The sequence below is a fragment of the Chiroxiphia lanceolata genome, chromosome Z (assembly GCF_009829145.1).
Source record: "Chiroxiphia lanceolata isolate bChiLan1 chromosome Z, bChiLan1.pri, whole genome shotgun sequence".
NCBI lineage: Eukaryota > Metazoa > Chordata > Aves > Passeriformes > Pipridae > Chiroxiphia > Chiroxiphia lanceolata.
Window position 1 is genome coordinate 19,728,554 of NC_045671.1, and position 124,009 is coordinate 19,852,562.

The window sequence follows — 124,009 nt, forward strand, 5'->3', positions numbered from 1 at the left end:
GGGAATGCTCCACTCTGTGAGACTTAAGCTTCTTTTGAAGTTGATTTGTTTTACCTTTTGAGGCTAGCTGTATTCCACTGGAAAAGTGTGCAGAATCCACCTTTCTTTCTTCAAGTGCACTAATGAATAGCCTGCTAGAAATCCATACTTGGTCAGGAATTTTAAAACCAGAAGGGATCATCATCATGGTCGTATAGTTACACTGTCAGCATAAAAATGGTTCATAAAGGTACAGTCAACAATTTCAATATTCACCCACAGCTTCTGTTCGAATTATAATAATATATAAAATATTCAAATATGTGTGTTTTCAGCACTATAAAAAGGGAAATATACACATAATCTACCTGTACTGCGTGTGCCACAAAAAGAGAAAGCATTACCCAGGCTGGAACAGGCAAATGATTGTGAAAGACAAACTAAAACAAAACAGGATTTTTTATTGTTTTGTTGTTTTATTTTTGAATAGCAATAATGTATTCTTGTTGCTCATAAATATAAATATAAGTAAATAAACACATATAAAGTATTGATTTGATCTGTTAAGATAGCTCAATTGGACAAATGTTATATTCATGACCACAAAATGTTTTCATGAGTTAACTTCTTCATCTGCTTACAAGAGTAACATTAAGGACAGCATTTCTCTAGAATAGATTATTAGATTGCCCTGACTTAGGTGTTGTCAAGAGAGATGATAAACAGACTTCAACTTCCTTGAAAAACTCTTGCCAGTGTTAATATTTCATGTAAGAAAGCAATGAGAGTCTTTACAAAATAAAAAAATATTTAAAAATTGGTATTTTTCATAAGCTATCAAACACAGTTGATTATAAAATACTATCTTTTTTAAAGCCCCCAAGAGTTAAAGAATCTTTGATTCAAAAAAATGACAGAAAAAGCACATCCTGGAATAAGAAACCTCTGGATCCTGGTCCTACGGTCAGATGCTCTGTGTCTGTCTCAGTGTGTCCAAGTCTCGTGATAGTTTGGTCAACTTCCTAAAGCCTTACTGTTAGAGTCAAATGACTGCATGAGAAATACATCTTTCATGTCAATAAAATAAAGAAACTGTGGTCTTCAAGGCAGTGGAGGATATCTTCAAAAACAAACTCTTCAGGCTTAATGTTGTGCAAAGAGTTAAAAATTCTCTCTTTTTAAATATCCCAAATCCCAATAAGTGTGTAAAGTAGGATTAGAGTATCACTTGCACATACTTAGGCAAATCAAAGTTTACACTCAGTTTCTTGTATCAATAGGCAAATTTTCGTGTTGCAGAAACCATTAAACAGAAGTAAACAATCTCTACATCAAAAAATCCTTGAGGACTAAGTATTAGGGAACAAGAAGAGAAGTATCATTCTCTGATTGTTTCGCATGTGCTTATATTTCTGCTTCTATATCCTTAGCCAAAGAAATTAGGTGTAATGGTCCTGGTGGATTTTGAGCTTTGTGGACCTTCGCCTGACACAGATGGTATGTCTGTGCAAGTAAACCCAAGAGGCCCAGTGAACAAGGTTTCTGGAAAGATGGCCTGGGACTGTGTGAAGTAATGTGAAGAATGTGTTGTGCCAGAGCGGATTTTTATAGGCTGAAACTCAGGGTAATGGTTACATGCCCCTGAGTACAGAAAGGAGGTATGAAAGGGCATTAGGTTATGCAAAGGTTGACAGGCCTGCTGTGGAGGACTGTGTACTGCAGAGGGAGTGAATTCTGGAGTGAACATGTACACTGTATTTGGCGGGAATTGTCCCTAAAGATACCTCTTCCTAAAACCAAGAGTCGCCTCATCTTCGAGCAGGTAAGTCAGAGTGGCTCAAGCGGAAAAAAGGGGAGAGTCAATAGTCAATCTGTCACAGCAATCAGGAATCCAACACTCTTGCTTGCTGTCTGGACCCTGTTTATTTAACGGTGTAAATGTAGCCAGTGTGGGATCATGAGTTTTGGGAAGAATATGTAGTTGGCAATTATATCATATTCTAGCACTGAATAGAAGTTATGTGTAACAGAAGTGTTATGTAAAATTTGGAAAAACGGTTTCTAAAAATCTTTCTTAGAATTGCTCTCCTAGTGTTTGATCGTATTATTGTCAAGACCACTCTCAGCTCTAACCTCCAGATATTTTCTCTAACGTCATTTAAGAGCCTAGAGAAGTGTCTCTTTGGAATGTGTTTCCTAGTCTATTTTAAACCACATTTTCACTTCTGCTTTAAATCTAACATTTGACTGTGTTTTTTTAAAAGTTTTTTATGTCCTCTTCCTGTAAGGGCTTTGCATGTGCCTCTGAAAACCGCTAAACAACAAAGTTGTTGTTGTTGCCACTGCTGCTTGATCTTTCTGGGAGGCCAGTCCCACACAAACCTCCTTCTCTCTCCAGAGTACTGCATATTTTAAATACAACACTTTCAGTTTAGTCAGAAGAGAAAAATGCAATGGCTTTCTCTTCTTTCAGATCATGAATTAATTTTTTGTTTCGTGAACACCAGTTTCAATAGCTGCACAGTCATTTACATGAACCAAAATCTTTCAGATATAACAGATGAGTGTTGCGGTGAGATGCCATTTAAAATTTGACATTCTGGCATTGAACAGAGCATTATATTTAGATGTGTTCCTAAATTTTCTTTCTCTTTTACACTTTTCAAGCTCTTCATTTGCTGTAAGCACAGATATTTAGTCAAGAAATTACATTAAAGGATATTCTGGTCACGTAGCAGAAAGACGTATGCTTTCTGTCTGAGTCAGTGAACTCTGACAGTTCATACTGTAATAGTTCTAGCCCTGTTCATGTGACTGAAAAGAAACTAAAGGAAAGGCAAAAAAAAAGGAAGAAGAAAGAACAATATTATTCATGTTATATCTGCTCTTAAAATCTAAATAGAAAATTATCCTCCCATTCTGTAAGAGTTTTCGAGATTTTGCAACATTTTTTTCCATGCTGAAGAATTGAAGAGGAGAAAAATGTCCAAAAAAATCCCCCAAAAAACCCAGCTAAAAGTTAATTCAAATCTGGAAAAAGAAAAAGGGAGGGAGTTCCAACTGTAACTCATCTCTCAGTCTAATTTTACTGCTCATTTCTGCTCAGTTAATTGTTGCCAGCTTTCTTGAAGTACATTTGAAAGGTATCAATGTTACAGCATAAAAGATGTCACACAGAGCTATTCATGATGTTACTTCAGGTTTTTAGCTACAACTCAACTAGGCAATTAAACACGTTTCAATATGTTAAGGTTATACGTAGGTGCCAGAAAATACTGCAAACCACAACTTCCCCAATGTACTTCTCTAAGTAATGCAAGTGAAAAGATTTTACTCTTACACCAAGCAAAAGCTGAAGTTCTGATGAAGATGAAAGAAGGTCTCTTTGGATTTTGTGTTTGTGGAGGCAGTGGAATGGAAGGAGGGAGGGAGGCAGGGAGGGAGGAAAGCTACAGTTTATGCAGTTTGTGTAAGGTGTTATTGTTTGAAGTTATACCTTAGGATGAGCTGATATTTCATAGAAGTATAGGTTGGATACATTTCAGAGATAGGATTTTAAATAATTCAGATTTTGAAATAATCTCCATCCAGTACATACAATCAGATTCTGAAGACATCCTCTGACAGGATTCAGCATGTGCCTGGGGACTGCTGCTGCAGGGAAGCTGGACAGCCCTTGCCACCGAGCTTCCTTGTGACCAGAAATTTCAGGGCCTAGAGTCTCTAACTCAGGGCCAAAATGTAGGGCTCCTAGTGTCAGCAGCTCTAGACTAGCTCAGATGTTTGGATTGCACACGTGTTCAGCACTTCTAAAGTCTGGAGTGAATCCATCCTGTAGGCTACCCCATTTATCACTACTCAAAGAGTTGTTTAGTCTTTCAAATTAAAATGGATTAAAATGATTTTCAAAACAAGGAAAAAAAAAGGGTCAGATCACCTGAACTAAAACACATATTTGAATCTCAAAAAAAGGCTTTAAATGAGAACGCTTTCAGTGTTGCTCCTTATTGAATGGTGGACACTCTTTCCATGTGTAAGACAGTTTCTGTGCTTGTTGCCATTTTTCAATGCCTTTTTGGGGATAGATTTCTAAACCTATTAGGTCTGCCAGCTACTGTACTTGTAATTTTAGATATTTTCTGAAATCTGAGTACTGAATATCCTATCATCACTCCTCATAGCATGAAGATTTTGGTGTCATCTGATTCTTCCATATGTTTTGGCTTAGAACCAGAAGGAAGCAGAAAAAATGTATTTACTGTTAAAAAGGATACACAAAGAAGTGCTGCCCTTACTGGAAAACAGAATTAAAATCTTGCAGAGCAAATGGAATAGAGAAATTTCAAACAAGAATGGCAAAATTTTTGTTCAATAAATGGGAATTTCTGACAAGAAACAGATTTCACTGAAAAAAAAAATCAGCTCTTATTTTCCTCTTTGGTCTTCACAACAGACTATGCTGGAATTAACCTCCTCAGTGCTGAAGATCAGACTTCTGTAACTGCATGCACTGTAGCCAGTCACCAGTTTAAGGTGATTTGCTGCATTGTTCTGGTGGAATGGATTCTTTAATTTAACATCTGTGAGCCATGGCTACGCTTGGGCTTCTACCAGTGTAATCTGCTGTTATATAAACTCTTCTTCCTGCTTGCTTTAGAAAAGGAACATACTCCTTCAGAGTTTGTGTTTTACAGTGTAAAGCAAACTAGACTATTATAGTGTTTTGTGACCTTCTCTAATCTTCTCTCTCACGTCCATTCCTCCCTCATTATAGTCTGACCTAATCTCTCTTAAATATGACATCCAGGTTTGAAATTAATTGTACAAAAGATGCTTTGTGTATTTATCATAGAATTATAGAATGATGTGGGCTGGAAGGGACAAAGGCTACTGAGTTCCACCCCCCTGTCATGGGCAGCGACACACTTCCATTAGTTTATCAAAGCTTCATCCAACCTGAACACTGTCAGGGAATGAGACATTCACAGCTTCTCTGGGCAACCTATTCCAGTGCCTTGCATTCTCACAGTGAAGAATCTCTACCTAATACCCAATCTAAATCTGTTCTCTTTCTGTTTAAAGCTGTTACCCCTTTTCCTCTCACTACAGGCCTCTTTAAAAAGTCTATCTTCAGCTTCTTCATAGACCTCCTTTAGAAAGGTTGTTAAAAGGTCTCTCCAAAGTTCTCTCTCCAGGCAGAACTCCAGTTCTCCCAGTCTGTCTTCATAGGAGAGGTGATCCAGCCTTCTGATCGTCTTTGTGGCCCTCCTCTGGATTTGGTCCACTTCCTTCATATTTTGGGGCCTGTTGCATTAAGATTAAAAAATTTGGTAGAAAAATAAACCTCCTTGCATTCCACCTGATCCTCAGAGGTCAGAGAGGCTGGATGTGGCTAGACTTAATCTCTGATTATAAACAGTTTGGCACTAGAAGTCTGATCACGTTTAATAAGAACCTGTACTATCACAGATTCACAAATAGTGCAATGAACGAATCCGGCAATTCAGGCACCATCGCATTCAGCAAGAACCTCACAATCACAGATTCACAGATAGTGCAGTTTATTGAAGCAACAGAACTACAGATTCAGAATTGACATTGCTGAATGCACTAGCTGCAATGGAGCTCTAACAATAACCATAATATTGTGCTAACCCAGGTGACAATAATAACAATCGTACACATAAGCTTACCAAGAAGCTGTTCCTGCTTTTTGGTAAGAGAAGGGGGAGGAAAGCAGACAGAAAGTCAGTTGTCTGCAAGGTCTTTTTGGGTCCTTCTGCTAAGTTAGGTGAAATTCCTACCCTTCTTGTATACAGCCCAATCTTATCCCTTTCTCCTATGTTACATATAGCAATGTAATGATCTAAGAGGAGAGTTGAGTAATACATGGTAGCATGTATTTCATTATACTTATTAGTATATGCAGGGGTGCGTGGTTTAGTATTTAAATGACCCTTAATCAGAACAAGAGAAAATGGCCTCATTTTCTCTTGTTCTGATTAAGGGTCATTTAAATGCACCTGAGGATGTTCAGGTTGGACATCAGGAAGAATTTCTTCACTGCGAAGTTGTCAAGCATTGGAACAGACTGCCCAGGGAAGTGGTGGAGTCACCATCCCTAGAGGTGTTCAAGAAACAACTGGATGTGGCACTTGGTGCTAAGGTTTAGTTGGCAGGGTCGGACTTGATGATCTTGGAGGTGTTTTCCAACCTAAATGATTCTATGAATCTGTGGCTCTGAAAGTTATGTTTTTGGCCATGGTGTCCTTCAAAGTTGCAGTCATATGACTTTGTTCCATTCTGTGCTGTTCATCAGAGCCAAAACAGGACTATCCACCATCCTATCTCCACAGGACCTTCTCCTTTGGTCAACTGATCCTTTCTTGATGTCAACTATGCAGCTCTCCATCTGCGAAGAAAACATAGAGGGTACACAGTGCAGGCTGTAGATAGTAAGCCCTAGCCTTTGCCTGGCACTTTGGTCATCATCCTACAGGGCCCCAGACCTGGGTGCAGTACTCCAGGTGAGGTCTCACAAGAGCTGAGTAGAGGGATCTGACTATAACAGTACTCCATTTCTGTTGGAAGTACTTCTCCTAATTCATACTAGTATTGTGTTTGCCTTTCTTTCTGACTGCATCACATTGGGAGCTTATAGCTGTTCTTTACTCAACTTCATACTAAGCTCTTACTCCTCACAAGTCATTTTCAACTGATCTTTTTGATATGAGTCATTACTGGGTCAAATTCTTCACAATCTAAGTAAAAAAAAATTATTATGCTTTTAAAAATGTGGAGTGGCTTTATTTCTGATAGCATGAGGTGCTAAGAAATTTTAGCTTAGATCTGTTTGCTGTGTTCTGAGAAGTACTCTATGGCTTTGCCACACACAGTTGTGCCCATAAAAAGTCTATTGCAGTTCACATTATTTGTAGTACTAACTGCGTATCATTCATTTGGATCTTTTTACATCTGAGTCAGCACCAAAAATAGGAAGGATATTCTGAAAAAGATCCAATTTAAACTAACAAGAATTAAAGGAATTTCAGAATGCTCTCTTAAAGTTAAACTCTTGAAATGTGAAAACCTTAAATTAAATTCACAAAACTTTGGTTTGCCATTACTATCGATCCTTCTTCCTGTCCTATACTTTCTGATGATTGACATGAGACTTGCTAAAACTGCATAGAATTGACTTAGGAGTAAATTTTGCAAAACTCTTAACTGTAATTCAGAGAAAATGTGGTGTATTACTTCTTCCACAGCAAGGAACAACCTCTACAATTACATTTTTAATACCATAGAACTGAAGGGTCACTTTACCAAAGACTGCAGTATTTTTCTAGGTTTCAGAATTGCCCACAGCTAAACAACTTTACTTTAAACTAAAAATCCCATGCCAAGGAAAATTGCAGTACCTGACTGCAAACATAAGGTAATTTGTAAACAGAAAATGAAGTTTACGTATTAAAACTTTTTGCATTTTTCTTTGAAAGGAAAACTACTCTTGTTTAAAGTATGTATGGTATCTTCTGCTACAGAAATGGAATGACTTTAGAATTTCTTCTCATGGAAAGTCATCATGTGTTTGCAGTGGTGAAGCTGTACATTAAGTACTGTGTACAGCTCTGGGCCCCTCACCGCAAGAAAGACATGGTACTGGAGCAAGTCCAGAGAAGGTCAGCAGAGATGGTGAAGTGTCTAGAGAGCAAGTCCTATGAGAAGCGGCTGAGGGAGCTCAGGTTATTTTGTCTGCGGAAGAGGAGGTTCAGGAGAGACCTTATCATTCTCTACAACTACCTGAAAGGAGGTTGTATCCAGTTGGGGGTCAGTCTCTTCTGCCAGGCAACAAGTGAGGAGATGAGAGGACATAACTTCAAGCTATGCAATGAGAGGTTCAGGTTGGACATCAGGAAGGATTTCTTCATGAAAAGGGTTGTTAAACAGTGAAAGGGACTGCCTGGGGAGGTGGTGGTATCACCATCCCTGGAGATGTTCAAGAGAGAAACGACTGGACACGGCACTTGACTGTGGTCTAGTTGACAAAGTGGTGTCAAAGACTGGATTCTATACTCTAGGAAGTCTTTTCCATCTTAAATGGTTCTGTGATTCTGTGATTCTCTTTGCCAACCTCAAGTGATCAAAAAAAAAAAAAAAAGTGAATGAAAAAGTCCAGATCACAAAAAGCTGAAGATTGGTTAAAAACAATGTGATTTAAATGCAAATACATGTTGAGGGCTGTTTATTACCTAAAAATGTTTCATTTACAGTGTTTCTCTTTCATGTTTTGCTCAATAGGCCAGTTTTTGAAGTGTTATTTTTTTATGTATGTATTTTTTTAGTGAAAGATGAGATTATGATGTAATAATTAGCTCCTTTAAGGAGAGATGTTAAACTGTGAGAACTGTCAAAATGGTGTGTAATTATCATTGACTTGAGAATATTTTATCTAGCTTTAAGCAACTTCTGTCATTTAGAGTAGGTTTTTGAAAGTATGGTAACAATTGCTTCTGAAACTTTTAGTGCCAGAATTAGAAAGACATGTACGCAAATATACCCACTAAATAGCATACTGACACTGCTGTGGAATGCAACATGGAACTGAAAATTATATACTTAGCAGCTCAATATGATGCTAGGCTTCTTCTCTTAATAGCAGTAAGGTTATCATGCATATGGCCAATTGACTTGGTGTTAGAGTAGATGACCTCAGCACCTGACACAGAATAATTATTTATAGAGATTAAAAAGCATGGCATTTAGGAAAGCAGAGTTTGTGAAAAAAAGAAGAGTGGTCCAACGCAATCCAAAGTTATGAGCCTTGCCAACAGAAAAGCTCATCAACAGTACTGTCACAACCACAGAGAAGGAACACAAAAGAACAATGTTGGAGTTCGGCTGCTTCCAGATAGACAGGTAACAGTAGCTGTGTTATTTGTAGAAGACAATGAGTCTTCCAGTTTTTGAGTTGCAGGTCTCCTCACATCTCAACATACCTTTGTCACATGGAAATGGATCCTAAATGCTAGATTGCTAAGGCTTCCAAGAGGCTCACATGAACCAGGAAAAAACTGGGAATCTCCTGAAAATTATTCTTGACAGTGGAAGCTACCAAAAAGTGCTTTTGTTACCCCTGTCTGTCACAGTATGCAGTATGAGCCATGTTGTCCCACTGATTTTAAGCAGCTATTTAAAACATTAATTTGATGTACGAAGCCTTAAATTGTGTATAGTCTTGCTATATTAGAAGTTCTTCCTATTTTTTAGTTTAATTGAACTAATGCTGATTTATGTCTTTTTATCTAATAGCTTTGTTTAATTTCATTCTCCTGCCCTCCTTTTATTGTAGTTTGACAAAAATTTTGGAATAGGAAACAATTCTAAACCAAAACCCACTTTCTTTTCTTTCTGACAACAGAGGATATTTGAGCCCATTTGTAAACCAGATTTCTTTTGAATATCAATTTTTGTTTCAACGAATGGCTGTTTTGACATATGGGATTGGGAATCTCCTGACTAGCTATTCAGATGAAATTCGTTGTTTTGTATCTAAAGCTGCTGAACTGCATTGTTAGTGTAATTGTAGAGAAACCATAAAAAGTGACAGATTATAACCAACTATTACTAATTAGTAATAGAAGGATTTTAGAACCAGACCCCTGTACGACAAGATCGACCAAGAAGAGAATGAGTTATACTGGTTTATGGTGATACCATAAAACACATGCAAATTTCTGAGCATTTTCTCAATATAAGGCCATCAAGATGGAGTTTAGCTTTATTTTTCTACATCTGCATGGCATGGTAATTCCAAGATGTATTTCAAGCCATTCAGAAGCACACAAAGAAATGAGAACAACTGCCTTCCTGAATAACTGTTATTCATTCTGGAATCATCAAATAATAGAAAATGGAAATGTTAAGTAAATTACATTCACCTAGATTTACTATATTTTGTAGAATAGGACCATATTAGATTTAAAAATCAGTATTGGCAAGAACTACTGAAAAATATCAATGCAGTCTTCTCAGAGACAAACTACTGATTAGCACAGGTAGTCCAGAATATTCAAATTATGTATGTATGGCCAGTCTTCGCGAACGAAGATTTGGGAAGGGTCTTTACCCTTCGAGCCTGCACAGTGGATTTTTTAGGTGAGACACAGTGTGCGCTGAGCTGAGCCCACCCTTTAATCCTAAGGTTCATCTGCCGGGGCCGAGCAAGCTTGGACAGTGGCAGTGAGATCCTCAGGACGTAGGTTTGTTTAGAGTGACCTTCTCTTAGACGGATGGCCTTACAGGGCTGACGAGCTCCATCTGCCCGGGGGAGTGCCCTGACCGGGAATCGAACCCGGGCCCATATTATAGTGGGTACTGACACTTTGCCAGTCATTTGTCACACAATAATTATGTCAGTTGCAACACAACCACATATATGTTTTATGTGTTATATATAGCCAATTGGACAGGTGGATGTGTTAGTCTCACATGGAAAATACTTAAAAGTAAAGAAGATTTGGTTCCAGTGTTTCTCTGAATCCTGTCTGAGGGACAGAACAAGGAGTTCCACACAAGCAAGCCTTTTTCATCCCTCAGTCTCAAGTTCATTTATACTAATCAAGGAAGGGCAGTAAGGATGATGAAAACCATTCCCAGGCTCCCTCAAACTCATGTGGTTTAGAAACCACTTCAAAGGATGTGGTCAAGAGCACAGCTCTTGGTTTTACACTTGTGGAGCTGCATCTATGAGGACCCTCTTACTCATCTTCTCCACTCTGTCCTGGGCCTTCTGGTGCATGTTGAACCTGGCTGCATGGCTTTTCACATGTGTATCTTTTACAGAAAAGGTGCAATTATACCTTTTTCCTTTTCTAGGTACCATCTTAAGAATATTCTGACTGGCATTACATACAGCATTCAAAACACGTAGCCAGCCACTCAGAGCAAACAATTTAAAACTTGTAGTATTAGACCTTTAAAAGGGAATTCCCATTCATTACAACAAATGGATGGGAACCACAACCTTTTGATAGCTCAGTGGGCTATATCTGGTTTTACTGCAAACATCATATTATCTGCAGACTTCTTTTTTTTCACATCTATCTTCTGCATTGGGAATAAAAACTCAAGCATGAATTTTCGGGACCCATGAGACAAACTAAATCTCCTGCTGTGACTTCGTTCTGCAGAGTCTGTGTTGCACACACTTTGGATTTCATAGTCTCTGAAAGACCTAGATGCTTGAGGGTTACAACTATTTCAAGTTCAGCTGGAGCCTGATATAGCTCTTCAGTTAAATGCTAAACATTTTTGTCGGTCTATGAGAAGGGTGGGTCTGAGAAAATTGAGGGATGTGGAAAATAATGAACTGAGATTTGTTTATAGCGTTCTGTTTTGATGAAAGGCTGTAAGGATTCTATATTTCACCGTGTTTACGCTAGTTAATTTCTAGGACATGGAGAGTAAAATGTAAGGCTTGAAAGCACAGGATCATGGTCCACCTTCAGCTGCTGATGCTTTTGCCTGAGCAAGAACAGTATGGCATGGTGCACAGTAAGAGAAGGTACATCTGTGAGACCTGGTCAGGTTTCAGCATACATAGACACTAACCAGAACTATGCATACTGAGTGTTTAATTGTCACTTTGCTGCATGGTAACTACTGATACCATTCAACCCTTTCCCTCTTCTTTTTGGACATTTCCCTCAAGTGCAGAGAAGTCTAATGCAATGGCCAAATACAGCTTAACTGTGCCTAACCCTGGCGTGGGTTAGTAACAATAATATTCAGGATATAAATATCCTAATTCTGGCTTAACCTTGGGCCACCAGACTGCATGACAAGCATGCAGAGGACCAAATGTGCACTTGGAGGACTGTAACTTACAGCTGCCACAGTTGACAGGCATTCCCATTCAGAAGGGCCCTTGGGATTCACACATAACTAACACACCACTCCCTGAAATATTGTTGGTAAGGACTTATTGAATTTTAGGACTGCTGATCTTTCTCAGGACAGTTGCACCTCTCTCTTTTTTTCCCGTCACTACTTGCCCTTTTTATTGCATAGTACTTAAAAGTGTCAGTATTGACAGTCCTTTAAAAGTCACCTATGATTTGCAGCAGAACACAGGAGCTTTGCACAGGACTAATGATTTGAAAACTGTTAATCAATCTCATTAATAATTAGCTGGAAAGTAACCTTGCCATCACTGTTTGATTCCAAAAGAAAAGAGAAATCAAACTTTGTTTCTTAGTTAGGAAGCTACAAAAAACTGGTGAGGAAATTACTTGACTCCATAAATATCTGCAATTCCATCTAGGAAGAAATATCAGAAGTACATAGATATTTATGAAGAAGTCTATACAATGCCAGAACAGCATTTAGAAAATGGATCGATTATTTTACATTACCCATTTTAGGCACACTAATAGCTAACTTACTCTCACATCTGCCGCTTAAAAGCTGTAGTAAGGAGAAATACTCCGCAAATGCTGGAGAGCAGAAACTGTTTTAGCTCTAGAAAAAGCATCAGACGAGATGCACTGCATGAATATGGCCAACATATGCAAACCAAACATTACAAATCAGACTCAACATAAATAGCACATAAGAAATGGCACATACACAGACTCTTCAAAAGTACTTCTCTAATTCTGGAAAATCCAGAAGGACTTGCACAAAAAACACACATTGAATGATTATTAGGGAAAAGTCATCTGTCAATGGATTTATTTGCAAACATCATATTTCATTGTCTCTGTCTTACGCTTCTACATATTACTTCACACCACTAATATTATTAGTTGTATGATATTGGCCAAAGTTAAATAGCACTCACTTTGTTTCAATCTACAAACTCCAGCCAATCAACATCCCTTGATATCACTACTTCAAATTCTCAACAGGTCTGAATAATAAAGAAGAGGTAAACCAAAGCTATCTATTTTAGCTCCAGCCACTCTGTCTTCACTCAAAGCATCCATTCAGTTGGGAAGTACATCAAAATTTATAGCACAGACATTTACTGTGAAAGGATTTAACATTATGAGGAATCCTATACTAGTGTCTTGAAAGCCAACGATACGAGAGAGCCTATATTTGCACTGTACTACAGGAGTGCTCTTGAGCTGAGCTCGAGAGCAAACAAAAGCATTTATTAGCCTGTGAATGTTATTTCATCTATTTACACTGACATAGAATTTGTTTTTATAGAAGCTGAAAACAACAAAAGATTAGAAACGATAACAGCTCCAGCCTTCTTCTTCTTCTGCCTCCAACTGAGAGGACAGAATCCCCAAATACTGATACAGTTCTCCATCAAAAAGTTGGGCAGCACATCCCTGTTTCCAACATCATAACTAAGTGGCACAGAACAGAAAAATTCTTGCAGAGAGTATATAGACAAAATCCATTTTTCTAAACAGTGAGAGTTAATGCAAATAATCAAGATTGCAAACATTTATATTGCAGGCAACTTCATGCTCAATTCTCAACATTGCTGGTGATGACATGAAAGAGATGAGCATCTGAATTATTCTCTTAATGTGAAACAATAATTATCTTGTTTGGACAAATTCTCACCACTTCTTAAAAAGACACTTCCAGTGTATCAGAGACAGCAGAAGTATAACAGTTTTCCCTTTCAACCATAAGTGTTTCATTGCACGTTGCTCATGAGAAATATACGTGGCTAAAGCAATGCATAGCAGATATATCTATGTTCCACTGTGTTATCCTATATGTTTGGACAAGCAGAAATCAGATGAATTAGTTCCACACCACTTTTCCAGATGGGAGTCTAGATGTAGAAGAAGGAATGAGTGCCCTCTGCAACATCTGTATTGCTAACAGCCTGTGTGACAAAGCCAAAATGTTAGTAGAAGGGTTATCTGTCTGGGGCTTTCACAGATCCTCAGTGGACATGCAAACAGGTAAACAACTTTACATTAACGTAGCAGGAACCTTCATTAATAATCAGTTGTCCTTGTTGTTAAACCACAACATCAGCTCATAGCATGTTATGATATGGATTGTGTGATTTCGCCACAGAGCGTTACAATAGTTTTCAAAGGTTTCTGCTGTGCTAGTCAAGGCAGGATAATATGACATATCTAGGGGAGGGACTTTCAGCTGCAATTATGTTCACTTAGCATTTCATTTGCTTTGCTTCTTTATTTAAAGGTTCCATATCTAGCTTTGTGCAACTCTTATGTGTTTTATCAAGGCTTTTTTTATAAGTAATAATATTTTTTTTACTTAGTAATAATATCTATCCCTTTCCTCTTCCCACCCAGAACAGTTCAGTAGTTCAATATTTCCCTACCTTTTTCTCTCTAGGTTTACTTAAGCAAATTTAGGGAAGAAAGTTTTACTTAGAACTTTAACAACATACCAGCTGGTAATGGATAGAAAGTTTCAGCTTGAGAAACCATCCTTTCAAAGACAACTTCTCTTTCTGGCCTCATTTATCCTGAATAATTCAGTTTTTCCCCATGCTGGTGCCTTTGTCTTCTCTTGTGTTTGCTAATTGCTGGCCAGTGGCTATGCATCCATTTTCCAGGCTATGCATCCATTTTCCAGTTCTTAATCTGACATGACTAATGCATATCAAGGAAAAAAAAGAGTGAAAAGTAGAAAGACAATACTGTAAGGCAAGCTATGTGAACTCAAGCATGGCCTGCACTGCTAACCCTGATAAGTTTATCTTTTAATACAACTCCACATTTTTTCTAGAGCAAGTGAGTGGGGGACTCTTTGTCATTCTGTTACAAAACTGCTAGAGTTGAGCAAAGTAGGAATTACAAAATTGGAAGACAATGATATTCCCATGTTCTCAAAAATCTTCAGAAATTTCATCGTGTCTTTGGAAAGGGAAAACTCCTACCAGATTTCGTTTTGAAATCATGAGATTTCATTTCAGACGTTTCAAACAGAACTTTCAAAAGTATCAGAAGGAATCACAACTCTTAAGTGCCACTCTACCGGGTATAGTAAAATTGAAAATTCTCCTGGACTGATGATTTCTAGGGCAGCACGCAGGATAGGAGCTTCCAGGGGTGTCAGTCCACTAAAACCTAGGTCAAAAGCCTGAGGCTGCATTATAGGTATATGCCAAGCATAAAGCTGAGCAAACTGGCAAATCTCTGATAGAAATTCGTCTGGCAGTCAATCTTTGCAACTGTCCTTGCAGGAACTGTTCCCAGCCTGTCCCCAGATTCTCAGTTAAGTATTTTCCTGTGAGCTGATTTCTTCACAGAATCACAAAATACACTGTGTTGAAAGGGACCCACAAGGATCATTGAGTCCAGCTTCTGGCCCTACACAGGACAATCCCCAAGAGTCACGACACGGGCCTGAGAGTGTTGCCCGAATGCTTCTTGAACTCTGTCAGGCTTAGTGCTGTGACCAATTCCCTGGGGAGTCTGTTCCAGTGCCCAACCACCCTCTGGGTGAAGAACCTTTTTCTAATAACCAACCTAAACCACTCCTGACATAACTTCAGGCCATTCTCATGGGTCCTGTCACTGGTTACCACAGAGAAGAGATCACTGTCTGTCTATCCTCTTCTCCTCACAAGGGCGTTGTAGGCTGCAATGAGGTCTCCCCTCCATCTCCTCATCTCCAGGCTGAACAGACCAAGTGACCTCAGCAGCTCCTCATACAGCTTCTCCTCAAGGCCCTTCACCATCTTCATTGCCCTCCTTTGGATGCTCTCTAATAACTTAATATCTTTCCTATATTGTGGTGCCCAAATACTGCACAAAATATTCAAGGTGAGGCCGTCTCAGTGCAGAGCAGAGTGGGACAATCCCCTCTCTCGACCAGCTGGCAATGCTTTGCCTGATGCCTCCCAGGACATGGCTGGCCCTCCTGGCTGCGAGGGCATTGCTGACATATTCAGCTTGCTATTGAACACACATCTGGATAAACACATCATGTGGTGGGTGAGCAATTGGCTTACGACTCGAGCACAGAGGGTAATAGTGAATGGGGTGACATCAGACTGGTGACCTGTCACTAGTGGGGTTCCACAGGGCTCCATCTTGGGCCCTGTGCTCTTCAACATCTTCACAAGTGACTTGGACACAGGACTAGAAGGGATATTAAGCAATTTGGCAGATTACACAAAGCTGGGAGGAACTGTTGACTCCCTTGAAGGCAGAGAGGTCCTGCAGAGGGACCTTGACAAATTAGAGAACTGGGCAATCACCAACCCTATGAAGTCCAACAAGAAGAAATGCCAGATTCTGTACCTGGGATGGGGCAACCCTGGATGTTCGTATAGTCTGGGGAATGAGAGGCTGGAAAGCAGTGTTGGGAAAGGAACCTGGGGTCCTGGTGCTATTTATTTCACATTTTTTAACAGAAAAAGAAGATAAATTTAGACATTTCTGAGTATTTCTAGTTTGTTACATACAATCAGGCATTATTCTTACCTCTTTTTGTCTCAGATTCCCTTGATTTGTTTAGGGTGAACTCATTTTCGTTGTAGAAAACCTATTAGAGCCTGTTACCTGTCACATCTATTAGTTCATAGCTCCTATTGAGCTTGAGTTGTGAGTCAGATCCTTCATATCACACCTGTTTGCTTGATCTTTCTTTTCACTAATCTTCCAAATTTATTCTGCTGCTTCTTAAAAGTACTAACCTCCCTTCCTGCTCTGAAGTTTTTATATTCTGTAGGAAAGGAAGAGTCAAATACAGTGGTTTGTTAGAGCAGCTAATTTTACGCACACCATGTTCAAGCAATGCTAAAAATATTGAGAAGTACCTACTTAATTAAGATGTAGCTACAGCTGACTACTCTGCACTGTGCTATATAGGACCATGCTCTGACCTGACTAGCATTACTAAAAGGCTGAGGGCCCCTTGGGGTCCTGATAAACTATTTCTGGTTATCAACAGGTTGTCAGTGACTGACAACAGTGTGTCCTGTTTTTCCACATTAATGCAGCTTTTCTAGAAATCCTCACCTCATACCAGCAATCTCACCACCTTTGAGTCAAATTTTCCAACACACCTCATACTAAACATGTGTGAAGCAGCAAACATGGATTGCTGTCAGATTTCTGGTTTTTTATGTGATGCATATTTTGAGCTGAAAATTTGACCTTACTCTTGCTGAAACTCCTTTTTACTATGAAACATATTTAAAGCCAGATGTGCATACCTCCTATCATTTGTTATGAATGACCTCTGAAAGGCAGTAAGATTTGCTCAAACATATGTTTCCTCAGCAGGCACACCACATACATCACTTCTGTTTTCTGAAAATATTGAGATATTTTCAAGATCATGTGTTGTTCTAGAGATTGTACTTCCAAAAAAATGTGTCAGTCTTCACTCTCTGTGAAGGAGGCTGGCTGGCCATATGTATTCCTAACATGTATACATCCGAGCTCAAACACCTGCAACTCAGATACTTAAGGTTTTTGGATAATTCCTTAATGAATCTGATTCCATAGGGTAAAGCTGAGCTACATTTAGTTCAACTTCCATATGCTGTCTGACAATACTACTTCAAGTAGAACTCTTCTCACATGTCTTAGATCAACTCTGAGAAGCAGTTCCACATGAATCTGTAAGATCAGAAGAATAATTTGGTGTCACCTTGAGAGCTGTCAAGCATAAAGGATGACCAAAATAGATACAGTTGTCTTCCAGCACATTATGGTTACCATATGTGATTTAAAAAGTATATGATAATATCCCATGACAATGACTGCAGCACAAGCAACAGGAACATTTCCCACTGATATATTATTACAACTCATTAATTTTCAGCTGCAATCGCAACCTTTCCATATTCTCACCCCATGAATAATCAAACTCCTGCCTATAAAAACACAGATATTAATTGAAAGTGAATCTATAGTTCCTTTTAATGTTGTTATTTAATAACAGGATTTCAAATACAGCATAGGTATGACAAGTTAACTACATGTGGCAAAGCCTATTGCCAGGTCATGACCAAGGTAAAAGTTCTTGGACTACAGGCTGGAGAGACAAAGGTCAGTCAGCAAATGTCATGGTCACCTACAGCTTGTTAGCCTCCTAGGAAGCAGGCTGCAGCAGCAGAAAATGAGATAAAGGGGAAAGCAGTTCCTAGTAAAAATTGAAGGTTTAAGTTTGATCGTACATTGTAACAAAGGATTTCTACATATTTTTTGCCTGTTTCATACTATTTCTATATACAAAATATCTTTAAACACCATTCCTATCTTTCTGTGGCTTTCTAAGCACTTAGTGGCAAAGAAAACAGAGAATTGGTTTTCCCTATGGACATGAAAATACATAGGATGTTAAAGGTTTCAGATAATTACTCTGCAATTTTAGACTTCCCAAACCGGATGAAAGAGAATGCAAAGATATTTACAGTTATGATTAAACAGATAGGGGATGCATTGTATAGCAATCATATCTTCAAGACTAGTTTGTTACAGCGGAGATTCTGCATCTCTTCAAAAAGGCAGAGTTTATTTTACCCAAAGACCAAAGGTGCTAGTAGATTGCAACTAGATTTGGCTTGTAGGCTGAGTTATGGGGTTGATTTCTTAAGGGAAGAATGGATTCAGACATTTCCTAAGACGAGTAGATGAAGGAACTTGCAGAGATTGTAATTCCCTTAAAGAATCTGATTAATTAGCAGCAACTTGCTTTTAACTACTGTGTAGCACAGATTTGTAGCAAGTCTCTTCAGGCTATCTTTGCAAGCAGGAGTCTGATCAAACTCTGTAGCATGATGGTTGTAATCCATCCAGGATCTTGTCAGCCTGCTTCAGTTAACTTTGTACCTGTCTGGAGGACAGGCATATCACTCTTGTCATTCAACCATGCCGTGCCACCAAGTGAATTACAAGAGAACACTCACTTTGATAAATGCCAGAGTTTGGCATCTACCAGAAGCACTGCATAACTCCTGTTTCTTTCCCAGAAAAAAACTCCAATGTTTTTCACCAAGAAAAGACTACAAATCCTGTTTAACTACTATTACTACAAAGAAAACAAAGCTAAGGAATGTACATTGTTGATGAATTATATTAATAAGTCACCAAGAAATTATAATGCTATGACTGCTTGATGTGATGCATCATTCATGCTGTTTCTGCAATTCTGCATTAAGAATTAATGGCAGACAAGGAATGGTAAAAAATTGACAGTACTGGGTTACTCAAGGTTTATCAACTTCTTCAAAAGAAATAAAAATGAGTGAAATATTTGGAAGAAGGAGTAGAAAGAGCAGTGTTGGCTTAGAAGTATGATAAGCAAATTGTATTTTGATGCTGGCCTTATTTTATGATTGAAGATCAATTTAAAATATCATAGCATGGAAAAAACCCCAAAGAATTTGAAAGTTTCAAGTATACTTTCTTATAGCTAGCTTTCAAAAATTTCTTGAAGTTGAGTAAATTATATTTGCCAAAATACCTCTTCAATAACAGATAGTAAGAAAAGCAGGTGAAAACAATATAAATAGGAAACTAGATCTTCTCTTAGTCAATGTCTCTTTCAGCTTTGAAAACTTAAGACCATCTTTTTTAGACAATGAACACCTTTGGCTGACAGTTCTACTGGAAGACCAAAGAAGTTTGGATATGAATATTAAAAAAAACAAACCAAAAAACTAACACAAACAAAAGAACCTCCACAAAAGAGTTCAGCTCAAGACACATACAGTTACAGCTCAAAATCCCCCAAGAATGTACGAACGTTAACATCTACACTGGTGTGAATATGGTACTTACAAGGAAACTACTTAAGTACCTTATACCTGGATCTCATGTTGCTCAACAGAGTTGCTTCTGTCCAGGGACAGAGATGCTGAAGTGGATTTTCCTGTGTCAACAAAGTGATGCTACAAGATGGATTCAATTATGCCCATGCTGTTTAAAAAGGATAATTCTTTTGATTTCGATCACGGGAAAGAAGACGTGCAAGTGCTGAAGTCTAAGGGTGGAAATATAATAACCTACCTAGCGTAGGCTCTGTGCCTTAGCTATACATGCAAAGTTTGCTTCAACTTCCAGTTTAGATAACTTAGGCTCAGATAGCCAGAGCTGGAAGTGCTTCACACTCTTAGAGGCGATGAGAATTTATGTATCTGCATGTAGTGGTTTGGACTTTGTTTTCCCTCAGAGGATAAGAAAAGTGGTAGACCCCAAGGGGTGGAAACCACTGGAAGTTTTGAAATTCTGTCCAATGAGCACTCCTGCAAAAATGTAAACATACCACAACCAAACGGAAGAGAAGAGTTGTAGTTTGGTGATTTGAAGAAGTGGCCATGTTGTGAAAGCCACGAGAAGAGGGCAGGAGCCCTCTGGGGGGCCTCTGCCCCCCCCTAGCCCCAGCTGGGGGCTACAGAGACTTGGAACAGTGTTAAGCTGGACTATGTGTCTGTAGCTGTAAGCTGGAGGATGTTTTCCATCGTGAGTGAGCAGAGACAGAGCAGAAGCGGCGGCAGCGTCCAGAGGTTATGGCTAAAAGCCAACTGATAAGACCTGAACCAGAGGAGCAGCAGAAACAGCATGCAGCTAAGGAAGACTCAGAGTTGCTCAAGCCGAGGTAGAGAACCAGCAACAGAGAACAGAACTAAGTTTCTACAGAGAGAAAGCTTGGGGGTAAGAACTGCAAAATTCCCCTAAACTTCCTTGGAGATCCCTCCAAAAATGGAGGGGGGTCGACTCTTACTGATCAGAAGTCCTAAATGGGTAAAGGAGCTAAGAAGCTCGGTCGTCCTGAGAGCTCAGCCAGGACGGTGTGGGAGGTTGGCCTTCAGGGGCCCTCCCTTGCTGCAAGCTACAAAGAAGCTCGCAGCCTGAGACAGGGCACAGAGGCCCTGCAAGGAGCTTGAATCTCCTAGAGACACCAGACCGTCACGAAGACCCCCTGTGTCTCGTGATATGACGTGGTGAAACGACCTTGTCTGGGGTTACGAAGCCCACGGAAGACCCCTTCAGTTGGTTTGGCGATGGGGCCGAGAGGAGCTTGGATACCTCCCTCGTGAGTGCTGGCAGAGATCCAGCAACAGCTGCATGCATGAGAGAGACATGGACTGCTATTCTGAAGAAGCTGCTGCCCTTTGAGACTGAAAGAGATCTGTCCTTCTTTCCCTCCTGGACTTTTATTTGGAGGGGAGAAGAGATCTGATCCATTGTAAATACTTATGTCATAGTAGAGATAGCTAAGGTTGTATATAATGTACAGTAGTATTTATTTGTATAGTCATTGTAATATATTCCCTTTCCCCCATTCTGAGTCTGATTGTGTTTTGTCTGGAAAAACCCATCTCACATTGGGTTGAGATGTGGGAGGGGGATGGAGCTAGGGAATTGGATTTTTGGGCTATCTCAAACCATGACACTGCAATCCAGGTTTTCCATCAAGATGCATAGCCTGATTTACTCACTTCACCATGTAGGTCCTGTAGGGTCCATCCCCAAGGTATTCATGATGACTGAATTGATGTAGCTATTCTTTAATTATCTATGGATGGGCAGGAAGATCAAGCTAATTTTAGACATTACCCCAGAACTGACAAAGCCAGGGACTCAAGCCATTCACTGTTACTCATTCAATTAGGAAAGTTAAATACAATACAAAGTGTGCTAGGTGGTGTCTATTTGTACTCTCTCCAGCAGCAATGGGATACTTGCCAATGACTTCACTGGATGGGCACTGCACCCTGAATCTCCATTTTCCAGTTTCTGTAGTTGCATTTATGAGCTCTAACTAGAAATGACAAGTCAGGTTCTTATTGACAACTCTTTTTTTCCGAATAATGGAGATTATATACTTTCTATTCACCGTTGAGATTAATTTACAAAGGGAAGATAAATGTATGGCACCTTTCAGATAATGGGAATTGTCTTGCCTTTTACAAACAGGATTCCAGTCAATGGAAGCATCCATAAATACATAGAGATATTTGTTGTAGAGCAGCTTAACTATTCTTGGAGCAATTGTTTCTGATAGCTGGTGCCACGTAGAACAATTACACTGCTACAAAAACATAGCATTTGGGAAGCACAGGTGCCAGTAATACCAAATAGGCTTAGTATAGGCCAAGGGAACTTTTCACCTTCTGCATCAATTTGCTGTTCTGTTAGTGATATTAGTAAGAGCTCAGTGATGGAAGACCTTTCAAAAGCCTATAGAGATTGACTTTCAAAAGTTATTTCAGCTAAGATAAAAATCAATCTATTAAATGAAGAGAAAAAACTTCCTTTGGAGTTTGCTATTAACTGATGCAAAGTCTTCCAAGTAGTAGGATCTAGAAAAGAAAAGGAGACATGTTAAGCACAAGGTCACAGTCATATCTTCTAGCTTTTAGGGTACATAAGACAAAAATTATTCCTAGTACAGTGGCATAAGATGTGAAACTTCCTCACTGATTCATGTTGTGTCAAAGCATGCCCATTCAACTGCAGCAAAATACTTCATTTGGACTTCATTGTGCTTCTGCAGCTTTCTACTGCAACGATCAGATTTTGTATTAAGCATCCTATTTTCTATTTGTGAAAAAAAAAATCCAAATTATAATGAAGGATTGTGATAACACTGAAATTAACACAATGATAAAAGCAATCTTCTGGGGTTTAAGACCTCAATGCACAAGAAATTTTATATTTTATCTTATATCATTCTATAATCTGATCCTCACCTCTCTTGATGAGCTGTGCTTCTGGCCTCTGGCCATCAAATTTCCACTGGGGATGTTTCCAAACTCACTTAGCACTTAAAAAGCCATCTTCTAGTCAGTTGCGTGATGTATCTTGTCTTGTCATGTCTCCTTAGTGAATAAAACTCCATAAACTCCCAGGAGCATCTGCCAATGGGATTTCAAATGGCGTTTGCTAAAATGCAGAGCAATGCATGCTGTGAACAGAGAAAGTGTTTTACACCAGTGCCTTATTCATGTATACCAGTGGATAGATCAACTGTTTAAAGTCAAAAAGAGATGATAAGAAAGGCTATATATCTGTGCATGCCTACAGTTAGTGTTCACAAATATCCTTCTAAGTATTTCAGATGAGAGTATTTTAATTTATTTATAAACCTCATGTACTCTGGAATTTTATTAGTCTGCATTCCTCTCCCAAAAACAAGTTCCAAAGAGCTCCAGGAGTACAGGAAAACATAAAGGGGGATGCTGTTTTGGGACTGACTATAGAGGCTACGGAGTCATGGCACTGAATGCATGGTGTTACTCTCTGGAAGAGGATACAGTGTCAAGTACGGGCGAGAGCTGTTCGCTTTGTGATTAGAAGCATAATGTAGCAAAACATATATGAGAGAAAGGTGAAGGACTAAAGTAATTGTTAAAACTGGGGTCTGAATATGAGGGATACAAGTCCGAAAAGTCAGGTAGTAAAAGTGAGTGATAAAAATTTATGAAATGGCAGTTGTGGTCACTCGAGTCTGATCCCAGTAAGAACCTAAGCATTCTGGCTGTTGCCTCTCACCTCCATGCAGAACTCCACCTAACAACTCAAGGAGAAAATATGCAGTTTTTCTTGTACCTTCTAGGCATATTGTATATGTAAAAGTAAAAAAAAAAAAAAAAATCATCTACAGTCTCCCTTCTGCCAAATTTCCATGCCTGAACTTTTTCTCTGAGCCAATTGTAAAATTTCCATACCTGCATTTACTTCTCAGTATACAGTCAAATGAGTAGAATGGTAGAGTTCCTTACCAAATGAAGAAAAAAATAACTTGCTCTTTTTGCTTAGCTCAAATTCTCAGGCTACAGCATTATTTTCTTTATCTTATTTGAAGAGCAGTCATGTTTAAAAGAACAATCTACAGACCCACACCTAGCATTCTTCAGGAATTATATCACGTTTCTCTCAGAATGTTATTCTTCCATACCTTACTACAAATGCTTAATTCTGAAACTGTCCTGAAGCCGATAATAACCATCTGTGAGTTAAAGAACTTGAGTTTAATAAATTTGGATGGTAACTATTTATCTAGGATACCTGCCATTTCAAGAACTGTCCTTAAGAAACCTGGCATTAGACAGTATGTGAAAAGACTGCACAACGAAATGCAGCTGAGGCTTCAGTGTCCCTGTAGCCACCACAGCACTGGAAAGAAGAGAAGAAGACTTTGCTTTTTAAGAGCATGTCTGCCTGCAGAATGCTGTCAGATTTTTGTCTATCACAGGTTTTAAGCACCCAGGAAATTTTGAAGGATTTATGATAATTTCTCTTGGCATTTGGTGGGTTCAGAATTAATTCATATTAGTTGGTTGTCCATTCTGAAAGGCTGTAAGTTCTTGGATACAGCTCCATCTTTCATAGATACTTCACAAGAGGATGCCTATATTTCATAAGTAAAAGGTAGACTAAATAAACCGAAATGAGATTCTTGTCTTGGAAATTATATGCCCAGCACAGAATTCAGACCTTCTCCATGGTTCCATGTTATACTATGAACTGGTCTTGAATTTACTTAGCTGCATACATATCAAATATCAATTCATTGATCAATATTGCTGGCAAGGGAGTACAAATCCTGAACTAGGATTTGCACTGAAAAAAGAAGAAAGTGCATCTTCACATCAAGGAATTAACTTGTTGGAAATAGAGTGATATTGATCCAAGCAGAGACAGGGACCATTTTCTTTCCAATGGCATTTTGCTTTCTGACTAATGAATTTCTGACTGAAAATTAGATAGTACTTTAATTTTAATCAATTGTATTTCTGCTTGTTTATCAAAGAAAACTGTATGATCAGAGGGAAGTTGACTGCAACAATACAACCAATGAAAATAAGAGAGGAAAGAGATCTCAAGAGGTTTTCTAGCCCAATAATTTTACTTCTAAGTAGGAGAAACACACCTTGATTGTTCATGATAGATGTTTGTCTTTCACATTCAACAAAATACATGGTGAGACTTAAGAGAGAATGGCAGAAAGAAATGCTCTTGTAAAATGCTGTCTAAGAACTGAATTACTGTTCTTGGAGTCTTTGGAGATAACTACATAGTGAAACATGAAGCTCGTGTCTTAATGCTAATTGTCCTGCCATTCTTCTTTGGTCCATTTCTTTCCCATTCAAAATTGTTCATTACTAAAGATGATACCTAGTTTCTCCACTATACAGATGGCCACAGAAATTGAAAGATAGAAAAAACAAGTCTTGAATATTTAAGTTCAAAAAGGAAGACAAAAGTCCCAAGGCCCTTTTTTTCTGAATCTATTTGTGGAAAGGGTAGAATGGAAATATTAATTCTATTAATTTCATCTTTTTCATTCAGAAGACAAAGAACTGTGTTAGCTGTTGTTACATTCAGCTTGACAGTAGCATGCTTTGTTGGTGGTATGTTATTACCTCAGGAGAACTTCACTCACTGTCTGCAGTTTTGGGTCTTCTGGTCTTTATCTCTGTACTCAGAAGGAGTAGGTTTCTTTCAGTGTCTTCTACACCCTACACTTCTTAAGTCTTAAAAGTTCACCAATATTAAAAAAAAATGCACCATGACTTCTGAAAGCCTTTTGAAGCCATCGTAAGTTAACCACGCACATTCAAAGACATAAAAATAATAATAAAAAAAAATTGTGGGTTTTTTTTCTGAGCTGTGCTCCCATAGAATCTAAAGAAGAGCTGTACTCCTTCTTCTTCATGTGTGATCACATATTTTCTTAACTGTTTATACATCTGAAAGCCAACAAATATGTTTATGGCTCACTAGCCAAAACTCAGTACTGTAACAGTCAGATAGCTCACCTCTTACTGTAAAGTTTACGTGTAATTATAAAACTAAGCATGTCATGATAAGCCTCTCTTGTGATATGACCAGATCAGCAGAGAGCTTGATAAGCTGACTGGTTTTTGGAAATACAATACTTTGCATGAACTTTATTTCACCTGTATTAACAATATTGGTGTCAAATAGCTGGCAAATGAGCTAATAAGGCACAGTTAACTGAGTTCCTTAAAAAATACCAAAAATACTGAAGCAAAGCTAACAATAAATATCTACAAAACCCTAAAATTAGATGTTCTGCCTCCCTTTCCTTCAGAAAGAAGTCAGGGAAAGATTTGTGTTTAGATGGGAAAAATGTTTGTGACATTTTCCATTGAAACATAAATTCTAAGTAAAATCAATCAGACAAAAGGTAATTTATTGCATGCTACAAATTTTAAGTGATACTATTTGTAGAACTGCTGCTAATCCCAGTAAGGAAGAGTGAAAGCTCACTACATCTTTAGTACTCAGTCAAGCAATGAGAAAACTTTCAATGTGATATCTGATGCGTGTCCAGCTAACACATTTATGTTAGCACATCTATACATAGCATCCAGATAGCAATTTAACACGATTCCAAATTACTGTGAGTCTCAATGAAGCTGTTTATTTTCAGCCTATGACTAGATAATTGTGTAGAAGTCAGTGGAATCAGCTTGGACTTGATGAGAGCCTGGCCCGAAATTTCTCAGTCTTAGCTATTCTGGTAAGAAATCTATTCTCTCGAGTAAGTAGACTGAAAAAAACTTTTACATCACACAGTGGCTAAATTTAATCATAAGCACAAATAATGTGCTTTGGCTTTCCAGACAAAAATGCATCATTTAATGACATAAGGACAGATTAAAGACAAGGATATTACAAAATGTTGTTAAATAATCCAGACTCCTAATATTGAACCAATGTATTTTCCTTCTGCCAATTTTTGTGCAGGAGTAAGTGGGTAATTATTGACAGCCTCAGTCAATACTAATTTTAAAAACTGACTCCCTTTCCGTAGCCTTATGAAATAGTATCAGATCTTTGGAAAATAGGGTAATAAAGAACATACTAAGAGGATGAAGAAATTCTCTTAAAAAAATTGTGTAGGAGTAACTGTTTATCTCAGCAACTGTATGCTGATGGGAGTAGACAAACATAGGCAGCACCTTTTCAAAGGGATTTGTAGCTTGCCTTTCTTTGAACAAATGTAATTCACACCTTATCTGTCCATCTGTAAGATAATGCCCAAAGCTGATCCATGCTTGATGTGTAAATGCTAAGTCTGTCGTTTGCATGCACAAGTGATATGCAGGGGCCCATTTGCACTTACATATGTAGAAGATGACATTTGAAAAACTGGCTCCTAGAATCATTCCTTCTGTGAATGTTACGCAGCCATCTGTACAAAAGTAACAACCAAATACTTTACCATCATCAGAGTACTAGCCTTTCAGATACGGCTGGTTGAGAGAGGTTTTTTTGCGCAAACTTTGTTTCAACAGAAAACTGGTTTTTTCGACTAATACAATTTTTCAACACAAATGTTAAATATGCTGTTGGTTTTCAGCTGAATCTTTCTTTTTCTCACCATTGCTGAATGTGATTGATCTGATAGATTCTAAAGATGTTCATGCCCTGGAACTTCAGTTTTATCTGTAATAGTATGATCAGGTATTCTTGTAATACATTCTAGCAGCACAGCGAGAGAGTGTGATCCCTTGAGAGACTGTAGTTTATGACAGGACCCACTAGCTCAGATAACATCACAGCATTTTGGGGGAAAAACCCACTATGGTTCATCTTATTACTTCACTTCAAAAAGCATTCAAATATCCAACAATGAAAGAATTTTCTTTATAGTCCATTTCAGTAAATCTGAAAATCCAAACTTGCCACATAATGGTGCATCATTCTTCCAGGTGAGAACTGTTCAAGGACAAAGGTGTTTGTCAGAGAAAGTTGTGACAAATTGTCAAAACATTTCTCTGTGTTACAATCAATGTTGATTCAGCTGCTAAACTAGTGCAAACATGGAACGAAGCATGTTGCCACTTGATGAACGGAGTGGATGACAAAGTGTGCAATGAAAGAGGCATGAAGGGCAAGACCTCAGATGATGAGAAGCACATATGGAATCCATGGGTCACACACTATACAAAATGCTCAGGATGTTAAATCTACCAGGTGCTACACTGTTGAGACTCTAAAGTATGCCCATTTACAGATACTAAAACACACATGATGCATGTTAGATGCACCTAACTCAAATAACCTAAACACACATGATGGTCAATGGGAGAACCCATGAAAGAGTCATGAAAACAGGTGTGTGACAATTTTCCAAAATCTGCTGAAACAGCACACATGCCAGAACACGTGTTTTGCCCACACACACTGTGCCAAAGAACTTAATTAGAAAAGGGGAATTAACTTGTATTTGTCACATTACTCTGTGTAAATACTCATTCCATGATATTTTATATGAGACCAAGATCATGTGGGCACATATATACATAGATCAGAGACATGGATAAGATTTTTTTGATTAAGTCTTCCAATCTTTTGCTGGGAAAAAAAAAAAAGGCTTTTATATTTTTGCTATATATTTAGAACCAATTTTTCTCTCAGTTATAAATACTGCTATCTGTTGAACCAACCAGAATTTTATCCATGAATCAGAAAAAAAAGACCATACCACCAACCTATTCCTAAGGAAATGTAGCTGCAAGCCGACATCTTTCAGAAAAAAATATTGCATTAGACTTTATTTGCAAAACCTCTATGGAGAACCAAGGTGCCTAACAATGTCTATGCTCCCTTTACGAGGAGATATTTGAAATTTGAGATTTTTTCTCCATCCTTTCCTTCATGTCTTGCCTGATTCTTTGCAAGGAATACTGAATGCAGGAACAAATCAATCTTATCCCACTTTGGTAATGCTTTTTTCACCCATCCTACTTTTATAACATTTGATACATAGAAAAAGAGGTGGAAATGGACCATTAGCATCCACAAGTCAAATTAAGCACGTTGTGGTCAGTTTCCATCCCTGCAAAAAAAGGGCTTGAATTAGTGAAAATTAGAGTTTTAAAATTACCCTTAAAAAAAGTCTTTTAATACAGGTTTCTGCTCTTGCCACACTGTGTCTTCACGGAATGCAGTCACAGATTACTCAGCCAGCAGGAAAGCAGAGAAGGAGGAGGAGAACTCCTGATCACATGCAACGTTTCAAAGTAAAAAGTCAAACAAAATGTAGATGAAACTTTAGAGTTCTAAAGCCCCCAAAATTAAAATGCTATTTAAAATTACATTGTCTTTAAATAGTGACTTCTTAATACCTTTTTTTGAAAACCAAATTCTCAAGTTCTTTTAACAACCGCTAAGATTATCTCCAGGAATTCACTTTTCTTTGAGAGAAGCAGCTACCAAGGTCACAGGGATTTAGTTACTAATCATATATTCTGTGATATCTTGTTTTACAAGTGCAGACTACCCCCAAAGACATGAAATAAAGAAGTCCAAAGTATTTTGCTATGTAATTGCAGAATGCTAATCTGTAAAAATGCTAGACTTGGGGTCTCTTTAGATTACTGTTTAACAGCAGGGTACAGATACTGAACCTCACATTTCTTTTATTGTGGTGAAACTCTTTTTCTATTAATGACATTATTCGTGCTTTCTAAGCATGAGATGCTTCCTTTGTGGGAAATCAGAGCAATCAAAACCAGTTTTGCAGTGGCTGCTTTCAAGCCTTTCAAGCATGTGCTGTGCTATATTCACACATTACATCAACCACAACATTCAACTGTCATTTTTGCTCTTCTGTCTTTCTGTGCAGTTGAAAATCTATCTACCTGTTCTTTCTAGAGTTCATACCCACTGCACAAGGCTATAAAGGCATCAAGTAGGAGTCCGTGCTGCAAAATCATACTTCTGTTTGAAGATAGAGTAGCAGTATCTCTTCACAGCTCTTTGGATGCCTCGGGCTCAGTGGCTTCTCTTTTCTTTGGATCAGTTTCACTCCTCTCACAGATGGTTAAAGAATGAAAATTACATGCTTAGTATTTTTTTTCAGGAATTCTGCCTGATTTCTACAGTGCATTGATACAAAGGTCAAATCAGTTTCTGCCAGAGAATTCTCTAAATTTTGTTCTTTTTTTCAGAACACCCAAATAAGCACTACGCTTGCCTTAAAAATGTTTCAGCTTTGGCAGATTTGTTAGTTTCTTCCAAAAGGAATGTTATCTTTGTAAACTTTTTGTTGATTTCTGTATTTAGCTCCATTATTTCAGCATTTATTCTTTAGCAATGGGTTGAGTCCGTCCTTTCAGTCTCCAAAGCTCTAAGGAGCAAAAAAGAACATCATGTTCCTGTGGGCTGCCCAGGACACATGCTGCACATCTGTGCCAGATTTGCAGCTGACCAATTGGCCTATGCTGCAGGAAGAGTTATTTTCAAAATTTACAATCGTTTATTTTAATGGGTGCCAGATAGGCCAGTTCACTGTGAGAATTCTTTGATTTTATTGATGTTTAAGGACTCAACCAGTTCTCAGATAAGTCGATGGGTGTCCTTCCAGTCCTTATAGCAGAAATTGGAATGAATCTCTAAGCAGGCAGAACCATTTCCTGACATCTATTTTGTTTACTGAGACATTCAAAAGATCAATAAACCCCATTCTGTACCATCCTATAATGGCATTTATCCTGGAATTTGAAGGATGCCTTTAAAGGTATCTAGAAGTTAAAGGGGGCAACTGATTTAAATTAACAAATTCGGAAGTGGTAATACTAATGGCATTATTTTATTTGGGTTTTGTCCAGAAATAATGTACCTTTTGGAGTCCCAAGCCCTTCTCACTGGACATGATGTCTTATGTGGTTAAAAGAATTGCACAAACAAGGAAGTGTTGGACATCTAACATAAAATTATATGTGATTTCTTTAGTAGAATTTTTAAAAGAGTGGCAGAAGGCACAACTCGACCAAAAAATGTTTTGATTAGCATCTAATGTCTGAAACTGTTTCAGACTGAATATTTCAGGTTACAGTGCATAGAAACAGACTTATGAAAACTAGCACTTACAAGGATGAAATCATAAGCTGGAAGACTCCAAATCCAGATGACATTTGAGTCTGAAGCCAACAATAGCATCCACTCTGCAGTGTAAAATCAACAGGGCAGCAGCATAGTTCATATACATACTTGTAGGTGTATGTTAGTTTACAAGCATAGAAAGTATGTATACTGTACATTTTCTGACACATGCAAAACCAAAGAATAACTGGAGAGTTCAGGGCTTTTTGCTCTAATCACTTACCAAATAACTGAGGGGAAATGGAAGAAAATACAGCTGAATAGCTTAATTTAGGGAATATAGGGATATTTTTTTCAGTAACTTGAAGCAGTATGATATCAGTATACATAGGGAGGAATTAAGTAGGCAAGATAGCCTACTTGCTGAAATAACTGAGCTTTTTGGTACCCTACTTTTCTCTCCCCATCTCAGTATCATTCTCCACCTCTGGAGTCATTATAAGGAAGCACACAGAAGAGACGGAAAATGAAAGATAACTTGTTACAAGAAAATAAAAGAATGTTTGTCCCATAGCAGAGTCCACGCACATCACTTCTCCTCCTATACTTCTGGTGAAAATTCACAAACACTTCATCACTCCAGCACAGTCGAAGTCATCACTCTCACAACTTTTGGTATCGGAATTCAGGATTGCTTAGGACCCTAGATTCCTTGAACTGCTATATATGTTCATCCGATTTACTTGACACTGGGTTGTTGGCTATTGTAAACAACAAGAGAGAGAAAGTTGCCTACTGTAAGTACAAAAGTATGTGACTTGTCAGAAGTGCCTCTAAATTAAGGTGTTTAATAGGGATGTCTATAGGAAGAGGATATGCTGCACCAAACAGAAGAGTGGGAGAACCACTTCTCAAGGAACCAATATTGCTCAAGGAAATTGAGAATACCTGTATGCAACTATTTCGGTATGAACAACATCAACTATAAATACAATTGGTCATTTCCATCCCCACTTTTACTACAGTCTAACACGATTGAAAGTGCACTGTTTGAAAAAGGTACAGAACATTTTTCTATATTTCTGTTAATAAAAGGGAAATGCTATAAAATCAGTTAAAGGAAACACTAAGTTTAAAGCCAAACAATTATGGAAGTAGTGATGGTAGACTGCAAGAAGAAAGGAAGAACACACTTTAATCCAAAAAACAAGGAAGGAAAGAATAAAAATCTATGTCACTGCAAAGATTAACATTTGATAATTTTCCTACTAAAATGGTTTTAATTTCAAATTTTTAGTTTGTATTGTTTCCCAAAGAGCAAACAAAGTTAGTCATAGAGAGGTGACAAGATCATGTGTGATGGGTTGACACTGGCTGGATATTGGGTACCTGCCAAAGCCGCTCTATTACTCCTCTCCACAACTGGACAGTGGGGAGAAAACATGACAAAAGGCTCATGAGTTGACATAAAGACTGGGAGATTACGGTCACAGGCAAAACAGACTCAACTTGGGGAAATTAATTGAATTTGTTGCCAGTCAAAATCAGAACATGATAATGAGCAGTAAAATAAATCTTAAAAACATCTTTCCCCCACCTATTCTTCCTTCCTGGGCTCTGCTTCCCTTCCCCAAGTGACACAAGGAGATGGGGAATGGGGGTTGCGGTCAGTTCATCACGTTTTTTCTGACGCTGCTCAGGGAGAGGAGTCCTTCCCTTGCTCCAGCATGGGATCCCTCCCACAGGAGACAGTTCTCCATGAAATTCTCCAGTGTGAGTCCTTCCCATGGGCTGCAGGTCTTCATGAAAAGCGCAGTCCTTCAGGCACAGCCTGCTCCAGAGTGGGTTCCCTATAGCAGGTCACAAGTCTTACCAGGAAACCTCCTCCGGCCTGGGCTCCTCTCTCCATGGCTCTGCAGGTGTCTGCCAGGAGCCTGTTCCAGTACAAGCTTCTCACGGGGTCATAGCCTCCTTTGGGCATCCACCTACTCCAGTGTGGAGCACCTCCACGGGCTGGAGGTGGATTTGTGCACCCCTATGGATCTCCATAGGCTGCAGGGGCACAACTGTCTCACCATGGTCTTCACCATGAGCTGCAGGGGAACCTCAGCTCTGGCACCTGGAGCACCTCCTCCCCCTCCTTCTCCACTGACATTGGTGTCTCCATAATCATTCCTCTCACATATTCTCACTCTGCTCTTCTCTGAGAACAATTACATCTGCCCCATAACTTTTTTTTTCCTTCAGAGGCATTACTTCAAATTTCTGACTGGCTAGGCCTTAGCCAGCAGCAAGTCCATCCTGGAGACACCTGGCATTGGATCTGCTGGATGTGGGTGAAGCTTCTGGCAGCTTCTCACAGAAGCCACACCTGTAGCTCCCCGCTACTACCAAAACCTGGTCACGAAAACCCAATAAATTCCACCCTTAAGGAGGAGTGATAGAGTGGCTTGGTGGGTACCTGGTGTGCAGACAAGGTCAACCCACCACATCATGCTACCTCAAATAAAACATGAAGGCTAAAACCAAGAAAAGCAATAACTCAAGACCCTGAGGAAAATGTCTTTCAAGGCAATTTAGAGTCACATAAGGATGTTAAACCTATTTTCCGTTTCCTTTACTTTGCCTTTGCTTTCCTTGGTACAAACACACTCATGTCTATTCCTGCCCTTGCCCCACCTGGACAAAAGAAGACAACTATAATGAGAAGAAGAAAGAAGTTATTTTTTATGAATCACTACATCTGGGAATCTGAAAAGTCTGGATTTTGTACTATACTAGGGATGCAAAAGATGAAAAGAATGGAAATCTGCCTCAGTTACTGGAGTTAGTCCAGTGGCTAGCTAAGGTAACATTCATTGTTTATTTATACTACAATATCATTCAGAAGGTTTGCAAGGATAGAAGTTTTGTAATCTTATGTGGTATGTAAGCACAAAGAAAGGTATCCTCTTCTTGGGGCAGGAATTGTAAGGTAAAATGGGTGTCTTGAGGATTTGGTAATCAGTGAGGTGAAAGTGAAGAACAGGGAGACATCAGCTAGAGCACACACCAAAGAAAGCGGCTTAGAAAGGTGTCTTAAATCACTTTTTCTGCCTAACACAATAATGACCACCTTTCTTAGACTGTCCATGGGTTTAGCAGCACATTTAGTCATTTCATCTCCTTGTCTGAACAAAAGAGTGGCTCACACAGGTGGAGAATCTGATCACAAAAATAGCAGAGAGTGAACGTGGTAAAGTAGTGTGGGTTAGTGTGCATGTGTATGAGGGGCAAAACATGTCATCTTTCTTGGTTTTTGCTAGGAAGACTTCTTTACTGTTCCCTGTATTTCTTTACTGACTACTATATCATCAACAGTAGTACTGAAAGGCTTCGAGGAGAGGTGCTTTATATCAATTAGCCTCTCTATGCTGTGATTCATTGGGTGACATAGATACTAGATCCTATCAATAGCTTTTACTTATTTCTTGGAAATACACATGAGGGAGAGTGGTTCTCGACTGCACATCTGGCAGAGAGCTGACACTGCTGGAGCTGACCAGGGCTTCATTCTTTATTCTGCCTACCCACAAAAATGGAGAGTGCATAAAAATATCCTTAGGGCATTGCACCAGGAAGCGTTAGTGGTGAGGACAGAACATAGATTTGCCCCTACAGTCGTTGGGTCTGCATTTCAGTCACAGTGGTGATCTTTAAATGGAAGCATGAACCTAACAGCAGGACAAAGGGAAATGGCCCCAGAATGCAACAAGGCAACAACCTCCTCTGAAATCCTAACTAAAGCAGCAGTGACGCTTGTAATGGTCATTAAACCACCTTTTTTGGAATATTCATTGATAAGGAGCCAAATTGGTCTCTTGGTTTATTTGTAACAATGGACTTTTGAATCCTATAACAGAAGCAATTAATGTTCAATTAATAAATGAATGGTTACAGGTCTGAAATACTATTCATTTCCATATGGGCTAACAATTTGCTTAGAAAGTGATTGATAAAGGTCTTAGATACAGAAGAGGAAATTGGTACTAGTTCCTCGTTCAATCATTTTTACTTTCAGTGTTGCCCCAGATAATATTCATGCATTGCCCACTGAAGAATTCCGGCTCTCTTTCTCAGAGATAAGCATACTGACAGCCAAGATGTTCTCATAAAAGATTCAAATTCCTTCCCATATCAACAACAAATTAGTCATTTATTTTCACATTCTTGCACAATGGAACCAGAAAAATATAAATTATTAACTGTTCTTATACTCCATTTACAAAAGCAACTATTTTGATTAATTCCTAATTTGAGCATGGTTTATAAACAAATGAGAAAATACACTGTAAATGTTAGCACTCAAGGACATAGAGTGGATTCTACTAGCAGCAATATTAGTACTTAGCAGGGAGATTTGGAGAATAATTCTTCATAGGAATAACTCTTAATACAAAAAAGTTTGCTGAAGAATTTTTTTCTTACACAGTAGTATAAAACTTGATCAAAGTGTTTAGATACTATTTCTGTGTTATGTATAACTTACATAAAAGACTTTATTTTATTCCCTCTTACAATGGAGAGTACAGGAATATGTATGCATGCATTTTTGATTATTTTAAACCTTTGTAGTAATCTAATGATAAAATTCCATGAAATCTTACTTACTGAGTTGATGAATAACAGTGCCAAGAATATTTAACAGTTTAAATTCATAACATTCCAGAAAGGGAATCCTTTAAACAGATCTGTCTGCATTGTTTTACTAGCAATAAACTCAGATACAAAAATAAACTAATGGCTTAAATAAATTCACCTGGTTTACCTCAGGTGAGGATTCACAAGGAGGCTTCAACAGGGATCAACACAAGGACATGGGACTATATGGTTTGGTTTCTTTGTGGGACTAGATAAGACAACTATTTTCTAAGGAGTAAAATAACTTTTCACACAGGTAAAGTAGGTCCTGAAATTATAAGGAACTTTGAGAATTATCATGTGAGATAGTGAACATATGTAAACAAAGTATCAGCCAGCAATTTTCTAGCATGACAGAGGGCTTTACCTTCCTCTTAAAACTTTAGTTCCATGAATTAAAAATTGTATTGAAACACGAAAAAGCTGGCAGCCCACGACTTGGACAGGGGCTGGGTTAGGAACTGGCTGGAGGGCCGGGCCCAGAGAGTGGTGGTGAATGGGGCTGCATCCAGTTGGCGGCCGGTCACTAGTGGTGTCCCCCAGGAATCAGTGTTGGGCCCAGTTCTGTTTAATATCTTTATTGATGATTTAGATGAGGGGATTGAGTGTACTATTAGCAAATTTGCAGAAGTTGAGGGGTAGTGTTGATCAGCTGGAAGGCAGGAGGGCTCTGCAGAGGGACCTGGACAGGCTGGAGAGTTGGGCTGATTCCAATGGGATGAGGTTCAACAAGGCCAAGTGCCGGGTCCTCCACTTTGGCCACAACAACCCCCTGCAGCGCTACAGGCTGGGGACAGAGTGGCTGGAAAGCAGCCAGGCAGAGAGGGACCTGGGAGTTTGGATTGACAAGAAGCTGAACATGAGCCAGCAGTGTGCCCAGGTGGCCAAGAAGGCCAATGGATCCTGGCCTGGATCAGGAACAGTGTGGCCAGCAGGTCCAGGGAAGTGATTCGGCCCTTGTACTCAGCGCTGGTGAGGCCACACCTGGAGTACTGTGTCCAGTTCTGGGCCCCTCAGTTCAGGAAGGATATTGAGGTGCTGGAGTAGGTCCAGAGAAGAGCAACAAGGCTGGTGAAGGAAATGGAGCACAAGTCCTATGAGGAGAGGCTGAGGGAGCTGGGGCTGTTCAGCTTGAAAAAGAGGAGGCTCAGGGGAGGCCTCATCACTCTGTACAACTCCCTGAAAGGAGGTTGTAGACAGGTCTCTTCTCCCAAGCAGCTATCAGTAAGACAACAGGGCATGGTCTTAAGCTCTGCCAGGAGAGGTTTAGGTTGGACATTAGGAAGAAATTCTTTACAGAAAGGGTAATCAGGCATTGGAATGGGCTGCCCAGGGAAGCGGTGGATTTTCCATCCCTGGAGGTTTTTAAGATGAGACTGGATGTGGCACTTAGTGCCATGGTTTAGTAATCACAGCAGTAGTGGATCAAGGGTTGGACTTGATGACCTCAGAGGTCCTTTCCAACCCAGTTGATTCTATGATTCTATGATTAAAGCCATTCCAGAGAATGTATTTTTGTCTTATACATTCAACAAGCTGCTATTGGACTGAGTTAGTGATCCATCACAGTAACCCACCAGGATCTTGTTCACCTCTTCTGCAGATGAGAAGGCTCCAGCATCCAAGCTGTGACCAGGTGAGTTGGACACAATAGACTGCAAGCACAGAACTCTGTCTTTTTTGCTCAGATTATAGAAAAAATAAAGGCTGGTGAGACATCAGGACTGTTGAACTGGCAAAGCTGTAGATCTGCTAACTGAGGCCTAAGTTCCATGAGCACATATGGGAAGAAGGAAGAGCGCTATTGATCATATACATTTCTGTGAAGACACCTCTGCAGCAAAACTACTGAAGAAATCTCTTTCTTCTTACTTAGAAATTATGGCAGAAGAAAATTTTCTCCTTTTTCTATAATCACACTGGCCTCATCACTGGTATGAGCTATCTCAAGGAGGTGTCCTTTGACAGAGACAGTCAGGGCAACACATTGAACATCTTGTTGTCTTCATGGAAGGAGGGTGAACTCTTCAAGAAATACTGAGGCTTCAGAATAAATCCTCTCATGGGAAAGGAAATCTATCTCAGAATACCTCCAAAAATTGCCTCCCTTCAGCTTTTTCTTGCCAAGGCTCACTAAGATTCCATGCAGTGTCAATATAATACAGTATAAATATAGCACTGTGCAGAAAACAAGCTCACCAGACTTACAGAAATTACTTAATTCCCATTTTAGCTTTTATATTCCTGTATTGGACTCTGATACATAGATCCATCACCTATTAAGCCTGTCCCTGTTCCCACTACAAGTAGTGGAAGCAAATCAAGATTGTATTGTATGATCACAGAGAACTGCAATGCTCTTTTAAAACCTCAAAATACATGATACTGTCCAGCTTGAAATAAGGTAGGACTGCCAGCCCACAGCAAAGACTACCTGTAGACTGTTAGCTCCTTAACCTTTCTTTTGAATAGGTTCTCTTTCAGTTCACTACTCCATTATTGAAATGCTATTTTAACCATTCTCTGCAATGTTTTGTAGACCATTAGCAACCACACGTACAGAGAAAAAATATACAGGGAAAACTTTCAGTGATTTAGAACTAAGGTACTTGACAATGAATTCAACAGGCCCTGTGTTTCCCCAGCTCTCCTGAGTGTAGCACCATGAGGCAGCACATGAAATACAATGCACACTGTTCACTCAGACCTCCCTCTGTCTCTCTCTACTGAAAGGAGAATTGCTCTTCAAGGACTACTGCTTACAACTTTTTTCATGGGTGAATGTACCACACTGTAACTCAATTTCTATATGACCTATATTAGCCACATTTTTGCTCTCCAGCCTTTTCCATTTCTTTCCATTTCAAGACACAGTTGTGGCTACACTGAGGCACATAACTCGAGCAAGGTACACCATAGGCTCACCCAACTTGGAGTTTCTCTGTGTGACACTTTATTTGTGAATATTTGAAGGCCTCTGTTCTGAGTGCTGTACTAGCACTGTGAGAAGGCAACCTTGCAGAGATACTGGAAAATGGCCCTCCCATTTTCTGCTTCCTGGCCTTCCAGAAATGAAACCCAGATCCTAGGTGCTGCAGGACAATCTGAGACAGGGGATTTGCTTTCCCACAGTCCGTGCCCTGGTCAGTAATTCAATTCAGTCACATACAAGAATAGCCTCAGTTTCAGAACACGTCATGCTGTTTTAATAGCACTTCCTCTCATCAACTTCCAAGAAAATGTTTTGCTGTAGCAGCAATTCTTCTGTCCTCCATTTAAGTATGATGTGTCTTACAATGCACCTCACCATATCGCTCTTTTCCCACAGCCTATACACTTTGCATTGTTTTTCCTAAACTCAAGTTGGTATCTTATGCGTCTTTTAAGACTTTCTCTCTGGAAGGACTCGCAAAAGTCAGGAGTCTTTTCTGTTTCACATTCATGACTTTTTATGGTGGATACTGTCTCAATCCATTTCTATACTGAGTTCCGCTAGTTCTTACATTCTCAAGGCTATCACAAGATCCCTCTGAGATCTGACTCATGACATGGCACAGCCGATGAACTACAAGTTCCCCAAATTCCTCTACTTTAAAAACTGATGCTTCAGGAAACAGGCCAGAGAGCAGTCCTGTGTCTTAAGAGGCTGGTGACCCTATCATAAGCCATAGTTGCACCACATCAAGTGATGTCTTTTCAGCAGAAAGTTGCGTGAATAAATTGCACTTTGTAACGTAGTTTCTGCTTAAGACACCTGGCACACTAGAAGACAGTGAGACACCAAACCTTGCTCCTGGGGTTATGTTGTTACAACAAAGTAACTCAATTTCATCACGTTCTGAGGGGGATTGTGGTATCTTTGCACCTGCCATTGATTTTTGTTTGCCATCTGAATTTATACCTATCCAAAACCAACCAGCCATCCAACCAACCAACCAACCAAGCAAACCCACCCCCTGTGGAGACTACATGGCTCTATTCTAGGTTAATTTTGCTGTTTTGTAAAGGTTATTATTCCAAAATACATTTTGTATCCAAAGTCATAGAGAAGTGAAATACTTGTTCTCATATGAAACACGCAAGAACAATGTACAAATTGGTGGGTGATGGGTAGACATATTTGAATTTCCATTCTTTTCCTTAGACCCCAAAACCTTACTTTAAAAGTCTAGGTTTCTCTCCCCCCCTCGTTCAGTTTCTTTGTGGTTTAACAGATAAAAGTCAGAAGCAGAGGAGGTTTCACCACTTTTGGTGCATGCAAAAACATTAAATAATTCTGTTATTCTGAGGCTCTCTTATAGCATGAAAATGACAACCGAACACGAAGGATAGCATTTTCTTTTTCTGCTAATAACTGAGGGCTTCTTGGTTGGATTTCTCAGTTTAGCAAATTGCCGAAGCAATTGTCTTGATATGAGCCCTTCAAGTGGCTACCTCCATTTCCACCACCCTCCCAAAAAAATTAATCTTTTCCCTCTTTTCCCTTTTTTCAAAGAAAGTAATTTTTAAACAACTATTCAATTTGCATTGAAGTGTATTAGTTCACATGCATTTGTCAATCCTATTTTTATCTCATTTCAAAAGTTGTCCTAGTAGTACATACCAAATAAATATTCTTATAGAAATCTTACATATAATATATTCATGCTTACAGTGCACCTCACCATATCGCTCTTTTCCCACAGCCTATACATTTTGCATTGTTTTTCCTAAACTCAAGCTGTCGGCATCTTATGCATCTTTTAAGACTTTCTCTCTGGAAGGACTTGCAAAAGTCAGGGTTTTTTTCTGTTTCACATTATATTCCAAGTCAAAATAAAAGAAATTCAAATTTCATATCATCACAGACTCACAGAATAATTTAGGTTGGACAGGACTACTGAGGGCCATTTAGTCCAGCCTTTTTAATTTTCTCCAAGCATGGCTAGGTTGAAATTTAGATTATGTAAGCAGAAAAACATTCAAAACACTAGTATATATTATATATATATAATTATATATATATAAAATATATATATATTCATATAATCACTTGTTTTACACTGACATTAATCAACTAGTTTTGCAATATTTTTACAATAAGACGTATCTTCTTGTAAAACAGCAACTATGTTGTTGCCATAGAAGGACACAAACACCCTACTCAGAAGACAGGCACAATTAATGATCAATTATATTTGCATATGTGTTGGTATGCATGTGCACTGAGGAGAGCCATGATGAATCATCCTATGCTATAGTTGAAAGGTGGGACTCACACTCTTCTACTTGCTGTGCCTACCAAGGAACAGGAGTAGGTAGGAATAATAAAGACAATTTGCTGCCATGCATTTTTCCATGAAAAAGTGAAAGATAAATATCCACAGCCTTCTCGACTAACTGAGTTTAAAGGAAGCCTGACTTTCTAAGGTGCAGCTCACAGCACCTATATTACCATTTTGAGCTTGCTACAATGACAGCTGTCATGTTCTGTGATAATAATTGCAATAACAGGTAGAAGCTTTGGTGCTAAGCCCTTAGTTAGCAGTAGAATACAATGATACACCTAATGAATCATGTTGCAAATTTGTCTCAAATTTTAAAAAAAAAGATAGCTCTGGCCTATAAGTTTAAACAGCAAAGATTCCTTCATTTATTGCTGCAATAAAAAAGAACTACTTTCATAGTCCAGGCAGTAAAAGGATACTGAATACACTTTTCTTCTGGTCCTGAACTCCTACTAGCCCCACAAGATGAGCCCTAATTTTGTATTTGCTTCCTAATATTGTAATTGTTAGAGACGTCACTTAAGATGCATTTTATGTAGGAGCAACAGCACATGTTCCTGCCTGACAGAATCTGGATTATTCATGCCCATATTGCAGTGAGTTTCACAGGCTCTATAAAAACACATCTAAATTCGCAAGCTTTCCAACGCTTGGTCTTGCATCTTATCCACTTTGCAAGAGAAGGGAATGTTGCACCTATCAAGTATACGTCTTGAGATGTACTGTGATGAGTGACTCCTATGAATAATTGATGTAAGGGTCCAGGATATCTCAGACAATTGGTAACAAGACGTGACACCTTCCACCTTGATGGTATTGGAATAAACTAGGCAACACTTACTCTGTAAAAACTGATACAAAATTACTAAATTGTCTCAACATAAATTAAACTTCATCTTTTTAGAACTAGTTCACTTCTGCAGGATGAAGACTTCCCCGCAATCAGATGTCAATACCAAAAACTACAAATTATATCTTTAGGAAAGCTGAGTAGAAAACCCATCTACATATGGCCCTGGAAATTTAGATACATTATTACACATGGAGGTCTTATTACTCCTAGCACTCTTACTCAGACAGAGCTGAGATGTGGGTATAGATGTCAGTGCACAAATGTTACAATGCCCAAGAAAACTTCCAAGATTTCTGTTCACTCTGTACCACTTGTCTACACAGAAGACGAGTTTTGCATGGCTGTCAAACCTAGACTTTTCTATCATTTAGTGTACAAGCACTGAAAGAGCAGAGGAGGAATTACTCATAAATTTCATAAAAAGCAGAATCCTTGTTTATGTAATTTTATATGGTTGAAAGATAAATACAGATGTTGTATTTGCTGATATTATATTTATAAAATTACTTTATCAATTATGCTGTGCTTCAGACAGAAAAATACTGTATATTCATTTTTCTTAATTCTTATGGATTTTAAAAGGTTTCTCAAAAAATTGTAAATTTTCATACATTTAGTCAAAATTATGAGACTAGAGAACAAATTAAATAAAAAGTCAGCTTTCAAAAGTAGTTCGGTTTTTATTTTAAGCAAAATATTTAATGAACACAAAGTATTTTCTGGCTGTGATTGGCACACAGAAACCTTATTTTCCACTACTTTTGTGTTCTAAAAATATAATCCAAAGTGAACTGGAGAAACTCCTTGCTAACAGATCATATTGCAGAGGAAAGGCCCTCTGTTTTTACAACTGCAGTCATCTGGCTTTCAAATAGCAGGTGGGAGATTTTTGGGCCATTTTGATTCTGATGGGAAAATTTAATTAAAAGAAAGTATAATTTCTCAGTGTTTGTGCCTCCTTCTGATAATTTGTACATATGTTCACTTACAGAACCACAGAAGGCCTACAGCAGCCATCTACTCCATCTTTCTGGCTGAGGCAGGACAACCAGTGTCTCCACCTGGCAGATGTTTCACTATCCTTCCTAAAAGCACTTAGTAATGAAGATTCCACCACCTCCTCAGGCACCTTTTATCTTGAGGAATGTAAAACAGCCTCATATGTCAAACGTGACATAAACATACACCGGAAATGTCTATAAAGGGAGATTTTTCCAGTTAGCTGAGATACCAACATTTATTGCTGGTGCCAGAGTTTTGGCCAGATACAAACTATTCTATCCTTCCCACAGAAATGAAATAAATTCAAATCAAATCACACTGTAATGCCCAGCATGACTGGCATGCTGCTAATCAGCATCCTTCCAGTTATAACATGAAGATTGTCAGGCTTACTTCTCGGATTTTAATGAGCTAGCAAGTTTTGCTTCTTTCTTTTCTGAATTTCTTTGTCTTATTTTTAGCTTACTCTTTTCCTTTACATGAAGAAATGCTTTTAAGCAGTGAAGGAACTTGCTTTTCATGCTACTGTTTTGCCTTCTGAAACACACTTAAAGCTCAATTTTTGACCAGCAACGTTTTCTTTCTCCTAGCTATGACAGGAAAACATCACCATTCACAGTCTTTGATGCCTGTACTTCTTCTGTTCCATTTTATTTATTTTGCATTTAATTCATGTCCACAATAACTACAGACAGTTTTTCCTGTTGTTTTCCTAACTCTCCATTCCTTTGGGAATTTTACATGAGTCATTTAGCAATGTGTGCTAGCAGAACAGTATAGCTACACTGTATGAAATAACTTTCATCTTTGGAAGTAAAAAAGGATGCATGTATTGATTCAATTTCTTCTTTCAAATCAGTTGGCTGAAAACCCCACTGCTGCAGGATGGTATGATATTATGTCACAAATCACAGAACTCTCTTCTGAATTTAGTAAATGACTCTGCTGGTTTAAAGGTAAACCAGCAGGGCAAATGAACTCAGCTCAAAAGAGAGATTATAAGTCAGAATAACAATTTAATAAAATAATACAATAAGTACGATTATACAGACAAACAACTGGTTTTAACCCACAAAACCCAAATGTATAACCCAGCACCCTGGGGCATGAACAGAGTGGTGTTCTTTGGGCCCTCCTGAGTCCAAAGTAAAAGGAGAGGGAAAAACCTGTTGGTGAGAGTGCTGTTGCAGTCTGGTCAAGAGTGGTAGTTGCAGTCTGGTTGAAAAGTGGTCGTTGCAGTCCAGTCGAGAGCGGTGGTCTGCACTCTGGTTGAGAGCAGTGGCCTGCAGTCTTCCTCTGGATCCCACGAGTGGATGAAAAGGTTCCGAAACTCCAAGTTTATATATTCTCCATTTCAGGCAGGAATGTTCAGTCCTTCCCTCAGAGCGGGGAATTCCATAAAAGGGTATGAGGATGCTCAGTCCTTCCCTCAGAGCGGGGAATTCAATAAAAGGGTATGAGGACAGGAACATCTTCCTATTTCGCAGGCCTCTACTGATAACAGTTTCTGGGAAATGGCATGGAAGGCTATAGAATAGACAGTTTTGGGTTACACCCATACAATGATGAACTGGTCCCAGATGTTCTAATGAGGTATGCCATTAGCATTCATCACATCTAAGGTATATTCCAATAAAACTCTCCTGCACAATCTCTCCCACCTCTGCCTATGCTACCCCAAGAAATCATTCAGCACTGATAAAATCATAGAATCGTTTATGTTGGAAAAGACCTTTAAGGTCAAGTCCAGCTGTTAACCTAACAGTGTTCACCAATCTAGGTATCTTACTTTCCAAATGGATTTGTCTTTACATCTTGTAAGAAACAGAATGAAATCTTCGTGCTTGAAATGTACCAGTAAAGAAGATAAATGAAGTTTGCCAGTTAAAGTGGAAGAGATCTTATACTCTAGGAACTTTGCTTTCCCCATAGATCCTCTAATCCTCTCAGTTTCCATACTTTAAAATTTCCTTTCTAAGATCAAGCTGAACTTTTTTTCATAGATGAAAGGGAAGTTTCAGGGTAGGTCCTCTCCAGTGCTGCATGATCTTTACCACAGAAAGCTTACCCAGTCATAAGATGCAAAGGCTCAAATCATCCAACTTGTACTAGTACCGAACAAAAGACTTGCTCACTTTTTTATTGCATTCCCATAAGCAGCCTAGGGCAGAAATGCTCTAAAGGTCTCCTGACAGATGGAGACTACAGTTGCCTTAGCAAACACATGTGTGTATGGCTTGTACATAGATAATCCTGCCCTTTACCCAGATTTTACTCTTCTGTCTTCTGCTTTCCACTGACTGCTGCCTTGAAAATCCCTCCTGTTTACATGCTATCTCAATAACTTAACCTTTCAACTGGTCAAGAATATCCATCTCAAAAACCCTAGACCTATTCAAACATGTCTACCTGCATTAAAGCCCACTGTAAACTTCATATGCAAAAGCTCTATGGAGTCCTTGAGATCTCCTGAAAAGTAGCTGAGAGAAGAAGGAAAAGGTTTTTCAACTTGTGCATACTCCTCCTTGTCAAGCTTTACACTAGTGTACTGCTTTGCAACATTCCTAGAGCAAACATTATTGTATAACTTTCACCTATCAAGATTAGATATAGGAAGAAATATTCCTGGAGAAACTGGGATAATGCTGGGGTCAGTGGGGAAAGGGATGTGAGAGAGCTGGAGCAACCTTGAGACAGAAGTCAAAACAGGCGTGAAAGCAAATCCATCGAGGGATGCAACAGTTACTTGCAGCTATTGCCTACTTTCACTCTTTTAGGTCCTCCTTACTGAAAGACAAAGCAGCAGGTAAGGTGCTCAAGGTGAAATTAAAAGTCAAGTTTGGGGAAGAAAACTGGCAAAGAAAGCAGAGACCCAGATGCTCAGCTCCTACAGAGGAGAGGCAGGAAGGAGGTCCTGTAACCTGCCCTGGAGACTTTTCCCTCCAGTGAGGGATATAGTGCCAGCAGAGAGGGAGCACAGCCGTGGACTCTAGACATTGCATCTGTGGGACAAGTCTAGTCTCACCAGTCGGGAAACATTACTCGAGAGGTTTTTAGTTCCCTTAAATACCCATTGCCCAGGACTGGCATTCCAACCAGCCAGTCTGTCTAATCCCCTTCAAAATCCATGCTGTTTTTGCTTTCAGCAATACCAGATGCCAGAGACAGCAGTCTGGACAGAAGAAATGAAACAGTCTTTCTTAATTCTGCTTCCACCTGCATTTTCAATCCCATACAAAAAATATAAAATATATGAGACAAGGGCTGCCACTTCCCTCAAAAAGATTTACTATTTAGTATTTAAATTATAGCAATGTTTTTGCTTGTATACAAAGAGTAGTCTCTATGCCAAATGAAGTGTTTAGTTTAAAAGTCATTCTCTGTCTTTAGATTGCCAGATAGATTAATGAAGGCACTAATTTTACCATTTTCCAGGGACTGGATCCTGCAACTCCAAGGCTGCAGCCTTGCAGTGCTCTGTTACACCCCTGCAGGGTCAGATCCATGCTGTCACCTCCTAGGCCTTAGGAGCTGCTATCTTCTCTCATCTGCAGTCCTGAAGCAAACTGAATCTTAATGAGTCAATGCAGAAATGATTAATGGATCTCAGAAAACATCCTTCTAGTGACTCTTGGAAGCTTGCAAAGTTAGGAACACAATGGAGCAACAAAATCCTCTACAAAGCATAACAGGCCAGTGAAAAGCATCTTTTAAAGGCATTGTGACTAATAAGAGATTCCTACTTTTCCCCTATACTTGGTACAATCAAAATTCTTGTTTTAGAACATTTTTCCAGAGAAATATCTCCAAAAGTCTAAGGATTTGAAAACCATGCCTACTGATCTATTGCACTTGGCAAAAACTAATTACACTCTGTTGTAGTAAAACTGGTCCACTTTTTCTCTCTGTTGTTCATGATCAGATCATAAGCTAATTCATGGCTTCAGAATGTCCAAATGCCAAATTAAAACAAGGTGGACTCTTCCCTCCTGCCCAGCCAATGCGTACTCTTCTTTTGACCATAAGAGTTCAGACTTACTTCACCAGTCCTACAGTTTCTCACAAGGTATTTCAAGGCCCGATCCTTACACTCTGCAGCAAGCCCTTTTGATGTTCTAAGTTATCTCTCATTTGGCTGCTTTTAAGCAGGTCAACCCCTGGCACTTGTATTTACAGCACAGGTCTCGGTGAACCTGTACCTTTCTTCTTGCACAGTTGACCTTGCACTCATTCCCTGCCAGCTTGGATGTGTTGTATCTTTGCTTTGACTGCTTCCTCCTCTTTCACAGCGATACCTACAATGACTGAGTCACGGTAACACATGTTCTCATATTTACTATATAAACAGGGACCTGTCCATACGCAGTTAATACCTCTGCAGCACGACTGTCTTATTGCAACCTTGTGGTGCTGTGCCACACCCTCGTGTTGTTAGATCCACTGGAAATGGTGTGCTCCTTGGGGCAGGTAATACGCAATTTCATTCCACGTTGCACGGAGCCTTGCAAACTTGGGCACTAGTAATCAATAGCATCAACTGCAGCATCTGTGCTGCTGCAGACAGCTGTCACCTCCACCAGGCTGGGCTTGAGAGGCCCGGAGCTCCCGATGGATGGTGCTGGCTGCCGGGCGGCCCTGGGCGGGCAGTCCCAAGGCGGGAGCCCCAGGCAGCCCTCCGAGGCTGCCCTCGCTCCGCGGCGCTGCACAGCCCTGCCCTGCGCACTGCCGGGCACCCACGGCGGCTGTTGCGTTCTGAGCACACTCCACCAACGTGATACATTACATCAAGATGGAGGGTAGGGAAGGAAAAAAGAGGAGAAAAATCCCCAACGAGGAACTAGTCAGAAACACATGTTCCTCTCGCTACCACTTCCCGGCCAAGACCGGCCTTACGGGATCGAGGCGGCGCCCGAGCCTTGCCAGTAGCACTGGGCGTCGCGCCCGGGGGCGGAGACCCCGGAGCCCCCTCGCCCCAGGCGAGAGCTGAGGGGAACCCGAGGGAGCTGCACTGCGCCTCGGGTTCCCCCGGGCCGGGCTGTGCCAAGCAAGCCCCGGTGAGCCGAGGCCGGGCTTGGCCGAGCTTGGCCGAGCCGAGCGGAGCCGAGCAGAGCCCACGGCCGCCGTCAGTCAGCGGGCGGGGCGGGGCGCTGCGGCGGCGCGGGTTGGCGGAGGCGCCGGGGGCGGGGCGGGGGCAGAGCCGGCGGCGGGCTAGGCGCCGCCGAGGCACTGTGGTGCCGAGCGCGGCCGGGGCAGTGGGTCCGGGACCGCGGCGGGACGGGCGCACGGCGGAGAGCGGCGCGGCGCGGTGCGGCGGGGCGGGGCGGGGCGGCCGCTGCTGCCCGGCGAGGGCACGGAGTAGGTGACGGCGCCGTAGACGCCGCTGAGGTAAAGCGAGCCCTGCCGCATCCGCCTCAGAGAGCACTGCCCCGCAGACGGCTGCCGGGGCAGGGGAGCGGGGCGGGGTGGGGGCTGTGCGGGACTACCCGGCTGCGGACCCGGGCTCTGGCCGGTGACAGCCCGAGCGGCGGCGGCGCCGCCGCCCCGTGCAACTTTTTCTTCCGTGCACGGCGGGCTGTGGCGCCGCCGAGCCCTCTGGCGCGGCAGATTCGGGCAGGCCGCCCGCTGCGGCCGAGCCCGAGCCCCAGGGATAGTGCAGCCTCTCCCCCCGCGGCTGGGGGCGCCCCAGCCCGGCTCTTCCTGGGCGGGCAGGGCGGGCGGCGGACTGTGCCGGGCTGTTCCGTGCTATTCCGTGCTGTGCCGGGCTGTTCCGTGCTATTCCGTGCTGTGCCGTGCTGTTCCGTGCTATTCCGTGCTGTGCCGGGCTGTTCCGTGCTATTCCGTGCTGTGCCGGGCTGTTCCGTGCTATTCCGTGCCGTGCCGTGCTGTGCTGGGCTGTTCCGTGCCGTGCTGTGCCGTGGGCGCGGCGCAGCCACTGCGGGGCTGCCCAGGACCTCCGGCCCCGCGGTCGGCGTGGGGAGCCGGGCGGGTGTCCCGGCCGGGCTGTGTCCCGGGGCGGTGGGAGGGGTGTCCGTGCAGATCGCTGGGCCGGGAGCGGCGTCCTGCCCGCCCGTGCTCCGATCTCCGCCGAGGGCTCCGCCACCGTCCCCGCGCCGCCGGGGAGCGCCGCTCGGCGCGGCCCTGTCCTGCCTTTGGAGGGGCTGCGCCCCCCGAGCTCCGGCCCCGGGAGAGCTACTGCTCTGCAGCGGGAGCTGCATGTCAGTGCAGGTCTCCGGAGATTAACCTGCCGGCCTCTTAAACGGGGTGGAAGCTCAAACTCTGCTGTTTTCCAGGTTTTTTAAATTATCATTATTATTTTATTGATTCTGCTGGAGTAGTCCTGGTGCTCACTTGCCGTCTTTCATAGTTTTGCAACCCTTAGAAAGTCTGAGATATTTCAGAATGGGATGTGCCTTACTGTGTCTACAGTACTTATTCTGTGTGTACATTTTTGAACTTCTGCAGTGGTAGAATCTCCACAGACTCAAAATAATTATTTCAAAGACTGTAAGTGGTATAAAGGTATTACTTCATGATACATCACGGACCTCACTTTCTTGCAGAAAATAGTGTTCCGATGTGGTACTTAACTTGGTTATCTCCATTTGGAGAGCGGCAGCATCCTACTTCAGAGATAACTGCAGTGTGAGTCACAGGTGTGTAGACACCTAGCGGGCAGAAGAGTCAGTCTCCAAGCAAAGTTCCCTGCTTACCTTTCAATTCTCATTATTTCAGTGTCTCCTTAAGTAGGTTGGTCTGCTCTTCTGTCTACGAAGCTCATACTGCAGTGGAAGAGAAGTTTTTGTTAGGCACTATTTCCCTCGGGATTTTTGGAACAAGAGAAATGGCAGTACAAGGAAATATGGTTATTAAATATGTTAATATAAAGGTGAAGAACATTTTTGTGTCTTGTATTGTAGGGGTGCCATATCAGTAACACACGCACACCCCTGAAATTGGGCTGGTATTAACAGTGATACACAGAATAGAAGTTCTTGGGGCAGGTAATATGCAATTTCATTTCACTCTGCACGGAGCCTTGCAAACTTGGGCACTAGTAATCAATAGTATCAATTGGTGGTCTGTGCTGTGTGTGCCTGCACGTGTGTGCAGGCATTTTGAAAAGGGAAGTCTAATTCAGGCTCAGATAATTCTGAGTACACAAGTACTCAGTCACCAAAAGAATGCTCCCTTGCGTGGGAGGAAATGCTTGGGTACCAGTGGAGTGGAAGCCAGACACCATTTTTAACAGGGGATGAATGGGAGAGTGGACAGGGAGTTTTCATGTCCCCTTTCTTTTCCACTTAAATTTGCAGGAGTGTCTTGCATGTTTCTGTTGAATTTTAAATTTTATAACTATTAAAAATGCCCAAGATAAACCATTCTGTTGAGAGACCAGAATTCTGTCTGAACTCAGGAATCTTTCAGCGGGAACAAGCTCTTAGTAAATAAAAATCAAATGAACATTTGATTCTCTTACAATACTTCTTCCCCCTTTTCCTTTCCACCAGCCAAATGGAAATCCAGTAATATGTCATCTCAAATATAACAATGTTTCTTCCCTGAAGTGTTTGGTTTGGTTTTTTAATCTACTTAAGATGGTTTCCAAGCTATTTATTTTAGGACTTGTCACCTTAAGTCAGTTTGAGTTAAAATGCCTGAGTGTAGAGGCCATGTAACTTGGAGTAAAGGGAATTTGTTTATACCAGATCTTAGCAGAGCTTTCTAAGAGGGTTCTTTGGGTATGCTACAGTGTTACTGAGCTGCTGTGGAAAACCGTTGTTTGTCCCTGTGCTAGATCTGTCTGCAAGACTCTTAAAGTCTGAGTCTTAGTTTGTCCCTAAACCTAGTAACAATAGAAAAAGCGATAAACTCAAGAAATTCAGAATGGCTCAACCCTGGGAGTGTCTCCAGCTACATGAACCATAGATCAGTCAGGGGGTCAGATGCTGGGGGCCCTATACTGAGGGCAGTGCTGATGAGTGAGTATGAACAGGTACTGCAACTCTGAGCCCCAAGGAAACTGGATTTAGGGAAACTTTGCTACCATAATTGCATTGAGTTTTTCTAATCAGATGCATGTTTTGAGTTTTTGAAATATGCTTTAAAACTGTCATAAGCACTTTTTATGTTAGTACAACATTTACAGTTCTGTGTTTTCAGATGATGCATAGGAGACACAAGTACTCATTTAAAATATATGGCCATAAAGTTGCTATGATAATTTTGATAATAAAAGATCAGAGGAATAGGTCAAGTCAGTTCAATTATGCAGTGTTTAAAAGATTTCGCTGACTGCCAAAATGCCCATAGGCAGAGTTAAATAAGTAGTTGTAGCAGAGCACTTGTTGAACCTTTCTTAAAAAGAAAATAAATATTTTAGAATAATTTAAGTAGTCAAAGTGGTAATTTTCTAACAGGTTTTGCTATGTGCATGGTTGGTTTTGATTGGAAACATTTTTATTCGTTCCACCGCTGAGATCTAAAGTGTGTAAGTGCATTTTGTTGCCTTGCTACATGAAATGGGAGAAACCCACGCTTTTGGAAAGGCTTATCTGCTATTTAATTGATACATTGACATTTGTGCTGTTTCCTTAGTTCTTGTCAGCAGGCTTTTCTCTGGTGGAAGAGGGAAACAAAATGTCAGTGAAACTCCACTCACGTTAATTGCAAAGTCTGTGGTGTTTGGTAGCATGAGCTAAGCAGCATAGTTTGGTTTTTCAGAAGTGGCTGCAGAAATTTCTAATTAGAATTTTGATGGGAGCTAGATGCCTAATGCACGTGGATAGATTTGCAAGTTATTAAAATAAATACGTGTGTGCAGGCTTTTTGAAAAGGGAAGTCTAATTCAGGCTCAGATAATTTTTTCCTACAGCAAAAACTGGTTGCAAGGGATGATAAGGAAGTTCTTCAAGAATTTAACAAGATTCTTTTTCTGTGTTCTGTCACAAGAGATGCTGAGCAACATGCAGCAGGGACCTGATGAACTGAAGAGGAGCCACATACAAATTAGGGATCAGGTTCATTCACTGGCAAAGGAAGCCCATATGCCTTCTTATAAACACTTCTTAGCTTGTCAGCTAGTCATATTGCAAAGGACTTCATGACTGAGACATTAGAAAAAATGGTGTGGAAAAGAGCTGTCAGATGTTCCCTGTTCCAGCCCTGTCTACTGGTATCTCTTTACAAGGTAAAAGGGAGTGTTTCACCAAAAAAAATCAGCTTTCTGTGCACTCAGTACCTAGTACAAAGTCAATATTTTACCTGCTGGTATTACACAGCTCCCTTGGGTATTTTATTCAGACGTAGTTTAGGAGTTTCTATGCAGCTTTGAGGAGTTAACTCTTCCTGGTTTCCAGTATAGCATTTCAAAGTATGATTGGACTTGTCTTTTTAAGTATATAAAAATAAGTAAGAGTTGAAATAACATTTAGAAAGCTTTCACTGTTCTGTATGTCTTTAAGCAATTGTTTGCCAAACAGATTCACTTTTTAGTAATATTTTTTCTTTTTACTTTATGGTTGGGCAACCTTGAGCCAAATGTTCAGGCCTGTGTTCTCTTGCCTTTAGCGTAATTTAAGCATACACTCCGATACTCTACTCCTGATAGGGCTGCTTTGGTGGTCTGGGTGTGCCTGTTTCAGTTGCTGATTGTTTTTCTAGTATTATACCATAAACTCATTAAAAATCATCTGGAAGATGAAAGAGTGGGGAAGCCCCTCATTTGAAAAAAAAAAAAGGCGATATAGTAGTCATCAAGTAAAAGCATTTTGGACTTTTTGGTTCTTTTACAGATTGTGAAAAGACACCTTCTTCCAAAGGATTTTGAAATATATACTTTGGGGTGGGGATTGTTCCCTGTCCTTATCCTTGTCATAAACAGGAGGAGAATGAATACCCCAGTGGTCAATGCTAATTATTGTGAGCTCCCCCCCGTCCTGACTGATCTTTTGTGGAAAAGGGCTGTGGTTGTCTGTCTTCAGGCAGATAATATGTAAAATCTTGCTGAGAGGTTAGATATTGCACTACAGGGACAGCTACAGGGCTTAGCCCTCTCATCCTGAGACTTCAGTAGCTGTAAGTGACAGAGAAGGAAGCATGCCTCAGACTGCAGGGGTGCAAATCTGATTCGAGTAATTTGATGTACATCCTTTACGAAAATGCAAACATTACCTGGAGATTTTTTTGTGAGGTCACTATTTTATTGTTGCATAGGACTCTTTTGTGGGACACAGTCTTTGCCAGGGTTGCAGTAAGCTTAAGTCATAAGTAGCATCCCATGTTCATAGTCATCAAGAGAATCTGAAGTGGTTTCATCAGTTTTCTCTTCTCTTTCTAGGAAAAGCATGTGTGCTGAGTTTGGTGGCAGAATTTCTAAGGTACGTGGGCAGTCTGTGGCAGATACATCTGAAGAAGGTGTGACTGTCTACAAGAGTCGACTGAACTTGTGCGTGGAGACACAGAAGTGCCAGCAAGCCCAGGAAAGGAACTAATTGGAAGAATATTGCTACACACAGAAATAGTGGAGCACTTACTTCATCAACAGTCAGTGACTCAGAATAAATACATCAGTAAATACATCAGCAGTGAAATGATAAATCTTGGTGCTTCTTGATTCTCTGGTGGATTTTGTTACTTAAGAGACATTTTCATTATCCCATTTAATAAGTCTTGAATTTCTCTGTACATTAAAATATAACTGGACAATCAAATTTTGATACCTTTTAGTAACACTTTTGAATGTTAAATCGTTTGCCAAGATGAGTGCTGAGGGATATCAATATAGAGCTTTATACGACTACAAAAAAGAGCGAGAAGAAGACATTGACTTGCACTTGGGAGATATATTAACTGTGAATAAAGGTACCTTACTAGCACTTGGATTTAGTGAAGGGGAAGAAGCAAAGCCTGAGGAAATTGGTTGGTTAAATGGCTTTAATGAAACCACAGGGGAGAGGGGAGATTTCCCAGGAACTTATGTAGAGTACATTGGAAGAAAAAAAATATCTCCCCCAACTCCAAAGCCTCGTCCTCCTCGGCCTCTTCCAGTAGCACCAGGTCCTACAAAAGCTGAAGCAGAGAGTGAGCAACAAGGTTAGTACCATTCTGAGAAAATGTGTGTGTCCTCCATGATTTCATATATTTTTGTTTCATAGACTTGTCTGACTGTACATTGATATGTATTAACACCTGCTGGTCAGCTTTTTTTAGGGCACGGCTCATTTCAATCAATTAAGAATTGTTTCTTAGTAATATTTAGCTCACACTCTTTGTAGTTTCGTGTGCTTTGTCTCAGGCGCCACAGAAACCAATAACTTACTGTGAGATACATCTCACAGGTCGGAAAGTATGCTTGTAATTCACCACTGTAAAGATTTAAATGGAAAATGAACTGGTTAGCATTTATTTTAGGTTTATAAGAAACTGGTTGAAGTGTTTCCTTTTGTGGTTCATCAAACTCACTATTGAGAAAGTTCTCGGTGATTCCAACAGTATACGTTCCAAATAAACAGTACGTTCCTATCACAGATCTCTTGCTAACAGCAAAAACCGCATTCTTTACCTGTGGCATGGAAGGTAAGAACCCATATTTAAAATTTAACAATGAAACTATAATAAAGAGAAATTCAGATTTTACATTGTTTGGAGGAGTATGGCGTGCAGTAGAAAAAATAGCTCTTATATAAGAAAGGAAGATACTTCCTTTAATATAAGTTCCTTTCTAACCTACATCTGCAACAGTATGTTAGGTAGAACTCAGAATTTGATCAGAAATCTTCTGTTAATAGAAGAAAAAAGTCTTCTCTTTTGTAACTGGCAAAACTTCAGGATAAAAAAACAAACAAAACCACCCTTCCTTCAGGTGATTTTGTCTCCTTTACCTGCTAACATTCAGATAGTTGGATTTTACATATCAACATGTACCCCAAATCTATCTTAGGATAGACTTTGGTCTTTCACTTCCAAGAAGTCTAGAGTGGCTTATGTTGCTCCAACTTCCAATATTTCTTAAGTTCTCATTGTTTCTAGCTGTAGGAAATATGAGTTGTAGTATTTAATCCTGATTTTCACAGTGCCACCATAGTAATGACTAGTATCATCACCCTGTGCCTTCATAGAAATCTTTGCAGCATCAATTGCAAAGTGTTAGGATCAGTTTATCAACTTCCATCCCGCTGTGCATACTCTAAGTTTATATTCAGCTATGCTGACAATCAGAACAGATAAGAATGGAAATACAGAAAATTGTATGTGGCAACGAAGTCAAAAGCTTGCAGAAACATTTGTAGATTGGTGGGGACTTAATAAAGAGTGAAGATGAACTGGTTTATATAGCAATATTCTTAAACACTAACACACTGCTTGCAAGTCTGCAGTGCCTATCAGTTAGGATGAAGGTGAGGGCAGATGAGGCTGTAGCGACATTTTAGGTTATACTCTCCTTATGTCTTAAATCCTTGAATTCTCAACCTCTAGTTATTAGAGTTTCATGGTTTCTCTCTCCTTAGATTAGTTCTGAAGATGGGCTATTTGTTTTTGGAAGAAAAAACTGTTATTTCTTTGATCATTCCTTGTATTGGACATTATTGTGTGCTGATGAGGTTAACACTGACTTTTCTTAAGCCACCTCTGGAGATAGCTGTTGCCATCGTATGTAACTGCAGAATAAACATGGCTCTTTGGATAGACACCTCAATGTTGATAGATCATTTTGAGCAGTAGAGAATGGAATTCTTTACATATGCATGCTGTGGTGAAGTAACCGGTATCCCAGGCTTTGATGGGTTTATTGCTTTAAAAAGTGATGCTTTATAACTTCCTTGGTTTCTGTACTCATGTTTGCTTGGTGCTGCTGTGCTGGAAAGTCCTCTAGTTAATCTTGTCGTTTCCAAGCCTGCCCCAGGACTGTGCTTGTAACAGACATTTATGGGGGTTTTGGCTGCTGGGAGTTCCTTTGGGAAATTCTGCTGCAGATTTTAGGGGCTCTGCTTATATGTAGGCTTCTCTGTTTCCTCGGGATGAAGCAGTGCCCCAGCCTTAGTGACTAGATCTCTCCTGTGTGAGGTTTATTGTCTTTAGACAGAGTAATATTTACATAGAATGTGTTTATTTTTAATGCCATGGGACTGTGGGAATTGGAAACAAGAAAATGTTCTACTTTAACTGAGGATCTTCATCTCAAAGTCTGCACACATAATTCTGCCATGCTCCAAAATGTTTAAGAATCAGCTTGCAATCCAACCTTGGGTTTTTTCTTATTTAAAAAAAAAAAAAAAGTCAAAGTTCCCATAACTCCTTTTGAATTTAAGATTTTAAACTTCATGTAAGAGTCTAGGCACCTTCATAATCCCCTAAAATCAGGGATTAGACCCCCTGAACAGAATTAGGGTAAACACTGAAATTTGAACTCCAAGTAGTTCAAGAGCTATTTGGAGTTCAGGTTTAATCACTTTTAAAATAATGTATGTTTTCTTAAAAGAAATAAGGAAAAGTTATGATAAGCAGTCTCTTTGCAGATCTTTTTGCTGTAGAGAACTAAGACAGAGACTGCTTTGAATCCTAGAAACAAATTCGGGAAAGAGTATTATAAAAAACAAAATGAAGATGACATTTTTAAGTTAGCAGAATGCCACAAAAATTATGGTGAAACCAGAGGTGCTGGCAGAAATACAGTTCAGATGAAGAATAATGTAGCAATGCATGTTTGGCTTCCAGGTGGCGTCACTACTTTTATGTCTACGATTTGGGGCAGGGAATAGTACAATTAATATTGTCCAGCAGCTAATGTTATGGGCCAAATGTAATTGGCAGTGAGCCAAAAGATTTTTTTCCCAGGATGATAGCTCTCTCTACACCCTTATAGTGTATTTCAAATAAATTAATGTGCAGTGTGAAGCTTGCTTGACCAAATGCACTCAAGTTTACATTTTCACTACTTGATGAATTGAAACTGCAGTGGATTAAAATGACAAGTTAATGATGAACTGGAAGCAGACTTCTTAAATGTACCTCATTATTTGTAATCCATATACTTCTTTAATTCTGTAAAGATTCAGTTCTGTATGTACTCCTGTTGTGTATATGTTGAATGAGAGTATCAGAAGCTTAACTTGTGATGTCAAAGAAAATATATGCACAATTATAGAAGTTCCTTCAATTTTTTGAAGAAAATACTTCTGTTTTCAACACTCTTTAATGTTTTTTTCTCCATGCCTTTTTAAACTTGATCAATTGCTCATCAATGTCTGTTGTTTCATATTAGATCTAATTCAGGCACAACGATGCCAGTATTCACAACTGTGGGGTGCTCATACATAAATAATCCTAGACATCTGAACAGACTTTGCAGTCAATGAGACTAGTAACATGGGCAGAGCTGCTCGTAAGACAGGCCTGTGTCTTATGCAATCAGTCTTACTTATAAACAGTAATATTTATATTAGAATATAATATTTCAAAAATATTAAAAGCCAATCTGAAAACAAGAAAAACCCCTGCTGATGGCCTCAAATTACATTAAAACACTTAAGTCAAATCTTTTACCATAATTTTATTTTATTCATCACCCATTTAAATTTCTAGAATCATTGATTAAGACAATAATTGGCATTCCCTGACTGAAATTTTAGGACTGTTGCATTTTTTTAAATTGCATATGAAAAGGTATGAAAATAAAGAAGGTACAAAAGCCCCAAGAAGTCTCTAGCACCTTTCAGTTTCAGGCCTGGTGCATGTCAGAGCTGTGGCAAGGCAGATTTAATTTCTCTTGCTGGTATGAGGCTCTAACTGGCCCAACCTGCCTTCTCCCCAGATTTCCTTTCCCACCAGGCAAAGGTGCCTGGTTGCTGCTGGAGGGATCAAGGTACTTGCAACAGTGGAGACACAACACAAGGTCATCTTTATTCCTTCCACGAGACATCTAAGTCTATGAAGTAAAGAAGTAGTAGTAGATGAAGCAGTAAAGATTTTACATGATCTCCACCCCCCCCAATGCCTTGTGGTTTTTTTTTTGGTTTTTTTTTTGTTTGTTTGTTTGTTTTCTTTTTTGTTTTGTTTTGTTTTTTTTTATTTGAAGCTGTTCCTCTCACTTAGCTTGGTTTTGCTCAGCTCTTTGCAAATGAAAAGGGCATAAGCTGTACAAAGTCCAGATATGTTTTGTGAACTTTGATTCATCTCATCTGATACTGTTGCATACATTTAGAATTGATTCGTACCATGTCATTTCTCTACCTGGTTTGGGAAGGCTGATCTTAAGCAGACTTTGGAGCATGAAGCTTTGACTGATGAACAGAAGTACTTTCAGATTTAACTTGGAGTGCTAAATTCTCGCTTTGAAATGAAGATCAGATTGCAGAAGGGCACACCAGGACTTTTTATGAATAATTTGTCAGTTTTGATGTTTTGGAGCTTCCTACAACTTCCTGTGTAACTTAAAAGGGTTGTTTATGTTGACAACCCTTTCAGCTGGTTTTGAGCCTAAAAATAATCTGAAGCCCTTCCTTCTTGTGGTGAAAACTATAAAGTAGATTTATATTTTTTTAAATAGAAAATACCCAAACTTTCTTTCACTTTTCTCCTAGTACAGATACAGATCAGCAAATTAGACAAAGATAATGTACACAGAAAATTTGGAAACTCTTTCCTTTTAGCAACCAGGTTATGCAATGTCTGAAAAAGATCCAAACCAACAAAGAGCATAAAACCATTTGTGCATGCTTTAACTGAATGTGATGTAGGATTTGTTCCTCTAATTTTGCTATAAAGCCAGTGGAGCAATTACATTTGTGAAAATTATTTGCATTTGTGTATTGGGGGACATAAGAGTGAGTGGAATGCAGCAAACCTGAAGCCTCTATTGGGAAGAAAACGGTCATCCTCTCCTGATTTAGGCAAATGGAAAAAGGAAATTATGGGGTGAAGTGATGAGTCACTGTCTTGTGGCAAATACAAATGGTAAATATGTATGCCATTTAAGCCAGAGTCCTTGAACTCATCCTTTTTTGAAATAGCTTGAGCATAAGTCTTTACCCTGCTGCAGTTGTCAGAACTGCCTTTCAGTCATGAGTTTTCACATTGGTTGATTTAGACTTGCACTGAGAAATGCAAGTCTAAATGAGTCTGAGAAATGAGGCGAGTTCCTGCCATAGACTTGTGGTCATATCTGTAGGCAAATTTCTAGCTGCAAGATGAGTGCATGCATCTGAAAACAGGGTTGTCATCACCTGCTTTAACACTGATGATAACAGAGATTTTTGCGAGCTGCATTAAAGTGAGACAGAGCATTTTTTCAAAGTGATAGTACCATGATGTTAGTAACTAAAAAACTTTCGTAAGCAGCACAGGATGCACAGGGATAGAATTGCAAGTACTGGTACAAATTGCTTATGAACCGTTGACCTGGACGAGTTCATGGTTGATGCGTGGCCCCACCTGCTGGTAGAGGAGGAAGGAAGCAAGAGGGAGGAAGGACCTTCAAAACCAGTATCTTCCATGTTGTGTTTTAATCGTCACAGGATAAAAATAAAAGTGAGAGAGAGAGCTCTTGAAAATAATACTTGATTTGACCAATAGATATTTCTGGGACAAATATATCACTAGGGGCACGCAGAACCCCCTTTTGACTCTCAAAGGTGACCTCAGCCTGAGAAGGCTTTTGTGTCTGAAATGCATCTTTTTTCCCCAACAGTATCAATTAGTCTAAAAAAATGGTGCCTTTTGTTACACATTTTGCTTTAAGAAACTGAAAGAATAAGACAGCGCTGTTTTGATGCTATGAGAAATATTTGTCTGTTTTGTATCATGCCAATTTTAATATGCCTTTCTATGGTTACAACAGTGACATTATGTTGAATGACTTTGCTTACCTTTTTTTAGCCTTCTGTAATAGTGATTTAGTCTTGTTAATACCTTGTACTGACATGAAAGCTCCCGGGGCAGTTATAAAGCATGGCAAAGGTAAAGTAACTTGCTCCTCTCCATTGGAATCATCTTGATCTGTTCCTATAGCTGTGATCCAGGAACATCTGAAAAAAACCCTACTAGCAAATAGTTAGCCAATAGTTCTTACTTAGGCTTGCATATGATAACATCAGTTTGTAAGTTTCAGCAATACATGGTGCTAAGTGTTTGCCAAGAATGGATCATTCAGCACCCCAAGCAAATAACCATGCCCGCTTAAATAGTTGTGTGATGCCATATGTGTATCCAGATTTTCTTGTGTGAAAGAACACAGGTCTGTAACTGCAGCTGGCTGTACACTCTTTCACATCTGCATCTTGCTCCAAAGCTGCTTTGCATGATGAGCATCCATGAAATCAATCTGAAGGCTAGAATACAAAGAACTGCTTTATTTTCATAGCTAAGAATCACAAAGGGAACTACGTGAAATTAAAGACATAGTTATTTTAACTGGCGAAGGATTTTAAGTCCTGAGAATACTTTTGTGAGAATACTTAGGAGAACTTACAGAGAAGTTTTGGCTTTAATAAAAGTAATAACTGTGGTTAATAGTTGCTAAGTTTTGTTCATGTATGTCTAAAATGCAATCCTATTTTGTGGTGGATTCATTAATAGAAGAGAGTTGTGTCGTGGTTTTTTTGTTGTTTTGATTTTGTGTTGGGGTTTTTTGTTTGTTTATTTGGGCATTGCCTGAATTCTTTCTGTAAAGTGTTAGCAGGTGTAACTTTTTGTACTAATTTGACTGCTTTTTGTTCAGCCGTTGTGCAGCAGTCCACAAGAATAGCACCTGAATACCATTCCTTATTTTACATGCTGATCCACTTTATAGTTAGACAGCATAAAAACATATTATTTAAGCTGACAGCTTTTCAGGTAATAAGGATCTATAACCAAGGTCTTCCAGGCATGGTTTCTGAGCCAGGGAAAGATGTAACTGCATACACTTTCTGCCCTTTAAAAATATCTTTTAACACTATCTTGTACTTCAACGCTACTATGTAAACTATGATATGAATGATGAAAAAGGTGTTTAACAGTTCAGTTAGCTGTCAGACAATTTGCTTATATAATCCACCAGGTCTGTGTGTGTATCATTTTCTTTGTTAGAACATTTCCCAGAAGTGAATGTCTGAGATAATTTCTTCACTGGATATTGTAGATGTTGAGCGCAAGAAATGAAATCCACCTTTGTTAGGTCTGAACATGGCAGTTTCCATCTGTGCTGGTAAATCACTTGGTGGCGTCTGGGATGGGAAGATGCTCCTCCTGCAGAAGCTTTTTTTTTTTTTTTTTTTTTTTTGAGTACTTAGATGGTAGAAAAACAAAGTTAACTCTGCTTTTCTTGAAAGTTTTGATGCTTCATTGTAAAAGAGATACACACTTAAAAAGGTAAAGATACTGGCCAAAAGCCAAACTATTCCACTCAAACACATTAGATTGGTGTAAATCAAGGGGTCTCTACCTTGCTCTTTCTCCCCTGTGGGGTTAGATTTATTGGATGCAGCATGCTGGAAATTCCTGCGCCACAGCCTCCTGCTCACTAGCTGGGAAAGAGGAGTAGCACAGCCTGCTATCCATAGTCTGAGGAGAGAATGCACTTCCCAGGAAGCATGGCTGCACCAGATTTGTATTCTTGTTTACAAATGTAACAGTGGAATTTATTTGTTGGGGTTAGGGGAGAAAAGTCTAGTGCCATCACCTATTTCTTCCAAGATCTCTTCCTACTTGGACAAGATTGGTAGATAGCAGATAAACACAGAGGATTATTCTTGGCAAAGAAAATTTTGAATGGTACACTGCAAATCCGTGTTTCAAAGCATGTTTTGGCTTCTCCAGCAGTCTGTCTCAAAGGGAAAGCTTTTAGTTTGTGAAGTTACCTTTTTATTTCCAAGCCCTCTTCATAAGCTGTTTTTGGCTGGAGGTAAATGAAAGCACTTAAATTAGAGAATTAATGAAAGAAACCGCTAATTATGCATTGTGGTAGATAAGGCTGCACAGCTGTGTCTGGTTTCATTATCTTTCTATCCAGGAACATTCCAGAAATAAGCAGTTAAAGGGAAAAAATTCACAGTTCTTTTCCTACTTGCACATTTTGTTCAATTCTGTGAGCAAACATTCCAGTTCTCTACTGCTAATTTGCAAGTGTTCATGTGCTGTGTTTGGATGGGGATATGAAAATGTCTGTTGTGTTTATGACCTTACCCTTGAATTGTTTCCTTGCCAAGACACAAGTGCTTGGCACAGGTGAGGACCAAGAGAGGCCATGGCAAAACCCTCCATCGTTCCCTGCTTTTCTCCTAGCTGACTGTCACACACTTGAGAAGCATTTGCCCTGACATGGTCTGCGGAGAGTTGTGAGGTGCCAGGGCACCATAGGGTGCAGCGAGGTATGATCTACTCTCTTAGTCTTCTTGTCTCTGCTGATGCATGGGTCTTCTGTGAGGGGTTGATGCCCTCTGAGAGCTTCTCTGAAAAAGGACACTCGGCTTACCAGGCTTTGTGCCTCATACTGTAATATGGTCTTTCATTTTTGGTTTGATAATATTTGCACTGCTTAAAATGTAGCCATTTCCTTGAGAGAAACATAAGCTAATGTCATCCTTTGACATTTTGAAGCAAGTTATTTTGGGTACTTTGGAGTCAAATCTGTACAGATGTTTAAGTATAATTTAGAATATATTCTGGCCAGTCCAGATCTATGCATTGTTCTGCAGCCAGAATAGTGTAGCTAGTCAGTGGCCTAGATAAGCAGTTTTCTTGGGAAGAGAAAAATTTAGGGAGGACTTTTATTCCAGTCCAAGCCAATTCAAAGTATAACAAGTTTTTTAGTGATGCTTGCAATCTGACCTAGTCAATAGATAAAATTTTAAGGAACAGATATTCAAAACAGCAAGTAGCAAAAACTTCATCTGAAGTATCTGAAAATAAAGGGCCTCTTTTCACCAAGTAAGGGGTTCTGAAGGGCACAGAGGAATGAGTGTTTGAATTGTCTTTGCTGTATTTATGACTTACTACTCGTAGTTGAAAGAATAGCATCAATTCCCCACCATTTTCATGTTTTTCTGACTTCCTCTTGGGCTAAACTTCATGCTGATAACTCCAAAACCTTTCTGGTAGCCTGTGTAAGCTGCAGCCCCCTACAAGAAATCAGAGATTTTCATAGTCTCGTTATTAACAGGACACTTTTTGAGGATTATATTAAATCACTGGTTGAACAATGTTTGCTACAGAGCCACTAGCATAAAATCTTGCTTCTTAGCGAATTGAAAGTCCATTATTAAAACTTGCACTGACAAGTAGGCTGTTGGTACTTTCCACAGTGATTGAAGATGCAGGACTGAGTTGCATGTACAGTTTAGCAAGAAAGGGGAAGACAGTTACCAACTGCTAAACTTCTTCTCCAGATGTTTCCTCTAAGACAAATATGTAGAGTTTTATTATGACATAGTAAGAACACGCCAATAAGATGAGAATGGTTGTTTTGTGTTTTTTTTTTTCTTCTCATTGTCTGTTTGATCTAAATAGTCAGTCAGTCAAATACTGTGGTAAATTATCTGGTGGTTTAGACAGAACATGCCCACACTTGTTAATGTGAACTGCTCTATTCTAAACAGAGTATTAAAATGCTTTATTCAAAATCCTTTTGGATGCAAAGTAAAAATGAAATTATTTTAAAGTACTGATGTCTTGAAATTTTTATTTTTTTTTTTTACTTGGAGGATTTGTTCACACAAGAAGCAGAAGGTTACTATTCTGCTTCCCCTTAAAATGGTGGCAAAATCCATTTTGACTTCAGAAGGAACAGAATCAGACCTATAGTTGAGGTTTAGCAGCACTGGGACAAATCCTGTAGTTCTTACTCTTAGTTCTCTCAGGCAAAATTCCCCATTGTCTTTAGGGTTTGGAGCACAAATCCTAGCTCTGTTCGAAAGAGATTCCAGTGTATCAAATTGCATAGAATATGAATGTGCGTGAAATACTGCGCAATAAACAATGATGTAAAGAGCAGCGTTTGACTGTCCGTCCTGAATTTTGAAGAGACAGAAGGGAAACACTGTAATGATCATCTTTTCTGAGGTCCTGGCCTAATGCAGAGCATGTAATTTCACTCTGTAATTCCTGTTTCAAGCTTATTACTTCTAGGTAAGTTTAAAGCATGTTACTACTTAATCCAAACTCTTTAATTTAGTACATATTTAATGTACATTACTTTTTATCTCTTTTATGTCCATTATATGGTATGGATTGTGAATTTAGTAGTAAAATGTTTTCATTTGGGAACACACACATATTTAATTGTATTTGGTGATGACAGTATAGAGATTATTTTCACCAAGTTATTTTCTTCCATTATATTCAGAACTCTTCACTGATACATGTGAAAAATTTACTCTATGCTGATAGATACGTTAGCAGGGCTGATTTTTTTCCTTATGGATGCCTTTTTGAGTAACTAGTGTGATGGTAATGGGGATTTCTTATAACTGAGGAAGTGATATAGAGACAGTTTTAATTTTATAATCCCTTATTGTAGCAAATTATTACATTTATAATAAATACAGAATTTTATTACCTTGATGCACATAGACAACGGATTACACACTACAGTAGGAAAACCTTGTAAAGATTTCAAAACTGCATCTAAAACTCGTGTTTATGCATGTAAGGTCAACTTCTTTTAGAGTATGCCATCAGATACAGTTTTTAATTACATAGTTGTTTGACCCCTTTTCCCACTTATTCTTTCTTTGTTCATTGTTGAGGTCTTCACTGAACTAAAATTGCTCTTTCAGCTTGTTTTGTTTGTGGTCTTAAGCCACCTGTTCTTCATAGCTTTCAGGCTTCTTTCTGGAAACAGGTTTCTTAATGATTCTTCTGTTCTTTCCAATGACATGGCTGATGAAAGTTTCATAGAACTTCATAATCACAAATATTAAGTCTTCTTCAGGACACTGTTGTGACCAAAGGTACTATCATGATTCCTGTAAGAATGAGATAGACAAAACAGACAACAAAAAAAGAATAACTACTGCTTTAATATAGTTTAGGTTAATCTCTTTGTCATAGGAAGATCATGTGGAAAAACACTTCAAAAGGCTGAATCTGGGGAGTAACTCTTAGCCTATAAGAACTCTAGCCCTTATATTTCATTGAGATAACTAAAACCGGGAACTAGAACTGCATTAGGTTTGACTCTGTTGAGCTTTATTTGTCGCAAGGAGCAAGTACCGTTTGCTCACTCCACAGGTGGCTTCATTTACTGCATACTGGATGCCCAAGACAGTTCATTGCAGAACAAATCTTCCTGGCATACCTCTGCCTCCACCAACTGGAATACAAATATGAAGATCAAAATTAAAAAAAAAAAAATTACTAGTATGTGAAAGAACAGATTCAGCTGATGCGGTGACATAATTTAGTGTTGGCTTACTTCTCTCCCAGTTCTGCAAATCCAAAGTTTCAAGTTCTCAGTACTTTGTTGTACATGTAAAGGATGTCTTGCACTTCAGTGCAACACACAGTTCAGTGACATGCACATGTTTTAAGTACCTATTGCTTTAGGGTTTTATACTGCATCTCTAATAGTTTTGGGGTTTTTTACTGTATTATAACTGTGATTCACAATGCAGGAATTTTTGCAAATGATGACATTACATATATGTTACTGTTCTAATACTAATCAATAACTTGCTTGCTTGAAAGGTGCTTTTCTTCCCATCTTTATTCTGCCATGTAGTAAACTGCAACCTTACTTAATCAAGAAGTGTGGCAGTGCAATTTCATCCTACTATGACAAAGTGCAAAGTTTTTCCTGGATTACTCTGTTGCTAGCATCATACTCTAGATTCCTTTTTTGGGAAACACTGGTTTAGAAAGTGAAAGTCAAGACAGCTTCAGTGTGGATAATAGATGAGTAATGGGAGAGCTATGAAAAAAATCCTTGACACCTGGAATAGTTATTCATTAACTTTCCAGATATTCTAGAATCATGGGAAGTGTTCTGCCACAGAGGAATCTGTACTGTCTTGCATCAGAGCCCAATGCCAAATTGGAGAAGTTGAAGGCCATACTTATTCCATATGAACTTATCTGCACAAACTTTGTGGGTTTAGGTTTTTAATTTTTAGTATCCTCTAAACACTGATATGGAATTTGCAGGGTCATTGGGTTTGAATGTACAAACAAGACAGAACTCAGAAGAACCATGGCACTTGATCTTTGAAAGCTATATATGAATGCATACTCCTATGAAAACCCCAAATTGCAAAAATCATTTGTAGTGGGCTAGAGAGGTATTTGACAGATTATGTGCAAGTACATACATGTGTCTTTCATTATTTGATTGCCTTACGAGACTGGTGTTTAAGTTGGCAGATCTACTTATTAAAAGCAAAGCTCTTTGGCTGGCAGAATTACAGAATGCCTGAAGGAGAGAGACGAAATGCTGAGAGCAAAAGAGAGAGAACATGTAATGTGCAGAAAACATGGGGAAGCTATAAAGCCAGCAGGAAAAAGTAGACTTAAATGTGGTTCTAGTTTGTTCTATTGGGCTCAATTTGATTGCCATGCAGAAGCAAAAGCATGGAGCTCTCTTATTTCAATATAAAGTTAATGTTCTGGAAAATACAGTGTTTTTTGTCATGCTAAGTATTATTTGGTTACCTATTTGCAGCTCATCAGAAATCTTTGAGTCTTTGACTCAACTTAAAAGAAAAAAGGCATCTTGCTTCAAAGCTTTACAAAGTACTGTCAGACCATGGCATAAGTGGACACTACAATATGCTCTAAAACCTTGTTATATGTTAAGTTTCTACATTTAATTTCATGATAAGTAATTTGTTACTATTTGGGGGGGGAATAAAACAAAAAAACTCAACCCAGGATTTATACATTTAAGTTTAAAACAAAACTATCCTGCAAGGTTTTGGAACCAGCATCCAAGCAAGTCGAGTATGTGTGTCTAGAGAAGCCTATACCCATGGCCTTGCACTTTCTCGATGGAGTTGGCTTCCTTTGCAACCTCAGACATCACAGATTAGCTGGTCCTTTGCATTGTTCATTCCTAGCTGAATGCCATTATATAATAACTGGCCCCCCTGCTCTGTCTCCTAAGACTTCTCAGTTTGAGAGCAAGGTTTGAAATGTAGGAAGCTGTTGGGTGAAAAGCAGACTGATGTAGTGAAACAAGAAAAAGAGAAGCAGAAGGTCTGGCTCTCCCGAGAGATCAAGACGTATACTATTAAAGAAAAAAAAAAAAAACACACCAAAAAAAACCCCAAATAAAAGGGCATTTCCCTTAAAATAAGACCTGGGCTTAGAGGATTGTTCACACTGATCTCTATAAATTACTTGAGGGGCTATTAGTGGCACACCTACTGCGAAAGACTGGAATCCACTGGGAGGTGGCAGGTTGCTATTCAGCAATTCTGAGTCCTACAAGAAATAGGTGGTAGCGTAGCAGAGCTCAGGTGAATTACACTAGCTGTCTGCTGCATCTGCCATTTTTGAGGAGCTTTATCTTGTAAAAGTCTCAGTAAAGTTCTCTGAAGATGCCACATCTGAGCTAATTAAATTACAAGTTTTTCCAGCTTCATGCAGGCAGTTCATGTGAACTGTGTTTAAAAGCAAGGAGTCATATGCCTGTTAGAAAAATCAGGTCAGTTTAAAATTAATGTATTCCTCTTTCTCCTGTTCTCGAGAGGGAACTGGCTTTTTTTGGAAGTATTCTCCATCTGGGAGTCAAGTAAGATATCCTTTTTCCTTTTGGCATGGCCCACATTTAAATAAATAAATAAATTCATTTGAAAAGGTAAAATGAAATGAGAAAGAGATGTTCCCTTTTGCTAGGGTCAAATAAAGGTAACTGGTTCTTTCTTCTGTCAAGATGACCAGGGGATTCCTGTGGAGCAAAATCATAATAAAAACCATAAATGTAAGACTTCCTTATTTTTTCTTCTCTCTCCATTTTTTCTTTTTTTTTTTTTTTCCCAGTAGGATAGCTGGAAAACAATCAGGATGTAATTGGCATTTTGACAGAATAGCAGCCAATTCCCAGTCCTTGCTGGCCAGTGTGGAAGAAGACTTACTCCTTCCAGCCAGCAGCCTTTCAGCTTCACAAACCTCCACCCACTTCTTAGTGAGTCATAGCTGGAAGGCCTTTTCACATGTTTGATCACATCTTGTGCAAGTCAAGAATGTATTTTTTACTCCTTTATTGCATCCTATATTTAACATTCCGACACAACTGAGTGATTATAGCTTTAAGTTCTGTATGTATGTGGAAATAGAGATAGATGTATAGATAAATAGTGTCACTATATTTGCAGATATGGGTGGGTGAGAAGACCAGCAAACTTTCTTGTCAGAAGCAAGATGGTGGAAAAAGTGGTTTGGGTTTTTTATGTGTGTGACCTGTAGAAGCTCAGTACACTAGCAGCACTTAAATATACAAGAGGTTAGTATTTGTTGGCACGCTCATGTATGCACCTAGTACTCCTTTAAGTTCAGAGACATTATTAATCTTGTTCCCCATTAATTTTCTACAGGGAAGTTGGAAAACATCTACAGCACATTCCACTGTGCTGGCGAAAGACAGTGTAGGACAGCTACCTGGGAGCAGAAGTAAGGAAAGGAAGGAACAAGTCTTTGTACAGGACATAAGAAGAGCTTCTGCCTCCCTCATTTATTCTCTGAAAGAGCTGCTTTTATTTCATCCACCTGAGCTTAAGATCATGAGGAACATGTCAGTTCTTAACCAGATGCATGTTTTTTCTAGTTTGCAAAGACCTTATGCAGTTTAGACTTTTCAGTCTTACTTACAAAATATTGCTTTCACTTATTTCATCCTCCTCTGTCACTCTTTCACAACACACACTGGTTTTCCAGAGGGACACATTTTTCTTTGTTTTAGACTGCAAGGCACTCTAGCACTGTAGGGTTGTATAAAGGTTGCAAAAGGATCTCTTAGATTTGCTCACAATTATTACTTGGGTTTTCTTAGAGAGGCGTTGTCTCTTGCTTTTGGTCTCTTTGCAAGTGAGTACTCCCAGTGCAGACTGAAATCCTGTTCCATACCTCCTTAGCCTGACTTCAGTTAATCTTTGGCTTGCAGATGGTGATGTGAAAACATAACCAGTTTTTCATCAGCATCATATTTGTTGTTATTTTCAGGGGTTTTTATACACTTCTTATAAGCAGGTTTTGAACTGTAAGAATTTCTGCAACACAGTGTGCTAGGCAGAAATGAAGGTCTTTACCAGTTACAGTTAGTCAGCCTGTTGAGCCCCTGACTGCTTTGTTAAGGTACATGAAATTCATTCACCACCTTAAGTGCTAAGGTCTAAATTAAAGTTACTTCAGCAGTGGAGTGTGAACAAACAGTGGTACATGTACTTCATATTCCATGACATCCTTTCTTGTATAGCATCTATATGAAATATATTACAATTAGAAAATAACACTGACATTGCTCTGCAGAGAAGTCTCAAAAGGAGTATGATGTGGCTCAAAAAATGTTATTACGTACAGACTTACAGCTTTCTTCTTCGTTGAAATTAAAGAGAATGGTGGGATTAACTCTGCAGATTCAGTCCAGGATTTTCCTAATAATGTTGTTTCTGTATCTATGTCAAATCTCTCCATGGTTTAATGGCTGTATGGATTAACCCAGTTTTACTTTCTTATAAGACTACTTTTCAGCATTGCTGTATTTTGTTGCTGCAGCTATAGCCCTAAGCTTTTTTTTTTCTTTAAGAGGAGGAAAAATATTTGATACAAAATGCATTAGTTTCTTGAATAGAAGTCCTGGTGCTAGAGAGCTGTTACCATTGTTTGCATTTTTTTTCTAGGCAACTGCTATATACTCATTATTTTCAACATTCAGTGTACTTACAAATGTTTCCCATAATTCCCAAAAGATGAAGGAGCTGTCAGCAGCTTCTGCAGTTCTTTTATGTAAATCTTCTAGATCTAAACAACTTGACTTCTCAAGCACAGTAATACATATTATCTTTTTCTTGAAGTAGTGAAGAGCCCATTCTTTTCCTCTAGATTGCTTGCCTGTGGATAGTCTGAGGCAGATTCGTTGGCATTTTTCCCCCCATTAATTTCTCTACAGGAAAAAGGTAGCAAATCGAAGCATTCTTTCAGAGTAGAACAACGTACTACCCTGAATTTTTATGTATTTTGATTATTGAATTAAAAGAGAGGGTTTTAAATATGCTTTTCAAATGGAGTTATTGTCACACAAACCGGTAATGGCCTTGCCTAAGAAATTTTATGGGACCAAAAAAAAGGAAATAGCAATAAGGAGCAAGGATCCTTTACAGATGGGACAGGTAATCCTCAACAGTGTTACAGCAATCCCAGTATCTCACAGTGAACATTTATCCAGTAGTCCTATCTTGGTTATAAAGAGCAGATGCTTCTGGGGCACCATTTCTAACCATCACTATGTTTCTGTGGAAAGGAAATTGAGGTTAGTAATCTTTGTAGGTTAGCACCAGACTATTCAGAAGAAAATATATGCAACTGCTTTTTAGGTAAAAACAGTTCCAGCTCAGGAACTCACTCCATCTGTGAAGTTTTACCTGATGAAAATCATTGAAATCATGTCACCATGACTCTCCACTGCCTGTACAAAACCAAAATTTTCAAGTACCTCTTGAGATGGACCTCAGTATTTCTTCCCTTAAAAGGTAGGCAGCTGCCTCTCTCCTGTGTGTCAAAGTTTTCCAGGAACAACCAAATATATATTTCCTTTCCCTCTTGCTGGGAAGACTTGGGAGCAAATTTTGGACTGAAGTATTTTTGCATGAGAAGCTGTGTTGAGATGATAGAAAATTCAGGTTTGAAGAGGAAAATAAACAGGAGAGTATAAACCTACTGAATGACCATGTGTCCTTCTACAATCTGGATAATGTTGCAGATAATAAATAACTCAGCTCTTGAGCTGAGTTTTGTCCCTTGAGAGCACTGGCCATTGTGCACTGAAATGCACAGGATAATTTCATGGGAAAAATGCTGTATCATTATGTAAAAAGAGATGAAACCATCAGCTGAAATTGCACATGCAGTCTTAGTTCTTTGTGGTCTTAGCTTTTGAGTGCTTGACCTTGTGGTCTTGAAGTTCTTATAATGTAATCTCATGTGTCTGTGTAGTATAGCAGACAGTAGGTAGAGGGAGCTTTGTTGCTGTAGCAAAAATACCATGTAAATGTATTAACTTACATCTAGTCACTTTAAAATAAATTACACTTTTACTAGAGTTTCACCATTGCTTTATTAAAAAAGAATTCTAGAGTGCAGAAGTTAGTAGAAATCATGGCTTTAATATCCTTGGAAAAGATGCGGTAGTTTGTGAGAAGGCAGCTGGCATCAGTTCTAAAGGAATGCTTAGTTAACGTTAAGACCAGTAAGGGAGCTTTTGTTTGTAGAGATCTGTCAAAATTTTGTTCCAATTCCAATGAGGACTTCTACATACTACAATTAAAATCTGGATGTTTAATGGCAAGAATAACATTGAAGCACTGGGAACCTGATAAGTAAGTCAGCAGAGGCAACTGCCAGTGGAATGTGCTGTTTGTCCTCAGGCCAGTGTTTATCCATACTACACTTGAATATTCAGTGTTACATGTTTTCCTTCTTGATACCATGTGCAGTTTCATGTCAAACCACTGCCAGAAGCTGTAATTGTCCGTTAGTGTCTCTGAGGAGAACTGGGCAGAGTAACTCAAATTCTTGCGGAGCTCAGCTCTTTTCTAGCCCTGGAGCAGCAATCCTGAAGGAGAAGGAGGGAATATAACAAGCCTCACTTGATGAAAAAGGCAATGTTTTGCACTGTACTGATCCATCTACTCGATTGACCCTGTCCTGTTCCTCCCTTTCTGTCATCTCTGTAATCATCTTTTTTGCTTGTGGTGATGCAGTAGCTTGGTATCCTACACCACAGTTTACCTCTCATCTGCTAATATCTCTCTGATTGTAAACTGCTGGCAGGGAACCTGCAGACATCAACAAGACAAGAAAAGCAGGCATTGGCTTACTAAAATATTTTTTCTGCCCTCAGAATCATACTCTGAGGTCCTTCCTGGCTTGTTCTATTTAGAGACATTAACCTGTCCTCCCATTTAAAGTGATGCTCATCAGGAATGTGAGAACACTGCTACTGCTGTGCTTCTGCATGTCACACAGGGCTTGGAGTGATCCCTGAGTGAGGGCTAAGAAGGATTTCCTTGCCAGTCTGCCACACCTGAGAAAAGCATGCACGGCCTCAAGCTGTGCCAGGACTCAGACCATGTCATAGAGGTAAGATACACCCTTCCTGAAAGCCAGCAGTGTTGAAGCCCCAGTGCCAGCCTGCTTAGGGTAGAGCTCCAATGGTGTCTGTGCTGAACCTCCTCTGTGCTCCTCAGCTTATTGAATGCCTTCCCTGACTTAGAAGTAGAAAGATACCTTTTACTACATTCCTGCTTATTTCTTATTTTGCACTGTTTGTCTCACAGCTCCTTGAAAGAACAGTTGAAGAAGCAGGTGGTTTTCCCATCTCTTCCTTGTTTTTTTTTGGGAGGTGGAGGTTTCTTTTGCAAAATAGTTTATGCATTATATATGCCATTATAATACAGTGGCATGGCAGAAGGCTGTACTTAGTTAATATTTTTTCCTCAGAACAGTTCTGCTCATGATTTCTAATCATGTTAATAATAGTTTTAAATAGTTGCAGCCATTGAAAGCCTAAAATTCAGTTCTGTTTTGAAAAGGAGTAGTGCAAAAGCTCACCTGTAGAGGGAACCAGAATACTGTCTTAACTACAGGCTGCTTTTTAGAAATTATCTCTGCTTCAGATGAAGCCAACAAAGGACGTGTTGTTTTAATTATAGCTTCTATTTCTAAGTATGTTCAGTAGCATATGAAAAAGTGTCTGACAGGTCATAGTTCATAAAGTTACTGAGGTTTAATCGGATAGAATATTATGTACAGAATTCCTTCCCAGTACAGGCATTATCGCTTCCCTTTCAATAAATTATAGAAATAGGGCTTTATGAAATATTAAATTAATAAGTGTGAAACATGATTAGCAGCTACTGTTGAAAGTATTAACCTGTTATGAAGGAATATAGTCCTCTACACTCTGTTGCTTGGTGGGTTTGCTATGCTGCTTATCTCTGCAAGTAAACTTTCCTCAAGCCAGACACCATCTCTGTGTTCTTTCTCTCCCTGCTTTCATTTTGCTTTGTCTTAGAGGAATTCTTAGTTGATTAAGACAGCAGCTCAAGGCCAAGTATTCATTTTTGTGTCAGAGAAGGGTAAAAAGATCCCACATTTCTTTCAGGAGAATTTGTACATTATAAAGTAAGACATTTTATTTCAAATCAAAGCTTTGTTCTGCCTAGTCCTGCCACCTCTTGTTTATGAATTATTTTTTTGTACTAATCTATGTTTGCCTGGGCTTCTTTCACCCCTTTTCACATGGTTGCCCCTTGTTGTCAGCCTGAGAGTGCTGCTGGCACAACTTTATGAATGGGGATGAAGAGAGGAATAAGTTCTCCTGGCACCCCAAAACTTCCTGCATAGTAACCATGCACATGATACCTTATCAATCAGATTGTTGCTTGCACACATGTGCTGATAACCCTGGAAAGTATCTAGGCAAAATATTTTACTGGTCTCAGTTACAGCACTGATTTATGCAGGTAACTTATGTCTCTTTTCGACATATTATGTGCAGCAGGGATAAAATGAAGTAACATTCAGTTTTTATTCTCACCCTCTTAGGTTCAGTGGGTTGGACTATAAATGACTCTATCTTATTATGCATAATTGTCCTTCTGAAAAAATGACTGCCTTATTCTGTAAAGTGTCACATGTATTATAATGTTTCATACATTTTTCTATAAAAGTCAATTTGAGATGCCCTTTTTTGAGTTTATAGGCTATGTTTGTCAGTACCAACCTCTCACAGAGGAATCTGGAAACGTTGGCTCTGTGTTTTGGGCAGTACACTGGGACGGACTGGAGTCAAAAAGTCATGCTCTCTTGAGAACTCCTGCTGTTGTCATCCTTTGGAATAAGCCCCTTGGATAAGTTCTTGTCACTAGGTATTACTGATGTAGGATCACAGTAGAAATATGGATGCTTTACAAAGATATTGGAAGTCTGGAAGTGTATTGCCAGAGTACTGTTTGTCCATGAGGGTTATATGTTGTAATTGAGATGTCCCAGGAAGGCTGTTTTGTTTTAGTCAGGTATTTCTTCATCGAAGATGAAGTAAAAAGAGGAATGACAGCAGATGTGATAAACCATTTTTTCAATACAGATTTGTATTTTATTCTGTGGCTAAAATCTTCAGTGTTCTATTAACAGAACATCTAGATCTAAATGATTTAGATCTAACAGAACATCTGCATCTAAATGGAGAACTTCGTCCTCCAGTTCATACCCAGCACCTACGGACCAATGGAAGAAGCAGATTGTGCTGGTCACATAAAATTGAAGGGTCTTAAAATGGTGGTAATTTTCATCCGGCTTTCAGGTTGTATCCCAGTCATGTAAGAGCACCAGCAGGCATAATTTTCCTATTCCTTTTCATAGCTCTGGGATCATTCATATTCCAATAAACCTTAAGTCTCACACATTTGTCTGCCTCCATATAAATGGGCTTCTTGTGAGCCCAAAGGCTGATAGTGTTGGTGGGCCCAACCATTCTTTTTTCTACTGCTGCAATAGTCTTCACCTATCTTCATTTCTCCCGGATTTAGTTTTCGCTAGCTGCCAAGGCTTCTGTGGTATTCTGAGTCTGCAATCTGCCTGATTGACTGCATCTCATAAGAGACAAGTAATAGCTGACAGACTTATTAAGCCACTTGTAATGATATGTCAAATTCACTGAAACTTAAATCTCTTTCATATTTTTCCATGTTGTGTTTTAAAATATTTCTAACGAAACCAATACTGGAGAAGTTAGTTGAGCCCTGAACTACTCTTCCTCCTGACAGTTTTAGTGGTGCTTTCAGCCTCTAGTAGGATTTAACTGTACCCAAACTAAGTCGCCTCAGGTCAGTAGGGTCTAAGGAGAGGTATTCTTCTCTTCCAACTGTTGCAGCTGAATTTACAATGTATTGCAGTCCTTGATTTATCTGAGACACACAGTGACACTAACTTTGTCTTCATTCTCACCTTTTTGTCTTTCATCTTGGCCCAGTGAAAACATTTTGCTAATGGCAGTTGGACAGTTCTATACACTGTTCTTTTCGTAAATACCAGTGGGTTATCTGAAAATGCATATGCCAAGGCAAGGTTATAGTCCTCAAATCTCAGAGTGAGTTGCTCTCTGCTATTGAATTGTAATACCAGACTTAACTTCTGTGTTGGTCTGACACTGAACCCAAAGCATAGATCTCTCTTGAAAATTTCTCCCTAAGGTTTAGTGTTCTGGGGTTTTTTAATCTTTCATACTGTTCTACTGAAACTTTTTGCAAGAACTTGTTACTTGTTAAGACTATAAAGAAACATACAACGGACCACAGAATGCTTCTCACTAGGAGTTAAGAGTTTTGTGTCAGTAAGACTGCTCACTCTCTGACGTGTTGTGAGGCTCATGTGGCCTTTCTTCCCCAGCAGATTAAAGCAGGTGCTGAGGGGGCTGTGTCCGCTGAGGCTTGGCATCTGTACCACCTGCTACCACAGGGCCATGAGAAGCTTCAGGCCATGCCCTCACCTGGGTGGAGGTACCTCCTTGTGCTTTCCACTCTTCCAGCATCTGCACTTGTGTTTCTGCAGGCATGGCTTTTGGTGTGTAACTAATGCAGTCTTCTGAAGCACTGCTGTCTCTGGCCTGGGAGTCATTAGCAGTCAGCACATGGGAGAATACAGGGGACTGCTCAATAGGATACTATTGCCTTCAAAGTGATGCCTCAGAGCTTACTATGCAGAACTGCCAAACTGCCTTTGTTTCCAATGTATCTTCACTGGAATTCAACATTGTAAACTGACAAGTGCTTGAATTCATCCATTATGGATCCTTATTGACATTAGGATTCTGTTTCAAGGAAAATAGATGATACTAGTGGAACACTGTTTGAATTCCATTTCCCATACCTAGGAGAGTACATAACTGCTGAAGTAACTGTATTGCAGTCAAATAAGCTCCTATGTTTTCCAGAATTTTCCGTAGCAAGCATGGGTGTTCAACTTTGTTGGAAACCCTCCATTGTCCACAGCTTGTAATGCATTACACTGATGGTATCAATGGCAAAAGTATTTTAGGTGATTGATCAACTATAGTTTCTTCACAGTTTACTGGCTAATCTTGTTGGAGTATTGTCACAATTACTTGACCATGATCCTTACCTTTACATTTTTTCTTCTGCTTTAATTAATATGCTTATATTTAATATAGCTAATTTCAGTACTGGTCAAACCATTCATTTCACTTATTGCATGATTTTCAAACAAGTATGTGTGTAAACCCATAATAATTCACAATGTTAGTGGATACAGTTGTATGCATAAAGAGTATATCTGCATGCACATAAGTCAGTTATAAACATTTGAAGACCTGAGCTCTCAAATAGTAGACTTTTATATAGAGCTGTGTTGTCATAAAATGCAATATACATGCACAAACGCTAATGCCATTTCTGGAGAAATAAGAACATTCATGGAGATCTTAAAGCTAAATTCAAGTGATGTTAGTATATAGTTCCTTCAAATATTTAGAAATTAAACTCCTTTTTATGGTGTGGATTGTACATTTTAAGGGGTTTTATTATATACATTTTTCCATTTCATTATTTGTCTAGCAGTAATGAAAGATTTGGCTCAGAAGCATCTGAAGCCAAATTGTAGCTTTAAATTTCCACTTGTCATTGCCAGATACTAAGTCTAAAGTATATCTTTTTACTGAGAACCCTTCCAAAAGGTGCAGCTGTATGCTGGTTTCATCTTGCATTTTGTAGCTGTGTTGGCAACCAATGAACGTAAGGTATGCTCTCATCTCCCACACATTGCCATTGCCTTAGAGCTATTCAGTCCTGTCTGTATCAAGAAGAAGGAAGAGTTTACAGATTGGAGAGAACCCTGATTTTTTGTTCATCTCATTGGTTCTCACTGCGGCAAGGTAAAAATAGAGCTAGTGGAAAATCCAGCTTTTGTCAAGTGTCACTGGAAGCTTCCTTACTATCTGGAGACCCACTACCAGACCTGGGAAGAAGCATAAAAACTATATGATAGTTTTCAGAACCATAATATTTTGGAGACCCTGGAATTAAAAAAGAAAAAAACAACAAAAAAACAGGAATTTGGGGGGAAATTATTGCTTTAAATGAAAAATTAATACTGGATTTTAGCAAAGGGATCTACAAAGTACCTCAACTCCTTAGGTGTGGATTTGGTTCTCCAATCCTCTGTGCTGTCCTACAGTGTTCTTCAAAGCAAAAGATTATTTTGGAATCAAGTACTAAATTCAGTTTGCATGCAAGCTTTTGTTCAGTTCTCTTTCACTAAAAGTGACCTGTCTGAAAAGTTTTCCTTTCCCTTTGTAGGTCTGAATGTGCATGCTGAGTTTTCTTTTGGAACACCCAAGCTAGAATCATAACTTCTTTAAGCATAACTTGTATTCTAGCTCTAGGGGTAAATTCTCGACCCTACCCCCTTCCCCTCCCCCCACCCCAATTAGGTGTAGTTTTATTCAGTTTAGCCCCTGAGATTTCCTCTCAGCATTTTGAAACTGAAATGCACTGTTTCCAAATTGGGCTGTCTTCAGTGTCAATGTTATGAAGTGGCTTCGGTTCTGTGAGTACTGTTAAGTCTATTTTTTTTTCTAACTCGTGTGTTTTGTGAGGCCTTACACCTTTAAATGAACGTAATTTTCTATTCTGTGCAGAAGTGGGAAAATTTAAAGCAAAAGTCAGTATGATGTTGTGCACTAGTTATAGTGGAGGTGCCACAATGAGTAGGAAATCCTAGAATAGGTGGCAGGTTAAGCGATTTTAATTCGATCATGCCTACGTGCTGATAAAATGAGTGTTTTTCTTCTATGTTGATGAGCATTATGACTGTGTGACTTAGATGTTTTTTTCTGTCACTGAAGGTAACTGCAGGTTTTGTACCTGTCATTGTGTGTCTGTGTGTTATTTGTGTCTTTTTGCTGTAGAGCTTGTACACGTGCATAGTATTAAAAGATAGGTGAATATCACAAGTTTTCAGTCATATCCACAAGTATCTTACAGACTGCTTACTTATGGAATAGATTGTCATTCATTTAAGTTTCTTATCATATCTAAAGTTCGGCAATGTCTTTGGAAGATACAGGTTTCCAGTTTCAGTAAGGAATAGGATAAAGGGAGGAAGAGACATCAGAAATTCTCTGAACTTCTAAAATGTGTATTTTAGGGTAACAGAGAAGTATTGGAAACCTGTCTTTTTAAGCAATGTGATGTTTGCTTTGCATACACATATTCTGTAGACATATTACGGATTTTGCATAAATATAAAGGGAAATGCATAGCTTCCAAAAGCCTTTCACTTTAATTAGGAGTATTATTGATCAATGAACACTGTACAACAAAGATATTCAGTAATAGATTATGATACAAACCTAGTTTATAAGCTAAAATTCTGCTTAAAGTTTAGATGAAAAGCATGGAGCATCAAGTAGGTTGCAGGAAAAGTCACTTTCTGTTTAGCTAACCTATGTAGGGTCTACACCACCCCATTCCTTATTTCCCATGGAGACAAAGTGTTTTCTGTATTGTCTTGTCTTCACCTTGCAAGGTGCTTCTTCCCGTGAACTGCACTCTCATAGCATACCCTTTGATATGACTGATCTTCCATTTATTCTTTCAATAAATTTGCCCACATCATAAGATCGATTTATAGTTTGGGATTGGAAGGAACTACTTGATCTGAAAATTACAAATCAGATGGTCTGTAATTCATTATGCCTGAGCAGAGGCTGCTTGAAGGGCAGCATTTTTCATTTGGGCCCATCTTGTGCCTGATGAAGCAGATGTTAAGCTAATAGAGGTGTTCCAGGTGGAAAGTGACTTAAAGATGGAAAGAATTGAAAAGTCCGTACCTTCCCTGAGTAGCTTGTTCTGCATTAATAACTATACTTGGAGATACGATGGTCAACTATACCTATATAACGCTCTTTCTTTGAATTCAGCTTTTAATCAGTGTTATATTGTCAGAGTTTATTATGTCTACTCATTTGCATTTTTCAACTCACTAAGGTGTCACCAAGGAAGGAACCTATCCTCTAAAAAGCTGTGCAGATAATCCTTATACAGTGCTGTCTTTTATTGCTTTATATGAGACTAGTGTCAGGTTTTTCTTTATTTTGCCCATGACTTATAATGTAGCTAGCATGTAGTCATGTTACTTGTCCTTTTATAGTGTGGGTCAGGTATTAGAACTCTTTTGACCTCAGGAATTGCTCTGATTTTCCAGAAGTCATTAAAAGGTAGCATCAGCAGGCCAGGGATCTGCTTAGGCAACTCTTTTGGGACACCTGAATGCTTATTTTCTGGGCATCCTAAGTTAAACTGTTATGGCTAATAGATGTTTTTCTAATGTCTTCATTTATGAATGGACTAAGAAGTATTCCAACATTGTGGTACCATCATCCTTCTTTTTGCAAGTGACATGTCTCAGCGCCTCAGTACGCTTCACTTCATTACTACTTACTAAATTTTATATATTGTCTTTCATCTCTCCTCATCTTTCTACACCTCTGAACTTCTGTTCCTTCCATGCAGTTTTTAAATTTGTGTTAGTTTTAGCTGCAGTAGAGTTTATTTTCTTCACAGTAGCTAGCATGGGGCTGTGTTTGGCATGCTGGAAACAGTGCTGATAGCAGAGGGATGTTTTAGTTATTGCGAAGTGATGCTTATACAGTCTCAAGGCCTTTTCTTCTTCCCACCTCGCTCCACCAGCAAGGAGGATGGGGGTGCACAAGGAGCTGGGAGGGGGCACAGCCAGGCCAGCTGACCCCGAATGACCACAGGAACATTCCACACCATATAGCATTGTGCTTAGCAATAAAACTGGGAGAAGAAGCAGTGAGGTATATACAGAGTTATGGCATTTGTCTTCCCATGTCATCATTATACATGATGGAGCCCTGCTTTCCTGAAGTGGCTGAACCCTGCCAGCCCATGGGAAGCAGTGAATTAATTCCTTGTTTTGCTTTGCTTGTGTGTGTGGCTTTGCTTTTCCTGTTAAACTGTCTGAACATCAACCCATTAATTTTCTCTCTTTTACCCCTCTGATTCTCTCCTCCATCCAACCAGAGGAAAGCAAGCAAGCGGCTGTGTGGGGCTTAGTTGCTGGCTGGGGTTAAACCACAATAAAGCTGTTTGCATTTTTATGGAATTATGTAATCCAAAATAGGGTGAATTGTCAACCAGAATTGTCTGCTTTCTCATTCTCAGTTGTTGTATTTTTCTTTCTTTTTTTGTTTTGTCAAAAATTTTCACATTTTTCTGTTGTCATTTTTTTCTTCTTTTATTTAGTTACCCTCATCTGTTCATTCAGTTTCAGTCTTGTAAGAATGGGTGGGGGGCACTATATATGTATGTATACATATCCATGCAGGCATCAATGTGTATGTGTGTTTAAGAATTGCTTTCTGTTTGTCCATGGTGAGTTTAATTGGACAGAGATCGCCATCACTTAGGCAACTGGCAGTTTTTACCTCAGTGATTAAACTTTGTTTATCAATCATAATCCATCAAACTATGCCAGATGTTTCTGGCAGTAGTTTAATATCTTTATGTAAACATTCTTGCCTTCCAAATGTTAAACAGAACCACTGTAAAACTTTTGAATTATTCTTTTGGCAAAATTTGTGTATTTAGAGATAAATCATCCCTCACATCACAAAGCTAGAATATTCCTTTATAGAGTATGTTCTCTGCATGAAGAAACTAGATTGTGTGAAAACTGACTTTGTATAAAATCTGTATGCAGTTTTGTTTGAATCTACAAAATGTCCCTTTCCGATTATACCATTATTTATTCTTAACCAGCCCTTGAAAAGGAGATTCTTGCTATAAGTAAACTTTTTTCTTTCTTTCCTTGCATTGTATTTCTGCACAACCACAGACTACAAACTTCTGTTATATTTTCTTTTCCCAGGCAATACGGTGAGTGGTTCTAGGACTGAGTTAGGTCCCTAAAAGAAAATGCTATAAAAATGCAATTGTCATCGTTTTTATTCTATTTTCTGATTACTTATGGAGTCTTCTCTTGTGGCCTTGATATGTGGCATGTTTGATCTGTTACTAAATTAACTGGTTGCATTGCATGTCATGATTTTCTTAAACAGTAATTGCATTCACCTGTAGCTTGGCTTATTTTTCTTCTTTTTCTTTTACAGCTTTTTCACTTCCAGATCTTACAGAGCAGTTTGCACCCCCTGATGTTGCTCCACAGATTCTTGTCAAGTTAGTAGAGACCATTGAAAAGAAAGGTAGGCTGAAGAACAACTACAAAGGTTTTTTGTTGCTTATGTGAACCAAGACTGCAGAATTGAATCCAGAGGTGGCATCTCCCCTTTCTAGAGCTGATAATGCATCATGTTGCTTAACACCTGAAATAATCTCATTTAAGGTCTGTTGCACTGGTTTCTGCTCAGTAGAGGCTGTTTGGACTGTAGGAGCAAAACCAAAGCTTATCTCAAATGACATTTAATAACTCAACTAATATGAGTATTATTAAAAGGTGAGGGAGAAGGGTGTGGTATTGTTTTGTTTTTTCTAACCAGTTGGTTATGGAAACACCTTCATAACATTGAGTTGGATACACAGCCACACAGGGAAACAAGTAACACTTTACCCCAAAGCAGGGGGCAAACAAAATAATAAACCGTGCAAAGTTACAAGGACTGGTTGGATGTTGAACCAGCCAGTGTTATTTTTATGGTTTTTTTCTTTCCTGCTTTCCCATGTTGATGTCTCTCCATCCTTTTGAAGCTTTCCTCTTTCTGTGTTCTACCTTTTTTGCCCTATTTCTGTCCTCCTGGCACCTCCTCTGATGTTGACTTCATAGTCCTGGTGAGGTAAGGAGCAGCTTCAGTGAGTCCTGATCATTCAGGGGTCTTAAGCCAGGGAACAAGAGGAAAAGCAATATTGTGATCAGAATCAGACTGCTATCCTTGGGGACATAGGTTCTCACATACTGCATACTTTTAAGAGAGCATAAGCCTTTCCTGAATGAGTAGGGGCTTGCTAATATCAATGAGAAAGGCCAGTATTTAGCAACCCTTTGTATAAGTAACTGCTGCTTTCAGGAAACACCACTGATAGTATTAAATCGTCAGCACTCTGCATACCAGGATATGATCTCTTTCCTTGTGTCTTCTCTATTTTCACTGAAATAGGGAAGTATTAAACAGTACCTTTCACACAAAACCACTTTATTGGTGTCTTTTATTCAGGTGGATTATTAGACATATTATTTGACATATACAGATATTTTCTCTCACACCAGTGTGAATCTGTTTCTTAGTCCTGGCCTTCTACAGTTGGCCAGTGGATAGCTGTGTAGAATACATGGAACTGCTGGTATTTCTGATTTTCCTTGGTCAGCTTTTTCTGCAGACACAGCAGTTTGAACGTACAAGGAGCTGTATTATAGCCTTAAAAAGCAGACACATTCTTAGTGTGGTAGGTGGATGACGGTGGAAGAATGTTGCTAATTTAAACTTCTTGAAGAAAAGAGAAATATATTGTGTCAAGACAACAGTCACTGAAATATTAATATATCCCATTGATTTTGTTTTGAAGGTCTGGAGTGCTCAACTTTGTATGGAGCACAAGGCTCAAGCAGTTCAGCAGACTTAAGACAAATCTTTGAATGTGGTAAGTACAGTTATCCTTCTTAAAGCACTAGACAGATTTTGTGGTCAGAGCACTCCTTTTTTCTTTGCTCCTCCACTCATATGTTCTGGTCCTCAATAATATAGTATTAAGAAGACATATATATAATTAAAATTTTTCTTTTACACTTAATATGAAAGGTATTTTTCACTTTTACAGATTCTTTCTTCATGGCTCCATTGTGTGAGTTTTTTCCAAGAATAATAATTTTAATCTCTGCTTGTCCTCTTGCTTGTTCAAAGACAGATAATCTAGCTGTACAGAGAAAAAAAAGATGTTATGGTCAGAGTCAAGATAATGATTCATTGTTCCTGTAAGGCTGCAGGTTATTATTTTGTAAACAAACAGCCATTTGTTTACATACAGTTCTATGTGTGCAGTTTTTGGTCCAGTTGGTGGGGTGGCAATAGCAGCACATTACCTACCCTGCTACAGAGTGGCAGAGACCATTTGATTAATACTGTAGGCTGAGTTCTCAGGTTTTAGACAGTAAAACACAACTACACCAGTAACACCACTTACTCATTCAAGTTTCCTGAAATATATTTCCTTTTCTTTTTGATACTCTTTAACACTGCTTCAGGACAGAATATACTGGTTTGGCAGTACTCTGTTGCAGTGTGAGAGATCAGTAGCTATTGTAGGAGGAGTGCTTGACTACATCGTGGCGAGCTGGGGTGCAATGTGTGGTGTGAGCTTTCACTTGGTTAAAGGAGCACAAAAATACAAGGAGTGGGAAGTGAAACTGGCTACATGCCTTGTTGCCGAAGGGACAAAGAAAGCAAGCTTAAACTGTGAATTAGTCTCTTCATTTTTAATAATTGCAAACATTAACAAAATTAATAAGAGATGATACTATGAGTTGTCTGTTCTTTCAAAACAAAAGGGCATCCTGTCCTCTGCTGATTGTGGCAGGAGTGAAGAAGTGTATGTGTACAAGCAGGGAGAGGAGACGTGCTTGTGGTGCTAGCAGCCTCACACTAGCAGCCATATTTTTAGTTTGTAATTGTATTTTTAGTCCAGATAAATCCAGATTTTCTGGGCACCAATATGAATGTATCTCTTCATTTATCTGCATCCTTTCTTAAGTTTCTAAACTGAGGTGTACTTTTTTGAAAGGTTCATCTATCTCCTGAGATCAAAAACTTGTGGTTTACATGTATTCTTACTTAAAATGTAGTTAGCTTTGAGAAACAAAAACAGGACTTCGCCCTTTAGTAACAGTGTCTCTTTCTGACTTTTCCTTAAGAAAGAATCAGAATCTTCCAGGACAAAGCTAGTGCAGTGGGCATCCAGGTACATGGATACAGACAGATCTCATCTCCTCTGCCTGCTCTTTTTGAATCAGCAGAATGCTAATTCAGAGAGCAAAGTCATCTTTGGTCTCAAAGTTTTGAACTTGCGTTAGTGTGGTGTTCTGATAACGGTTAAAATGCTCTCTGTAGTTGACTAACTGTCTGTTAGCATCAACACAGTGCTATCTAGCTCTAAAATCAAAGTTGACTTGCATCTGGCCAGCTTGGCAGATGGAAGAGGTCAGGTCTGTTTATATCATTACACCTAAAGAGTTGCACAGTAAGTTTATTCTCACTTATGTACTCACTATAATAATTTGGGATATACTTCAAGGAAATGGTCAACACTGAAGAGGCATGATTTAACTTGGCTTATAAAAAAAAAAATTCGGTAAGCAACAAAACTAATAAAAACTATTTCTGAAGAATTTATAGTTGGATTCTCTGACACGTAATTGCTCTTGTAGAATTCATTCCCACACTGCAAGTTTTTTATCATCTGAGACATTCATGATGTCTCTTTTCTCATGCAAATTCTTTAGTCTCTGATAAGATTTGAGCTCATACTGCAAGCTTTTCTTTGGGGAAAACAGAAAGGAGGTGGAGTAGCTCTAAGTTTCTCACTACCCCCTCTTGGCTGCCTTATTTCACAGTATTTGTAGATGCACCACATATCTGATTTCCTCTGCCTCCCTGCTTACTTTAGTTTAAACTGACCAAATGGATTCAGGACTTATTTTACAGAGGACCTGGCTAGCATAGAATGTTGATCAGCATTAATGCCTCTAAATTCTTGTACCAAATATGAATCTTTTTGTAAACACTGAGGACTTTACTGTGCCAGAGTTTCATGTTTCAGGATGAACCCTAATCTGGCTCCTACTAAGTAAGGATTTCTATATTTTCCTATTTTTATTTTTGCTGCTGATATTCCTTTATGTGACACTTCCAAACTTTATCCCGAGTCATAACTATCCTGGAAGGGTATCAGGTTCTACAAGACAAATCCTAACAGCTGCACAAGTTCTGCACATGTATATTTGTTTCGACTTACTCACATAAATATTTACAGACTTGGAGCCCCAAGTTGTTATTCAAACTTTCAGTCATAATAGAAGTAGCTACCAGTAGAGAAGTGGCATTTGACCAAACCTTTGATTAATACTTACTTCTTACACAAAATATTTACACATAAAACAGAGACCTGTTAAAAATATTCTGGTGTTCCATTACCTTTCCAACATGCAGCAAGTCATTACTGTTACTCTGAGTTCAGCCCTGAACTGTATGTGACAGAAGACCACAAACAGCTGCAGAAGCCATTTGGTTCATCATATGCCAAAGGCCTGGACATGGTGTTGAACACTGTATGTTGTTAGTCTCAAAGATATTTCTTAATGTCTTCCATTCTTTCTTATGAGTTGTTCCCCATAAACCAGATGTAAGTTAGCAATTTTGGCTTGTTATGAAGCCCTAATATGATGAGCTTTGTATATTTTTTCCATTTTCTAAAGTCTAAAAAGTATGTTGCTCTTTCCCTTTAGATGCCTCTTCATTAGATTTAGAGACATTTGATGTGCATACTTTATCAGATGCTCTCAAGAGGTATATCTTGGACCTGCCAAATCCCATCATTCCAGCTGCTGTTCACAGTGACATGATTTCTGTTGCTCAAGGTATGATTATCACAGTATTTCAAATGTCAAACAAAAAAGCTTTTATTAGAATTCTGAATATCTGGTAGTCCAGCTGTCACTCACAGAACAGGGAAGATTCTGCACAATGTGGCAGCATCTCAGAGAACATGAATACCTTCACCACTTTTGATGAAAGCTGTTTCAGCAGAACTAGATATTATTCTGCATTATTTGGTTACTTATTTGTGTAAACATAATGGAAAATACAAGGGATTACACAGTTCTCTTTGTTTTAGTAAGTAGAAATACTATAGAAGAACTGGGGGAAAAAAATCAAGGACTTATCTGTATGCAGAAAGCTAATTTTTAACTTTTTATCAGTGCTGACAAAGTAAATGTATTAGAGGTCATGGAGTGCTGTGTTACATTGGGAGTTGCAGATTATGAAGTGAGAAATACATGCATTCATCATCTACAGTGGTCATTTTAAACAAGTATGGCTTTTGGGCTTTCAGGGCCAAGTATTCTGTTGTATATTCAGGACAGGATATTGTTACTGGTAACCTTCGAAGTTAGAACAGCACCTGTGAGACTTATCTAGTGCATCTCTGAATTACCCAATCATGTGTAACGCTAAACACAAGACAGAATTCTACCAGTACACTCTGAACATATTGCGGTTTTTACCAAAATGCATATCTATTTCCATTCGACTTTTAAATACTTGTTCTTCACTCTACTCTGAGCATTTTACTTTTTTAAAAGACGAAAGAAACCTTACAGTGCTAATGGACAGAATTATTTTTTTCTGTAAAACTGACGCTTCTAAAGGAGTCTCATATAGTTTCATTTTTCTTGAATGTTCCTGTGCTGATTTCAAGAGCCTTTTATCTATTTGCTTGCAGAAGTGCAGAGCTCAGAAGAGTATGCTCAGTTGCTGAAGAAACTCATCAGATCTCCAAATATACCTCCCCAATATTGGCTCACACTCCAGTATTTGCTCAAACATTTCCTCAGAGTTTGTCAAGCCTCCAGCAAAAATCTTTTGAATGCAAGGTCTTTGTCTGAAATTTTCAGCCCTCTGCTTTTCAGATTCCAGATCACAAGGTATGTGGGTCATCTTTATTATATTTTCTACTGCAAATATGGGTTACTCATATACAAAAGTAAGTTTAATTAAGTAATTTTCTCAACTTATTTCTGACGTGAGGGCATAGTAGTAAATTTTTCCAATGTTTTTTGAATAACTCTAGAGTAAACTTTTTCATTTCTCCTAATTCTTACTGCCTGATCCATCTCTTGCAGCTCTGATAATACGGAACACCACATAAAAATCATCGAAGCTTTAATCACAAGTGAATGGAATGAGAGACAGCCTGTACCAGGTAAAAAATATTTTAAAATTAAGTTATATACCATTGTTTGCTTAAAAAATGAAATTCAACTTAAGAACAGTAAATAACTTTTTCTTTTTTAATCAAAATTAATGCAAAGCAAAAGCATGCAATACAGAACTAAGTAGAAGTTGTTTGTCTATTTTATGCGGTATGCAACGTTTGCTTCATAAGAAATGGTCTTTTTCATTAAAATAATTTTAATAACCATAGTTTGTACAGCCTTAGGACTTTCATTTCTCTTTCAATAAACAGCGAATAGGAATTTGTGGATTTTTTAAGACTTGTAAACCAGTAGAATACCTATCCTACAGTGATGGAGGGGTTAATTCTGGAGGATTTATTGAGCATTCAGTTTAATTATGGGCGAATTTTCTTAGAAATACTATGCCCCATAGACATATTGGAAGAAAGTAAATTTCCCATTTATTTACATATATATATATATTTTAATCCAGATACTCAAAAGATTTATTTATTGATATCAATATAAATAATCCAAAAAATATTAAGAGCCCATCCAGGAAAGAAAGATAATACTTGTATTGATTCTGTAAGTTAGCATTTGATTTAGTCAACAAACAGTAAAGCCCACCTCTGATTTATGCGAAATCACTGGGTTTGAATCAAATATTTGGTAAAAGCAAGGCATAGTTGCTGACTATGTGCAAAGGAAATTACGCCGGGAACTTTACATGTTAGCCGAAAGCAATTCATTTCACAGCTTATTTACAAAGGATATCTGAACAGAGGATAGGGTGATGGTGAACAGAACATTGGACAACTTGTAGCTTTCCTACCTCTCTATTCAAAGTACAAAGTGAAGTTCACGACAGCAGTATTTGTAGGGCTGCTTAGGGTCTGAAAAGCTAGAGCACAGCAGCAGAAAAATGCTTCATTTCCTGTATTTCAGGTGGGCACATTGTATAATCCCCTTCATCAACTATTGAAGATTAAGTTAAAATAGCTAAAACTTTTGTTCCTATTGCTTTGGTTAAAAGGCTTTTCTAATCTTGCCAGCTCTTGTAGTTAGGAAACTTTCCCTAACATTTAGTGTAAATCTGTTTTCAGCTAGTTTCCATGTATTTATTTTTGTTACATTTCATCAAAATAGTTAAGCAGGCATTTCCAGAACTACTGTGTGTTTTTCTTCCTAAGGCTTCATAACTAGGAGAGTCCAAACTTTTAAATGACTGTTTATCCTATTTTACTAAGAATCAGCAAATAGCTGCTAATTGTTAAAGAATTATTTTCTTTGTCATACATTATAAGTCTTAAAAAGCAAAATAGATATTAAATCCTCCAATATTCTAATGCTAGTAGCATTTTTTATAGTTATACATTTGCAAATGCTTTCGAGTATGTAAATAAACATGTCTAGTGGCACTGATTGGGAGGTTAAAAACATAGGGTCGACAGTTTTTAAGTTTTAAAGTACGAATTTTATAAGTTGCACTTAAGAGATCCCTTGGTTGCATTTCTGAGTTGCTTCACGTGAGGAAAGTATAAAAGTGAAAGGTGTTACATTAGAACTACTAACAAGGACAAGGAGTCTAGTCATCTTGAGAATATGATTAGGGTGATTGAAGTAATGTCATTGTATCCATCAGGTTTATGGTGTGTGACACTACATTAATAATTATAATCAAACATCAGATTGTTTATAATATTACTTCTACATTAATTAATATTTCAGATTGCAGTAATTTATTTTGAGGGTCCACCCTGGATTTTTCACGGGTTCTATTACAAAAACAGAACTCCTTCTCTGTGCATTTCAAAGTCCATCCTGTCTAGTGGAATGTTTTTTTAGTAGAACATTTGCACATCTATTAATATGCTGGCAAATAACTCAGGTAAAAATTTTCAGGCTTTGTAGTCTACCGTTAGCTAGCCTCTGCTGTTAAGCCTGTAAAGGGTTTGCATAATTTTCAAAAGTTGTTCTGTTCTGTTCAAGAACTAGGACATGAGTCCGTTTTCCACACCAAAATCATTCATTGACCTGAACATCTGAAGTGGTCTGTTTTCATAGTTCTCGTAGAAGACTCTAAGATGTGCTTTTCAGAATTGTCATCTTTAAGATTATTGTTTGTAGTGACTTGATTTGGCATAAAGATTGCTTAGAAACATTGTAATAAAAAGAAGATTCCAATAAGATATATCTTATTTGTCATACAACTGGTTTGAGAATTACAATTTTTAATAGAATTTTACAAGTGGACAGGTTAAGTGGTTTTAAACAGAAAGAATTTAACATGTTGAAAATAATGTCATGACAACTAAGTGATAACAGGAAAACCAGTGCTGCCAGGTTTCTTCTCTTTTTCACGGGCTGGAGTGATGGCTTCCTCCTTTCATACTTTTTTCTGTTAAGATGAGAACATTCTGTCTAAAACAAGCTGTTCATGAAGTTTAAGTGGTATCTTATGCAGTACATAGAGATATTAAATGTAGTGTTGGAGATAATGATCTGAATAGCGAGGAGATCTTTGCACAGCTGTGGGGGTTCTTTCTTACTACATCGCCCACTCTTTATCCTTCTTGCCTGGGAACAATAGAAAGTAAGCAACTGGACCTTATATCTTATTGTATCTTAAAATTATTATCTTAAATTGGGCATCTTTAGTTGGACATCTTTTAGCTAGAATGATGCTTTGCACACCATAATTCAAAAAGAGGAAGTTACCCCTACACCATTACTTGATTTATCACAGAACAATTGGATTTGGTTTTTTTCCTCTGTCATGGTGTTCATCAGCAAACTCTGCATTTTAGTTTGTGAGTTAGAATAGTGCTTAGTCCTACACAGAAGTTAAAGTACTAATACCTGGTCGTAGAATCGTAGATACTTGCTTAGCAGGCAAAGACAAAGTAATGTTGCAGGAAAAGTAAGGCTGGAGAAAACACGATCGATTTTCTGATTCTTCGAGTTTATCAGTAGGAGAGCCAGAAGATGGTGTTGGTGGGCAAGCAACGTGATTTCCTATCCCATTTGAACACCCCAACTTGATGTACAGCTGCACAGGCTTTAATTTAAAGAGTAATGCTGATTTTTCGGTGAAGAACAAAGTGCAAAGTCTCTAAATACGTTATTCAAAACAGTGCTATTAGAAGAAAGTAGTTTAGTTGTGACAGATTTTAGCAAACAGTGCTGGTTATCCTGCAGAAAACAATCAAGTGTCTTGTCTCACAGAGTCTCATGGATTATACAGACTTGTGAAGGTAAATATTGGAAAATAGGCTATATTAGGCTATAGTTATAGGTATAGAAGACAGGGGGGGTTTTTCAGTTGATTGTCTGGGATCATACAGGCTCCTGGCTTTCGTGTCTGGAGGCCTGTCCTGGATGCAGATCTCAGGGTTGTCTGTGGGGCCCAGTGGATGCTTGGGGCAGCACAGTAATTTTGACGCTAGTAGCTGGGAAGGCAGGTCACACAGAGAAAGGTGGGGTGTTGGAAGAATTGGGAGGTGATTTTTTGTGGGGAGTTCTGGGAGATTGGGGTCCTTTCTGGGGTTGGGGGGGGGGGTGTTACAGAGTGTGGAGGGGCTTTGTATGAGATTAGGGTCTGCTTTAGGAAGGCAAAGAGTAAGTGGCATGTGGCGAGAGAGCAAGGGGATGTGGGGAGCTGGTAGCATTGCTGGTAAAGAGCAGAGGAAGAGCTACTGCAGAGGCAGGAAAGAGTTGCCTTGTTGTATGGATGAATCAAAGCTTCTAATAGCCTGTGCACTGACTCAAGCTGAGATACTTTGTTCGGGCTGTCCATCCCAGTTGTTTCTCAGGCTTGTACATAACACTGTAAATAAATGGCTCAAACTGTGAAATATTGCAGCTTTAAGCCTGAAGAGTTTTACTATTCAGAGGATCATAGGTAAGAATTAGTGAGGTAGTAAAACTGCCTCACATGTAACTGCTCAGTTGTTGGTGATGGGGTGAAAGTCATGACAGTATCACCAAGGTGCAGACGCTTTGCTTTTAGCTACACAAAATGTTAGCAAGGGTGGGTAGCAAAACAGCTGGACTGGAGCAGTGTAAAGGCTGATCCAGTTCCTCTTAGAGTTGGACTCGAGCTCCCCTGGACTGCTACAGTGGTCAGGCTGAGACCACAGTCCTGTCAGTAGTGTCCTGGGGACATAAACTAATGTGTAGGAGTGCCGTCCTTTGGCAGGACTTTTCTGCATCGTGCCACAGTCTTGGCTGGAGTACCAGCACCACCGAGGGTGGATTGGAGCACGCAGAAGGCAGTGTGTCCCGGGGAAAGCGAATGCCCCGCGACAGGGAGGGATATTGTGCGTCCTTGATTCACCCAGCAGAGGGCTCTCCTTCTAAGCTAATAAAAATCAGGCTTTATCCCTGATCTAACGGAAAGTAAAATGCTTGGTTAACCACCGTACTTTGGAAAGTTCTATTGGTTTAAGTTTTGACGCTAGCCTGTACTTTATGTTTCTTGATACCTGATTAGAAGTATTTGATAAAAGCTACTAGAATTTTTACAGATTGATCCGTGCATGTGCATGTTTTTGCATGTAAGTATGTGTAACACACATAAAAGCATGTCAAATCTAATCAGTTCTTTTCCTGCTTTAGACATAGAAAAAAATATGTTATCTTGATAGCAGAACACTGTGAGTGTAACTTCAAGTAATAATCTGCTGCGGATTAAATATGCACCATTGAAGGTTTCAAAATTTAAATAAAAAGTTAAGACATGGCAATATTTAAAAATACAAGTGTGTGCATCCCAGTATCTTTTTTTGACAAGACACTCGATTCCCTTCTGCAGGATAACTAGGAACTCATTGTCTCTCAGTGGATACCTGTGCTTTTTAAAAAGATTAAAAAATTCGGTGAGCCAGGGTTGGGTTGTCTTTTCTCCTTTCCGAATATGCTTCTCTATTGTGGCCCTATAAACCAAGAAGTTTTCTCAACCCCTTCCACAATTTTAACAGTAAAGAGGCATATCAGCTACAGTCTGAAGCTGGATTTGTTCAGAAATACAGGTTGACATCTCCACTTGGACTCTGCTGCTTTAAATTATATTTAGAACTGACAATTGTTCAACTAGGCAAAGGCTAAAACTATAAAAGCAAGGGATTGTTATAGGTGAAGCCGATCAATCTACTGCAAAACATCAAAAATATACTGCAGATATTTGGGATTTCATTATTAGGTGCAAGTGACGTTTTGCAGCATTAGGAGTATTTCGGTAGGTGAAGTATGAGGAAGGCAAAAATTTCTATACTATTTGGCTGCCATAACAAGCAACAAGAAGATCTGAAACAACACAGCTATTAGAAATTCTCACTGTTTGCAACAAGTGGGAGGAAAATATTAATCCCCTTCTCTCTTTATTTGAATGTGTCTGCTTCTCCTTTCACTTTGAATTTATTTTGTCATGGAAGTTTATCTGGCAAAGAAGGCAAAGGGGAGCAAGCTTTTCAATTGCTGCTCTGTTCCTTTGGCAAGTTTGGTCTCCACTAAACACTAAGGCAAGGAAAATAAATTTGACCTAAAGCTCTCCCTCTTCACTGTTGCTTCCCCAAGAAATGAACAATCCTACCTGCTGGAAAACACCATGGATACAGATAGGTGTTTTTTGTAGTATTTTTACTTTACAGGAAATAGGTAAAAAGCCTCACAGCATCAGACTAGGGGTCTTGAAGCAGCACCTGTATTTGTGATTCAGCATAAGTGTGTAGGAGGAGATGCTGTACTTGCAAGAAGGCTCTTTTGCTTGCACAGGGCTGCTCTGAGAGATGCAGCTCTTTTCAAGGATAATTTTTATCCTCTCTTTTTTTGTTGTTGTTTTTTCTGTTTTGGTTTTTTTTTCCCCAGTTAGCCGCTTCCTGTATTTGGCTGTTCATGGTGCTTCTCTCATCTTCAATACTGCATGCAGCAGCCAGTGCTAGAGACTATTTTAAGGCCTCTTACAATGGTCTTCTCATTTACTTAGCTAAAATGAGAAAGTTAGTCCTGCATTGGCCACTTGTTAGCTGATGACAACTTTTACTTTGAATCTGGGTCCCCTCCCCCACCTGAAACCCCTGGCTCAGCAAATATTTGAACCTACCCAAGTTAATCATGAAGCTGAGATCTTTATCTGAGAGAGACGTGCAAGCTACTGAGGGTGGTGGTTTCTTTTTTTTTTCCATAGTGCTGAAGTCAGGTGCACTTTTTAATGATGAGCCAGAGTAAGTGGATACCTTCTGCACAGCACAGAGCATTAAGCAGCTAAGAAGAGAGAGAAGGCTTGGATTTTCTCACCGCATGTTGCAGTTTTTTTAGGGATTTTTATGGAACATTGGTTGGAAAGCAGAGCAATCTCTTTTTCAGAATTTTTTTCTTCATTTCTCCCGAAAACCTTCCTAGTGAAAGGAGGTTTTGGGTTGTTTTTTCTAAGAAAGATTTTTATAAGAGGAAACCAATATTGGATTGTATATTCCGACAGTATTACAAGGGCGATCATTTGCAATGCATAATTTACAAAGTAAGTGATTTCCAACTTCTGTGTGTGTTTTCTTCATCATGTTCTGGAAGTATCATACTGTAACTGATTACCAGGTAGAGTTTTAATGGTCTTAAGATACATGAATTAAAGTACTTCGGTACCTCTCCAGGTTATATATGGAATGGGGAATAGCCTATCTGCCTCCTGTCTTTTCTTGCCTGCAGGCTAGACTAGTCTGAGCTGAGCACTAACCTGATTATACAAGTTTGTTGAGTCCTAAATTTGGCCACCAGTGAAACCCTAGTGAAATAATTTTTCTTTAAAATCTTTATGCAATGGAATAAAATCTTACTGATCCCACATGAGACCTAAATGCAGCAATGTTCTCTTCATAGGAAGTCTTTGTTGCTTAATTTAAATAATTACCTTGGCAACTCGACTGTCTGGGTAGCAGATGGGCTAAACCTCCAAGTTCAGTGTTTAGACTTGTGTCTGGCATGATTTTGAGTATCCTATTTCATTCTGGAAATGAAATGAATCTTTGGAACATGTCTACCTAAACTGGGAGAGCAGAGTCTACTTCAGAACGAATTTAAGCTTCTTAATGTACAAAGCAAACTAGCATGCATCTTTTTGTATATTCTGGTACTCCAGATACACTCATATATTGAGGCTTGTCTGAAAGGGGTAACCTGCTGAGAGGCACAGACCAGACGTGTGGGGTGGGAGGGGGAAGGGAGGCAGGGATTAACATGTGTGAAATATTTGAGAAGGATATAAATTGTGTTAATTTTTTTTAATTAATATTTCTGATATTTCTGAGATAGAGCACATTGAAATGTGCTCCATTTCAGAAATGTTGCTCCAGAATTTCTTATGATGCAGGCACAAATAGTTGCTACAGCTAGTCTTTGTCATGGTTATTTTTGGTCTCTGATTTTCTCCCTCCATAGATTATAGCAAGTATAAAACATTCACGTTACTTTACATAGCATTCTGCTTTGGAGTTAATAGTCTGTTCTGTGCATGTTTCTTCCAAGAGGTGGGAGAGAGTTACAGTCACTGATGGGGGGAGTTAAGATGGAATATTTCTAAATGGGAGGAGGATACTGATGACATAAAGTCAAGTGATGAAGGAGACACTGACAAGGGACTCTTACTTTTAAAAACAATTAACTTGATAAATATCTCAGTGAGAATAAGGCAGAGAAACCATGTGAAAAGGCAGACTAAATCTTTTTTTATCCTGACAGACAGCAAAAACAGTTTTGAAGATCTTGCTCAGTTTTGACTTTCTTCCATGTTTTCAGCGAATCTGCGAAGATTAAAATATTTGCTTTTCAGATTTCAAAATCAGTCAATCCAGATTGATTTGAACTGTGTTTTGTTACATAATGATAAGAGAGGAAGACATCTCTATAGTAAGCACGTTTTATGTAATAGTATCTACCCTATCAGACCTGTGCCCATTAAAATAATAGAAATCTGCACAGGTTAAAAACATAATCTGTATTTCATTATGTGGATATATATGTGTCTCTGTGTGGATGTTTGTCTAAAATGAGTGTGTAATGGACATGCACAAAGTCATGCTCTTTTCCCTTCTGCATCTTTAGTATGTACAGTAGGTCTAGAATCCTTTTAAAGCTTTTTGAATGGTAAACTTCAGACATCCAAGCAGGAGAATGCAGTTGAGATGTGACTGACATGCTTCTAAAGGGAGCTGCCCTGTGTGTGTGTGTGTGTGTGCAAGAGCTACGTGCTGCAGCATATCAGCCTTTTGTCATCCTGCGAGGATTGGACTGTACCATGCTGCTAAGTCAGGAAAATGAACCGGGAACACGGGCACGGAGAGTCCACTTGCTCCTTTTGTGTGTAATACCAGGTTTATATTGCAGTTCTGCTAACTGTAGATTCTTTCCAAAACTGAAATTGTTTTAACATTAATGTAGAGCAAAATAAGGAAGCAGGAGTGGTTTGGTGACATTATTTTGACATGATTGGCTGAGGATTATGATGTAATAGGTTACAGTGCAGCCCCTTATAGGTTTTAAAATGAATTCCAAGACACCATTACAAAGAAAGCTTGACTCTTTTCTTGTATCTGAGCTTACTCAGTGAAACTCATACAAATGTACAATACTGTTTGGAATATGGAAGAACTGGATGTAGAATATCCTAAGACAGATATAAGTTGTGGCACAGACTTGATGTTTTACATAGAAATGGATCCACCAGGTAAAACTGCAGTCTTATTATAGAAGACTTAATAATTTTGGTCTTTTCAATAGATGCTGGAAAATTGCTACTGGATATGTAGGATTTCTTTACTTTGTTATTGACACAAATATTATTTTTTTTTCATAAATTAGAATGAAATTGTTGTTTAGTGCATGGTTGTAGTAATTAGAATCTTAACATATACCTGTCTGCTTATTTAATTGAATTTTTAATGAATTGACCTGTTTATAGTTTTTTTTAAATTATATCAGAGGTAGTTCTAGTCCTGCTATTATATAATTAAAAAAATTGTATTTCTTTTATTATTATTGTTGCTGTCTCTGTTCCACACTGTACCTAAAAGGAGATGCTGTAGTGTCACTCTTGTTTCCTGAAATACTGATTACAAAGCTTTAGTTTGGACTGTTTAAGGAAAAACATTTTTAAAATTTAGCAATATTAATTGAATACCTGTTATAGCATCATTTTTTTCATATTGTATGAAAATATTATGCTATCCTGATATTCATTGCAACTTTAAAAACATTGTCTTTTGAGTCCAGTCATACTATACAGGACAGGAATGATGTACTTACTGAAAGAGCTGAGTTGATTTTTGATGCTGATTCCAATGTAGTCCCCCTTGTTACTAAGTCAGTGCTGCAGTATCTTCTCTGGCACCCACTGGTATACGTATGCAGCTTTGACATTGAGAAAAGGGGAATGTGGTTTTTAATCAGTCCTGCTGTTTGAACACAATTTATTCTGTAGAATAATAAGATTAACACAAGAGATATTTAGGTCACAGATGGGTTTCTTAAACTGTTGGTTTGGGGTTTTTATCCCTTTTTTTTTTGCATATCATTGCACAGAATGCTAAGGATCACAAAAATCCAATTCTTTTTGAAATATACAGTATTGTGTGGGTTTGCGTTTTTTATTACTCAGCTTCTAGGTAAGGAAGCAGCAAAATTTGTCTAAGATTGTTACCTAGGAGGATATAAAAAATTTGGCATGTTTCATTATTTATGTTCACCTGAAGGTAGTGAAAGAAGGTAAAAGCAAAGTTCAGATTTTTTTCTCAAAGGCTTTTTTCACAGAGGGAGGAGGTGAGTTAGTGTTATATTTTGCTTAAAATACATTATTACAAGAGTAACATAGTTTTTTGAAACAGTACAACTTTATTTTGAATTATTTTGTTTTCAGTACAGTATCTTAATTCCTCTAATGTCTTTTAAAAACTGTTAGTGATGGACAACTCTGTTTGGTAACCAGTCCTTTTTTTCCTCATTCATAAAATCATGGAATTCATGTAGTAACATGTGATTTCAAGGAATATATGGTCATGTTCTCAGTGTGTTATAATCAACTTTTTTCCCCCCTTTCATTTGCAGCACTGCCTCCTAAGCCACCAAAACCTAATACCGTAACTAACAATAGCATGAATAACAACATGTCATTACAAGATGCAGAATGGTACTGGGGAGATATCTCAAGGTAAATCAGCTCAAGACATATATTTCTTGTGCTTGGCTTGATGATCTTGCTGTGCTATTCTGTGTATATGTATTATGCTTCAAGTGTAAAACATTTAGAGGTATAAGAGCCATTTTTAGGATATTTTCCAACACAAACATATTACAGCTGGTTTTATTCCAAACATGACTAAAAAGTTACTGGCAGTCAGTTAGAATGTAGTATGCAAAATGATTGTTCTGTTACTTTAAGATAGCTATATGAAAGACTAGCATGAAAGGACAGCACCAAGAAATAAATATTTTCTTCTTTTCTTTCATCCAAAACCTCAATTGTAGACGCAATAGTTAACAAATCAGACTAACAAGTGCCATATATTAGCAACATTTTTAACTGTACTATATATAGGTACGCTAGGCCAGCACTGGCTGCTCAAATTGTACAGGCTTGTATGAACAAGCAGAAAGACCTTTGCATGAATAATAATTTTGTCCAGCAGTGAGAGGACAGAGTATGCCATTTTTGTATCCCAGTTTTCTCCAGCAACTTTAAATGAGCTATTGAATAATTGTACTTATTAATATGGAGATCTAGAAGGCTTCTAAAACCCACCTGTTTTAAACCAGAAAAATTTAGAGCACAGTGAGAGAATAAATGCATGAGAAGTAACTGAAATGATTGGTTACTTTTGCTTTCATTTTAGGGAAGAAGTAAATGAGAAGCTTCGAGACACTGCTGATGGTACCTTTTTGGTACGAGATGCTTCAACCAAGATGCATGGGGACTACACACTTACTCTAAGGTGAGATTAGTTAACACTAGGTCTGTGATACTTGATAGTAAAATGTAATAACTGCATTTAACATACAGTGTGCTTTAGGAAATAGTACTTGAAGTATGCCTAACTTTTCAACATACTGTATTTGCAGGAAAGGAGGAAATAACAAATTAATCAAAATTTTTCATCGAGATGGAAAATATGGTTTTTCTGACCCATTAACTTTCAACTCTGTGGTCGAGCTAATAAACCACTACCGGAATGAATCTCTAGCCCAGTATAATCCTAAACTGGATGTAAAATTACTGTATCCAGTATCTAAGTACCAGCAGGTAATTTAGTCTATTTTCTTTGTGTGTTACTTAAATACTGAGAAATTACTGCAGACTGAGAAGTCATTTATCATTAAGAACTTCAGTTCTGTAAATGCATGAAAAAATAAATTGGGTGTAAAACCTGATATTTTTGTTTAAAAACAACTCCACATTTTGCACGTAAATTTGAAAATTTAAATACTGTGGATACATTATTAAGAAATAAACATCTTAATAAATATCCCACTCAATGATAAAATATATAATTTTCAGTATAAAGCTAAACACTTGCAATACAAATTTTCTTTTTGTCATTAATTTCTCATTTACATATTATGCATTTAGTATTCCCTGTATTGAAGAAAGAGGAATTACATTTCCATGTAATTATCTAGGTATTTTTAAGCAGTTTTATCTGGAAAATCTCTGCAATACAATTGTTTCATTATGGAATATCTTTCCTTCTGCTCATCTCTCCAGGATCAAGTTGTAAAAGAGGATAGCATTGAAGCAGTTGGAAAGAAATTACATGAATATAATACCCAGTTCCAAGAAAAAAGCAGAGAATATGACAGACTCTATGAAGACTACACAAGAACATCTCAGGTGAGCTAGATTTGAAGCAGAGTGGAAGACTTTGTAGATTTTGAAAAATATTATTGTGAATTCATGCTACCATCTTCCTACTCCTCCCCTCTGCCACCACTGCCAGTGCCCTGATATGGTTGCTCAGAGTAGTACAATTACTTCCTTGTGTTTGAACACCCATCACCTGTAAACTTAACTACACTGTGCCCAACTCTGACAACTCCATCCAAAGCAAGTCCATAACTATCTGGATTTACCAGCACTTCTGCATACTGACTTCATCAAGCTGAGTTATGGTTTTCAAGGCATGTTTGCAAGGAAGCTTGAAGAATTGAAATAATTGAAGAAAAGTGGAGAACTTCTGGCAACTTGAACTTTGACTTGAATGACTAAAGACTTGGCTATCAACTAGGTATGTAGTGGCAGGATAGGCTAGATGACCTCATGAGACCTGTTCAGGCCAGTATCTTACACCTTTATTTCAGGAAGTCAGCTGTACCTCTAAGGACATTAGTTGGTACAAAGGGCAAAGGGTGCTGCCGTACGGCTCTAAGCATCACAAATAAAATTTATTTATACAAAGCAAAGATTGTAACTGGTTCTTTTTCTAGCAGTTCCACTTCCTTGATAAACCTCATCATGGTAGCCTCTTGCACAAGCCTGTTGTCTCTATGTCATAAGGCTTTGAAGAATGCCTTTTTGGTAAAGGGATATTGAAGTCTTGTTTTACAGCATACTGAAGTGTTTCTGTGATAGAAGCCAATAAATTTTCCCCTTTGTCTGATATCAACTGTAATAACAATTACTTTTTTTTCAGGAAATTCAAATGAAAAGAACAGCTATTGAGGCATTTAATGAGACAATAAAAATATTTGAAGAGCAGTGCCAAACACAAGAAAGATACAGTAAGGAGTACATTGAAAAATTTAAACGGGAAGGAAATGAAAAAGAAATACAGAGGTCAGTATTTGGTTTTGCATATCAAATTGTGTGGTTTTTGAAAAAACAAACTGCCAAGTATAGGTGTGCCTGAAACTGAAGCAAGATGACAAGTTTAAAGTTGTAAGCAAAGAAACCTCAAATAGGGTAGATGTGAACTTGTGAAATATATAGCTACATCTAGAGAAGTAATCTGTTCCCTTAAGTGTCTACACGTATAAATAGCAGATTATAAAGTTATGAGTAAGAGATCAGAGTTTAACTTACCACATTATTCTATCCAGAATTATGCACAACTATGAAAAACTGAAGTCTCGGATAAGTGAAATTGTGGACAGCAGGCGTAGATTAGAAGAAGATTTAAAGAAGCAAGCAGCTGAATATAGAGAGATAGACAAGCGTATGAACAGCATTAAGCCAGACCTCATACAGCTGAGGAAGACAAGAGATCAGTACTTGATGTGAGTATCATGAATTAACAAATTTGGTTTTAAGTTGTTTTTTTTTTAATGGTATCCAACTTTTGTGACTAAAAATTAATTTTATTTACAATTATTGTCCAGGTGGCTGACTCAAAAAGGTGTTCGGCAAAAGAAGCTAAATGAGTGGCTTGGAAATGAAAATGCAGAAGAGTAAGTATTGAAAGATTTAAATATTTCTGGTGTTTCAAATCATCTTACACAGAAGTGAGATAAAGCATATTTAATTCTTGGACCACACAGAGGAAATCTCAAGCCTACTAACAATGCCCACTGTTAAGGCATGACAGCCTACATAATGCCAGTATTGGAAAGAATGCTGTCTCACCCTCTACTCTCCATTTTTTCAGGGAAGTGTATAATCAAGTTACTATAACAAAGCACTGAAATGTAACTTGTGTCTTTATTCTTACCAGCAAAATTAAGTTAATGAAGTGTTAGTATCTTAGAGAGACGTGACATGGATGGATAAATTGTTCAGAAGGTCTCTTAGGTATGAGCAGCCTTTTTCTGAATTTCAACTGTTGTTGTTGAAATTGTTATCTTCTGTAGTGGTACCCACATGAGTATATCACATTACTGTTGGAGATAATAAATTTGTATATGCTGAGGAGTGGGCCTTCTCTGGTTTTGTGATTTATTTAATTTTTCTGGAAAATGGCAGGACAGTATTCTGTCATTTCAGGCAATTTAGTATACTATGGCTTCTGAGAGGGGCTAGACTGGGATAAAAGCAAAAAGCACTTGGGTTTTGTGAATGTAGACCGGATTTTAACAAAAGCGGGACACAAAATAATATCTGAAGTAGTAACAGTGAAGAATGAACAAATAGAAAATCAGAGTTGTCTCAGTAATATTTGTACAAACATTTTCTGCCTATGTAGTTTCTCGTGCATGCCTTTTATGCTGCTTGGTTGAATATACAACAAAAGCAGCAGACTGACAATGACTCTTCAGTGGTTTTACATTCTAGCCTTGTCTACATCTATTTTAATTTGGCTTGGTTTATTGAGTCTCTTACTGTTATTCTAGAAATTGTGCTTCTCTGCTGTGGTAGAAGCAGGAGATAAAAATGACATACACGTTTTACAGCCACGTTGTTTTCTGAATCTTAGCACAATTCAAAGATGATATGATGTAAAATATGTTGGCACCTGTTCCCAGTAGTACTCCTATCACTTAAACAGTAGAGAAAAAATAATACCACGCTATGGGTTTAGTGTAGCATCACAATAGTAAGTGAAACTGTTTAAAGAACATCTTCCTCTTCTCTCACTCTGTGACTCTCCCTGCCAGCGATCCTGGTAACTGCTGAAAAATTAAACCTTTGATTACTCTTTTTCTGAAGTTGTAATGCAGAAAAAAACCCAAACAGCAATATAATGAGCAGGATAAAATACAGGAATTACACTCTCTATATTGGAATTAGAGCCACTACTGCATGTGTTTGACTATGATGCAGGTCAAAAGAGTATGAGGGTATAAGGGACTTGAAGAGAGTGTTACATGAAGCAGAAGAACCCTTTTTCTCTGTGAAAATTGAATTCTGGGAGAGATTGCTGATTTTTGTAGACTACTCTGAGCATCTTCAGAAAGACAGAACCATGGATGAGTGAGAAGTCATTTTTCCTTAAACCAAGGAAAACTGATTAAAAGCCTTTTACAGAGAGAGTAAGTGCATTATCCAAACACAGACTGACTGCAAGCAGATCAGGAGAGGCAGGGCCCACCAGTGCAGGCTGCTGGGCAAGTGGGGAGCTCTGGAGCTGCACAATACTGAAGTGATGTCCACACAGCCGAATCAGGTGCATCTTCTTTCATGGTGGGCTTTAGCTCAGAGGGTTCTCTGTAACTCTAGAACAGCTATATCCTTGGTAGCTGATTTGGTAGAAAAGGCCCTGTATTATATACTCTTCTCATAATCTGCTTATAAGAAGAGAGAGAGAAAGCACTCTACTGTTGCACCCTTTCCACAAAACCATCTCCCCTATAAATAATTAATCTGTACAACTACTCAAAGCTTCTCCAAGCAGCACCTGTAGTTGATACATTGCATGATTTTTCATTGCTGACCAAGTGTTCAGATCTTTGGAAATCAAGCTGACTCAGAGGGTATTGATTTTGTTGGGCTTGCTATTTACCAAAACAGCGGACAACGGCAGTAGTGGAGTGCTCACAGCAGGTTCTGAAAAATAGCAGAACATCTTTTTACATTCTTCTTCATATTTACATGAGTGTTCTTCAAAGAAATAAGAAACAGAGCTTATATTTTAGTTTTATTCAATGGTTTGAACAGTGCAATATTACTTGGTTTGCATTCCTAGTTTTACCAGGGAGGCAGGCATTGGACTAACCACTGATTTTTTTTTCTTTTTTGTAAGTAATATGAAATAGGCACTATTCAATTAGTGGATTTTACTCTGCTATGTGTTTCACAAATGCATTTTTTTCCAATTTTGGCAGCCAATACTCTATGGTAGAAGATGATGAGGACTTGCCCCATCATGATGAGAGAACATGGAATGTGGGAAATATCAATAGAAGCCAAGCTGAAAATCTTCTGCGCGGAAAGCGAGATGGAACATTCCTTGTTCGAGAAAGCAGCAAGCAAGGCTGTTATGCCTGCTCTGTTGTGTATGTACCTTAATTTGTGAATGATGTAACCAACATTTGAGAGGCCTACCTCGAGCTGGGGGCAGATAGACACTTGCATATGCATGATTCCCATTGGACCTTTAGGTTTAGAAAGTCCTGAGGCCATTCTCTTTGCTGCTTCATTTCCTACACAGCTCCAACCTGTACCATTCCCACAGATAAGCCTCACTCAGAAGGGAAACAAAAGCATGGGTGCACTCCTTTCCATGCAGCTGCTAAGTCCTGCCTATCTCCTGCCTCCCTAAGCCAGCATGACATCTGCGAATTTGGACTACACCCAGGTTTTTACCGTTATCTCACCACTGAAGAGAGGAATTCTATGTACTGACTAGCATCTTAAGATTTATTGCCAATACCTTATTTTCTATCTCAATTTTACTGTACTCACAAATTAAAAACTGGTTTTTTTTCCTTTTTAGGGTGGATGGAGAAGTAAAGCACTGTGTGATAAACAAAACACCTACTGGGTATGGATTTGCAGAGCCATATAACTTGTACAATTCGCTCAAAGAACTGGTGCTACATTATCAACACACATCACTTGTGCAGCACAATGACTCTCTCAATGTCACACTAGCCTACCCAGTATATGCACAGCAGAGGCGATGAACATCTTAATACTGCGGATTCTTTGGTTTTTTCTAAAGAAGTGATTTGACAACATTGAGGCCTCTGGAGAGAAAAGGCTCCTTTCAGCTTTACTCAAGAATTTGCAGTCTCAAAGCTGTTTCAGATAGGACTAGAGATTTCCTTCACAACTGTGGTGGGAGAGATCACAGTAGTAAGCCGTGAATGTATGTTTGCAATCTGAAGTGCTTTTTGGTTTTTTTGTAATTAAGAAAAGAAAAACACGAGAAAAATCCAAACCTGATCTCCTGCAGGGACATAGAGGCCTTTAAGCATGGTGCTTGTTTACGACCACTTCTGAAGCTTTACCAGCTAGAACATTGGATTATCCAGACACAAGGTATAAGAGGTCTGTATCATTCAGTTATTGGAATTTCGTGGTCACAACCTGACTTGGAATGGTGTTGCTGCACTCAGTGGATCCAGACACACAGCATTGTGGATTTTTTTGGTTTCTAGTGAATGATATGTAGCAGAATGAATGGCACTTTCATTTCTAAGGGATACTTTAAAAGGACTTCAGTTACAGTATGTTGTTCAGAGTAATTGTAATAGCAAAGTGCCAGGAAGTGTTTTGTTTAGATGATTAAAAATCCTGTTTTAAGAATATATTTAAGACTGAAGAAAACAGGACTTTCAGTGGCATACAGTGTATAATAGTGTACATAGTATTGGATGACTAACTATCATTGACGGAAACTGTCAATATCAGACTGCTTCTTTTTTCCCTTTTCTGTTTGCTGAAAGCTGAATTCTTAGACTATGCTATGCAATACTGAATTTTCTTCAGGCTGTAGTCTTCTTTCAAGCATATCTACAGGCTTCTTTTTCTTTCTTGTTTCCTTGTCTTTTTTTTTTTGTTATTTCTTTTGCCTGAGTGTATTTTTCCTGGTTATTTTTTGTTACTGATTTTCTTGTTTGTTTCATGGGACTTGCTTTTTTTTGAGAGTTTTTGTTTGTTTGTTTTTTAATGTACAGGAAGCCAGCAAGAGTTGGCTTGAGAATTAAAACTATGAAATATTTTACAATTTTCTTTAGAAAAATAGAATATTGAGCTACTAGCTCAAAGTTTAAAAAGTTCGTAAATTTTTTTTGATGAAATATTTGTTGGGCAGTGCCTGATAAGCTTCAAAGCTGCTTTATTCAATAAAAAAATATATGAACATTACGAAATATCACTGAGTCCAACAATACTGTTTCAGAGATATCTTTAGAATACGGTACCATACTACATTTGCTTCTTGAAGCATTTTGAACTTTTATCACAATTGTCTTTGTATTTGGAAGACAAAAAACAAATAGTGTATCCTTCTTTGATAGTGACTGCAGAAAAAAATGGGGATATTTTGCTACTGCAGTGTAGAGTGTAGATAGTTTGGATCTCAGAATGAATCAACCTTTCACAGTAAATAAATGATTTCTTGACCTGTGGCAGAATTTTTGTCAGCATGTAAAGATATTTTCATTTCATATGAAGGAAGTTTCTCTAATCTGTTGCCTAGGGGCTTTTTTGTATTAGTATTATGGGGAAAAAAAAGCTTCCACCTCTACTGAGAATGTTTGGATACAATATAGAACTAATTAAGACTGGAATATGTCTTTTTTTGAAAATGATTAGGCTATGATACTTACTTTCAGAAGTTTGTAGGCCAAGGCAGTATCAAAGTGAACAGTTCCATAATTTCAGGGCACCAGAGACTTACGTAATTATGGTTCAGTTAAAGAAAACAAATACATGAATCCTACTAAACCAGATTTATTAGTAATTCTGGGATAATTTACTGTCTGTGGTTTGCAATGGTTACTTATTGTCCTGACCACTGAGGAAATTCACACATTGCAAATTGATAAAGTAACAAACTTCAGAGAAATCTTGGAAAAGATTTGACTAAGTGAACATATGACTTTATTCTTCCCCCAAGATTAAAAAAGACAATACCCATTACCATTAAAGAGAGTTGCACACACAATCAAAAGAGCAAGACCCATGGAGTTCTCCCACAGTAGCTCTGGTTTAGAGATATTTGTGTTTTATTTCTAAATATGCAGGGCTTTATAAGCTGTTGGAGGAAATTTGCTGGTCTCCAATGATCTTTATATTATCATTTCATTTTCAAATTGCTACTTCAGTTCTGATGCTGTAAGGCTTTTGATTTTATTTTGATTTTGTGCTCTTTTTTCTTGGTGGGTTGTCTTTGCTTTCCTATAGGTGTATTTTCTTACTGGAATTTATATCAGGAAATGCGATTCAACAAATATTAATGTTTCATGACAGTCATCACTTAGAAAATTATTCTGAATATTTTTCCTTAATAGAAGTAGAGTCTTCATCCCTTACCTTCCTCATTCCACACTCTCTTCAGGCCTATAGGACCATGTAAATTTGGTATACCAATAACTGGTTTTTGCTGTGAAAAGCACCAACAATTACTCTAGCATACCAGTTATACTATTGGGCTTCAAGTTACAGCTTAGTTGAATATACAGTAGTTTAACACTTATAGCAATCCAAGCTATTCTTTGGACATATATTAATTTCTGAATGTTAAATATTTTAAGAGTAAAATTGTATTTTTTTCTCTGTAGGCAAAATATATAATCCAAATTGGTGTTTCACGCAGCTTTTGTCAAGAAATTTTATCATAGTTAAGGCATTTGGATCTAATTTTCCTCGTATTAAGAAAACCCCTGCTATGTCAGTGGGCCATATCCTTAGCATGCCCTGTCCAGTATGGAATATAATTCCATACTGAATGGAAACATAATTCCTGTTTGCTGTGCAACTTCTCTTCATGTGTGGCTGTAGGAGAAAAAAAACCAGTGTGTATGAGATTTGGCACTTGCTTTTCTTGCACAAACAACAATGAGAAATAAGCACTGTGTTGTAAGGATGAGCGCTTAGGGCTTCTTAAAGAGATGTTCTGCCTACACAGGGTCTATGCAATTTGCAGGGATCAGTTAAGTCTGATGCTGTGGAATGTTGGTGCTAAAAAATAACTCCGGAGCAGTTAATTAGGGGTAAGATAAGGAAAGGGTTTAATGTACCAAGGCAATAGGTGTTACAAGACGCGCGCCCAGCTATGCCCGAGATGTTACATTTTATATTATCTGTCCAATCCCAGGTGTGTCCACCCCGTAGCCTTTGCTCTGGACCGCCTCGGATCGATCCCCTTAGAATTGAGTCTGGGGGCTTTTTGAGACCACCTACTTCATCAGTCTCATCATCTTCAGAGCACAAAGGGTACATAGTCACCTAATTCCTGACTCCGCTTTGTTATTCAGGCCCTGATATGGCTGTTCTCTAAACAGCATAGGCCTTGCCTTGACAAGAGACTAAACATTGCCACTGAATTCAGGGGTAGATTTGATATGGGGAGCATAGAATGGGGTAAGAGGGTTAAGGAATGTGTAAACTACTTGTATTACAGGGAAAGGGAGTGAGGGTTGCTGCTTTTAAAATCTACTTCTACTACCTATAAAACTTATAAGATTTATAAAAATTAGAAAAATAAAAAACTATTAGGGGCTTAAGGCATCAAGTCCCTCAAATTGGCATGAGTAGGTTTTCTTTGGTACTTATGTATTGTGTGGCCTCTGCATTTCTCTCCCTCTTTAATGCACAAAGCTAAATCCTGCCAAAGGCCCTATTCACTGCAGAGTTGTTTGTCTTTAATGTACCATATCGTTCACTCCAGTTTTGATTTGATCTCAAACAGACTACTATATATGGGGAAAAAAAGCATGGGGATATAACTGAAGAAACACAGTGGTTTTTTTCTATACTTCTGTTGATGTGTAGCTTTTTCATCTAATATAGTATGTGGAAGGGGTTTGTTTTGTTACCTTTTTCAGGGGAGGGTGGAATTTTTTCTTTTGATTTAAATTCCTGAGGTATGCTGCACTGCAGCATCTCTTTCACAAGACCTTTGAAAGGTATGAGACATAGCAAAGAGAACCAAAACTCCCAAGCAAAATAAGTAGTTTCTGATTTACTTAAGTTGAAATTTGAATTTGCAGGTTGGGGATATGTATCTGCGCATACAGGTGCACACTTGCTGTGTTAATGTGTGAACAGATCCCAATATAGGTGCACTTTCACCTTTCATTCAGAACATGATCATTTTGCTGAATTCAGTAAGTGATGTCATTAACTTTGTTTAAAGACGCACACATGCACACTAGACCTTTGTGGGTGCAGCATGTTTCCAGATACAGTTAGAAAACTGAGTTTCTGTGTTGTTGGATAGTTTCTTAAAAAAAGAAAAAAAAAAAGCAAAAAAAAAAACTAAACAAGCTTGTCTGTATGGTTCTGTTAGCTAAGAAATTTTGTCAAGCAATCTGTAAAACCAAATCTTCAGCTTTTTTATTTGATGTCAACTGTTCTGTAGTGAGAAATGGCTTTGTCTTGTAATTGGCAATGAAATAATAATGCTTGGGAAAACATTCAGATGCTTCTAATGAGGAAAACTTCTGCCGATTTTCACACAGTGCTTTTGCTATGCATGGTATTAAGTTGGGAAAGTGAATCCTGATACTAATTTTTTTCAGGATCACTTTAGAAATGGGCAGCTCAAAGCACAATGCCTCCCATGGGACAAGGTTCTAAAGTGCAACATTTTATGTAGAATCATGTTGTATTTACTGCAGTTGAGACTAAACTGTGGGAGTTGGTAATGTTACATTGCACTTGTCCTGATGAGATTGCATTAGCTGCCCAAGATGCTGCTATTTTCTTTTTTATTCTTGTTTTTAAAAATAAAGCTCTGTTCTGTTAAATGTCTTTAAAACATTAAGATTACTTTGTTTTAAAATTGTCTTTCAGGAGGTGCAGGTTAAAGCAGGTTGTAAATTGCCTTTACAAGGCAACTGTGAAAACATGCCTCCTTGAAGTTTTGTTCAAGCTGTAGAGTTGATGGAGCTGTGTCTTGTTTTTGGGTTGCTTTAAAAATTGTAATAAGTCTTCAAGCAGAATAAAGGTTGTTTTGAAACTGCATTTCAGTTGTTGAGGCTTCCATAAGGACTGTGATGTCTCTTTACCAGCATCCTTCTGTATGTGAAAATTAGACCCAAATATTATTAGAGGGAATATATATTATGTAATGTATATTATATTTATTATGCTCATATAATATATATATTATATATATAATGCTAATATATAATATTATGCTCATATTATTAGAGGGAACTAGGGAAAAAATAGTTTTAGCAGACTCTCAGCCATCCTATGTCTTGAACTGAATGGGGTAGTTGGGTAGCTCCAGAATAGTCTCCTGTCAAAACAGTGTCAAAATCACAGTTCTGCTCATCTCATACTATATCAAAAGCAGTACAGTACTCATGATCTGCCTTCTACAGTGCATTGTTTGCTTACCCTCACTATTGGTAGATGGTATTTGACTTCTTTAAGTCCATTCTTATCTTACCCCAAAAGAAGTCCTCCAGGTAAGTCAGCCAGCCACTCTGGAAGCAGAAAGAGATTCCTATTCAGATTCTGTCCAAGGTTTCCATTCCAAAATTTGCTCACATTAATCTCTAAATACCTTTGACTGAAGTACTCAGGTAACACGGGCTTGGAATAATTCTTAATAATCACAACATTGTCACTGGCCCTTAGAGATTCTTAAAAGAAACTTAGATTAAGGACTATTATCGTATTTTTACCCTGCTTATTAGAAAGCGAGGTTAGATCTCCAATGCATGTGTCTGTTGCAGTGTTTCTGTTAGTAAGCTGATTCTTTTATACAGACGCTTAGTTTATCTTATTCCTACCCCCTGAACCAATGCTGAGGAGCACAAAGGCTGTGCAGCCATAGAGTCGACATCTAAAAATAAGGTGAACTAGGTGGTGAATTATGCATTGTCCATCATCATCTGTTGTAGAAAAATTAAGACTGATGGATCATAATCTGCAGAAGTCTATGGACTAGCAGATTTCTTTCCTGTATCATACATTGTATAGAAATCACTCTTGGAAGATTGGAAAAGTAGTTTGCAAAAATGTCATTCTATTTTTACTGTCTGCAGGCAAACACCCCCTCACTTTCCCTCTCTGCTTTCTTGCTAAGCTTTGATGGTCATACAGTCATAGGGAATATGAAAGACTGCTTCAATCTATCTTTGTGCAGCTACAAGTGGGTGTAATATTTTTAAAGGATTATGAATGCTTATCATGGATTTTGGTTTTTTTTCTCCCCAAGTTGCTTGACTCATGCAAAGTCATGTGTGAGTAACTTCACACAATTCCTTTTGTCTGAGCTGTGAATCCTGAGAGGAAAGAGAAAATTTTAAAACTCAGTGTCACCTTCTGCATGGCTCTGCATAGATCAACACTGGTACTCCCCGGGCTGCAGGTGGGGGCAGCTGGGCACAGGGGCAAAGAAGCAGCGCTGCTGGAGCCCTAGGCCACTTCTCCCTGCCTATAATGGCTTCCCATGGAGGTAGCCCTCCCATCCACCATGGAGAAGAGCCCCTCTTCTTCACATAGAGGACCTTTTGAGACGATTACCACCAGGATACACCTAATATTTACCACAGGGGCCCGATTCCCTCGTTTAGAGGGTGCAAACAGGGGAAATGGCAAACAGTGGGGCCTTGCCAGTATTCCTGAATGAAAAGAAGGCTAAAAATAAGTGGGTTTGCTTTCACTGTAGGGCAGCTTGCAGGGAAGTGGGATCAGACATGATTCCAGACAGATGTGGGCTTTGCGAGAGGCACTAGGCCTTTCCTATCTCCTCTGAAAAAACAGAAAGCAGGAACTGTGGGAGCACTGCTGAGGACACGGTTCTGGTGTCTCTTTTTTTTAATCTCTTTGAGGACCTATGTCCTGAAATACATAGACCACCAGAAACAGAAATTCTTTTGGACCTTCTGTAAAAACAGATATTGATTGACCAGCCTCTATTCAAACTTTGGGTAATCTGTGCATGGACTAGCCTTTTGACCTGTGATCAAGCAATCAGATAACCACAAACATCCTGATAGTTCTTTGAAAAAGCAGGTTTTTGTCCATGGCTGTACCAGGCCTTGTTTCCTGCCAGAGTGGCATTGCAAGGACTCTGCTTGTACTGTTCTGTCCTCTATGAAGAAATTACCTTTGCATAGTAAAAAAGGAGGTGTTTAGGGCTACTGATTTAAATGTGCAAATATTTACATGAGTAAAATTTAGCAGGTATCACACAAAAGGATCTAAAACCTATCATGCTCGGGTCTTTGAACAAAAAAATATTGACAAAACTGGACACAAATATAGTTAATTCAGATGATGATTTCACTGTTGTGTGTTTGGTATTCTTGTCTCATTAGAAGACCATAGCCTGAGAAGAAAGATACTGAGTTCATACCTGAGAGCATTAAATCCTCTATAAATGTTTGTTTTCAACATGGTTTACTTTATTTTTCCACAAATCTTGTGCTTGGTATAAAACATTGTTGGATTGATCCTTTTGCTATTTTTTTTTTTATGGTGTAACTACTGGAAAGTCCTTCAGCAGGGTGGTCCATGGGGTGTTAGCTGAAACAGACATACTGAGAGTCAATGTTTGGTGGTGACCTTCCCACAGGGAATAGCATGTCTGGACTGTAAGACAGGATGGTCCATCACAGCTGCCTGTCCAGCACTCAAGGCAGTGATTCAGATGGCTTTCACGTGCCATCATGCCTGTCACTGCACTCAGGGTCATGAGGCGTAAGCTTTACCTATCTAAAAGGTGGGTATAGCAATTCTTTGTAGCTTGTTTATTGTGAGGCTGAATGGAGACCTTAAAGAGCATGACGTGGAAATATGAGAGGAATGCAAATCAGCAGCTATCAGGACTGGAGCCATACCAGAAAGCAAAGGCGAAAAGGAAAGCTTCGCACCTCTCACCCCAGCCTCTAAGCAAGGACCATGCTGGGCCTCCAGTCACCCTCCACCTTCCCTGGGAAATCTATGCAGGATTATTACTCTGTTGAGTAAAGGCTGCCACTTAAAACAGCACCTGTTTGCAGATGCAGTTTGCTGCTCTTCCTTGTTTCAGAAAGACAGTGAGTTTGAACATTTTGAAGTGGGATTCATTTCATCTAATTTTAAGCACCTAAAAGAAAGGCTTGTCATCAAAGCCGTCTGGCAAAACTCTCTTCCCAGAGAGAGCCAGGCAATTCCTCGGGGTTATTTCACCCTACCTACCTCAGGCACTATTCTTAGGATGCAGTGAATCACTCTATGGAGTCACTTCTTTGACTGGAGGGAGAGCCCAGGCAAATGGCTTATGCTAGATGTGCAACTTTAATGTGCCTCAGGTTAGATGAACTCAGTCTCTTCCCTGCTGATAAGCAGTTCAATTTTAATCTCTCCAGTACCAGCTGCAATGTCTTCTGCTCTTAGGCGTAATGATAAGGGACAATTAATTTGGGTCTGGAATTAAAATTCGTTTACAGAAATTGAGTCTTTCATAATAATTGTAAAGGTGGCAGAGAGGTTCAAAAAGATGCTGGACCATATCAACCTTGGAGCTGTAATTCTGGACTCCACACAGAGGAATCCATGATACTGCCGCCTTCTCTGCCTGCTCCAGGGACAGGCAGAGAAGACCTGGCTTATCAGTGCCTTCCAACAGCCTATGTGAAGGCTGCACACCTGTCTTCTGAGGAATACCTTGGTCTCTTGCCAGCCGTGTGACCAGCCAAGAAGACATGGATGAGGAAGATGCTGCTGTTTTTTCCAAGTGAGGTCAGTTTGTTAGTCACCATATCTGTATTCCCTTTCTTATCCAGGGAAAATTTAGGAAACCTGACTTTCTTTCCTTCCAATTGGTCCATAGCCAAGACACAAAGTGAGGTATTAGGATAGTAAAACTAAGAAATGAAGAACTTCTGCCAAATTACCTCCCAGTCACACTGAGCTCTACCTTAGGGCAGGAGAGCTGTGTGGAATTCCTCAGGCACCTATGGAAAACTTAAGAAGGTCCTGTGGTGGTTTTTGGGTACAAGAGTATATGCATACCTGCGTCAGTTAAACTAAATCTTTCCGTGAAGAATGTTCTACTGAGAAGGGTCTGCAGACTGCAAGAGGAGTTTGCCCATCTGGTGAAGTGGAAGATCTGGCCTTGAATAGCCTCAGTGGCTAGAGCAAATGCAGTGTCAGGTCAGACGCAGGAACATTTTGGGCAGAAGATTCAGGAGTCTTGATGTGAAAGAAGAGAAGCTGTTATGCAAACAGCTGTTGCTCAACGGGTAACAGGTAATGTAAACAAGAAAGCCACAGATTGTCAAACCACTCATGAGGGCCAGGATTCCTCAGGATATGTGAATAAGATCCTCAAAATGGGTTCACAGCACTGCACCTCTTTGTGGTAGGCACTGTAGGTTTCTGGACAAAAGCATATTGCTCCTATGTGAAAACAGACTGATTTAGTCGGTGAGTAAATGTGCACAGCTGCACTCCTTCAGGACTGTGAATATTATTTCAGAGAGGATGAGAGGACAAACTAATTTAAAAAAGGAAAAGAAAGGCCAAGTGTATACAAACACACACAATTAAATGATGTTGATTTTTCAAAGTGTCTTGGTCATCATTACCAATAACAATGTTACTAAAACTGAAATCTTGCCATGGTTCGTCCATTTCCCACTGTAATCTTGGCAGGCACAGATGATCCAGTTCTTGTCCATTGGTTCTCCAGTGGCAAAAACACCTCTTATCTGGCTGGACCACATGTGCTTCCAGTAGGGTGCGGCCAGAGACTGGACCCAAGTTGTCTTGAGTTAGCACAAGTTGCTTGGGTGACTGCACACCCTTATGACAGCTGTATGTGAGAGCTCCTGGGTAATGCTGGATCCAAACAGCCATTTCAGGATGGGAGCAGACAGGAAAGGAAAGGGATTGCTATTAAAGTCTTGATAGAAATTTTTTTCACAAGAATGTCCTTTCTGGTGTCACATACAGAAGAGCACATCCTCTATTAAGGTGGTCAAAGAAACTCCTTTTGCTGGAGAAGGTGGTTAGCTGTGACAATTAAATGAACAAGTTTCCCTCCCTTATTTTCTCAACATCTATAACAACGTGTATGCACATGCTCCCTCCAGCACATCTATGATAGAGACACCCTGACTGTAATATCTGTGAGCACCACCTAAGGCTGACCTGACATTTCTTAGCTGAATACAATCATTAACATGGCCCCAGGTCTGAAGGCAAACTAACTAATGGAAAATGTGTTCAGCTTCTTAGCCAGGCTGTGACAATGAATAGTGTTCCTTTCAAAATGCCACAATCCCTACATTTCTAAAACTCATGTGTCCCTTAAAATTGGTATAAAATTTATGAAAAGTTTCTAGAGAAGCAAGAGAAATCCATGTCAGTGCCTCAGTAAAAAGTAACAAGCGAAATGCATTGCTGCAGGGATTTTCCAGAAAAGACACCCTGGGCTTGCAAAGCAGGTCTACCACAGCTCTATCAGTGTATCCTTACTGTACGAATTTATGATTTCTGGATTGGATTTCTTGTATTCATCTCCAGCCAAAAAACAAGGACTGTGGTCATTCTGACTGTCCTCAAATCATGGTGTTCTGGCCACAGACAGGGAAACTAGCTCTAGTAGCCAAAGCTGCTCCCACTCATGCACCTGGGTTGTTTAATGTGGCAATGGAGCTGCAAGGGAAGGTGGTGGCTAGCTTATGCCCTGATATGAAATCAGGATGAACCTGAGAAACATGCCTGACCCCAGAAACTCAAAGAAATTGCTTCCCTATCTGGTAATACATATGTAGCTCTTGACTGATGCATGCCCATGCCCAATTCTTCTTTTTTGTATTTTCTTCTTTGTGCTGATACCTTCAGATCTCTTTGGCTCACAAAAAGTATTAGCACATATTAGGCAGCTGGTTTCTCCTGATTACTTTTTTAATGTCAGCACAGTCTTGAAGCTGAAACAGTGGACTGTATACTCCCTGTGAGAAAAATACTGGTTAATTCTGAGTATCACTCGCAGCAGATACTTCACGTCTGACATCTCTCTACGCTTTCACCCCTAGAGGTTCTGATGCAAGCCTGGCTCTGGAGCTTTGAGAACTGGCTCCCACTGAGAGAGGGGAACCATGAGAAAAGGGGAAAAAGACTTTCCTTCCAATATTTTCCTAAGCTGCCCCTATTCAGTGGATCAAATTCATGGTAGATCTATTTGAATGCAAGGAGAAGGGTAAAAGCAGAAAAACATTACCAGCTGTTCATGACTAGTATTTCTCTTCCTGTAGTATTCTAAAACCTTGGATTTACTTATCTTTTCAATTTTACTCTTCAGACAGTTGAGAACAAAATTTTCCAAGCCAACACCTTCATCAGTTCAAAGTTATTGGTGTATTTGTGCTGATGCATTTGATAATCCAAGGTTATATTCCTGTATCATATAAATGACCCACTCAATGACAAAATGTCATCATTCTCCATCCTTTCCTAAAAAATAATTTTAGTCATGGACCTTAAAAGAAACTAGAAACATAAGGCTCATCATGCACATATTAGAGTTGATCAAGAATTGTTCTGCAAGGGAAATTCTTATTAAAAAACCCTCATTTATTTCATATGAAACCTTCGCAAGGGTTATGAATTTAGCAGAGCTCTTTCAAAGTTCAAAATAAAAAGCAAGACTCCAGTTTCCATCTAATATAAACCTGATAGCCAACAGTGACCATCTTAGTAGACACTTAGCATAGATGAGATCTAGGAGAGTCTTCAGTGAGCAGAGGCTGAAAACATAAGATACTCTAGTTTTTCCACCAGGCTATGGAGTTTGTTTCAATCCACTGGAACTTTTAGTCCATATAAATAAAAATATTAATTGAAATAAATAAAACTGATTATAATGCCTGGTCATTATGACACTCACCAGGGACACAGGAAAAATGAATTCACATCCCTGCTTCAATGGTGACTCCATGTCTACAGCATGAAAATTAGGCAGGCATAGGCTGAGACAGGTAATTGTATAGCTATAAAGGTGGTGATATTTTTCTACAAGCAGTTTGACTTCTTGTGTTTTTACTGAGTAGTACAGCTCAAGAAGTGATATCTGCATCACAATTGGTTTTAGATCAATGTTTACATTTTGAGGCCTGTTTGGTCTTCAGTGTGAATCAGTCTTTGGATTCCAAAGGATCAAAGTTTAGAAAGTTTTTCTAGACTCATGAAGAACCACCTTATGCAATTGTAGATGTCACAAACCTTTTGCTTTAGACAGATGCAACTTAAAAACAGAACAGGAAACCAAACCCAACCAGGTCTAAGTATGACACAGCAACCAGGCTGAACTGGTGTTTTCATGACTGTACTTTATCCACTCAGAAATCAGAAGTACTTTAGAATCTCAGTTTTGGTTTTGTTCTTTCATGCTGAAAAACTTCAATACTGCTTAGTCCTCTGGCTCAGAAACATGAACATTTGAACACAGAAGTAAAGAAAACAAACTAACTAACTAACTAACAAAAAACCCAACCCCAATAACCAACCAACCAAACAAAGGTCAATGAATGTGTTAGAATCTTTTATGGCTCCATAAAAACTAACCATAAAGCATAGCTAACTATTTGCTGATTGTAAACTCAGAGTTAGAAAAGACCCCTAGCGCTTGTTTTCAAATGCTTTCCCTCCAGACTACTCCAATCCCAGCTGAAATTGATGTTAACTAGAAATGAGGAGACTGTGTATACCAAAAATCTCTTTAGCTTCAATGACTCCATCTAATGCCAGCAGAATTACCTTGATACCCTATAGATAGATCTGGCTGCCATTTATGTCCGTGTTTTTGCTGTTAAATTAAAGCAATTAGCACTTCCTACTTGCTAATCTAAAATATTTTAAAATGGTTTCTCCTTTCTTTACCACAGTTTTAGACATGACTGAACAAAAATCACTGGTCAGGTCTCCTAGCCTTGAAGACATGCATGGTCTGGTAGAGAAGTCTTCTGTCATTCACATGGGCGGAGTATCAAAGTCCAAAAATTCTGAGTGGGTGGTAGAATTGCACCAAGGATATTGATTTTGAAAAGCTGAGTAGGAGAAAAGTCAGATTAACGTTTCTATCAGATAATAGAGGGTATTAGAGGAGCACCTGTACAAATGTGTTCAACAAGCAAAATGGTGATCATATCCACTAGGCTATTTATTTGACAACTTTTTCAATAGTTTATCTAGCTCTGGTGATACTGCTTTTGTAAGTAAGAAAATGTAAATTATTAGTCTCATTTAATTTTGCTGCCACAAGCTCCCGTGGACTGCTTTTTTATTAGTGTCATAGAAACATTTTCCCCTTCTGTGCTTGACTGATTGCACCCAGTACACCTGAACAATATTTGCAATTGAAAATAGAACTTGTATTTCCCAATTAGAGAGCCTGACTATTCTTAGAGATGACCAAGTTTCTTGATCATTGAATCTGAACTATAAGCTTGGTTTACATATATTGTTCTCACAGGGTGGATTCCTTTTTTAATGTTCTTCTGCATGCTCATGTCCCTGTCTGAAAAATAACTGGTGGGAGTGAGAGAGAGAGGGCAAATTGACAGACTGATCAGATGCTTGACTTACTTACTTGGTCATCAGCAATCCCATCCTTTCAGGACAGGGCAAACGGTTGCTAATGAGAGCAAATTCATGGGGACTGGTGAAAAGATATTCTTGTGGTGGTCACCTTATTCAGAAGGTTTAACATTTTCTGTTTCTGTTTCTTTGTGGAGAGAGCTGGGGTGGGGGTTGGGGAGGAAGTGGTTTTTTCATTAGTGATAAGTGCAAGGAGAGGTGTACATTTCCTCTTCTAAAAGTATAACGTACAAAGCTGCTTGCGTTGGGTTTTTTTGTGAGCGTGTATTCAGGCACACAGGACAAGTGAATTAGTAAATGTCACTGCTGGAGCATCACCTTTCACCATAAGCACAATCAGTCAGAAACCCCATACCTGCCTTTTTTTTTTCAGGTTGGCAGTGGAAATTCACACTTCAGGGTTGCCTTATCAAAACTGAATCTGTGAGAAAGCCATTATATAGTACTCAACCCAAAGAGGATCAGTTCCTAAGATGGTAAGCAACTCAGCTGTTTCAAAGACAGTGAAAATTTTTGACTGCGTACGATTGTGGTCTCCTTCATCTAGAAAAGCAGAAGAAAAAGGTAGCAAAACTATCAGGTAGAATGACAAATATGGTTAAAGGTGTGAAGTAGCTTCACTGAGAGAGCACATAAGCTAGACTGGGACACTTTAAATTGGAAAAGAGGTTGACTAGGAAGTATGATAGGTACAACCACTTATGAAAGACAGAGAGAAGGCAAACAGAGGAAATTCAGTTACTGCTTCTTAGAACACAGGGTCCAAGGGCATCAAAAAAACTTAACAGGTGGTTAATTTAAAACACGTGAATGCAAATAATATGTAGATTAACTGTGAAATTCTTTGACCTGGGAAACTGTGAATACCGAGGAGTGATCAGACAAATTCATGGCAGTCAAATACATCAGGACTGCTGAACAGAAAATTGCTGCAACTACTGGCAGGTAATAAAATCCTTAGATTGCAGGTAAAACTAAAGAAATGATAAGCCACAGAAGCCATTATATGGGACTAATCAAGGATGTGAAAAAAAGTTATGGTGAAAATTTAGACTCGGATTCCTAATTTTTTAAGGTTTTGAGGGTTAAGGTCATTATAACTTCACCTGCAATACTCAAGTCCACGTAGTTATTTAAAGTTCTATATTTAGAAATGTGGGAAATTTTTTTTATTACTTTTTTTTTTTTAGGTCTCCTGGGGCTCATGACTGAGTTAATAAAAGTTCTGCAAAAAATCTGTCAGAATGCCATCTCTGCAAAGAACTCGCTTTCAAACTCTGGGGTATACAGTACCATATCTACACATACTGAAATTACACCAAGTATTTGTTAACATAAACAAATAAGGGGATATTCTTACCTCATTCTTCTGAACCTTTTCTTCAAGGGTAAAGGCAATTTTAATTTCTAGTATTTCTCAGCTTTTGCAGAGGCATTCTAAGAGGCTCAGTTTTAAACTGAGATGGAATGTGTCCGCAGCTGAAATCTAAATGGATAAAAGGGTTCTGCATCCCTGTTGAAGTGTTCTGCTTAAATGTTTCATCTTTAATGCAATCTATACTCTGCCCACAGCAAATGTTCCTCCCAGCTGCTGTTCTTCCCATAAACAGAAAGGGGAAGAATTAAGGTACTACACTATCCAAACACGTTGAAGCCAAGAGTTTATTAGCTGCCATCCAATATGGAGTGGATTATAATAGATTCGGTATTTGCCTGCCCATATATGCAGAACTCATATTGCATGAAGATAACATTCGGTTAGTTAGAAACATTTTCCTGTTAATTTAGTCCTCTAAATTTTCAGTCATTCAAACAGATTTTCCTCCTCCTTTTCATTCTGGAAAACTTCCCAGATGGGTTAAAAATGAGGATTTTTTAATCGTTACCCTGTGTTCAGCCTTAAGGGGAAGTTTTGTCTTGAACTGGAAGGAGGTAAACTAAAAGTCCTAGGATCATACCAGATTCAGCCCATTATTCTCTGAGTTATCATAGATTAGTCATTGCATTTCCATCTGATGAATTTCTAAATTTTATTCCCTCCTGCCGTTTGTCTCCTTTGTCATTCTCCATTACTTGACTAAGTACGAGTAAAATCTTCTACTTCCAAACACTGGAAATACAAAACCCAACTAACCAAACAAAAACAACACATCCCCCCAGAAAAATCAACCAAACAAAAATCTTTGAGATTAAGACAGTGACAATTCTTAGATAAAGAGTCGTAGTAGTATAAAATTGTATCATCCTGAATAATTTTCAAGGCAGATATCACAGTTCCTCCTATTCAGTGGAATAAAGATATATCTGGCGTTCATTCCAGGCACTAGGTGAAGGTTTCTCAGAGGAGATACTATGTTAGATGAATCTGTCAAACTTTGTGTTATCCCCAGTCTCACCCAGTAGCCTCACAGCCATTTTACTTCATTTTTGGCCTTGTGTGAGAATAGGAGTTAATTGAGAGTAGTCTATGTCTATCAGACCAGGCTGCTCATGGGAATCCCACTGATGACTCTCATCAGCTTGTCTCCTTTGGTCTAGATGACTCTGGGGAAAAATAGACACAATTCACTCAAAATACTTTTGTACCAAAAATGTATTCATCCCTCCCTAGGAGTATGAGTGGGTTCTTCTCTTCTTAGATTCTTTCTTTTTTCTTTTGTTCTGCCTTTTCTTGTGCATACACAGTGCATTAGGCAAGCAGGAATTCGTTTGAGTGTGTATTAAAATACCCAGTCCAAACTTGTCATTGCAATTGGTTACATTTCTTCTTTTTCTCTGTTTCAGCAAAGCCTTATCTCTCAGCTTTCTGCCACAAGGTTCTTTGAGGTGGGGAGGAAAGGCATGAGAGAACACTAAATCCGTACGAAATTAAAAGTAAAAAATTAGACACGCACACAGAAAAGGAAAAAAACTTCAGAAAGTTAAAAGAAGCAGTTTCCTCAGGCTCTGTGACTGCCGAGCTTCAACTTTTAGTGTCTGGGAGGAATGACCAAGGACACTGTACTTCTGGAAGAGCATTGTGATATTATAACCACTCACCATATTCAGCAAAGCAATATCATTACCAGACTCCATAAATACCAGTCTCTTTTGTGGGAATTATTCTTCTCTATAGAAATAATTAAACATTTACTGCCCTAAAGCAAGGATAGGCAATTAAGAGGGGTATGATGGCCCAGTAGCTATATCTCTCACTGAGGGATATAGGAGAACAAAATCCTACTCTAGCATCCATTTAATTATTTATATGCCCTAGTAGATATTATTTGTCTATTATAACACTAACAAGAGTTCTCATTTGGCAAAATCTTGTTTCAAGTAGGTATTAGCGTCATGACAGTACTCCACTATACTGGGGAAAAGATGCTTCTTGATTTCTTAAACTGACTTGGAGACAGAAGTTCATTAGCAATTAGCCATTCTAGTGAGCAGAAAACTGATCTCCCTTCCCCTTGGGTTTTTCTCCACCAAACAATAATAATATTATTAATATTTCTTTCACTTTCATGAAAAAAAAGCCAACTCTTACCTGCCACTCATGTGGCAACAAAATTACACCCCAGCTGATGGGTTACCTTGTCTCATTCGTGTCATAGGTTATAAATCTGAGAGAGGAATTTTTCTTTCCCTGCTTCCCTGTAAGAGAAACAGAGTTCGAATAGGGAAGGGAGAAGGGAGTTAATTAGCCTTACAAAAGAACTAGCTAGCCAGGCTGCATTCCTCGCTGATGGCCCATCAGAGGCTGGGGGGAGAGGGGAGGAGTTTTGGAAGGGGGTGGCTGGCTCTGCTCGGAGGGGAAGGGGGCAGACTGCGGAGTTTGCTCTTGGGGACAGAGACAGGGATCTGCATGTGGGCATTTGGAGAGAAGGCCTGGAAGTTTTTCTTTCTGGTTTTTCATCCTGGTGAGGCCGGACCACTGGACTCAGTCGGCTTGCACACTGCCTTGTGACTCCAGCTGGGACCTACTGGGTTTTCATCGGAGAGGTCTGTGCTTGCTGGGAGAGATGGGAAGAGCCTTGGAACACCGTCATCTGGGAACCACAAGAACTGCAGGCCCTGCACCCCCAGCGATCCAACAGCGCGCCCTGCAGGCCACGATTAGGACTGTGCTAAAGGACAGAGAAGTATTCATCCAGACCTTTTTTTTTTCTAGGACTACTGTCTAGTTTTTTTGTGTTCTTTTACTGTTTTTTGCCAATATACATATATCTTTTAATAAAGCATTGTTTGTGTTTTTTTTTCCACACTTCCTCAATTAAAGCCCCTTAATTTTGAATTTACAATTGCTGAGAGAGAGGAGTTTGGTCTATCTCATAACTCATCCTCTTTAGCAAACATTCCAGTCTCCTCAGACTGAGACAATTCGACACTTTCTCAGTGATATCTGGAGTATATAAAAAAGCCCTGAACTGTTGTAAATTCATTTTGAAGTCCCCTGAAATGGGCTTTGCTTGTGGAGCTCTTTAGCAGTGTGACATCAACCTGCCTTATTCAGGTAAAACAACCCCAAGAGGAAATTTAACACTTTAAAAACTCTGGGTGAGTGTAGAGAGACCAAAAGCTCCGGCCTCAGAATTGAGCTTGTGGAGTAGACTTTGTTACAAATCAGCTCAGCTGCGAAACAGTTTTTTGAGAATTACTGGGAGAACAGCTAACAGCAGGATAAGTTTGATTAGAGACATGGAATTAGGTGGAGTGGCTTAAAATAAACTGTTCAGATATTTTAAAGCTATGACTAATAGGAAAGACTGGAAGAGTACTTTGGATATATTTTTGTTAGATTTTCAGAGAAAGCACTCAAGAAAATTTGCTGGTGGCCAAGGCTGTGGGGAGAAGGAAGTCATGCCAGTATGAGCATAAGGCACTGGGCAGGGATATCAAACCCCAAAGGGCTGGTGCAGAAAGGTCTCTCCCATGGGAGAGGATGCTTAGCAGGGCACGGTTTAGGAACTGCCCTGTACATGTGTGATGTTATTCTAGTTTGGACTAGGAAATCTTTTTCATAGCTTCAATAATGTGTTATGATTGCAGATTACCTCAAACAGAAACTGAAACACTACAACAGCAAACATTATCAGCTGCCAGAATCCTCTGGGAGGTGCAAAATCTGTATCATGCTGTATGCTTGGGATGCACTTGCAGCAGTACTGATACTTCAGTTTTCACCCCTCACTAGACAACCTTCCCGCATTATTTTTACTTTAACTGCACAGCAATTTAAAAATAATAAAAATAAAAGACAGCACAAAAAAGGAGCTGCGAAAATGGCAGTAAAATGGTCCCAGTATGGAATCAGAAATTAGGGAGTGGTTGATGTGTCCCTGACCTTAAAAACCCCCAACAAGCATTTAAGTATTAGTGTAATGAGGTAGGAGGTAAATTTTGAGAAAGATTCCTTTGAGTAGTGGAGAAACTTTTACCCGAATAGTCTTGCCACACCATGTAAATCAGATGTCCAAAACTGATGTGCCCCACCAGGCACTCAGTTTTCCAGCTCTATTTTCCACCCTTGCATGGGTGAAACTGGGCCATGCACAAGGGGTTGAGACCCCTGCCTCTTCCTGTCCTGCCCCACAGCCCCCTGGCTCTCCACAGTCCCATTTGGTATTCTGACAATGAAATTCTCTATGGTAATCATTCTGCTGATTTGTGCAGGGGATCAATTACTTCAGTCAGCAAGAGCCAAGTGTCCGTGTGCATGTGGTGGGTACCATCACCATGCAGGTTGTTGTACCAATTCCAGTTGGTTTTCAGTTTTTGGCTGTATTTTATGCAAAAGTCAGGCTATGCTGCAGATGACATTTAGGCTTGTAGCAGTCCTCTTCTTTAGAAAATAAAAGTGTTAGCAATTCCAAAATTTTAAAACGGGGTAGTTGCAGTGGGCAGGGGATTCCAACTCAGAATATTCAGAAAGCTAAGAGAAACAAGGGAAGATAAACCGTGCTTTTATTTGATCTTCTGAGGAGCCTGACCTCTACTTGGTCTGACATAAAGCAGCCCTGATGAATACAAAGCACCTGGGTAGTCCTGTCTGAGCTATTTCCAACACAGAAGAGGGGTGATTAGAGCAGTAAGAAGCCCCCTTCCATAGTTTTTTTCAAACTATATTGGAGGTGTAAGGGGCACCATCAACCTTATGGTGCAAGGAATAAGGGAATACAGGTTCATTTTATTCCTCTGTCAGGAAAAACACAGTCATAATCACATAAAATTCTGCACTTTAAACACTTGCCTGTTACAATAAAGCATCTCTTTGAGAAAGACAAAAAATTGAGAATATGGCAAAAGCCACAATGACCTCAGGATGATCTCTAAGACCCCTTCCAACTCCAACCATTCTATGATTCTATGATTCTAAATCCTTTGAAAAGGTGAGGCTTGATTCTCAGTCTGGGTTTGAAATCAGAAACCAGGAAGCAAACCCCTGCACAAATTTACTTGTTTCAAGCTGTCATGTGCTTTAGGACCAGTAGGAAAATGTATTTATTGTACAATATTATTCAAGTAAAACGCAAATATCTTGCCGATTAAGCTAGACTATCAGGTCAGATAAGTCTCTTTCATCACAAGTCAGCAACCAAGAAAAGATATCTTTTGTCATGGGTGTTTCATTCTTTTTTAGGAGTAGAAAAAGTGCAGCTAAGTTAACTTGAGGTGATTGAAAAGCCCAGTACAGTACACAGAAGAAACTTGCAAATATTTCAGTATGTCTCTAACATCCAGTAGCTTTTGTGGGGGCTTTCATATCACTCTCTTGAATGCCACTGGAAAGTTGCTAGAGAAGTTATATAGTGAAGCTGTCTGTATATATATATATATATATATGCATACATGTGTATCAGTGATGGATGTATCTCTTGGAATGCATTTATACCCATATGGTTTCCTGGTTTTGTTTATACCACATTAAGAGCAAAGCAAAGTTTGAAGGTGTACAAACCTTCATTGTAGCCTAGACTCGCTCTCCCCAGGCCAAATATGAGCAGCTAACAAGTTTTTGAGCGTATTAGCCTACAGCGTAATATAACACAGTCTTTGAACTGCCTGAATTGCATTGCTTGAGCTAATATGAGCTATGTTTTTTAGCATGCTGATACAGGTACACTGAGGAAGCAGGAACAGAGTTCAATATTTTAGGATAAATTTGCTCTGCAGATAGTTTTTCTGCCCAACAAGATAATCAGGCCAGATT

The 124,009-nt window shown here is 38.9% G+C and overlaps 1 protein-coding gene and 1 long non-coding RNA gene across 6 annotated transcripts; one reads left to right on the top strand and one right to left on the bottom strand.

The window, feature by feature from the left end:
• Window positions 1–47,824: 47,824 nt before the first annotated feature.
• PIK3R1 (phosphoinositide-3-kinase regulatory subunit 1) lies at window positions 47,825–108,237 on the top strand. 4 transcript variants are annotated; one of them, XM_032674918.1, is made up of 16 exons: window positions 47,825–47,945; window positions 52,897–53,651; window positions 80,896–80,988; window positions 82,304–82,378; window positions 85,236–85,367; window positions 86,234–86,435; window positions 86,634–86,713; window positions 96,783–96,885; window positions 97,568–97,666; window positions 97,794–97,974; window positions 98,437–98,562; window positions 99,362–99,504; window positions 99,768–99,944; window positions 100,047–100,115; window positions 102,426–102,596; window positions 103,037–108,237. In XM_032674918.1, the coding sequence occupies exons 2-16, from the start codon at window positions 53,318–53,320 to the stop codon at window positions 103,224–103,226; spliced, it is 2,175 nt and encodes a 724-aa protein (XP_032530809.1). In that variant the 5' UTR covers window positions 47,825–47,945; window positions 52,897–53,317; the 3' UTR covers window positions 103,227–108,237. The 4 variants fall into 4 exon arrangements, with proteins under 4 accessions (XP_032530809.1, XP_032530812.1, XP_032530814.1 ...); XM_032674921.1 differs by lacking the exon at window positions 47,825–47,945 and adding an exon at window positions 51,661–51,747 and having other exon boundaries at window positions 103,037–104,972; XM_032674923.1 differs by lacking the exons at window positions 47,825–47,945; window positions 52,897–53,651; window positions 80,896–80,988; ... (2 more) ...; window positions 86,234–86,435; window positions 86,634–86,713 and adding an exon at window positions 92,759–93,207.
• Window positions 94,039–113,782, bottom strand: LOC116780255. 2 transcript variants are annotated; one of them, XR_004354398.1, is made up of 4 exons: window positions 113,695–113,782; window positions 108,619–108,707; window positions 95,985–96,153; window positions 94,039–94,483 (listed from the first exon to the last, which is right to left on the bottom strand). It is a non-coding gene; the product is annotated as an uncharacterized LOC116780255 (long non-coding RNA). The 2 variants fall into 2 exon arrangements; XR_004354397.1 differs by lacking the exon at window positions 113,695–113,782 and adding an exon at window positions 111,412–111,670.
• Between the last annotated feature and the right edge of the window lie 10,227 nt (window positions 113,783–124,009).

Excerpts from the sequence above, each read along its gene's own strand:
- PIK3R1 (XM_032674918.1), top strand. The coding sequence starts at position 53,318 with ATGAGTGCTGAGGGATATCAATATAGAGCTTTATACGACTACAAAAAA. Across the intron at positions 80,989-82,303 it reads AGAGACCATTGAAAAGAAAG|GTCTGGAGTGCTCAACTTTG; the intron begins GTAGGCTGAAGA and ends TTTGTTTTGAAG. Across the intron at positions 86,436-86,633 it reads TTCAGATTCCAGATCACAAG|CTCTGATAATACGGAACACC; the intron begins GTATGTGGGTCA and ends CATCTCTTGCAG.